The following is a 135,679-nucleotide window of genomic DNA, read 5'->3' on the forward strand; positions in this document are numbered from 1 at the left end:
TTTCTGTTTGCCACATTTCTGCTGAAAATAAAGTTATATACAACGCTAAAAATGACAAAATAATTTTATTTTTCTTATCTCATCAGCGTATTTAATTGCACTATTTTTGAATTACAAAAATCAGTAAATGATTTGTCCTATTTGTTCATACCTATTTCAGAAACTAATACGTTTTGTTAGCAGCAAAAACTCGGCTTTTCGATTTACCTGTTTAAATTATATTCGGTTCGATAGGGAAGAAGAAAAATTCAAAATAGTTATCATATGCCATAATTGGGAACACTATTAATGGGCATACATCAAGGAATACATCATATATCGCAGAGATAATGATAATAATCGTAAAACAAACTTATCATAGAGATAATGATGTCACGCTTTGGATTGTTTTTTATTTACGTATCAGTGTGCGTAATTTTTTTGTGGACCAAAGAATCAAAACTTTTTATTCCAACAGTTGCAAAGTGGAGTTTTTCACTTGAAAAGTTGAACAAAATTTTTTTATGTTTATTATTGATGTGATATATAGTAAAAAGAAGTTTGGGTTCATTATATTGTATTAAAATCGATTTAAAATGTAAAAAAATGTTTATAATAAAACAAAAAATATAAAATTTTATACATCTTACATACTTTGCAAATATCTACAACTTTAAAACTATTTAACATAATAACAAATAACTAAACTTCTAATACTAAAAAGGATAATCACACTTGAAAGATGCATCTAAACCTTTACTGGGGGTCTTAATTACTGAACTTAATCCTTAGGTTAGCGTAGCTTTCGTCGCTGTTTTGAAACTTTTGTTTAAACGTTTGTTGATGCGAACCATCAAAACTCCATTTCGAAATCAATTCTAAATTGTATCTTTCTTTTTTTATTTAAAGTTTCAACAGCTTCATTCAAATAACAACCTAATCGCCTAGACGTGTGATCCAAAAGATCTTGTAATTTAATTTCTGAAGAAGTTTCTGTAACTGTTATCGATTCTTCAGGTGGATAACATTCCTCTTTGGCCTTTTGTTATGGTCCATTCTAGAACTTTCTAGATACAACAGAACATTCGAGAATCTTCCATAGAACCCTCTAGATATATAATAACGTTCCAGAATGTTCTGTATCTTTCTAGGAACTTTCTATTTTATTATAAATATTAAGTTTGTGATATTATTGTATTGTATTGGTATTAACAAATCAAAAATAAAAGCTTTACTGAAATCGAACTTTTCTTTGGATCTGTTAAGAAATATAACAGATTTTTGGCGACGAAGATCTCTCTATTTTCTAAAAGCTACTCATGGAAGAAAAACACGGTGCTACTCTGGTAGCGATATTGGCAGAAATGCAGAAGCTGCAAGAAGCTAGTCAACGACAACTAGCCGAACAACAGTCACAAATCAAAGAGCAACAAGACGCCATTGTCAAACTGCTTGAAGCCAATGAAACAAAGGTCACTCAAGATTTTGCTGCTTTTGATTCAACAGCTGAATTATGGGTCAACTATCAGGAAAGATTCGAAACATTCGCTAAAGCTCGGGGTATAACAAGAAATAACAAAGCTGCTTATTTTCTTAGTTGTCAAACTCCAGTCATCTACAAACAGTTGTGCAATCTTGCACTCCTTTAACAATCAACCATCTTTCGTATGATCAAATTGCTCAATTCATGAAAGAACAATACAATTTAACCAAATTCCTTGTTCGTGAAAGATTCAAATTTTGGTCAAGCATTGGTCGAAATCAAGGTGAATCTATTCCACAACTGGTTGCTCGAATTCGACAATTGGCTGCAACATGCGACTTTGCTAACATCACAAATCCACTGGGTGAAGCTCTTCGAACACATTTTATCTGCTCTATCAAAAATGAAGCAGTGCTCAAAGCTCTTTTCAAGTGCAAAAACGAAGATCTAACTTTCGCCAAGGCGGTAGAAATAGCAACCGAAACCGAGGAGGCCGCCAAGGTAGCCAAGGAAACTGCCGTTGGTCCCTCAAAGTCTCCGATGTCTCTCCCAATCAATAAGTTGGGGCAACATAAATCGGAATCTAAACCCTCAGCTCCTCGACAAAACAAATCTCAGACTGAGTCAACCGCTTGTAGAAGTTGTGGCAAATCGACCCATGAACGCAAAAATTGCCGTTTCAAGGACGCCGAATGTAATTTTTGTGGTAAAAATGGTCACATTGAAGCAGTTTGTTTCAAGAAAAAAGCTGAATCCAGAAAGACGGTCAAGCCTATATTCATTTATGGACAGACTAAAGCACTTCGCCAAGTCAACCAAATCAATGTTGATGATGAAATTACACAAAATCTCCAAATCAATGGGCATTCGATAAGATTCGAACTCGATACTGGAGCTCCAGCCAATTTCATCACCCATACTTTATGGCAAAGTTTGGGTAAACCACATCTTCAATCGTCGGATTTACAATTCGAGTCAGCAAGTAAGCATCAACTTCTGATACTAGGGAAAGTTGAATTGTCAGTTAAAGCTCCAACAACCTGTTGCAAGATCTGGTTCCACGTAACTTCTGTTCCTGGACTAAATCTTATTGGCCGATCGGGTATTCGACTACTTGATCTTTCAGTTGATGAAAAGATTAAGAAATCATCCAAGAGTACTGTTGCTAAGGTCTTTGAGCATCTCAAACCTGACACAGATCTCCAACAAAAGTGCAGAGTTCTATGTTCTGAGTTTCCAGACCTGTTTAAACCAGAATTGGGTTGTTTGAAAGACTTTGAACTTGAAATAAAATTCAAGCCTGAATACAAGCCTATCTTCTGCCGTCCAAGACCTGTACCTTTCGCTATTCAAGAAGATCTGGTTGACGCTTACGAAGCTGGTATCAAGCATGGTGTTTGGAAACGTACTCAATTCAACGACGAAGGTACACCTGTGGTTCCTATTCAAAAGACCGCGCTTCCGGGAAAAATAAAACGAAAGATTCGAATTTGTGGCGACTATTCAGTCTCCATTAATACTCAGCTAGAACCTCATCGCTACCCAATGCCGTTGCCAGAAGACCTGTTGCGTAAACTGCGTGGCGGTTATGGGTACACAAAAATTGACCTGGCTGACGCTTATAATCAAATTCGTTTGGGTCCAATTTCTCAGAGAAGACTGGCTCTCAGTACACATACTGGTGTACTTCTTCAGCTTCGTCTTCCATTTGGAATCACTTCAGCACCGGGGTACTTTCAAGAGACAATGGATAAACTAACAAGTGATCTACCTGGTGTAGCTGTCTATCTCGATGATATTCTCGTCAGTGGCAACAACGCAGTCGATCACATTTCCAACTTGCGTGGTCTTCTACAACGACTAAGCAAAAACGGACTACGCTGTCGTCTAGAAAAATGTATTTTCGCTAGTTCTTCGATCGAATATCTTGGTCATATGTTATCTTCGGAAGGTATTGCTAAAGGTAACAAAGTTGATGCTATTTTGGCTATGCCAGTTCCTAAGGACGTTAATACGCTGCGATCTTTTCTTGGTCAAGAACAGTTTTACGGCAAATTTCTTCCTCCAAATTTGTCTATGGCATTAGACCCGCTCTATCGTCTAATTAAGAAAGATGTGCCATGGCAGTGGACATCCGAACAACAGTCAGCTTTTGAAGCTGTGAAACAGTTGTTATTATCTGATTCAGTTCTTACTCACTTCGATCCTTCTAAACCGTTAGGAATGGCAAAAGACGCTTCAGAAGTTGGTATTGGTGCCATATTGTTTCATCGATTGGCAGATGGCTCTGAACGTCCAATTGCAAATGTATCGAAGATTTTGACTGATTGTCAACGTCGCTACAGTCAAATTCACAAAGAAGCATTGGCAATAATTTTTGGTTTGAAAAAGTTTCATCAATTTCTTTTTGGTCGTCGTTTTACCATCGTCACTGATCATAAACCACTACTGGCTCTATTTGGTCCAACAAAGGCTACTCCAGCTATGGCAGCAAATAGACAGCCAATACAATTACGAAATCGAGTTTCGTAAGACAGCTGAACACGGCAACGCTGACGCGCTCAGTCGATTACCGGTTGACTATGATCGCATTTTCGATGGGGGAGGAAAGTAGTGAAGAAAATTTAATGATTTGTGCGGTGAAAACCGTTAGTCGTCAAATCAATATGCATGATCCAAATATCCTGGTCCGCGAGTCAAGCAAAGATCCTGTCATTGCTGCAGTTATTCGCAATGTTCGAGATGGTTGGGTCGAATCCGACAAAAATGACAAGATACGGGAATTCCAAAAACTTTCCGAAGCTCTCTCAGTTTCAGGCAAATGCTTGTTCTATGGTCCACGTGTTGTCGTCCCCAAAACTCTTCAAGATCAAGTCTTGAAGATACTGCACCTAGGTCATTTCGGCATTCAACGAATGAAACAACTCGCACGATCTGCCGTATATTGGCCAGGCATTGATTCAGCTATCACTAATCTAGCACACCAGTGTACTACCTGTACGGAAAATCAGAACCTTCCATCGAAACCGGCAGTCCATCCATGGATGCTACCAGAACGCTCTTGGAGTCGTCTACATCTTGATCATGCAATCAATTTCATGAGTACTTATTGGCTTATCATGATTGATGCTCTATCTAAATATCCATGTATTCATCCTACGTCTTCTATTAGTGCCAAATCTACTATTGATTTACTGGAAGAAGATTTTGCACACTTCGGTTATCCACATCCTCTATTTACCGATAATTATTCCTCATTCACTTCTCAGGAATTTCTAGAATGGTGTAATAGTCGAGGTATTGTCCTGCTCAAAGGTGCTCCATATCACCCCGCCACAAATGGTGCTGCCGAACGACTAGTTCAAACTTTCAAAAAAGCCATGAAGAAATCAAACCTACCTCCTAAGAATGCTCTTCAAGAATTTCTCATGGTCTACCGCCGAACTCCTTTAGCAAATGGATCGTCCCCGAGCGAATTACTCAATGGCAGACAAATTCGGGCGCAAATCGATCTGCTTTTGCCATCCCCTGTTCATTTACAACAATCAAAGCAATCTATGGACTCTTCCAAAGTTGTAAAATATTCAGTGGGAGACTTGGTTTATGCCAGATACTTTAGCTCAACTCAAAATGGATTACGGCTATTGTCACTGAAACATGCGGTCCTCGATCTGTCATAGTGAAGACAGAGCCTGATGGTCTAGTCTGGCATCGTCATATTGAACAACTCAGGCATCGCTACAACTCCGGGGAGGTGGAGGAGTCAATAATAGTACAGCCCGATTTGTTGTCGTGTGAGCCGACTGTTCAAGATAAAAAACAAGTCAAAACAAGACGATCTAGTAGATGCATATCAAAGAATAATCAAAACGCTTGCTCTCCGTAAAACCAAGCTGGCGAGGAGATGTTATGGTCCATTCTAGAACTTTCTAGATACAACAGAACATTCGAGAATCTTCCATAGAACCCTCTAGATATATTATAACGTTCCAGAATGTTCTGTATCTTTCTAGGAACTTTCTATTTTACTATAAATATTAAGTTTGTGATATTATTGTATTGTATTGGTATTAACAAATCAAAAATAAAAGCTTTACTGAAATCGAACTTTTCTTTGGATCTGTTAAGAAACATAACAGATTTTTTATAAGTGAATAACATGGATAGATATTCTTGTTAGCTGCATGAATACTTTCATATTGTTTTTTTGTCATATCAGCTTCCACAAAAATTGACAACGCTTCTGATGGTGTGTGCTTCATTAGATGTGTCACTTTTTCAATATTGTTTGCCTTTTGTGGGTGTAAATAAAATTTCCTTTATAACGTTAGACGCGTCACTATTCTCTGCAGCACTTTGACTCATTTGAGCAGCATACATTAACTACTCACAAGGTATATATTCCCTAAAAACCCTTGTTTTTCACCTTCTCGTTTTTGAACTCGATTCACAAAATTCTTTTGATGGTCGGCCGGGCTTTGCTACCGTCCAAGTTGGCAGTGCTATGGTGGCATTGTTCGTTACTTTTTAAAAAACGCTCACTTTTACGGCTAGCGTCTTCCCAGTTTTGTTTAAATTGGAACTTAAAAGGTGAAAAAATGTTTTTTAGTGTACTTTTTTCATTTGCAGGGTATTTGGTTATGTTTTTAAGGTGTTCTAATAAAAACAAGAATTTATCGTCAACTTTTTTCACAGAACTTTGCTCAAAGACTTCATGAAGTGATTGTCTAGTCATCTCTTTTGTGATCCTACAATAAAGTATGAATTAAATTAAATGATATTTTTAATCACAAAAAAATGTTTTTGTCTTATTGACTAAATAAATTTCATGGCGCATACATGAGCAACTTTTTTTTTTTTTAATGGTAAATAGAATATCTATGCTTTACGTGAAGCACAAGTTCTTAGCTTAATAAGGCTCAATTGACATTCAAAAACACTTTTTAATATCGTGTATACAAAAAAAAAAAACGTTAAATTTTTTACATCAAATATAATTGATGAGAAATGTGACTGTAACTTATAAAATAGAGAAAATAAATATATCAAAAGTATGAGCTTACCTTCTTTTTCAACATCGATTATGATTTTTAAAATTTGTCACTAACCAAAAACTCAAAAAACGATTTGTAATAATGCTCGTCAACAGGACCGTTGAAAAACAATTGAATTCATTATCACGATTACTCGATTTTTAATGCTGCCCATGTAAGGTGGAGGAGAGAGGGGTAACCGAAATGACCATTTAGGGATGCAAACTTTATTAAGTTTTAACAATGCACCAATAAAAAAAGATTTTGACAAAATTTTGAAAATTCGACTTTTGATCAACTTTTTCGTATAAATACTCCTCTATGAGTTGGTTTAACGGAGATAAACATTATTCTAACTAATTGTTAATGAGTATAAAGTAGAACTTGATGATAGCTGATCAGATAATATTGATATTGATATTAATGCTATTGATAATATTGATATCGATAACATCGATAATATCAATAATATCGATAACATCGATTATATCAATATTATCGTAATATCGTTAATATCGATTGTATTGATGTTAATAATATTGGTATCGATAATATTGAAGTTATTCTAATCTTCTGTAACTCTTAGAAGTTATGTCAATGACCTGTACATTCTTATTCTTAAAGCATGTTTACCTTAAAATATTCTTATTTTTCTGAGCAAAATTCAGCCTAAATGTTCTTATAAAACAAAGAGTTGAAATCTATTTCAGATTCATGTGTTAAGACGACAATGCAATAGCTTTAAATTTGTTTGCTCGGATAAAAGTACAAACGAAAAATCGAATTGAAAAAGAAGAATTCCGTAAATTATTTTTGTTTGATATTTTTGCGGCTGTCACTTAACAGTTGTTTAATATTTTTGTGGCTGTTATGTAACAATTAACTCAAGAAGTGAGGAGAGTTAACCCAGTAGTTGCGATCAAGAAGCCTAAAATTAACATCACAGCTCGTAGTTTTCTTTTCCAATAACATGTTATTCAAGTTTTTATTGAATTTTTGCATCGAACTTTATCTTTTCAATAATATTTGTCGATAGCAAGAATTAAAGTAAATTCTAAGTTGTTTGAAAGTTTCAAATAAAACCATTTTTTGATTTGAAGATGTTGGAATGCAACATAAAACTAAGTTATAATATACAGGAAAATAAGTTAAAATCATTAGATTGATTTTTAACTTTTTAATTTCTTTAATTTAAGCAATCCGATTTTTTTTTGTTTTCTATTACTTGTGTCTTAATTTGACTATAGCCACCTTTTTTATCAAATATAGTAAAGTGATGTTATGTTAGTAATTGATGCTGGGATATTGGATGCCTGTTGCATTCAAAGACATGTAAATACCAATAAACAAAACCTTTTTACATTTTGAAACAAAAAATTTGCTTATAAAACAATTTGTTGTTATATTTACGCATAATAAACAGTTTCTTGCAATTTTAACCAAAAATAAATACGGTCTTGATTTTTAGATTAGATTGCAGCGTGTACAATAATTTTTTTGTTAGTAAAAATAAATCAAAGCGTGAGTTGAAGTTACGGGCATAAACGCGCTTTGGTTTGTTGTGATTGCTAGAAACACGCTTGGATTTACGACTGCTAAGCAACTCACAATGTTACTGCATATAAAATAAGTAAAGACCCAACAATACCATGTTTGTCGATAAAGTAAATTAAAATAAAACTGGTTATTTCCAGTTTGTAATTTCTTTTTGATGCGTATCATGTATAAATCAGATAATCATCTGATATTTTGCATTTTAAGCATTCTCGACATATTTCTTTTTTAGCTTGCTTTGATTGTCTTCATTATCCCAATAGGCACAGGACGTTTTTAATACGTTTAAATTCCGTTCAATTTACGGTCGGACGTTTAAAGAACCAATATTGGTAAAGAACCAATGCAAACGTTTTAAAAACGTTTTTTCATAAAATTTTTTTTTGATAGTGAATTTTAAACGTTATTTAAACGTTTTTATACGTTTTTTTAATTACATGCGGGGTTTTTTTTTTATGTACGTACTTGTTATAACTTTATGTAATTATATAGACATTTAGACATTTATACCTTATGTCCTATTTTTATGCGTAGAACTAATTTCAACCAATAGATAGAAATCTATAAAGATAAACTTAAATATACATTTAGGTATTATTTATATAAGATAAATTAAAACATTTTCAAATGCAGTATTTAACAATTTTAGTTTCATGACAAGTTCACTCATGGCTCAATTTAATATGGCAGGTGGAAAAGGCAAGAGATCTTTTCGAAAAACCAACCTCTATAAGTTAATAAAAAGTATATTTTTAAAACTTAATGCTCTTTTATACCTTATGTCCTATTTTTACACGTAGGACTAATTTCAACCAATAGATATATTTATATTTCTTTTAGCTTATGCATCGACAGCTCACGAATCATATACAGAGTCGGGTGTCGATGCAATAATTGCAAATGCGTTAAAGCGGGCACCTTATACTCATGTAAATGTGCCTTGAAGCAACCAGAAATTATCTTTACGATGTTAACGTATTTAAGATTTGTAAACTTTAATTTTTAAGAAAATAAATTGTTTACTTTTATCATTATTATTGCTTTAACCGACAGTTTCTTTCAAAAAAAAAAAAAAAAAAAAAGTTGGGTTTTGTAGAACATTTTTTAAAACGTTTTTTAAAGAGCGTTTTTTAAACGTTTTTTATAAAACGTTGTTTTGATATTGCCCAGTGGGCACATGACGTTGAAACAACGTTGAAATAACGTTGATCAACGTCGATCAACGTTATTTTAACGTTGTTTCAACGTCGTGTGCCCGCTGGGTGCCGTTCTTCACGTTTTTTTTTTACGTGAAAAAAAACCCTCATGTGCTTACTGGGTAGTTCTTTTGTTCAGAATCTTTACTCAATAATTGACGACAAATGAGGATTTTTTTTTTTCTCATATCATTTGGGTTCCTGAAAGCTACTTTTGCTACTGAAAGCATATAGTTATATTGGAAGCCTACAAATATTTTTATTTTTGGAAAAAAATTAATTTCTCAAAATTTGCGATAAATATATTTCATAAACGTCACTGAAGAATCAAGTGATTTAAATATGAGTTTTATAATCAATTTACATAAATTTATATAACTTTATAAAAATGTTAGTTTTATAAAATGCAGCTTTTTTATGTAACCAGGTAATTCAGATATTTTATGCTTAATTTTCGAGTAGCAAACAAAATCCATTAAGTTACAACTTAATGTGTTCTGAACAATAAGTTTAAACGCTGATTGCTGTCAGTGCGAGAAAAGTGAAAAGTTTGTTTGTGCAGAACGGATATTCAAGACCATCATAAAAATTGTCATATTTTATTTTAATCTTTGTTAAAATATCTTGCTTGATGGAAAAACGATCTACAATCTAACAGTAATTTTTTGACTGCTTTTATAAAAATTGGTTGTTTAACTACTAAATAAGCAATCTTTTTTTTTCCAGCAGCTTGTTTACGTAAATGAAAACGCTCAAATATAAATTATATTTGTATTAGATTAGTGCTGGCGTAGTTAATTTTTTTTTTTAAGATAAAATTTCACATTAAAAGCATTGATATGATGCGAAGACTTTTGAAACGCGTCCGCTAAACTTTTATTATTCTTAATGAGAGCATAAAAACGTTTTAAAAGAAGCTTTTAAAACTTTAATATTCCCAACGTAATTAAATTTCTTTTTGATAACCTTTTCTTAGTTGCTAAAGAGCATGGAAACTAAGGGCTCGAACCTCTGCTGCTTCTACCTTTGTTACTTTGTTTATTATAATTTTTTTAATAAAGAGATTATTTTTTGTTAATCACTATTCCAAATCACTAAGATAAAATTGAGTTACAGGTCTGCTTTTTAAAAAATCTTACTAATTAATAATGTAAAATGAACTTTGAACTGAATACTTTGAAGACTGTAACAGCATAAGCTTTAAAAATAAGAATAATAAAAAAAAGAAAATTTCATAGATGAAAAAGGTTCTGTTAGTATGTACAAGTATACTTTTAAATTGCCAATACGCCAGCCTAGAACCAAGAGGCCGTATATCCAGTTTTGACTTTTTTCTGTTTATTACTAAAAAATGTCCTCTATGATGAAATCTATGTTTTGAGTGATTCTAGTCACAAAAATTATAAAACAGGGTTATATTAAAAGAACCAGAAGGCCGTATGACCAAAAAAGAGATAACTGTTATTATCAACTGGGAGTATGTCCTTTGACCAATCAGATTAGCCAAGACTTTGTTTACGCTGTTAAATAACCGCTAAAACTCGATTTGTTATCAATAAAATGGCGTGCCATGAAACTACTGAAGAAGTCTCTCAAAGGTACAAATATAAACATAAAGTTCTCAAAATTATGAAATCACGTATTGTTTAGACTAGTCAATGCTTACTATATAGTTCGATATATTTAATATACTATAATTGTTAATATTGTTATTACTATTGTATATATAGTATTTATTAATTTAGAAACTTAAAGGAACAAGATTACATTCAATTACGACATAATCTTCAATTCAACTACTTTGAATCTGTCATTGTTATTCAATCATAACATGTTGATAAAAATAATGATTTCCGTAATCAAACTGATTCGAACAGAGATGCCAGGGAAAGTAGCAGAAAACACAGGAGAATTGGAAAAAATCTTACACACAAACGAAAAAGAGATCCTACCTCCTGGAAAAAAGAAATAAGAAAAAAATTTAGACAAAGTGGTTAGCAATACACAGCCTTAAATGGCAAAATACAACGAGCCAAATTTATAAAAGACTGTAAGAGACACCACACTCAATGTTGTTTTAAATGTAAATTAAAAATAAGCATTGCTGATCAAGAAACTTTGCACAAACAACACTGGATTTTAAATGATCAAGAAAAGCGTCTTTTTTACTCCCAAACTACAATTGTAGAGAACAAAAAAAGGTCTTGGTTTGCTGAAAATTCAGAATTAAAAAAACATAGTTATTCATATTACTTTATTGTTTCTGATGAATTTATACGTGTTTGCAAAGACTTTTTTCTATGTACTCCAGATATTGATGAAAAAAGAATTTAAAATTACCATTTAACAAAAAACAAAACAACAGGAACACCTCAACAGGATAAAAGAGGTAAAGTACCTAGTCGAACTGTCCCAAATTGCATTAAAGATTCTGTACGTAAACATATTTAAAGCATTCCCAGAATCGACAGTCACTTTTGTTGCAAAAGTAAAAACAAAGAGTACTTTCAAGAAAATCTGAATATGATTATCTTGTAAGAGAAATATTGTGAAAAATGTGTTTCTGACAATGTTATTCCTGCAAAAAAAGGTATGTATAGATCAATATTTAACACAGAGTTTAACATTGAAGTTCATAGACTAAAAAAAGATAGATGTGACAAATGTGAAAGTATGAAAATAAATCCTTCACCAAACTCATGAAAAAATAGAATATGAAATTCACATAAAAAACAAAGCTGAAACTAATGAAGAATGTAATTATGATAGGCTTGATAAAAGCAAGTGTGTTATTTGCTTCGATATGGAAAATGTTTTCAGCCTACCAACAGCAAACATTTCCAACTTTTATTAAAAAAGAAAGTTGACTGTTTTTCATTTGACTGCACAATGCTCAATATCAAAAAAAAATTATAGTGCAGTCTGTTCAGAACTTACAAGTGGTTGAACAGGAAATGATATAACTAGTGCTCTTCTTGTTATACTCAATCAAATAGTTGCAGAAGAATCTCACGTAACTGAAATTTGTTTATAGAGCATCTCTTGTGTATCGCAGAATAGAAATAGTTTTATGACAATTGCTTTAAAAATTTCAATGCAAAATCATCCGCAAATTAAAAAAAATCATTCAGAAATTTTGTGAGCCAGGACATAGTGTTATTCAGGAGATAGAAAGTTTACATAGTATTATTGAAAGAAATATGGTAGCTGAAGTTTACAGTCCAATTGGCCTTGTCAGAATCCTAAAATACATACCTTTGAACAATTGAATAATTGAATAATTCTTAAAAACCGTTTAAAAGTCCATCATCTTCTCTTCTTTAATTTGAATCAACTTGTTTGGAAAGAATCCAATCAAGTTGATTCAAATTAAAGAAGAGCAGATGATGGACTTTTAAATGGTTTTTAAGAATTATTCATTGCTTAAAAATGTTCCATATGCTAAAGTTACTTAAATACTCAGCTGATAAGCCATAGAGTGTTGAACACAAAACTGAGTTTAGTTCTGAATGGAAGTTGGAAAATACTTTCAACTATAACACTAGACACCAAAATTCAAATAATAAAAAAATGGCAAACCATATAAAGTTTGTGCAACCGAAGGTGCTTAAAAAAAAAAAGAAGTCTCAATAGAAAAAGTAAAAGATCTAATATCAATGTTAAAGTTCATGCCACTTCAAGACAAAGAATATGTCATCGGTATTACAAACATTCACCTGTGTTAATGTTAACTATTATCAATTTTTGTTTGCAGCAATTTTCAGCTCTATTGACACCTTGGTTCTGCATTTTTTTTTTTTTAAACTCTTTTTATGAACTTTTGATCAAATTAAAAAAACTATTTTATAAATTTTAGTTTGCAGACTTAATTTGTTGTATTTCATTTTCAAGGAAAACAGAATGTTTGGATCAGTCTTTAATTTTTATTTACTATTGCAACCAGCTTAAAAATTGTAACCAACATAATTAAGTATATATGTTTTTTTAATTCTGAAACCCTGAAACTAGTTTTGTATTATTTATTATTTTTATTGTATTTGCATCAACATAACTGACCCTCGCGAACAAAAAATTATATTTTGCAATCTTTTTTGGTTTTATGCTTTTCGAAACTGTATTAAAATATTTAAAATATAATTTATCATGAAGGGCTAACAACTAGGAACGTTTGTTATAGAAATATATATCAGTCCTGACAAGAATAAAAACTTTAAGTGGTAACCTCCTTTATTAATCACCCGAGAGTAATCATATAAACCGCTTTTTAATCGTTTATTAAAGTTTAAAGAAATGCAAACCAGCAGGCTGCATGTCCATAACTAGGTTCAGTTTGCAGCGTTATTAGATTAAAACCACCCTTTCAAACAAATTTTTATTCTTATAAAAAAAAGACTTAATTTACTATTAGATTTGAAAAAATAGATATTTTACAAAATGATCAACTGCCACTATTTGTGCCCTAAAATTTGAAAATCGAATTACTCCGAATCACAAAAAGTGGAGATACGGCCTCTTGGTTCTCGGCTGACGAATAGCCATATCTGTCCATACTAACAACCACTAATCTGCCTATACTTAAAACCATTAACTTTTCATTATATGCAACAAAATGATCTTACACATCATTCGCAGCAGCGTCTTATGGAAGATTTTGCGGAATGATCTTGCTTTACAAGCTTGTAAGATTTAGCTTCGGGCAAGAATTAAAACCGTGTGGTTCGTACGTTGGATGAATTGAGCCGAAAACGAGATTGCTGGTGATCCTTACTTTTACCACTTTTTATTAAAGCTCATTTTTGGCTAAACGAAGGAAACCCTCAAGCCATTACACAGCAAACATTAGACGTCCTTTGACTTCTGTTGGACGTGTAAGGACGTTCAATGTTTATTGGGTATTGAGAGGCTGTAAAATACAAAGGTCAGTTTGGCGTGCTTTATGGACTAGTGGAATCATTAGCTCATACTTCTTTATGATTCCAGAAAAAATATTACAGTGATTGCAGCCATGTTTACTGACTTTTTCGTCTCTTAGTTGAATGTCATTTATAAGAAAGAGCTAGACGGCGTTATACGTCATTCAGGGCGCGCGCCTTGATTGATTGGAGTAATTTACTCCAGGAAGTGGTTGGAAATTAGACTTTCCAGATGTTTAAATACTAATGACATAAAATTATCTTTTTAAAAAAACTAATGCTATGACTAACTACGATGATTAGGGTAAGGTTGCCAATATCGTACCCCCAAATAAAAAATTAAAAAATGTAGATAATCTACTGAGTAGAAACATGGATTTTCAATTAGATTTCATAATTTAGGGATTGTTTGTTGTAAAGATGTAAAAAAAACTCAAAATTTAAATAGCGTTAAGTCTCGAAGAATCAAACTAAAAAAATAGCGCTAAGAGTAAAATTAAGGAAACTAGATCCTTAACTGTACCGTTGTAATCCAATATTGTACCACTTTCTTGATTTCAATTACTTTGCAGCTTTGCAAATATTTTATGAATTTAGATTTAAGGGATTTAAAGAACATGATTAAAAGGAATGGTTTTTATAAAATCAGCAATTGGAAATATTCTGATATAACATAACACCTAACTGCCCATAATATAATAAAATGAAGTTTTTTATTTAATAAAATCTTTGCAACTTGAATTTTTTTTTCTTCTGGAAAATGCTGAAAACAGGTATCACCACATATGGTACAATTTTTATTTAAATTGTACGTTTACCAATAGGTTGGCTAAGCTTAGAATAGAGGAGGAAGGTAGGTATTAAAGATAGTTATACTAAATAATGTAAAACAATATATACTATATCTGTTTTGTACCACACTAAATATTGTAAAATAAAATACATAAAAACATTAATTTTGGCAAAAGTTTCAGATATATTGTGCCTGTTTTTGATTAACACCTGCACAGTCAACATGACACCAGCCTTGACATAGAACTGAACATAGAAAAGAGTAATACTGAAATTTTTCTTTTATTGTTTAAGTGGTGAAGTTCGTATTGTAAGTATGGATATTTCTCTAATTGGAATCTCGAAAGGAATTTGTTAAACTTTACACGCGTTTTTTAGCGGTCAGAATGGTTGCGTCGCGACTCAACCATTCTGACCGCTAAAAAAACCATTATTTATTTATTTATTCATTCTGACCGCTAAAAAACCGTTTTTTAGCGGTCAGAATGGTTGCGTCGCGACGCAACCATTCTGACCGCTACCGACGCGTCGGTATAATCAAGGACGTATTAATAGACGGACGTTCAACACATTTTTATAGATCAAAGGTGCCGCCAATTAGCCTAAAACAATGCGTGTAACCGTCAATTTTCTAAATTCATGATACAGATATCCCGACTTCTACCCGTCAAAGCTGTTTCAAAAAACCTCCCTCAGTAAACCCATTATAATTATGCATTTAATGAAGCTTATGGTTATAAATGACAAAAAAATTAATCAAGAATAGTTCACAAATCTGAAAAAGTTTTATTTGAGCTATGAACTTTGCTTATTAAAAATTTAACTGTGTTTTACGTCTAATACTAGGCTTTTACAAAAAGACTATGTATGGTTTACTAGAATGGATAGAGTAAAGTGAAACAAATTTTCCTTATTAAATTAAAGTTGCTATGATATAGTCTAAAGGTCGAATAAGAGATTTTCAGTGTTCTTTTCACCCCACTCTCAGAATATGCTTCCCACTTTAAGGCTCACATCAGAGAGTATTTCTTGTCGGAAATGTCGAACTTATTTGCCTCGCTTTTTTTTTCTCTTGAATTTGTGTTTTGTTTTTTTTTCGCGAACGTCCTAGTTATAATTTTTCTTATTTTCAATACCTAAATCGCATTTTGTCTAAACGTATTATAACTAAAAGCATCTTAAAGTTCATAAAAAACTATTGATTTCAGAAGTTGGAAAGAAATATTAAGTATGTATTTCTAAAAACAAGAACGAATATCATCATAAAAGCTTAATAACTTGAAAAAAGTATCTATAGGATGCACCTCTGATTTGCTCATAATAATCTCTTTGCATTATATTATCATAATTATTATAACTACCATAATAAAGTATATTTTATTGTTATTATTTAATGCTGTTAAATAATACTGCATTATTTAATAATAATATGCTCATTTAATAGTTTAGTTTTATGTTTTAGTTTATTGATAATTTATTATGATAATTTTTTTATGATGATTATGAGAGAATGAGGTATCGGATGGTGTGCATCATATGGTCTTTTTTTAAAAAAAAAAAAGTTTAGCATGCAAATAATACTTATGTTATGATAAAGTTGCTCATAATTATTATCAAATAATAATATGTGCACTTTTTTCATCTTACCAAGAAATTCATGTGTTTTTGTCTAAAACAGAAATAAGTAAGTGATTTCTGTTTTTGAAAAAAAATGAAATTAAAGTAAACATTCTCTTAAAGTAAACATTCTCTAAACATTCTCACCTTGCCTTCACAAATAGACATAGACTGTAGAAATGGACATTTACTGTTTATATTCATTAGCAATGATGAATCACAAAAAGCAACTATTGAACTGCCCAGCTAACAATTAACGTTCAAAAAACGTTCCCACAACGTTCGTTTAGGTTTGCGTGACGTTCGCCGCGAACGTTAGGTGAACTAACTTCTGTGAACTCCGAATTACAGTTCTTGAACGTTCAATACGAACGTTCAAATACCAAACAGCGAACGTTGACATAACATTCAGTGCAAACGTTATACGAACGTTATTTTGACAGCTCTTGAACGTTCACCTTAAACATCATATAACGAACACTGAACGTTTACCCATGTTTTTCTTTTTTTTACAATTCATTTTAATTAAACGTAAAAATGTATAGGTTTAAACGGACTTCTGGTTTAAACCTATACATTTGCTAGTTTAGTTTTAGGAATAAACAATACAATGTTTATTCTTAACATTAAACTAACGTTTAGAATCAACAGAATCCTTATTTATTTAACCAGTACAAATTTACCATGTTTTTTAACTGAATTACTATGAAAGAAAAGCTTATTTGAGCTGATTTTACCATGATTTATTACAATTTTTATTCATTTAAATAAAGTCATAACTGGATGAGCTGTTTACAATTAACAAAAATATTGTCTCTCGCAATAAAATTTTTTTATTCATGATCACTTGTTAACTTGTTAGTGCCCTATATGGTACTAATTAGTACCCTATAGGGCACTAACAACAATTACATCAATTTAAATTAAATCTAATTATAAAAAAAAAAATCAATAACATAAAATTTATTTTATTTAATTCCACAACCAAAAACGTACAAAGAATGACATAGTCATTTTAACATTAATCCGTATCGTTAGAATCGGAACTTTCATGTCGTAACAACACATCCTTGCTCGGAGTATTTGCTGCAATTTTTGCCTAAAAAAAATTAAATAAACACTTTCTATCATAAAGACTGAATGAAACACACTAAGATCAGCATTAATAGTAAAAATTTGCTATGAATGAACTTTAAACACAGAAAAAAAAAGCAATTAAATTCATGTACCTCATAGTTAACTCCTCCTGGTCGATTAGGAGCATGCTTTAAAACCTCCCTAATCTCTTCCTCTATCTTTTGCTCGTTAGCATCTTTGATGATCTTTTTACAAGCTTCTAAATGATTAGTTTAAAATGATATATTTAAAATAGTTAAGAAAAGTACTCAAAAGGTTAACTGCATAACTAAAAACCTAAAAACGTTTATGGTTCATGATTGTTTTTATGACAACTAAGCATTTCAATCATCGCATTTTAAAGTAACTTGCCTTATAAAAATCTTTGGATAAAACTTACTAATCACTACTTGGCATAGTAAACAGCTTTCAAATGATAGTTTTCCTTTCCTGCCATTGAAACTAAACAATGACCAAACTTCGTTTACTGCTGTTGTGCGCATAATGCGCCAAACTGCATCTTTACAATTCCGGCCACCAAGACTTCCAAAATAATTAATCTAAAAAGCAATCATTAAATCAATATTTGTGTAAAGTAGCAAATAAGGTAATTTAAATTGTTATAATAAAATTATACCTGAATTGCTATATACGTCTATAGTAAAATTTCAAATTGCTATTTGTAGGCTTAAATATACTTTCATAACATAATTCTCAGTATATAGTTTGTCAAGTTATGTGGTACTGGCTACTAAAACTGTATGAATTTCATTGACAAAGTATGGTGATAGAGAGTCAATGGACAATAATATACATTTACAAATATTCCACAATACTACACTTTATAGCACTTTTGGTCTGCTGTCAACTAGAATAATGCATAAATAATGTAAATTTAACACAAGTAGTCTTAATTAAAACAAATTAACAGTAATTACCAGTTTTTTGCGATAACCAGAGTCCTTTAACTTTATCTCAAGCTGTCGCAATTCCTGTTCATTTTTGATTTTCTGGGGTAACACATCGTCAGAAATATCATCCCTGCTTACAGCTACAAGACCTCAAAGCATTGCCTTAATCTCCTCTTGATTTTCAATAATGATGTCTAGTTTCATAGCTAAATAGGACAAATCTGTAGTATCGTTAAAGTTATAGAACAAAGTATAATCTACAAACATTAGTCAAAGTATGGTTTTTTTTTAAACGAAATCTTCATCATTAACAATTAAATAAAATCAAAAACACTACATGCTTATACTAAAAAGACAAAAAACTTATATAAATTGAAAACAACCCACCATTTGTTCCTGCAGTATTGTCACCTGCTCTACCACGAGCAAAAGTGTTGCTGTCTGTCAAACAATTGACCATTGCTCCACCAATACATGGTCTTCTGATACTGGCTTTAATATAAACAATATTTTTTTGTTTTTTTAACAAAAAAATATTTGCCTCATGGAAATTTTTCTTATCCGATAAAACTCAAATGGTTGTCCGTAAAGGACGTTTGCACTCTTTTTCAGAAAGATAAACCTTTATTTAAAAAATTAACAGAAATAAATTTCATTTTAAATATAGTTTTATTTACTGTAGTTTCTTATTCTGTCAACAAGTCCATACATACTTTATGGAATTGAATTTCAACATTTTAGAGTCAAGCAGATTTGGGCTTCAAAACTTGTAAGCCGAATGATAAGTAAAAAAAGACCATCAAATTTCGTTCAATTTGTAAAAACCATAAATACTTTTGTTAAAATTTTGTTACAAAAATAAATTAAATTATTTTATTTTCTACCAACCATTTTCACTATGCATCCTGTTAGTTGTTGCAAGATTTTGACTTACAGATGTAGAAGGTTGGTAAATAAGGTTTGCAGCAGCTGACACAGAAACAGCTGTGTTTCGCACTTGATGCAACACTTGAGACGAAACAGCTATTTGTTCCTTTGAATGTAGGGATGTATTTTTTCCTTTGAAATAAACAGTTTCTTAATTAATATTATCATCCAAACCCCATATGTGGAAACATAGATGTGAAACTTAAAAATAAAATAAAAAATCTCCAGGCTTAAATCAGGTTTAATAGTATAGATTACAAATAGCACAGTGCTAGAAACTGGCATTTGCAATAAACAGTTGAATTATGAATTAAAGTATTGCATTATCATTAATAATAATATCGAATTAAACTCTTGCCACTGTTCTGTTTTGCACAATATTTTGGTGCAGATGGAAGAACAATTTTTGTGCTTGGAAGATCATGGTCATCAAAAGAAGTTTCTATAAAAGTAATAAAACTTGAGTTACAAAAGAATGGAATTTTAGTTAATTAAATTCGTGCTAAAATACATAATTTAATCAATAGCACTCCAGATACATAGACATATGTCATAATAGTGAAAAAGATAGCCCTATATGTCATATAAGTCATATAGACAGATAGTGCTATATGCCATATAAGTCATAGAGACGTATAGTGCTATATGTCATGATAATGTCAACACATGTTAAATATTAAATACTTTACTATTAAAACAGAAACTAACTCTTGCCTTTGTTTTGTTTTATATTATATATTGGTGCTGATAAAAGTTTGATTTTTTTGTTTGGAGGACTGGGATCACTTAAAGAGGTTTCTGTAAAAGTAGCAATAAGAAAGTAATAAAATTTGAGTTACAACTGCATGGAATTGTAAATGCTAGTGTAAGTAAAATCGTTTTACAATAAATAATTTAATCAAATACATACCATCTTCAATATCAGAAGAAGTGTCTTTGTTTGTATCAGTGTCTTCCACATTTGACATTACTAAAGCTCTCTTAGCTAAATCTGATGCCTTGCTATAACTTTCCACTGGTAATATATAAATTTAAATATACTATCCCTCTAAGACCTGATTATTATACTTTAATATATTTAAAATAATGATGTAACATTATTGTATTAAACATATATTGAATCGATTGGATATTTATAAACAATGTTGTAAAATAAAATATTATATTGTTATTGTATATATAAACAGTGGATTTTTCACAGTTTTTTATATAAACACAATGTTGATGCTGTAAAAATGCACCATTACCATATTCATTTTGAAATTCCATTTATATCATATAACAAAATAAAAAACATTTAACCAACAACTTATTTAAAGTCTTTACCTGCTGCCCCAAAAGTCCTAATTTTGTATAAAGGCCATTTTGGATCAGGAAGTTCACTCTTTTTCACTCTGCTCACTGGATCCTTTCTAGGCCAATAACCAAATAGTTGCTAATAAACAAACAGAAAACCATTTCAACATGCATTTAATAACATTTTGAAACACAGTGAATTATCTCGAACCTATTATCTAGAACCTCAAAGGGACCAAGAAAAAAGTTTGAGTTATTCTATAACATGACCCTTTTCCAATAAGTAAAAACAATTTGAGTTACCAAAAGTTTCGATCTCAAAGCGGGGTTAGAGATATTGAGACTTTTAAATATTACAAAACAGATAACTACACTGCCTTATTAACTAATTGTAGTAACAATATACCTCATTCTCGTAAACTATTTAACTTTTCGGAATTACCTCTACTGATTGCTCATCAATAAACTCAACAACAACGAAGGGACCGCTACTCATTTTCTAAACAAGAAAAATAAGTTATTGTTTCTTAATAATAACTAAATTTGTAAGTTGATAGTTAACTAAATAATTAAAAAACAAACATTAAAACATAAGCGAATTGATTCAGTCACATGAGAACAACTTTTTTTTCAAACATATCTTTTACATATTCAGTTTTACATGTCGTGTAGCAAAGTCATAAGTATAATTTTTTTCTTATTTTCTTTTTGAATCATAAAAACCTTGCTTTTTATGGCTGCTGATAAAACAACTTCAATAAAAGAATAGTCAAAATTTGCAACATGAACTCCAATAAGTCTGGAGTCACAAGGCATATCAAACAACGACTTTGTTCTTTGAAATATTCTACAACGATATTGTTGTAAGTCAAAATTTATATTTTCCCCTTCTTTGCAAAGAACTTTACAGTATCTTCCATCATGCAACATATAGGAATTGTTGGGGCGACTCATGCAAATTTTTTTAGTGTGCAATTTATTCTGTGGGATGATAACATCCATTTCACTAAGACGCTTAACAACCTGGCTAAGCAGAGCTCTACCTGATCTTACCCTTTTTTTTAAAACCTGAAGATAGTTTTCAAAACAAAAACCACTGCACATATCTACATTACCATATCATTTAGCAACTGCAACTAGGTGTACTAGACTGTCACATTATATACAAGAAACTGAGGTCCAAAAAGATCTTTAGCTTGATCAACAAAATATAAAATTAATTGATGTGCATAAGTTTCATATTGTCTAACCAACCTAGTACTGACTAATATAGATAAAGCTACACTTAAAATTAAAAAATGTTGAAATAGGTCTTTTCGCAAGATGCTTTTCAGAACAACTTTACCAGTATACAATAAAAATTGCCTGTACTCGGTTGCTTTCCAAAAATCAATTTCATCAAGAGAACGCGGCTTCCTTACAAAGTCTTTAGGAACACATTTTTTTAATTCAAGCAATTTTGCACTAATGTCATTCTTATGAGCTGCAGAAATTTTTACTCCTTTTTTGTCAGTATCTCTAATCCAGGTTACCAACAATTTTCGCATTACACCAAGACAAGACTGATGCATATAGTCAATTGGAAAATCCTCAACCATATCTATAGATAAAACACAAAATGGTGAAACCAAACCAGTAAGGTGATGATTTGCATCTGATTTTTGACGGAAAGAGGAATTCTCTCAGTTGCAGTCCAACAATTTCTGGATAAGTCATTCGTCTTTCACAGTAAAAACCTCTTTGGTTACACTTGTCACATCCATTGTAACCAGAATAAAGTTTTACACACTTTATGAAACTTTTAGCAGGTGTATCACAAACAATAAACTTTAATATTATGTTTATAATTTTTGCATTATACTCCAATCCATTTTCAAGCAAACACCTTAGTTCTTCCACAGCTTCATGTAAAAACTGGAGATTGTCAGGTTTTGTTTTACCGTAAGTCAACGCTATGGGAAAAACAATGGGAACAGAATTAACATTAAGAATAGGACATAAAATTGGCCACATGCATGCTTTTGTGCTCGTAAAAAGCGGAAGCCCATCTATGTTCAGAGCGATTTCCAAGTCAAATAAATTGTTTAACTTGTCCTCTTCTTCAAGATGACATAGTATTTTTAACAATTTTTTTTTAATTCCTAGATAAACATATTCCATACCAGATTTGCAATCAATCTCCACAGTTCTGCATGTTTGCAACAAAGTTCTTACTGTAGCTGGCAATTCAGGGTGCCCATTAATTTTTAGACGTTTCAACAAATCATCACCAGCATTGTGTTTTACATCAGGGAACAGTTGCATCCATTCCTTTATACTGTCACTGAGTGGCATACTGTTTTTATCAGTTGAATCAGAATCAGAATCAGATTGAACGGAAAACTCTTTTTCTGAGTTGTACTCACTTAAAAGCAATTGTTTCTCCACATCTACACAAATATTACTAGAACATGCAGTAGCCACACCATAATTGCTAAAACATGAAATTTTTTTTTCAAAACAATATATCTCAGTGTTGCTGCTGCTTTGACTGTTGTTTTGCTGTTGTGATTGTTGCTGAAGAGACCTCTTAGCTGCCATCCACTTTCGTCTGTATATCTGACGATGCATATTGTTTTGCCTTATTGCAACTATTTATGAGTATGATCATATAATAAATATGAATACAACATAACTAGTGGTTTCATTTAAAGAAGAATTGATGTAGTAAAAGATAATCACAAAAATTTATATATATATATATATATGTATACATATATATATATATATATATATATATATATATATATATATATATATATACATATATATATATATATATATATATATATGTATGTATATATATATATATATATATATATATATGTATATATATATATTATATATATATATATATATATATATATATATATATATATATATATATATATATATATATATATATATATATATATATATATATATATATATATATATATATATATATATATATATATATATATATATATATATAGATCTCTATAAGTCATCTCTGTAAAACTTACCGCATCCTTTTTGCTAAAAAACACTTTTTTAACAAAAAGGATGCGGTAAGATTTACAGAGATGACTTATAGAGAACTATATATAAATTAAATTAAATTAAATTTTGTTGTTTTTTAAAGGGAACCACAAAACTCAACATTATAGATCAGAATGATCATTTTTTTATTAATTCAGAATGTTTTCATTTGCGTTTTTTTTACTGTTTTATACTGTTTTTATTATGGATTTTAATTTTTTTAATATTATTCATTCATGTTTGTTTTTTTATTTATTTAACTACTTATTTACAAAGCGGAGTGTACATAAATAGACTGATTTAGGGAGAAATCTCAAGGAGTAGTACACGCATCAACTGATTTAGGGAGAACTTTTATCTATATGATTTAGTTTCTTGGCGCTACTGCAGTTTCTCCCCCCCCCCCCCCTTTTTTTTTTTTGATTATGATAGAGAATTTTATGCTGATTCAGAAAAATATAAAAACATGGACCTGAAAATCAACGGAAAGTGCTCTATTTCGAAGTCAAAGTTGAAAAAAATCCCACTAAAGACCCTAATATTCGCCATTTTGAGAATATTAAGTTAATGATTTTTTAGCTGACAAAAGCAATACATTTATAGCATGGTTTTTACGTTAAAAAAAGTCGTTAAAGTATGTTTATCTCGCGCAATTTTCGTGGCAATGAAAATAGCCGTTTTTTGATTTATTAGAGAATATACTATATTGCAAGTAATGTACTTTTGTAATGAATTTTAAAAAAGAATTCAACAGTTTTGTTTCCTAAAAGAAGAATTTTTGAAACTTAGTTCATAGTTGTTTTATCACATGTAAAATTTAGAAAATGTCATCTTTAAACCGTTTTTTTTAATAAAAAAAACCAGCGTACAATACAATAATAATTATTCATCAGTTTGTATACATTCCCACACTCTACGTTCAACTTTTATTAGAAATCTTCCATTAATTTCATTTCGTTTATTACACTTTCGTTATAACACTTTAAAATAGTAATGCGAAGGCTGATGGAAACCAGGTCTTTTTATTGCGCAATGTAACGGTAATTAACTTTCGTTAAAAATGAAAGCGTTTTGAAAAAAAATGGCGAATATTAGGGTTTTTAGTGGGATTTTTTTCAACTTTGACTTCGAAATAGAGCACTTTCCGTTGATTTTCAGGTCCATGTTTTAATATTTTTCTGAATCAGCATAAAATTCTCTATCATAATCAAAAATAAAAAAAAAGGGGGGGGGGGGAGAAACTGCAGTAGCGCCAGTTTCTTTAAGAAATAATAATCATAATTGAACTTAGAATAAGAAATAATACTCATAATTGAGCCTATGAATCATATATGATAAGTATTTATAATTATATTTATATGTATTATACTCAATTACAAGTAATAATGCTTATTCTGTATGCATACAAACAAATTATTTGTTTATGCATATTACTTGCTTAATAAACAAAATTTAGCAATATGATATTGCTAAAATTTGGCAAATTACATGTATTACATAAAATTTGTCAAATTTTATGTAATTTAGCAGTATGATATTATACTGCTAAATGATATCATACTATAAAATTGTATGATATCATACTACAAAACTTAGCAGTATGATTTCATACTGCTAAACTTTGTTTAATAAGCAAGTAATAGCGAATAATAGGATTATTTGTACATAATGTTTGCCTAAAGACTTTACCCAAACGTTTGACTAAAGCCTAGAGCCAAACATTATGTACGAATAATCCTAGTGTATAAATATAATTAAATAGGTATTATAAGTACTATTATAGTGGACAACAATTAGCATCATAGGTTTAATTATAGGTATTATTGATAAATGTTAAGAAATAATTTGTTTCAAATTTCTAGAAAAAAATTTGTTATGTAATATGTATTCAAAATATCTTAAAATAGATTTTTACCTTGTTTGCAAAAAACCTTACAGAATACTTCTTTCGCGTGACTTATGTAAATTTTTTGGAATGTTTAAATAGGGAGCAATCGGGAATGAAGAACTCGCGCAACCTAATATCGAGTTTCATAATTACAAAATTTAAGAGAACTTTTACGGAACGTTCATACAACGTGCTCGAACGTTCACAACGTTCGTTGAACGTGCTCGAACGTTTTGTGTTAGCTGGGTGGTTAATAAGCTTTATGGCTTCAAGATTTGTAGAAGGCTTATTAAATTTCTTGTAAAGAATCAAAAAACTGGGCGTGCAATTTTTTAGGAGATTCTAAACATTTTGTTACACAGTCATTACAGTCAACCCCAAATTCAAGTAACACTATTTCATCTTTGTCAGTTAACTCATCTCCTAAACATATATGTGTTTTATCTTCATCTGATTCAAGATCATCATCATCCAAGTTAAGAGTTGACCAGTTATCTCCTAGAAAAAAGTCCTGAAACGATGGTTAAGTATTTTGGCTAGTGATATTGCTACCAAAACGCAAAAGTATAGAGAGGATGTAAAAGTGTTAAAGGAAAAGGCTAAGGTAAGGTCAAGATTTAAACATCTTAATGAGACTATTGCTTACAAAGACAAGACAATTAAAAGTTTGAGGTATAAATTAAAACTCCAACATTTAAACTTACAGTTAAAAAAGCTTTAAGTTGCAAATTTTCGTTTAAGAAAACAGCTAGAATTTGCCCAAACAAAACTGTCTAATGAAGAAACCATCCTACGCCAACAAATTACTGAAAAGAATGTGGAAATTTATGCCCTTCAGAATGACATGCTTAAGTTACAGGAGAAGATAGACCAAATGGAGCAAAAAGTACAAAACACCAAGTATAAGAATGTCTTCTCATCTAATAATAGGGCAGTAATCTATGACATGTTGGCATGTCAAGTTCCTACTCAATGTGTGCCACAACTTTTTCATAAAGTTGGAGAACACACTGGATATATATTTAGTGGCATTCCACATCGCACAACTGTGGAGCAGATGATGTGTGATCTAGGTGTTATTTCAGAACTCCAGACTGCTGAGATAGCATTCTCAACAAAAAATTTGACACTTGGTTTTGATGCTACAACCCAGGAGGGGGTTCATGTAAATATTGTGCACTTAACAACTAAATCTTTATGTATGGTTGCAGCCATTGATCAACTTGCTGGATGTACAGCTTATGACTATATGACCCATATTGCAAAGTCTGTGGATAATCTTGCTAAGATGTATAGTGACATTTACCAGAAACAATATACTGATGTATGAAGGACTACTATTGGCAAAATAGCTAACACAATGAGTGACAGAGTTGTAGTGAACCATGCAACAATAACAAAGTTAAACACTTTTTGGCAGAAATCATTAAATGAACTGAACTGTCACCTTCACCCCTTAGACACAATCACCACTGCTTGCAAGTCAACACTTAATGCCTTGGAAACTTCAAAAGGCAAGCTTTTTGGTAGAGATTGCTTTGCAGCTAACATTGTTGTTCAGCTCAATAAACTCCGTTACAAGGACAGTAAAAGTAAATAAATAAATAAAGGTAAAGGTAAATAAACTATTTTTCATATTATTACTTTAACACTGTTTTGCTGATAAAATTATGGTTTTGAATTCTGAACATAAAAAGTTTGTTGATTAGTATACTTGTTTCAAATTTACAAACAAGTTCTTTGCATTGCACACTTGCTAATAATTTTTTTTTATAAGGTGATCCAAAAGGCTTTGTTATCTTTTTGGACAACCATGACCTGCCCAGAGGATTAATACCAAGCAATAGAGAAAATAGACTGCACATCCTTTTTCATATATGTGGAGTTTTGATCCATCACTTCCACAAACTTCAAAGTTTTCTGTTTTCTGGAGTAGTTTTTTATGTGGAGGACTAAGAAATTGTTTGTTCCAAGACTTCCACATCTGAAAAAGGGAAGATTTTATGATGTAATAATGACCTTATCATATACTTTATGACATATTATATTTAATTCAAGGCATCCGTGAGATGTGTGCCCTAGCATTAATTGGAAAGCTACTGACTAGTCCTTGGATGAAAAAGTTCTACAATGCGTCAGGTCATGGACTTGACTACTTGTCTGGCATTCAAGTTGTCAAAGATGTTCACAATGCACTTGTTGAAAGCAGCACAATGGCCCTTTCCCTTATTCACAGAAAAACAGACTTTTTTGGTGGTGATCTCATTGATTCAGTTTTTAATTCAATTATTGACTTTTGCCCAAGGACTGAAGAAATGAGATGCGCATTAACCAGCTGCCTAAATGCTATCATTAGTCTTATTACTGTCAGTATGAGGGACAAATCAACATGACCTTAACTGATCAATTGAAGTCCCAAACGCTATTGGCACGACCTCATAACATTGACTCTGAAGAACTTGTAGGTATGTTTAGCGCTGCAAAGCAGAAAGCTTGTAATGCCACTCTTTGTTTCTTGTCATCAAAAATTCGCACATGCAAAAATAGGACAACTGATTTCCTTTCTAAAAAACTGATGTACAAAATAAATTGATAGCTTGGTCCATCTCCTCAGCCCGAAAAAAGCGGTTAGCAAACATACAATGCCATGAAGAAATGAAGGTGGAATTAATTAAAGGCATGGCTAAAATGATTAAAATTAAGGAGGACAAAGAAAGAAGAAAAGTAGAATAAGTATTAAAATCTTGCATGCCTCAGCAGATAAAGCAACTGTTTCCTGATTTAGAATGTAATGCGGCTGCAGATATTAAAGACATTCTCAATGGTACTGCAGTTGGAAGAAATATATGCCACATGTGGCATGATGCTGACACTAACAGCCAAGATATATACTATGGCAGACTTCTTAACATTAAAAAAAGAAAAGTGCCATATATATAGTTTCTTATTGGAAACCAAATGAGAATGAGGATGATGATGGTGTTGAGTACGATATGACTAAACAGTGATATTTAAGTTCTAAATATAATTTCAATTTCCATTTTTACTTCGTTCTTGTAGCATTGATTTAATTTCTAATTTTAACTTTACTTCTTTTAAATCAGTTCTGATGAAATTAATTTCAGTTCAGTTTTTATGATTTTAATCATTTTAGTTCTTATTTCAGTTACTAAATCAGTTCATATTTTACTTCTATCAAGTTTTACAGCAATTAGTAGTCCTAACGACATACTTTTTTTGAAAAAATTAAAGTGTAGTCTTGAAGTCTACGAATTTGGGTAACTTGTACTAGTTACATTCATTTAAAAAAAAAATCTTATGGCTCCTTCCTGGGCCTTAAAAAAAGAAAAACTTGCCCCACCCCGGGGTAAGTTGGCGCAAACTATAAAAAAGATTATTAACGTATTAGTGAGTAAAAATGTATAAAAATTATTTATTATTTCTATGAGCTAGTAGCAGTTAGTAGTTTGAATATGAAGCCAAAACAACACCCCACCTTTGTTCCTGGTAACAAAACAACACCCCACCTTGGTTCCTGGTAACAAAATCCCCTAAAAAAATTTTTTTGTAAAAAAATTCAAAAGTATTTTTTTTGTAAAAATAAATTTTTTCAATATTGTTAGAAATAAAAATTTAAAAAAAATTAATTTTATAAAGATATTTTTTGTTTTCCAGCTTCCCCTGTGAAAATTTTGCCAATAAACCCTAAAAGCTTTTCAATAAACTGCCTAAAGATCCTGAAAAACGACAACTACTAAAACAGCCTGACTGATAATAGTAAATCAATTGTGACTGGAATATTTATATTAGTTTTAGTCGTAGGACCCAAGATGAAATGGTCAATTAGGAAAGTTCCCTGAGATTTCTGATACTTTTTGATAAAAGACTCTGCAGATAAACGCAATTCGTCAACTTACCCCTGCTGAAAACTAGCCCCGGTCTCCCCTATCATTATTTCAAGAAATAATGTAATACATAAATTTCAAGAAAAATATTTCAACAATTTTTTAACTTAGTAACCATAGTAACCACCTTAGTAACATCTAAAAAAGGATAAAAATAGTCATAAAATAGTCATTCAATGATTCAATTGAGTTATAATAAGAAATTGAAAGAAAATATCTGGTTGAATTTAAATTACAAGTTTTTGTTCAGTTTCGTAAAATTCTCATCTCTAATGATTTTTTCATTCGATTGTGGCGACCAACAGTTAAAATTCCACAAAGTGAAAATATCCTTTTTACAAACGCCTGTGATGCTGGGGCGGACAGTAAATCTTCAGCCAAAATTGCAATCTTGCTATAATTGCTTTTGTTTTGTTTCCAAAAGAGCAGGCCGTTACTTGGCAGCGCTTCATCACCGCTTATGTCTACCAAATACCTTGACAGCTGACTTGCAACAGTGAGGTTCTTTTGGTTATAAATTTTTCTTTCTTTTGTAAAGATTTTATTTGACAAGAACTTAAAGCGCTTTATGGCAGCAAATTCACATTCAGATCCATTTGACTCAGCAGCAGCTTATAATTCTTGTTCTACTCCACAAACTTTTATTATATAAATCTTTGCTGCATGGAGCAAGGTGCCCATTTCCGGTGTGAGGATAAAGACAGCAACGGTTGGATCTAACAAATATACAGCAGACGGAAGAGGATTAAACGTATCTGAGTCCGGCTGCAGAATTGTTTGAAACCGTTGACGTAGATCTCCAAGAAGATTCGCTATCAAAGACTTGCTGGTAGGATATTCTTGTAAATAGCATTCCAAATTGAGTATAGATGGTAGAACCTGTGAAAGAGACTAGGCATCGGTCTGAAGTATATCTGTTTGTACTGCAAAGGGTTCCAAAAGTGAAGAAATGTTTTGAAGACGAACCCATTCATATGCTTTGAATGTGTCGATTCTTAAATTTAAGTAAACCGTCTGAAATTAAAGTTTACTAATAACAATTGTAATAACTAATAATTATCATTGATATACGTCTCTTTTTTCCATACTGTTGCAATGTGATTTAAAAGGCAGGGTAAAGTATTTCCGTGTTATTAGTAAACCTAATTTAAAGACTATATACCCTGTCTTGTTTTTTAATGATAATGACTAATGAACTTCTTACAATTTATAACCATTTTCGTTTTTTTAGTTTATATAAGGTAAGACGCAATTTTGTAGACTTAATAAAATTCCGAAAATAATTTATACACACTAATAACATAAATAATAAAATAATATGTACCAATTTCTATAAGAACTTCATTCACCGATGTCTTTATTTTAAACAGCCGGTCAATCATCTGATATGTACTGTTCCATTTTGAGGTGCAGTCAGTTATCACAGACTTCCCACACTTGTCAATAAGTTTCTCAATTGCCACACTTGATTTCCAAATTCTTGATACAACTTGTCTCGTTTCTAAGGTGGTTGCACTATAATGTTCATAAACTGGTTTTATGAGAAGCTGGAGTGTGTGAGCCATACAGGGCATTCGACGATATGGAATATGATCTGGCAGAAATAAATCAGTTTGTTCTGACTGAGACTGGATCTCTTCCTCATCAGTTTCATGTTCAGACTCGTCAGATTCAAACTCATAAGATTCAGATTCGTCAGATTTTTTAGCTGCATACACTTCCTGTAAGAGCCTGATGGCTTAAATCATATTAGACCCGTTGTCTGAAACAATCAACATAACTTGATTTTCTCTAATACCCCACTGGTCAAGACATTTCTTTAAACATTCGGCAAGCATCTCACCCGTGTGGGGATGTTGGAGTTCTATCAAATTTAGGAAAGCATGTCGTGCTTTATCAATGGTGGTGTCATAGAAACAAGCAGATATTCCAAGGAACGATGCTGTGAGACGCTTCTTCGTCCAACCATCAAGACAAATTGTTACTTTGCGTGTACGATTCATCAAGTCTTTCAGTTGTGCAGATTGTCGAAGAAAACGCTCGTTTATCCGCTTGTTCAATGTTGCAGACCCTGCAATATAAAATTTAAATCAGTTAAAATTTAATGCACATCAGTTTGTGTTTTTAGTTACTATAGTGTTACATTAATGATACTATAATTACAGGCAAACATTTAAAAATTGTTTAGCATTGAATGAATTTAAAACAATAATTTAAAAATTTAGTTGTGTTAATTATAACCTGGCAATTTAAATTTTGGGTCAAAAGTTTTTATCATCTTTCAAAACGACGACTGATCTAGCAATACCATTGGATAGCTGGTATTAACAATCATTTCAATCACGCTATCCTGACGCAATTGATATTCATTTGATTCCGTTGGCCACGCGGTGATTCGGTGTTCAAAGCACTCTCTTATTGTCTGAGTTTTTGTCTTTCCACTATTTCGGGAAGATATAGAATTGCTGTCATCAATTTTACGTTTCAAAAATATTTTTTCTGCATTTCGTTTTTTCTTTTCATCCGCGTAACATTTGTGTGTGTCTTTATGTATTCTCTGAATGTGCGCCACCAAGTTACTGGAATTTTTTCCGGCAAGAGATGCGCCACATACGCTCTCATTAATTATGTCCTGTACTAGACACGTGGATTTGTCATTTTTTTCATCGTAAACGAAGAATTTCCATACAAGACTGTCACGCTTCCTACCAGCCAACAACCTTGATAAACTCATTATTCTGTTATTAATTTGCAACTCTTAAGAATCTTTAGATGTTTATTTTATTTTACAACAAAAGATTGAACGCATTGAATTTATACTTAACGTAATGACAAGCACGTTTTGTGGTCCATTGATACATTCTATAATCATTCCAAATATCATCGTTATGGTCAAACATGTGCGCCAATTTTAAAGCAAGTATGCAAAATTTGTAAATTAATTGTCAAAAAAAACTAATTAGTGTATCGAAATTTCTTTTAATATTCAATAATTTTCGTTCGGTAATAATTCCTAATTCTATTCCTATTTTCGTTTTTTGATGCTTATATTCAATTCTATTTCAGTTTTCGTTCTTCAGATATATCCTAATTTTAAATTTTTATTCACATTAACGAAATCAATTATTTTTACTTCTAATTTTACTTCACGTTAATGAAAATATCACTGCTATACACAGCATAAAAGAATATGAAGTAATGGAATACGCCTTTAATTATATACACAGTATTCATTACATATTAAATTATTACATAATATAAGTATAATAAGGTATAGTATTATAATTACATAGAGCCTAATATAATATTATAATGAAATTGAGGTTATTATTACGCTTGCATCCGCGATATTTATCATATTAATTTATAAAACTTTATTTGTAATTTTTAATTTATTATAAAAAATATTTTATCATTTTAATCAATATGATAAATTAATTAAAATACGAACAATTTTTTTAACATAACTTTTTATTAAAGCGTTACGTTGAATGAAAACTTAACGGAAGCAAAATATTGCGCAAATAAACAATAAAGTTCGATTACAAAGCTGCCGTTATGTTGGTCACAGTTTTCTTAAGCAATCCTTTTTGTGAAATTTTGTTACTTAAATACAGCTAAATTTTTGTAGAATTATTCGTTTTTTATGAAATTTTCACCATTGTAATACTTATTTAAAGCTCTTTCCAATGATATATAATAATCAAATATATAAATATTTTAAAATCTTTTCGCACATACCTACCTTGAGGTACAATTTACGCAACTAATCTGACATTCAGTTAATTAAAAAATTTGACAACTAAAAATAATATATTTTAAATTCTAGGTATTTATTTTGAATTTAGATAAATTATGCTTTAACATAAATATACTGAACAAATCATATCTTCTGCTTTTTTTAGTGAAATACGCTTATCCATAAAAACCTAAAATAAGAAATCTCCAATAACAAACCAACAAGAGCTTAATCTGGCCTTAATGCAGTTGGACGACAAAAAAAAACAGTTGACTACTTAATTTCATTCAGCAAAGATAAAAAATAAATTAAAAAACTTCTTGTGGTTTGTAAAAATAACGAGTTATGTTAAAAGTGCAATATAGGCATCGGCAATATAGGCATCTTATCCGTTTAGCTACGGGAACGGGAAAGGGATAGGAAAAATAATCACGTGAGCATGCGCAATTTGTAATTCAATTTTCCCGCAGCTAATTTTTTGCCATTATACCGTGGTGTGACCTAAGAAAGTCCTATGCTTTAAGAAAGTCCTAATTTAAGAAATGACAAATTTCGTATATATAAAAGAAACATTAGCGGAAAATAACTTTGTTGTTTTAACTAGATATCTAGTTAGATAAAATAACTAAATTTTTTCTCAAAATGTTTATTATTTTAAAGACTTTCTTAAAGCATAGGACTTTCTTAGGTCACACCACGGTATCTGTCTCGGGAAAAGATTAATCTCAAATCAACTTTTTCCCGTGAATAAGCAAACAGCGAAACAAGTGTGTGTGTAGAAAAAACTTTGACATGGACAAAATTGAGAGAAAATTTTCGTAGATGCTTGAATCATCAAAAAAAGGCTACCATGTCTGAAAGATGTAATTGGGGTAAAATCGACTAGCTCAAACATAAAATGTGATATTTTTGCAACACATCAACCAGTTGAACACAGAGCACTTGAAAATATAGACAATTCCATTAGAGCATCAAGTTCAAGAGATAATTTGATTTTAACAGAAAATGAAACGGCTATAAATTCAATTACATCACCTCAGATGATTATCTCATTGCCAAATCATATGAAAAGAAAAATGAAAATTGACCCATTACAAGTTGCTCTTGAAAAAGCGATAATGAATGATGTGGAGCAAAATAAACTGATGAAAATAAATGAAAATGATCTGGATGAGTTATTCTGTAAAAGTTTAGTAAGCTCTTTTCATAATCTTTCAAAAAAGAAAAACAAAATAGCAAAAATAAAAGTTATGGAAATCCTCCTTGAAATGTAAATTGACAATGAATGAAAATGTAAAATTTAATTTTCAAATAAAATATATTTTATATACAAAGATATTAGTTATTTTCACATTCAATATATACATTTAAGGTAAACAATAAAATACTTCAAAAATAAAAAAAATAAAGTAACTAAAAAAACTGTATATATAAAGGAAGAGGAATTTCATCTTTCATCAAATGTATTTTGAGTATGAGTAACCATACCATATTGGCATAGAACCTGTCCTTGAGGAGAACTAAAGAAGTCTCGAAATGATTCCCTCACTGCTTTTGCATCACGAAGATAGTTATTTGAGCCTAATTGTTTTTGTAAAAGTGTTATTCCTTGGTAATCAGAAACATTACTTCGCCATTCACCAGCTTGCAAACCAGAAGGTGTTTCATAATCAACAAATTTTGAATGACAATATTGATTTAATAGTTCAAACTGACAACCATGTATAAGGTAGTTATGCAGAGCAGTTGGAGCTTTAGTCACGTTAATTACAATATTTTCTTTTGCAATAATTGGTTTGTGAAAAATTCTGCATCTTGCTGCCAAAATACCAAAAGTATTTTCTATTGTTCTGCATGCACATGCCAATTTATAGTTGTATATTCTTTCCTTTAAAGATTATATTTCTTTAGGGTATGGCTTCATTATATAGTTTTTAAGAGGAAATGCCTCATCTCCAATTAGAACATATGGCAGTTTTATGCTTGAACCTATTGGTTCATAAGGTTCTGGGATATGTAATAACTTTGAATCAAAAGCAATTCCCATTTCTACTATTTCTGAATACACCACCATCACTGTTTCTACCAGTATCACCAATGTCAACAAGTGTGAATTCATAGTTTGCATTACAAATAGCCATCAGAACAATAGTGTTATATTTTTTATAGTTAAAGTAGAATGAGCCTGATCTTGAAGAGACTTGCATAACTATTTGTTTCCCATCTATAGCCCCTATGCAATTGGAGAAGTTCCATTTCTTCTCAAACTCGTTTGCTATAGATCTTTATTCATTTTTGTTTTTTGGATAACTAATATATTCTATAGCCAAAAAAATAGTCCATATAGCAATAGAGGTTTCGTTTATTATTCTCCCTATGGAATTCGGACTTATTCGAAACATATTGATAGATCTATTTGTGAAGTGCCTCCAAAAATATATCTCAGAGTGACCATTAATCGTTCACTCGCTACAATTGTCTTCCGTCTGAGGGATGATTTTGTAATCACCGGTGCAATTAGACTTAACAAATGTTCATACTTTGTGGGTGTTATTCGAAAAAACTTAAAAAAGAATTCGTGATTGAAAAGTTGCATATCTTTGGCTCTACTCGGCTTTCTCCCCCCCCCCCCCCCTTAATTTGATAAATGATTCTGATAGAGAATTTTATGCTGATTCAGAAAAATATAAAAACATGGACCTGAAAATCAACGGAAAGTGCTCTAATTCGAAGTCAAAGTTGTAAAAAATCCCACTAAAAACCCTAATATTCGCCATTTTGAGAATATTAAGTTAATGATCTTTTAGCTGACAAAAGCAAAACATTAATAGCATGGTTTTTACGTTAAAAAAAGTCGTTAAAGTATGTTTATCTTGCGCAATTTTCGTGGCAATGAAAATAGCCGTTTTTTGATTTATTAGAGAATATACTATATTGCAAGTAATGTACTTTTGTAATGAATTTTAAAAAAGAATTCAACAGTTTTGTTTCCTAAAAGAAGAATTTTTGAAACTTAGTTCATAGTTGTTTTATCACATGTAAAATTTAGAAAATGTCACCGTTAAACCGTTTTTTTTAACAAAAAAAACCAGCGTACAATACAATAATAATTATTCATCAATTTGTCTACATTCCCACATTTTACATTCAACCTTCATTTGAAATCTTCAATTAAATTCATTTCGTTTATTAAACTTTCGTTAAAATACTTAAAAATAATAATGCGAAGGCTGATGGAAACCAGATCTTTTTATTGCGCAATGTAACGGTAATTAAGTTTCGTTAAAAATGAAAGCGTTTTGAAAAAAAATGGTGAATATTAGGGTTTTTATTGGGATTTTTTACAACTTTGACTTCGAAATAGAGCACTTTCCGTTGATTTTCAGGTCCATGTTTTTATACTTTTCTGAATCAGCATAAAATTCTCTATCATAATCAATCATAAAAAAAGGAGGAGGGGGAGAAACTGCAATAGCGTTAGATAATGGTACATAAAAACATGAATTCTTTTCAATAATCATTACTAGTATTAAAATTGCATTAGTGTTAATAACAATTAGTAAGTATTAACTAACAAAGAGCAAGTTCTATACCAGTCTTTTATTTCAATCACTATTTTTTTGAGTTTAGAGAAACGAATATATAAAATTCATTAAAATTATGCGTTTTTAACATTTCCTGCATTTTATGGTTTGTTTCAACCATCTTAAATACTTTTTCAAGCGACTTTTAAAATGTTTTTTCAAATAGCTAGCACTTATTTAAATTAACTTAAAATGTGTGACTTTTTATACGTCTTCAAAAGAGCATTATGCACGTGTAGGATGAAGATCTAGCTGAGGTTCGATTTATTTTTTTGGGGTTTTATGGAAAGTTTGCTAATTGTTCAATACACAAAACTCCTAAAAAAAGGTTTTCTGTTGATAAAATTAATATTTCCTGATAGAATTAGTATTCTTAATAATTTAAAAAAGAGAGGATTTTCTAATATCAAATTTATGTAATTCAGTTTAAGATATTTAATTAATCAATTAAGTATAATTAATAAGTGTTATCACACCAATGCTTGCATCTAATCAACAGTCATGACTGTGCTCGTTTTTTTTTTTTTTTTTTTACCTAAAATAAGGGTTATTATTGGTAGATTTCTTAGACAATGCTATTAAAGCAATTAATTGACATATGACAAGAATTTTCTATTACCAAAAAATGCTTTTAGACATGCTTATATAAAATAGATCATATCTTTTTTATGTCAATTGGACTCAGATATGCCCAAATTGAAATTCTATGACTATCAATTTAAAACAGTTTTATCGCAAATTTGGTGACATAAATATTAAGAACCATTTTTTCTAAAATGGTATTTGATATTTATTTATGTCACCTACCTTTTCATAGTTTTGCTGGATGCAACCACCAGCGCTAAAAGCTCTTTCTGAAAAGGTAGATGGAATGCACAGCCGTTTCCTAGCAACTTCAGCCAATAATGGAAACTTGTTTTTGTTGTCTTTTCGAAATTGAAGACAACTTTTTTATGATCATCTGTGTCAATGGATGGAATAACCATGTACATTTTCCATTCAACTTGAATTTCAAACTGAGAAGCTGCAGGTTGTGGTGGTGGTATTTGATAATCATCAGCTTTGACACCTTCAACAAACAAGGAATCCTTTAGCAAGTTTCGGTGCATCTGGAGGTGGTGACTGACTTTTCTCAACATGATGATTGTTACAGCATATGATAAGTGCATTGTAGGAATTGTCAAATGCATATTATACGCCAAGTTAAAAATATCAATAGTATTATTATCTCTTGTCATATTTCGTTAAACAAAGCAAAACAACGTATTTCAATTTAGTCGATAAAATCGTTTGGAACAATACGATAACATTTATTTATCTTTATTGAAACTCCATTTCGATAACTTTTTTGCTCCATTTCGATAACTTTTTATAAAAATATGGTATTGAAATGAAATATTCGATTAGTTTTGAGAGTTTAGTTTCGATACGCAGATGCTTAATATTCGACAATTTTATAATTTTAAAAGCTAGTTGTAAGAAAAACCCTGAATAGAAAATTCTTTTTCAAAGCCTTAAAATGTCATCTCCTGTTTGGAAAAATTTCAAAAAAACTTGATGGTAAGAAAATCTTTATCTTTTTAATTTGTTATTTTTTTGACAAGTGAGTTTTGATTTTTGATTAACAAAGTGAGTTGAGATTAACATGGTAAAAAGCATTTGGCAAAACCAATTTATGTATCCATGGTCATTGACATAGGCTAATGTCAACTACAACATGACATTCATTGTATTGTCTAATGCCTACTTTCATCTACAAAGGTAGATATACTTTATCTGAAAAAGCATTCAATAAACCGGAACGAATAAATCACGTGCCATTTGTTTATGTCACGTGATTATTTCGTACTTTTGAAAAATCTAGTAAAAAATATATACCACGGTGTGACCTAACAAAATCCTATGCTTTAAGAAAGTCCTAATTTAAGAAATGACTAATTTCGTATATATAAAAGAAACATTTGCGAAAAACAACTTTGTTGTTTTAACTAGATACCTTGTTAGATAAAATAACTAAATTTTTTTCTCTAAATGTTTATTTTATGTATTATTGTCATTTCTTAAATTAGGACTTTTTTAAAGTATTGGACTAAGTTAGGTCATACCACGGTATCCACAATCCATAAGTTAGGTCACACCACGGTATCCACAATTCATAAGTTAGGTCACACCACGGTATCCACAATCCATAAATTTTGATTACTGCATCTCTTAAGTTTTATTACATTTCTAGTTAATTGCCATCAAAACTCGGGAAATTATTCACCAAAATCATCATTTGAATGTTTAAACCGTTGAGGTCAAGCATATTTTTTCCCCCCTAAATATAAAAAATAATCTCCTAAGTAAAATAATGCAAATCTTGCCTAAATATATTCAACGTTCCGCGGAAACTCATGTAAAAATAATGCAAAATTCCAAGAAAAATAATCTGATTGTTTAAATATTTTTATTTGCCATTTAATATCTTCTCAGTCTGGGTTTTACATTATAATTTTTTGGACAAGTTATTGTCTTCGTTTTGTATTAAGTATTTACCTTAACAGATGATTTTAAAACTATATACATATGTATTATTTGAAGTATATGTATTATATGTATTATATGTATTAGTTGTAGTATATGTAGTATATGTAATATATGTATTATTTGTAGATATGTTATATAGTAAAGTATGTGTCGATAGCACATAAAAATGAAACATTAAATTAGTTTTCGCGTTGATTAGAAACAAATGTAATAAAATTTTGCTATGAAACAATATATACAATGAAAAAGTCTTGTGAAGTTGCACAAGTCCTTTTTTAACATTTTAAAAAATGTATCATTAACCTCTTCTGAAACTGAGCGCCTTGTTAAAAACGAGGAAGTGTTTGAGCGTTTGTGACATTCAAATTATTCCTCGTGTTTAACAACAGCAGATGTATTTATTAGGCATATACTTTGAACTCGTGGGTTACGAGCTAAATGGCGGATATGCACATCTGAGTCACTAATAACGAGCTAAGTGGCGATTACGAACTTCTAATCCGTGGATGACGAACTAAGTAATGGATATGAACTTCTTATGGATATTTTTACAAATTATAGGTCTCTAACTGAATTGATTTTACAAATTACACCAATATAACAATAAGTTTATAAAATTTGATGATTTTAAACAATGGGTATGTTTTAAATATTTTAAAAGAACCATAAAGGTGAAAAAGTTTGAAGAATCTTTCAAGATATCCAGTTATATTTAATTTAGATAAGTGATAATTCAAGATAAGTTTCAAGAAAAGATAGTTTGCTGAAATTAAGGTAAATTTTTTTAAGTAAATTCTAAGTATATTTGCATCTTGATCTAATTCAAACTTTTTCCACGACGTCTTTATACCTAAGCAAATACTTTCACAACCCTTCGGTTTAAAGGAATATAAACTAGGAATAAAAATAAAAATTTTCCAGATAGAATAAATCAAAAAGAAAAATTATTTGAAAAAATTTACATACAAATCTAGTTATACCGGTTGTTAAAGGCAAAAGCAAATGTTTATATTAAGAGCTGGTTTGACTGGTCACTTTTAAAAAATTTTCAAATCGAGATTCGGCTGGCAATTTTTCGCGTGTCAACGACCATTCGAATGGATTAGAAAGTATTTTTTTGAAAAAATTTTAAAGTTTTATCTTTCAAATTTCCGCCTTAAAAATCTTGTTTATTTACAAAATATGTTCCTTACATGTAGATTTTTTTTTTTTTAAATATATATTACACAAATAATTAAAAAAACATTTTAGATCGATTTCTTGGATTGATTCCAAATTTTGCTTACAATCCCCTTTAACAATACGAACTGATTCATAAAAAAGGCGATTTTAAAACAATTAAACTTTTACAATTAAACTTAAACAATTAAATTTAAACAATTAAATCTCCATGAATATTTTAACTGAGGAATATCAAAATGCAAAAATGAAATCTTAATAGGCATTATTAAGCAAAAGTTTAATAGGCATTATTGCATAATGGTATATATACGATATAAATATAACTATGAAGTAATGTCTGTTAAACATTATATATATATATATATATATATATATATATATATATATATATATATATATATATATATATATATATATATATATATATATAACCCTAACCCTAAAAGGGTTTCCTTCTTCAGCTAAAAACAGTTGTAGAGGATACTTTTATGATGACCAACCAATACATGGATTTCCTTGGAAAGGAAGACAAAATGTTCCATTGTAATTGTTTTCTTATAACTTTAAAGCCTTTTTTTCACTTCCATCAAAATAAAATCCTTGAATAATGTTAATTTTCCAATCGTTCTCGGTTTCTATTCGTCTCTTATTCCAATTTTTTTTTTTAATTTAATTCTATCCACTACTTTTGACAAATTTTGTAAGTCTTGGAGAACTGTGTTTGAAGTTTGAAGCTGATTTACACAAAATTCCAGTCCGATCACATTCTTGGGAAGATTGGGTAATTTAATTTTTAACGTATTTTTAGGACTCTTAGTTCTCTAAGTAAATGATGAAAAAAAAACCCAATTGCAAACAGCTGCGAAAGTGGAAAAAATTATTGCGTTAAGTTGACTTATTGCGTTTTTAGATCATGCGCAAGCATAATCTGAAGTAATTTGAAGCTCTTTCTGTAACTTAAAGAGACTGACATTATGACTCTATCCAAAAAAGTTAAGTAAAATCTCAAGACCATTTCATAATGTTTTATATTTTACTTACTAATTTAGTTACTTTAAAAGACATTTCTTAGGACAACAGACGTATTGGTCGGGTGCGTATCTAATAAACTAGTGACGTTCTGGGCTACTGTCAACTAGTGAATACACTAAAAAAAAGCAACCTATCAATTATTTCTTAATCTAAAATGAAGAAAACATTAGAAAGGAAAACAAAGAAAGCATTCGTTAACTTCTTCATCTTGAATAATTTGTTAATTTTTGGACTTATTGATTCATTCTCTAAAAAAAAAGTGTTTTCCAGGGCAAAAAAAGAATTTTTTTAACCTTTGTATTTTTAATATTGTTTATGAATTCCATTTATTGACCTTTTTTTTTTTGACTGGTTAATATTTTTTTGAATTCTTTTACTTTTTCATAAATCTAGTAACTTGGATGATCAAAAAACGTAATTTAAAAACGGTTTTAGTCGCTTACGTCACAACTATTCACGAATTTTGATGATTTGATAATAGCGGAATTATTGCTAAGATTTTAAAGATTTTGTCACAAAAAGTTACCATAGTAATAATTTACCTTTGAAATTGTCAACAAAATGAAATTTTCTCAAGAATAAAACTAAAGATAAAAGTGTTTTAAAGTATTTAATTAATGTAGCCGCCATCAGCTGCAATAGTAGCGTCAAGCCGGTGGTAGAACTTTGAGCATACGGCTTTGAAATATGACTTTGGAATTTTAGCCTATGACGACCACCTTGAGGGTATCAATGCTCGGTGACGACCACCTTGAGGGTATCAATTTTAGAATGTTGATTAACACAAGCCTTAGCTTCAATGTACACCTATAGTGAGAAATTTATAGGGTTCGAATAAGGTGGTCTCCAGTACTTTTACTGAGAATTCAGATGTTCCGGCTGCATAGTCTTCATAGTTAGTGTGACTTTCTTCAATCTTTCTTAAAGAAAGACAGGAAGCATCTTTCCTCCTGATTGGGTAGTGAGTCCGACAACCATAACCTGTGTAGGAGGCTTAGAAATTTGGACTAAGTTAATGGCATCAGAAACTTTATTGACATTCTTCGCAAGGAAATTTCTGATGCCATCTGGAGCAAAGTAACATGCTCTTCACGTTTTACTTTCATCGTCAGAAATAGGATTATACTACGCAATAAAATTTTTCTCTAATTTTTAACAAGTTTTTCATTACAAACAAAGAAAAAAAGTTGGACCAGTTGTTTTTACCCGGTACAAAATCTATATCAAAACAATTGTCATTTTTTGTGAAGATTGCATTGATGATGGACATTTTAATGATTTTTTTTTTTTTTATAAATTACAAGTTGCATTTTTAAATAAAGTTCTTTCGTAGTTGCTTAAAAAACAAATGTTTAGCCCACTTTAAAATTGTCGACGATGAAAGATGTCAAACTTATTAATCGATCTAAAGTATTTTTTAATGTGAGAAGAAAGTTCAGTTTTTCTTCATTTTCTAGTACCGTAAACCGGGGTAACTTTGTACCAATTTTGATAAAGAAGGTAACTTTTTGAAAAAAAGGAACATTTTCCCAAAACTATTTAGATGCTCAAAGTTGTGCATTACTAATGTCATTGAACTAGTAAGATGGTGTATTCATTGTATTCACCAAATCCAAGATTTTATGGAATTAATGAGGTGGTCAATGTTACCCGGCAATGGGGTAACTTTGTCATAGTAAATTGTTTTTTAGCACCGGATGTAAATTAAGTGTTATTAACCACATTTAATGTAATTTAAACTTACAGTTAGCATTTATTTCAAAAAGGGGTACCTAAAATATGTCAAGAAGTTAAAAAAGGGACAATAAAAATAAAGGCTCTGGTCTAATGCTTTACGAGGACTCAAGATGTTTTCACTTGGTAACTTGATATACACAGCATTAGGATTAAATGGCACCAAACCACAAGCTCTAAATCCAATTATTAAATTTTTACTCGAACATTCATTAATGGATGTCATTAAATCATTCAGCAACTTAGAGTAATCTTCTTTTGGTAACGTTGCAAATTTTTGACCACGAGAAGTTTCCAATCCTGAAGTATACTTCTCCATGCTTTTTTTAATGATGCAAAGAATGCAACATCAAGAGGTTGAAGTAAATGGGTTGAATTGGGCAGAAGGCATATGAATCCAATATTATGTTTTTCACAAGAATGAATAACTTTATGACTTAAATGGGAAGAGAGATTGTCACCTATTAATACTTTTTTCCCAGTTTGTTTCTTAACGCATGGCAATAATGTTCGAAAAAACCAATCCTCAAAAGTAACTTCATCAAACCAGCCAGATTGGGTTCTATTAAAGCGAGAATTTTTTGGACCATGTTTTACCCATAAATCGTATAAATGTGTGCTTTTAAAACTGTGTATGGTGGAAGAATTTCTCCAACACCATTTCCAAAAAACATTACAGAGAAACAAGCCTTACTGCTATTCATTATTCTCTCAGGGTACTTAGTTCCACGTTTCATAACAACTTTTTTATTTCCAGGGTCATCGCGCAAATTTGTCTCATCATAATTCCAAATGTTACAAGGTGGAATTCCTTCAAGCTCAAGTCTAATATTGTCAAAATAAATTTCTAATTGTTCTTTGTCTATAGCTGCACGTTTTCTTTTAATATTTGATGCAATTCTATGGGTTAACTGTGAACATTTCATAAAACTTGAGACCCAATCATCACCAGGAACATTGTTTTTAAATATTTTTACAGTACGATTTTGCGATTTTAAATAACCAGCTACTAACATTTTAACATCAAGTTTATTTAATGGAAATCCCCAATCACACATAGCCTTAATTCTAGATGAAAATAACTGCTCCTCATCATAAGTAAATATGGTTGGTGCACCAATGCATTTTTTATGCTTTGACTTCATTTTATTATGTATGGTGCTTCTTGGTATACTAAATCTTTTTGAGGCTTGACGAATAGACATACCTTCATTAATTGCATCCATACACTCTTTCAAAAGAATGGTATTAGAACAAGTGTTGTATGCACGTTTTCCAACACTATGCTTGTTATATTTACAAGGCATTATGCTTTAAGCAAAAGTAAATAAAAACAACACAAGCAAATTGCAATGTAGTAATTTACTAAACTATTATATAATTTTATTAAATTGCAATTAAAATTAAAAATAAGAGTCGATAAACTTTAATTTTGTTATAAAGTTAATAAAATTATGATTTAGCAACAACAACAACAAATAGTTTAACGAGAAAATATACTTTTTTTTTAAATCCTAAAATACATTCATGCTAAAAGCTGTTTTTCAAAATAAATTATTTGGATAACATGCTTCAAAAAAATATTCTAGTTATAATAAATAACGATCAGACTACTTTAAAATGAATATTATTTATTTGGCCAAAGTTACCCCAAAAGAGTATAAACTTACGGGGTAACTTTGACCACCCTGTAAAAAAACCAGAATGTTGTTACTTGAGCCAAAAACTTTTCGTTTAATTTTATCTGAACATTTGCTTTTAAAACAGAAGAAAAACTGAGTTGTTTGTTTCACTTTTATCTTCGACCAGACAACATTCTGCTTTACAGTTTTTGATTGTGTTTTACCAAGATGTAGCTTTCATTCTTTTTCACTTATAGTAAAGAGCATTTGCAACAAACTTCAGAAATTTAAGCAAGAAAGATTGCATTTTCAAATAAAACAAAAATAGTAACACATTACTGTAGTTTTTTCTCGCAATCAAGTCACTAAATAGCAATAATTTTCTCTCCTAACTAACTGTCCCTTTTTTACAAATTTTCTCCTTTATATATATACCCCATGCTTTTCCCAAAATATCTTCCACAAACCGTCATAAATCACCATAAACACATATTTACAATTCTTATTGGTAAAAACTATTAAAGCTATTAAATCCCTAACGTCATCAAATGTTCTAGAACTTTCCGGAATTACACTCCTCCTTGATCCTTACGGATCATCCAAATAGTAATCAAAGTATTTCGAAGGCATGCGCCGTTCCCGACCACTCCGTCGCAAAAGCATGTCGATTTCTTTGGGTCTATCTTCATCTTCAATATTTTCCTCGTTCGTCTCTAATACATCTTTAATTGGATCTCCTTGGTTTTCAGCGTTCACTTGATCAGTTCAACATTCATCTCTACTTCCTCATCAGGGATAATGTAGGACTGAGTATCATTTCGAGGTCTAACATGTTTCACATGACGCGGAATGCCGTTCACTTCTACGGTTTGGTTTAACGCATTCCGAGTTACCGTAGCTGGTTGCCACTTTGTATGGCACCTCGCATTTGGTGGTTTCAGCCAGACTTTATCGCCAATTCGAAATCTCTCGTTCATGACATTTCGTGCAGGAAGATTCTTTTTTCAATCCTTTCACACCAATGGGTTAGCTGTATATTTTGCCCATCGGGCTTGCACCATTTTTGTCGGCTGAGACATTGTACCAATATAGTGCTTCCGGTATCGACATTTTTGATCGTTCTGCTATTCTCTTAATCGTACGGTGGTTTCTTTCCACAATTCCATTTCCTTCAGGATAATAAGCGGCTCTCTATCTAATTTGCATTCCCAACTATCAAGGAAACTCCTCATCTCTTTGGTCTTAAATGTTGGCTCATTGTCAGTTAATCTCAGACGGTGCTCCACGTTCACAAAAAACAAGACGGAGTATTAGGACTATGGCAACACTTCCGTATGAGCTCGATAATTATCGCCACAACGCGTATTTTGAAGGTCCACAATCAATTAGGCCTAAAAACTTGTCAGTGCCATAATGCGTGATATCCATGGCCAATCTCTCCCAGTTTCCTTCAACATCCAATTTCCCTTTATCCCACTGTATTGGCGCTGGATCTATTGACTGACATGGTTCGCAATTTTTTATCACATTCCGAACATCGTTTTCAGTAGCAGCCGGAACTGTTTTACGAACAAAGTTTAACGTTCGATTCACTCCAAAATGTCCAGTTCTTTTGTGTATATCGGAAATAGATTCAGCCTTCGTAGCTGCGACTCCCATACAACTATTCCGACACTCTAGCACAGTCAGTTTGTTGAGCCATCTGCTGCGAACTCTAGTTAATGCGTCGGCCAAATTATCTTTAGAAGGAATGAGTTTCACCTCGACGCTAACATCGTATTTTTCAATTAGCTATTGCAACACGCTCAGTCTTCTTCGAATCAGCATTTCACCCGTCGCTTTTGATCTCAACCTTGATTTTCCCGTAAGGGCGTCAGAAACCCAGTGGTATACAGTCACGGAATCGGTAAAAACAGTCACTTTCTTCAGCTTCCACATCAGAGCCATATTCATTCCCCGTATCACAGCGTCTAATTTTGTCATGTTTATATGAACATCAGACGTTTCTTTTCGCAGCCACGTTGCATCCTCCACAGTAGTCTCCCCAACTTGAATAAGAGCACCAATCGCTAAAGAACTGGCATCAACCCACACTTTTCCCTCATCACCACGCACAGCCCAATCACCACAAGCAGGCTCGCAGTGTTCCACCTCAGCAAATACTTCCTGAAGCACCCACTTAACGTTCTCATCACAAACATCATCGTCCCAACCCGTCGTCAGACTGACAACTTTCCTCTTCAAGAGACTACAAATCACTCGCAGCCAACCACACACGGGGGTAAATGTCCTACCAACTGTCCACAGATTGAAAACACAACTCTCCTGGTTAGCTTTTGCGAGATAGCATCAACTCGATTCCCTCTGGACCACATCAGTTTGTTACCAACCTTGCGCACACACAACCCTAACACACGAACTCCATTATCATCAATCTGCTCACCATCTTTACTCTCTAAACCATATTTCAAAAAATGTCTCTTGACATAATCAAGACTCACCACACTTTCGTCCACGAAAATGTCGTCTACATAAGCGGACGTTCCCCTCTTCACTAATTCGTCTTAATCAATGACGGCACTCACAACGGATTTCATGATCATTGGCGCAACATTCAATCCGAAACCAAGTCGTGTCAAGCAATACCTTTTATTTCGAAACACCACTGTTTGGAACGGCCAAAGAGATTTATCAGTTTTTAGTTGAAGATAAGCCTTGCGTAAATCGATGATTGCTGGTTTGTTACCCATCCTTCTCCATTCTCTAAGCTTTTCGACACACACATCTGCATCTCTCGTGTGTGCCTCAATGAAATCTTTAGCTTCTCTTTAGTCTAGAACAGGTCGGATTTTGTTGTCTTTGTTTCTCTGAATGACAGCCATTAACGGAATCTGCCCTTTGGGCGGACCCAATTGATTTTCGTCGTACTCTAACAGCCATTTCCAATCAATCCATTCCTGTAGTTCGTTTTATAGTCTGCTCTAGCGTATGGTGGAATTCCGTACTCTGCCACTTTATTATACAATCGGTTGGGGCCTTCTCCATCTCTCCATTTCCATTTGACTCTCCATTCAACACCATTAAAAATTGCTTCATAATCATTCTTTTTAATTTCGATTTTCTTGACTTTGTTCTTACTCGAAGCCGATGCTCCACAGTAACTCAATCCAAACTTCGCTTTTCCCAAAGGAGAAACGGATACTCCTCCTAGTAATTTGATGGAACTCATTCCAAGCATCATATCAACTCCAAATGGTTGGAAATCCACTAATATAACCTCATCACGTGCTTTAATGCCATCAACCTCAAGAATCACGACCGCTGACCCAGTGCACTGATGAACCTTTCCTTCAAACGTTACTACCTTTTGAGAGTTTGAGTACCTACATTGACTTTTGGGCAGGAAATTTTTATTCAAAATTGTCTTCGAACACCCTGTGTGTAATTGAATTGCGTGAAGAAACTATTTACGGCGGATTTGATTGACGTAGTTTCTTTGATATGTTGTAAATATAGTTTAAGTGGTTTATTTTATGAGCATATTTGAGGTTCTTTGTAAAGTATAAATTTAAGGAAAACTTTTTGTATAGGGGATTTAGGAAAAAAGAAAATGTAGAACTGAAACGTTGTGTTCGCTGCGAGAAGACAACACTGTTTCTACTGAAGCTGTCGCAACCATACCATTAACTTTCAAACAAACAAAAGATAATGCGCTCATTCCACCAATGTTCAGGAGCGAGGTAGCGCAGATTCCTCGCTCCTGCAATCGTTTCCCTGCAGCTTTCGACATTTCGATGCAACATGTCCTTCCTCACTACATTTAAAACATCTAACGGTTTTCGGAGACAAGTTCTTCGCAAGCAAACAGTCCTTTGCAATGTGATTCAAACCTTTACAGTTGTAACACACTAATGCAGTTTTTGTAGCATGGCGTCTAGATACAGCGCCAACAGCATCACTGTCAATCACATTTGCACAGTTCATAGCAGCTCTCACTCTGGGTAACATTTTATCAATCGGGTCCATTACGGCTCGAAATCTTGATGATAAGACTTCTGGCAAACCCACAACAAACGCCAAACGCACAGACTCCTCTGGCAGTTTAGCAAGATAGTCTAAGCGTCTTAAATCAGCTAAAAACACGTCAACTTTTTCTTCGTCACATAATTTTCGTTGTGTGAATAGTTCATATGCAGTGTATGCATCTATAGAAAACGCCGCTGATAATATACGCTCGACTTCCACTACATCTTTTTTGACTTCCACGGTTAAAGCATCGTACACTGCATAAGCAGCTTCTCTGAGAAGAATCGGAAGAATTAGTTCGAGCTTTAAGTTCTGAATTTCTGCAATCACTTTCGCTCGTTGAATCCAGACAGCAGCATCCGAAGTGCCTTCATACGTTTCAAACATATCAAATAATCTCATTCTTGGTTCCATACCCGGTTAGCTTGTAGTTTTTTCTCGCAATCAAGTCACTAAATAGCAATAATTTTCTCTCCTAACTAACTGTCCCTTTTTTACAAATTTTCTTCTTTATATATACCCCATGCTTTTCCCAAAATATCTTTCCACAAACCGTCATAAATCACCATAAACACATATTTACAATTCTTATTGGTAAAAACTATTAAAGCTATTAAATCCCTAACGTTATCAAATGTTCTAGAACTTTCCGGAATTACAGTTACTTAACTGTTTAAAAGTTACAGATGTTTAAAATTTTTAAAAAATGGCCAAAGTTACCCCGCTGGCCAAAGTTACCCTGGTTTACGGTATCTCAGTCAGTATGTTTATTTAGATCTTTTTAAGAGGATAAACTCTTCCGTTTAAATGTAGCTAATCTTAGTAAGCTTCGCATGTTATTTCAAGATTTGAACAAAATCAGTTTAGTAATCATTAGACGATTTATGACAATAAGAAGCTTTAATAAAATAAACGATTAATTGACAGACCAACATGAGCTTCAATACAAATAAATCAATATTATGGAAGTCTCTGGAAAGACGCTCCATTAAACTTTGTTTTGGTACAAATAATTAGCTAAAACACTTCCAGAGAACTTCTGAATTCTCTTAGGAGTAAAGAAATTAATTGGTTTAAATGTTTTTACTGTCCGTAAATATGTTATTGCTATCGTTTATGAATTAATGTTCCTTTTGTTGGCTTGTATACATCCTAAAAAGCACTTGTATCAATTCATGCCATGGTCAAACTAGCATATCTTGTTTTAACTTGAAAGGAACTCATGAAACATTTATGCTGGTTTATTCAATTCAGGGGAAATGCACAAAATTTATTGTTATTATTGGTTAAATAAAACTGCTCTTTTAAAATATAAAGAAAATCTTTAACAGCATCGGAACTTCCATTAAGCTGGGTTAAAATTTTTACATAGAAAAAAAAACAGATTTAAAAGTTGTGAGTTTCGTTGCGTTAATTTCTTGGATTTCCCTTTAATATTTATTTTTCTAAATTTAATCTTTGTTTTCTTATTGACCCTATTGGTTTTTCTAAATTTTTTTCTAGCCCTTTGTGGTATGAAATTGATCAAATATTACAAGTGGGTAAGTCATTATATTCAGCTATATGCAGAATAGGGGGAGAAGTCATTTTAAAGTAAAATAGGATTACGGAATTAGAGTTGCGATTGTCGCGATAGGTTTGGCGAATTGATTGTTATCTTCAGTTTTGCGAAAATTCAAAATAAAAAAATCATCCTTTTGAAAAAAAAAAATGTCTTCTTAAAAAAAAAAGAATAATTAATGCAAATCGTAAATAATGAATGATTTTACAAGTTTGAAAAGTGTTTGAAGCGTTTGAATAATTAATCTCAAATAGGTACACCAAGTTAGGTGTGAGGAGGTTGTTTTAAAAATTTTTTAATTCTTCCCTGAATAGACTCTTCGTTCTTTGAGCAGGGAAGGAAGTAACTTTAGGTCTATTAAAGTTAAAGACCAGGGATTCAGCAAAGTAGGGATTTTTTGGGAAAGAACTCATCTTTAATTGCAAACATTAGCATTGATAAAGAACCACATGGTAGTTAAAAAAGCTGAAAGTTAGGTGCATGAAGAGGCCATAAAAAAGTAGTAGAAGAAGTTTAAACACGCAATTGAAATTACAGCCCACAAGTTCTTTTATACTTCCTTTGGCAGCGATGTAAACGAAGCAAATTGTTAGAGACTATAATGAAATCATACGTAACTCTTGTTATCATACGTAATATCAACAAAAAGTTATCAACAAAAATTACGAAATCATACGTAACAAATGTAGAGACATTTGCATCATTCGTTTTAACAATTTTTTTCAAACGAGAATACGAAACTACCATAGCACCTGCTAATCGGCGTAATCTATCTTTATAAATATATTGCGTAAATTTAAAAACGTTGATGTAAAACCACTTATCCGAAACAACGTTTAAATGCATAACAACCGAAAAAAAAAGATTTTTTTTTCTTGCCTCATACGTAAAATTATCATTTCTATAAAAACCACTGAAAATGAAATTTTTAATTATCATTTTGTAAAAAAGTGCATTTGAGAAATTCCGTAATTTTAAATGTTGATTTGATACTTATAACCTATATTTCTATTTTACTTAATCAATTTGTCGATTATAAGGATAAAATATTTTTATCGCTTTTACGTTTTTATAAAATTACCATCAGGGCATAAAAATCTTTTTTTCAATTTGATGAAACAAAACTCAGCCCCTTGCGAATGACAGGTAAAGTTTTTCGCTCATCAAATTCTAATATTAAATATGAATCGAGAATCCTTCCTCGCTAGCTTAAATCATTACAATTCATTCTGTAAAATCGACTCAAGTTTTATGTGAAAAATATAGTTTTAGAAAAATTTTTTTTTTCCTTATGCACGGTCAGTCGTTCGGTTGTTTAAAATTTTCTTTTTTTTTTTCAAGTTGGATAATCGGTTTTTCTTTTTAAAATTAAGAGGGAAAAGTACAGTTAATCGACTGTTAATCGACCGATAATTAATCACTTTGGGAAGTTATACCAACGGAACGCAAAAAAAAATAAAATAAAGAGTAAAAAAAATTCTCTTCCCGTAATGTAACTAACTTGACTCCTTTTTTTTATCTTTTTTTTAAACACAATCATATTCCACTGTTTTACTCTTTCTTCGAGTTAAACTTATCCCATCAAAAATGCCTTGCAACTGTAAGTAAGTAGGGACAAAAGAAAATCACTGTAAAAAAATGCCACATTTTATTAAGATTTCTTAATAAGAATGTGGCATTTTGTTACTGTTTTTTTTTGTGTATTTTTTTTTTTTACCGTGAATTTCTTCTGTCCCTACTTAAAACTCAAACTGCGGCAAATCGACTTTAAAGTCATTACGTCATTCTACGTTACAAAATAAGACGGAGATGACTCATTAATAATTCTCTGACGGAATATAAACCGAAATACAAAAGAACTGATAAAAAAAACTGAGGTTTATCGTTTATTTCAGCACAATCCAACGCTTTTAAAACACCAAAAAAAACCTCGCTTTTGTTTGATATTTGTGTATTACGTGATTGACGCAATGGCTTCTCAGGTATCTTGTGTGGTATCTTAAGTAACGAGAAAAATAAAAAAAATGGACATTAAAAAAACCTAGAAATGTAGACAAGATTTCGTTTAATGGATATTGCCCCCAAATTAAAAAAAGTTTTTTATTTAACTTTTAAATGTGTTTGTAAAAAAATTTTAGTGTTTCGAGAAAACCTTTTTTAAACCCGAGTAAGAAAAAAATCATGTGATTTCATTCACTTGAGACAAGAAGTGATTAAATTCCTGCTTTACAGGTTTCTAAACATCCGCCATCGTTGCTATCGCACGATGCAAGTTGTTAAAAGTTTTGACATTTTGCACAACGTTTGTGACTATAGTCTATAGTCAATATAGTCAGTATAGTCTATAGTCAACGTTTGTGACTATAGACTATAGTCTTATAAGAGTACAATAACTGAACCAACAATTCATGTTGCATTCCTAAAACATTTTTTGCAATGTCAAAAATTGCTTTAAAATGGAATCTATGGTAAGCTATCCTTCTTCAATTTTTTTTTTTTTGAAGCACTTGAAAATATAAAAGTTTATTAAAACTAATAAAAGAATGTCTTTATGAGTAAATATTAAATTTTAGCTAAAAAATTGTAAACTAAAAAGTCATGTTTGCATGAGCAACAAATATAACTTAGTAATTAGATTGAACCATTTTAGTACCATTACGCGGTATCAAGTTCTTCATTTTGTTTGGGTGTGAAAAATATTAGAAGCTCGAATTAAACTTATTTTTATTTTAATAAACTTTTTATCTAACACTGATTATTATGATTTTTTTGTGTTTTTTTTTGTTTGTTTGTTTTCGTATTTCATTTTTTATAAGCATTTCCATAGGTTTATAATCGAGTTCTTCGTTAGAATTCGATTAGGGACCAATCGAAATACCAAAAAAGTCCTAACTGGGATTTACGTAAAAAAAAAAGGTTTTATATATAAAAACAAAATAAAATGCTTTTAGTGTAATAAGTGTGTTACAAAACGTTTTATAGAAAAAATAAAATATAATAAAATGGTAATAAAGTTGTTAGAAATAACGTTTGGTATGAGAAGAAATTAAAGTGTAAATCAATTTAAAAAAATTATGCGCTTTTTTTTTTTCTTTTTCTTTTTTTAACATTTACTACTATGTTTTAAGTAAATGTTTTTTCATATACGCTTGTTAAAAGGTTTTTCCATTTTTATGTGAACTTGTTAGTGACATCAGTTGTAGAGGAATATTTGCCTAACATTCAAAGAACCTGGTTATTTTTTATTATCATTTAAAAGTAAGAGCTAATAAATAATCCTAATTCAGTTATTGTTTTATAAATTGTATTATATTTTATATATTGTTTATTTTATAAACTATATACTATATAGATAAATATTTCATATTATTATATAAAATATATATTGTGTATTTATTAGATATTACTATTATATTTTATATCATTATTATATATCATTATCATATTATTGTAATATAGATATATTACATATTATTTAGATATGAGGCCAATTAATATTTTCAAGCGAGATTGTTTGCGATGCTATTACATATGCATATGCAAATGCATACCTGTGACAACCAAACGAAGAATTTCAATTTTATTTTTAATTTGGAGTGTATCTTTCATCATTTATAATGCAACCGAAGGAGGAAACTATTTATTAAAGAGGTAAAGTGCAACAAAAATTGTTTGTGAACCGAGAATTTTGGAAGAAAAGACTAAAAAATCACAAAGTAAAACAGTGATTTAGAACAATAGCTTATTGTCAAGTCAAAACATTTTTTTATTTGCTTTTACATAAAAACTTTTTCTCGATGTTTTTTTTTTGAAAATTTTTTATTTATACTAGGAAAATCACTTTCCATTTTGATGAAAATTTCACTTTCGAACACAAAGGACAAAAATGGGAAACTGTAACCGGGTATGACGTTTTGCATTCTTTTTTTTTTGTGTGTAATTCTCCTGAATTCTTTTAAAGCATCATTTGCTATTGTTATTTCTTAGAAGTTACTTTGAATTGTGACGGTTTTCTTAGTACGTCCACGATTGTAGCGTCTGTGTGCTTCAAATGCTTCCTCATCTTTTTTTACTTTCAATTCTTTCAATAAACATTGAAAAGATCAAAAGTTACAAACAGATAAATCATGAATTTACCATAAAGCAACTACTCTATGCAGAATTTTAACTTCACAAACATTTCCTTTTTTTTTTTCTTATTATCAAAATATCTTTATCTAATTAACATATTTATTTCAGGAAAAAAACAAAATCAAGTGAAAACCTCCCAAAAAGAGCTATCAAGAGTGAAATACTTCTTTCAAATCAGAAAGTAGAGGAAGTGAGAAGGTAGGTGTTACATTTAAATGGATAAAAAAGAGAAAAAAAAAAAGAAGTAAAAATTGCCTTGATAGAAGGTTAGAAAATTTGTTGCATTAAATTTAAATTGCTTGATTCACTTTCTGCTGGATTCACTTTCTGCTAGATTCCCTTTCTGCTGGATTCACTTTTGAACCATTTTGACGATAATTAAACATATTGATAAAGTAAGATTAGAAAAATAGTGAATAATTAATTTCGAAGTGTAAAATTGTTAATAAATTAGCAAAGTTTTCCTTAAAAAGCCAAACACAAACAAAATTAAAAGTAATTATAAAATGTAAAATGGCTTCAAAAAATGTCGTTTCGTCATTTTTTTAACCATAACAGCCAAATATAACTAAAGTTTATCCCATCGACTTCACTCAAGAAATGGCATATGGATGTAGGTTGGTGCTGGAAATGTTAAATCGGAATTAAAAAGAAAAATCATAGATTTTTCCACAAAGAGAACAAAGAAGCGATGAAGTTGTAAAAAAAATATTGTAAAACCTTTTTAATGGAAATAAATATATGAAAAGTTTAAAGCTCTATTATGTAATATAATAAATAGATAAATGATAAAATTAAAAGGAAAAAAATAAAATTAATGAAATAGAAATCAAGAGGGGGGAGCGACGAGTTGAGGTAGGGTAACTGCTTTGATGAATTTTGCATCATGCAGGCTTTCATCCTTTGAGCATTTTCCTTATGAGCTTTGATCATACCAAAAACTTTAAACAGCCGATATTTTTTTAGAATTTTTTTAATTCTATTTCCTTGTATTGGTTTTTAAATGGTGCTTTAATGAAGCTCTTGAACCTCATCGCAGGTTATGAGCAGATTATTGAGACTTTGTGGACTTTCACGCCCACTCCGTTAAGAGAAGAACCTATAGACCGTAGTCTCATAGTTTTCCTCCCCTTTAGAAAGAAGACAAAGACCTTCATCCGAGTTTGCATTCCTGATGACCAGTTATTAGAGATTAAGCTCCTTGTTGATTAAGTTTGCTTTCCCGTCAGGTAAATACCACTGGTTTACAAAAACAAATTTTTGGTCTGAGGCAAGAATTCGGATAGATAGATTTTACTAATTTGGGTGTGCTGAATTCAAATTTATAAATAGTTTTGCTCTATTATCTCTAGTTTCCTGGTTTTTTAATAGCCTCATTTTAGTAAAAACAGAGAATATATCTTCATATTTCAAGAGTTGCAGCAAATAAAACAGATTAGATAAAGAATACTGGTTAAAAAATATGCTCCTATATAATAAAATACATATAGTTGCTCTCCATTTTATTAAAATATATACAGTTGCTCTCCATCTTAATAAAATATAGTTGCTCTCCATCTTAACAAAAGTTGCTCTCCATCTTCGTAATGTCTGACTGAAATCTTTCTCCATTCTCATCACTTACTTCTCCAAGGATTGGCGGGAAGAGGTTGAGGTGGTAATGGAGTAAATGAATCTTGATTGATCTTCGGCACCCCGTAAGACTTTAGCAACTTCTCAATTCAGGCTTGATAACCTGGTACGCTTGTGGTCTTTGTTCCTATTCCTAAAACTGATGATCCTTAAGTTTTCCTGGGCTAAGTTCCAATATTTAAGTCAAGAAGCCAAGAGCTCTGACTGCTGTTTTGACAGATACAAATCACAAGAATATCATTCAGATCTTCTTGCGTGATCCAGTGTGTCACTGGTTCACGCAAGTTCACTGATCACATTTGTCACTGGTTCTCTCAAAACCATTTGGACTGCAAAGTTGAAACCTGCTTTCCTGCCATTAAATCATGCAGTTAGTCCATTATAGCATGGTTTACAACAGGTGTTAAGAGAACAAGACTTGTCCTGATCACCAACTTTGAAGTCAAAATGGCGAAAGTAAGCAGTTCTGAGGAGGGGAATGATGGTTTGACGCTATGCAACTGTTATGAAGCCCCCACACACGTAGCAAAAAGAATTGGCCTATGTTTTGACGCGTTTGAAACCATTGGAGAATCTGAAAATATAACAAAGTAAAATTAAATCATTTGCAAGGCAATGAGATATTTATTGAAAAATGTAATACTAATATTTAGCTACCAAAAAGATGTGTAACGCAAAAGTTGATGGACAACAACCTCCTGTGCCACCTGCGAGACAACCTCTTTTAATGACTGCCAGAGCACTACCGAGTGTGGATTGAGACCATGTATGTATGTATGTATGTATGTATGTATGTATGTATGTATGTATGTATGTATGTATGTATGTATGTATGTATGTATGTATGTATGTATGTATGTATGTATGTATGTATGTATGTATGTATGTATGTATGTATGTATGTATGTATGTATGTATGTATGTATGTATGTATGTATGTATGTATGTATGTATGTATGTATGTATGTATGTATGTATGTATGTATGTATGTATGTATGTATGTATGTATGTATGTATGTATGTATGTATGTATGTATGTATGTATGTATGTATGTATGTATGTATGTATGTATGTATGTATGTATGTATGTATGTATGTATGTATGTATGTATGTATGTATGTATGTATGTATGTATGTATGTATGTATGTATGTATGTATGTATGTATGTATGTATGTATGTATGTATGTATGTATAATATAATACTATAACTTATAGTTTGTGCATAATTACTAAAATATTACCCACAAGTCTCACAATATTAGAACTAACTCTAAATGCATAAACACTTTTATGTACCTATATGCACATAATGCACATTAGCATATCTAAAAAACTAGAGGTGATGAATGAAAATGGATTTCAAATTTGAATTCAACACCTCCAAATTAGGTAAAAACGGGTATTTTTGTGATTGCCTCAATTTCTTTGTAAACCAGTGTATCCATCCAAGTTATAAGCACATCTTCGAATGATACGGGTAACTTTTATTACTTTTAATATACAAGAACAAAAAAAAAAAAAAACAATTCATTTGTTTGTGGTGAGGACATCATATTTTTGATACTTGAACTTGGTACAAGGTGGGTTTGTTATAGTACTGTAAATAATGGGGCGAGGGGAAGGTGTAGCTAAGAGGGCATGAGAGTGAAGAGGCAAATAGGGTTTTATACCCCTAACCCACTCTTATAAAGTTTAAACAACTCTTTCATTTAATCTTGGTCATTTTTTACTTAAACTACTCCCTCAACCGGTCTTCTTTTCCCTCTCCAATCAAAATCCAATGTTGTACATGTCAACAAACTTGATTTTTTGATTGAAAAGGTATATTCTTCAAATTGACAAAACCTGGAATTGGATTTGGGTTTGAACCATTTATAACTTAAAGCATATGCCTGGGAGAAAATGGCAAAAGACCTTGTCATGCCTTTGAATTGTGCTCTCATTCAATTAAATGATAATTGTGTCACGCTATTAGTTTCTAAGATCATGTTAAAGTTTGTATTTCTAAAGCTTATTTTGAATTAATCGCTTTGTGGTAAAGAGAAATTTTTATTTTTTGAACTCTGCAACATATTTTATTGTTTAATTTTTCCTAAAAGCATTTTTAAAACTTAGTAATGATTCATATAATGTAATTGATGATTCAATAACCTGCAATTGACGCGGCTTTCAGAACTTTAAATTTTTTTTTAAGAAACTAGGCTTTAATTTTTACTCTTATTTAGGAGAATTTGCAAAAATTATGTGGGGGTAAAATAATCATTTCTGAGTTGACTACTAGTGGATTTACAACATTTTTCTTTCCGGGGTTAACACTTCACCCAGTACCAACACTTTGCGAGTTTTTACAATTTTAACTATCGGTTCAAAGAATGTATTTTGAGACATTTTCCAATTTTCGGAAATAACCTTTTTCCACTTTCCTTAATCATTTGTTCGAACATCCCAACCCCGTTCATAAATTTTGTTTACATTGAATTTTTGTCATATTTCTGACCCTGGGTACATCAGATCCCTTTCCTACCGCTACATTAAAATCCACTCAACGCACTACCTCATTCTCAATCATTTTAAGTATTATTATACATTACGTTTTACACATAGTTTTTAGAATGCAATTATTTAAATAAATTATTGATTATTCAAAAAATACCTTCGGACAAAAGAAAATTCCATAATATATATTAAAACTATCCAAAAAATGCGCGGGGGGTGGGGGGGAATTGAGTCTTGTTCAAGAAGATCTAATAATGACCAAAAATCCTCAACTTGCAGGGAGTTAAGAAATAACAGTAGAACCTAATAGGTAACCGTACATAAAAAACAAGCATTGAGTGATATATTTTGAAAGTATTTTTGTTTTTTTTTTAATTATTTTTTTTTCTTTTTTTAATTACTGAATCCTTTTCCTATTTCCCGTTTTCTTTTTTTTTTTTTTCATAGAGAGAACCTTGGGGATAAAACTACCCAAATTGTGATTTTTCTAAAAACTCATAAAACAGGTTCTTCCACAGTGACAAACGTCATGCAGAGATTCGCAAAGTTACATAACCTATACGTCGCTTTGCCGAAATGTGAACACAGATTTTGTTATCCGAAAAAGTTCAATGAAGGATTTCTATATGAGCACAAAGAAAACGAAACTTATGATATGCTGTTCAACCACGCTGTGTTTCACAAAGAGAATATGTTAAAAATCATGAAATACAACACCAAGTTAGTTACAATAATAAGAGAACCGTACTCGCAATTTGACTCTACTGCGCAGTATTTTAATTACAGGAAGTTTTACAATTTGAGCAGCGATTCACCTGTATTGGATGAGTTTTTTAAAAAATCAGATGAGTCTTTAAAAAAAATTATTCAATCGGCTGATTTATCAGACGGAGAAGGTGCGTTTTCTTCGGCCAAAAATCCAAATGCGTTTGACCTCGGCTTCGACGTTTGGAATGAAACTCCTGATTATATCGAAAGTATATTACATTCACTTAAACAAGATTTCAATCTTGTTATGATCATGGAGTATATGGAAGAGTCTTTAATATTGTTGAAAAATGAGCTTAGTTGGGAGTTAGAGGATGTTGTATTTCACGTTCACAATGCGAGGTTGTTTAAAGAAAAAAGCACTAATGACATAAAAAAGATAAGAAAAAGAATTTTAAACTGGAACAAACTTGACGCTGCAATCTACAAATTCTTCAACAAAACATTTTGGACGAAGATAAACAACAGTTCTCCGGGATTTAAAGCAGATGTAAAGAGATTGAGAGAATTAAATCAACATATTAATCAACATATTAAACTACTGCACTTCATATAAAATGACAGCGCTATCAAATTCTTTGAATAAAAGGTATATTGAACAAACTGGAGGTAATTTATGTGCAGACGTTTTAAAAGAAGACATTCCTTTTACCTCGTGGTTTAAGATTATGCGCCATTTCAAAATTAAAAGAGGGTTTCCGAGGAATTATTAGTTTTCAGAGCTAGAATTTATGGTAAAAGTTTTTTTTTTAATTAATTAGATAAATAACCTTTACTATTTATTGTGACGAGTTTTTGTTAAAACGAGTTTAGTTGTAAGGAATAAACTATTTTTACAAATTTAAAAGTTGAAACGGCGCTTGTTTTGCTTTATATTAGATGTTTATAGTTGTTACGGCGCTTTATATTAGATGTATATAGTTATTACAATTGTGTATAGTTACTATAATTCTTTGTACAAATTGGCAAAGAAATTTTAATTTTTGCTTAATTAGGTTTATTTATCAAGTTATATTAAATTTTTACTTCAAAAATTTCTTAAAAAGTACAATATTTACAGCGGAAAGTTGACAAGTTAGATAAACCGTAATATTTTTAAAACTATATGGTTTGATGAAACAATATTTCTAAGTTTTTGTTTATAGCGAAAAATGCAACCTAAAAATCCTGTATACACTAGAAACTAGATAATCGGTATCGTGTTTGTCAATACTAATAGGAATGGTCTCGAATAGTGTGGTATTGCTAACAGGTACTAGATGATCGGTACCGATTCTCGGTTATCATCTGGTATCGATACGATATCTAACAATATCGAAAATGAGATCACGCGAAGGTATCCGTTATATCGGTATCGTTTCGGCACAAATTGAATCATTTGGTATCGCAGCTCGGTTTTTCACTAACCAATATTCTTTAATAACATCTTTAATCTGGGATCAACAAAAATATAGGTAAATAGAGGTTAAATTAACCCTCGAAAATATAGGTAAGTAGATGTTAAATTAACCCTCGAAAATATAGGTAAGTAGAGGTTAAATTAACCCTCGAAAAATCTTACACTTGCGTTTTGTTCATAATAAATTTACAACTTCACATTTTCATTTTTTTTTTTTTTTTTTTCTTATTGATATCAAACGTAACTATGCGATCATTCGATGCCATATGATTTTTTTTATTATCAGTATTGTGTGGTATCGAATCGATACTAATGGTATCGACATTAACGTTTAAGTGGCACTACACTATTCGAGACTATCCCTCTCCGTACCGACTTACACGATACCGGTTAACTAGATTATTAATTGTATATCAATCATTACCGATATAACCTATACCTTCAATACCTGTGTTGCGCGATCTCGATATCGACACTGCAAGGTATTATATCAATACCAGACGAGAACCGAGATTCGATACCAAATATACAATGCCTCGTATTCATTTTGCTATATTTGAAAAAATCCTGCATTTGCTAGTCAATAAATTGGTCGGCAGAGAATTGGTCAGCGGCAATATTTTTCTACTGATTTAACTTTATTTTACAAGAAATAAAAAAAGGTTTTGAAATTGTAGTAAAGATATTAAAATGAGCCATTAAAAGCGGGAAAATTTTTTTTGTTTAAAAAAAAAAGTTTCCAACGATTAGTTTTCAGTTGCCAAATCTTCGACTGAATGTTTTTAAAAATAAATATTTGTAAGAGCTTTCTAAAAGAAAGCAAGAAAGAACAGCGGAATTAAAGATAAATGTCATCATCAGACGATTTGCAACTCGTGTTTCTGTTTATAACAATTTAATAATTCTTACTCAACTGTACTTTGAACTTAACTCAACCAAAAAATTGCAAAGAAATTTGTTTTAGCTAAAGATTTATATACGCCACATTGTTGAGATGGTTTTATGGCATCTGAAACCGTGGTAAACACAGCAGACAAAAAAAGTGTAACAAACAAACTCATAGTTTCAGTGGCGGAACTTCAAAATTTGGGCCCCCCCGCAAAAGAATGTTTTTTTTAAAAAAAATAAAGCTTCACATATTAAATAGATATTTATTTCATATACCATATTTAAAAACAAAAAATTAAATAAAGATAAAGATAACTTCAAAACGAAACTAAAACTTAACCGAACTTAAATAGTGAAAACTTTCCTCCTTGATTTCATATTGGCAAAATCGGTAATGATGTTTTTCATTTCCATTTTTCCAGCCGCTTTTGCCTCAATAGAAACTATTGCAAGGTCGCTTAAACGTTCTTTACCAATGGTATTTCGTAAATAATTTTTTATTATTTTAAGTTTCGAAAAAGAACGTTCAGCTGATGCAACAGTAACAGGTAATGTAAGAAACAATAACAATGCTGTTATCACTTGTGGAACGCTTGCAGCTATAGTTGACAATTTTACTATTAAAAGGTCAGCCAATTCACGTATAGATGATATTTTTGATATTTCATCATGTAGCATTGACTTTACCATAACCATTTGCAGCGGAAATTCAGTTGTTATATCTTCACTATATTTTCTCTGAATGGCTTCTGCACAGCTTATGATCTCACGTTCTTTCATTACCATTAATTTATTTGGATGGATGCAGGAAAATAATTGTACCACTTCTTGCATTCCTTTAAATCTATTGTCGAGTTGGTTGATAACGACGTCCAAAATTTTTATAAAAATATTGATGCGAAAAATTTCCTCACTACTATCAAAACGGTGATCTGTAGATAATTCGTCAAAATGCCTTTTCACAATTTTTCTTCTTTTTTGAAAAAATATTGCAGGAATCTGCCACGTAGTCGCTATTTCTACCGCTTCAAGTTTTGCTGAATCAAACATCTTTCTATATTGTTTTAAATTTTTGCTGGCATTTTCTAGAGAACCTGAAGCTGCCGTAAGATCTAAATTTTTAGTTTGCAGCAATTTTGATGGTATATGTACCTCATTAAGGATTTTAGACAAAAGCACGCATAAAAAAACAAATTCGAAACTGCTCATATTTTTTTGTATTCGTACTGCTTCTTCGCGTTCTTCACGTTTTGTACTTGTTATTGATATCTCGGAAAGAGCTTTCATTATATCAAGAAAGCGAATTTTAACGGCGAAAAGAGAAGTTTATCGTCCTGCCCATCGCGTTGGATTTAACCTTTTTAATGTTATTTGTGATTCTCCTGTATATTTGGATAGTAGATCCCACCTGTTTATGCTATTTCCGAAAAATGAATACACATCTTCTAGCATTACAAAAAATGAAGGAACTTCAACACAACATTTAACCGCATCGTTAATAACAAGATTTAAATTATGAGCTGCGCAATGCATATACATTGCATTGGGTTGATTTTTCTTAAAAAGGGCCTGAACCCCATTGTATATCCCACTCATGACGTTCGCACCATCATAACCTTGACCCCTGCAGTTACTTAACTTTATATGATGTTTTTCTAACAGATTTAAAATTTCTTCATGTAGTCCAGCAGCAGTGTGGTTATATATTTCCGTGAATCCCAAGAAAACTTCTTTAATTTCAATTGATCTGGCTTCATCTTTTTCATTTTTAATAATTTTTAATCTTTTTAAATGTAAAGCTTTATTACCAGTTACAAACCAGTTATGTAATTCCCAATTAAGTGAGTCATTTATTAGATCTGTAACAGAAATAGAAATGACTCATTATACAAAAAGTTCTAATACGTAAACCGCGTCAAATAATGGTGCAAGAAAACCGGTCTAAGCGTTTTATATTGTTTCTTTATTGCAAATCTTAATTGTATTCAAATGTAACATGTAGTAAACAACCTGTTACAATTTTGTATCTTGAAAAACACTTAGCGGTTTGCTAAATCTAAAAGCTTCCAAAACGTCATCACAGCGCACTTTGCAATACAAATTTTTGGTAATTTTCTATTGAGGAAGTTTGATTTCCTTGTCTTCAGATTTGGCAATAAAGCGAGTGTTGAGCTAATGACTTACCATGGAATCCTATTTTGTCATGCCTGGAAGACTATTGCCAATGAACACATTTTAAGGTGAGAATCCATAGGGTCTATCCAGACCCAAGTGAAGCTTCGTAATAGCAAAATTTGACAATATAGAAAACTCACCTCTCACTAGGTTAGACTTGGATAAATCTTTGTTTATAAAATAGACATTTTAATAATTCTCTAGGATTGAGTTAGGCAATTCATCATTGCATATTACATTAACACTCTATTTACACTATTTTGACCACAAATGCAACATGGGAATTCTTAGAACTTTTTTTACAAAAAAAGTAGAAACTAATCCCAGATAAATTTGTGTAATCTTTTTTTTTTTTTTTTTTTTTTTTTGTTAACAATAGGAAATTCCTGCTCTATTTGTTGGTATTTTGGAGCGTTACTCTATTGATCTACTATAACAAAGAATGCGATAGTTCTTTATTTTGGAGGTAAGTTGAATTGCGTGTACCCTTCTCTATTTCACAAGCAAAGTATAATCATAGGTGGACTGACCATTGAAAAAGGGACAACAAGTCTTCAGGAATTTGATAACTAAAGAGCTAGTTCTAAATTTAAACTCTTAACCTTAATTTAAAACTTAACCAAGCGCAACCAGGTACTTCTTTAAATTGAGACTTTTTTCATCGGTGCCAGATAAGTTTGATGCGCGTGATACGCCACTGCCCAATTTCGCAAAATCGGTGGATAGCCAAATAAAACAATATTGATAGCTGTTATTAGAATTAACTGCATAGAAAACACCTGTGCGGAAGTTATGTCCATTTTTTAGTTTGTTACAATCATTTTATATCATCTGCAGCGCGTCCTTTTAAAATTGAAATAATCAACTTCTATCACCTTTCTGTTGTACATGCAAACAAGGAATGTAATTAGACATCATTGAACAATAGATACTAATGATATATGTTACTAGATAAAAAATAAGGATAATTAAAATTTTGGTTTTTCTGAAGCTTATTAAAATGTAACTTAATGTTTAAAACAACGATTTTTTGTGTTTATATTCATACATAATTTATTCAAACATAATTTATTCATGCATAATTTTTTCCTACATAATTTATTTACGTGTTTTAAAAAATAAGTTCAACGGAGTTAATTTCGATCAACCCTTCAAGAAATTACCAATTCTGCCAAATGTCTTAAATGGTCGAAACAAAATAAGATATGGGAGAGATGTAATATATGAGATACAGTATTGGACAAAACATTTGCAACCAATATCGAACAATGCTAAAAAGTGTTCCTAATTTTACCTGTCTTAAAAACGAAACGAACTATACTACCACAACAAACAGTTAAGGATCTGGAGTCATAGCATGCGATGACATGAGCAATCAGCTGACAGGTGACAGCACACAGGCTATCCAGAAGTATCCAGAAGTTTCCAGAAGCATGCAGAAGCTTCCAGAAGTTTCCAGAAGAAGCATCTGGAAGCATCCAGTAGCATCCAGAAATATTTATTATTTTTATGACTTCAAGTGCAAAAATGGCTCCCGACAGTCTTGGATTGGAACTAAGAAAGAAAATTATTGGCGATTACGTAAGTGGAATGTCTCAAAAAAGTATTTGTGATAAATATCGTGTGAAAAAATGGACCGTATCAAGACTATGTTCCAAATATCGTTCTACGGGGAAGTTGGCAGCAGATAACAAAGGTGGAAGACCGCGTTCCACCACTTCTAGAGAGGATTCTATGATCGTCAGATCCGTCAAGAAGGATCCCTGGATATCATCAGTCGAGATACAAAAGCAATAAGAGCTGCCTGTATCGGACCGAACAATCAGACGACGTGCTGTTGAAGTCGGATTGTTTTCTCGACGCCCTGCAAAGAAACCGCTGATTTTACTAAAAAACCAGAAGAAAAGACTCCTGTTTGCTACATCTCTTATTGACTGGAATGTGCAGAAATGGCGAACTGTCCTGTTCAGTGATGAATCGAAGTTCAACATCATTGGGAGCGATGGCATTTGCCGTGTACGTCGACCGGCCGGAAAACACCTCGATTTACGTTACTGCCATAAGACCGTGAAGCATGGTGGAGGCAATGTAATGGTCTGGGGGTGTTTTTCTGCTAACGGTCTAGGTCCAATACATCGAAACAATGGAATAATGGACCGTTTCATGTAAAAAAATATCCTGAAAGATGTTATGTTACCTCATGCTGAATGGAATATGCCAATAAAATGGGTTTTTCAGCAAGACAACGATCCGAAACACACTGCAAAAGTAGTCAAGCAGTGATTTCAAGACAACCACCTATCGGTGATGGATTGGCTGCCTCAATCTCCGGATCTCAACCCTATCGAGAACCTGTGGGAGGTCGTCAACCGCAGAATTAATCGTGAAGATGTTCGTAATAAGGATCAACTGTTTGAACAAATCCAAAAGGCCTGGGCAGCGATTCCACAAAGTTTCATTGATCACCTGATCGAATCTATGCCTTGAAGATGCAAGGCTGTGATTGACAACAAAGGATTCGCCACGAAATATTGATAGCGAAATACAGCTTGGTCAACATTTTGTCGAGTTGCACTTGTTTTGTCCAGAAGGAAATCAACTTTTTTTAATACTTTTGATTAATTTATTAATTTTCGTGTACAAATAATGAACTTTGTGATGAATAAAACTTGAAGAACTTTGTCTCTAAACAGTTACATAGTTATTTCTCTAAATTGAAAAAATGCAGCACTTTTATATAAAGAAACTAAATTAGCATTACTTGGTTGCAAATGTTTTGTCCAATACTGTATATGAGAGATGTAATAAGATATCGCAATTTTTTTCTTTCTGGAGTCTGGTAACTTTGTATGTCTAAATATATAAATTATTTTGATTTATTTCAAATGAATAATGTAGAAGTTTGTACTTTATTTTTTAAAAATCCACAAAAAAACGTCGATGCTTAAGAAATTCTCAATTTTCATCAAAAACATTTGCTGAAACAGAAAAATTAGTGATAATAGTTAAACCTGTGCACAATTTTCCTGAGCTAATAAACCTGTGCACAATTTTCCTGAGCTAATAAACCTGTGCACAACTTTTACAGTTTCACCTAAATTATAAAATTTTTTTTGGATCATCACATGCATCACTTCAAAGTTATTTTTGTTGTTGTTTTTTCAGTGTATAATTTTTGTTCAATTTTTATGTCTTAAAAATTTTTTTAGGCTGGAGGAAGGAAACTTAACTCTCCAAAGATTGGTCAAAAGAGATGTTGTAGAAACTGGGTATGGGTAAATTTTGATGCTTTGGTAATGGGTAAATTTTGATACTTTTTTTGTATTCTGGCTGCTACGCATGACGTGTAAAAGTAGTTTAATTTTATTGTTTATCAGTTTTACCAGTTTTTTAATTGTATTTTGAAATATATTAATCACATTTGAAGTTTGGTACCTTTATGTTTGGAAGAATATTCAAATTATGCTTAATTATTGTCTTATTTATACATATGTATCGTCTTAATTATACGTAATTGTCGCTTAGCGAGTAACTTACGCTGCACCATTTTTTGAGATACGGAGCAATCACACGTGTCGTTTTTAAAACAAGAAATTTTTTCTTCACCCGAGCGTCGAACGTACGTTCAGCCGAACGTACGGTTTAGCCGAACATAACCAAGTGTTCGGCCATAATGCTGTTTTAAAATCATATTTTATTTTAAAATATTTAAACAACTTTTTACTGAGGAGGCAATAATGAGTGACTCCGTTGCACAAAGCAGTACATAGGATTAAATCAGAGAATCTTTAATGGTGCCAAGGTTTAATTAACTAGTTTCCAGCAATTAAGCATCAGTTGGTTTTCATTAAATGTACATTTTAATTTTGTAGCGTTTTTTAATATTATTTATTAATTTGTTTTAGTGTTATTACAAGTATATTTATCTTGGAGGTAAAAAAACTCTTTACCATTTTTAAAAAAACTCTTTACCATTTTTATTTCTTTACACCGCCAGTCATCTTATAACAAATTTATGTTCCGTATTTTTTTAAAAATCTCTTTCCACTTTTTTAAATAAAAATCTCAAAACAACCTAAATATTTGTATTTTTTTACTTTTTTCAACGTAAGTTCTTAAGATTATCGACAGCGTCGAAATCATTACTACAAATTTATCTTAGCGCGTTAAACCATTACTTTTACACTTTCAAAAAATTTTTATAAGAACTAAGAATAAGTTTTGATATTTTCAAGGTTGATTCGGTACCCGACCGGTTCGGTGTTCGGTTAAAATTCATGAACAGCCTCCGAGTTTTTTTAGTGAAAATCATAGCACCGCAAGGCTTGTACTATCCAGCGTTTTACATGTTAACTAACGAGTTTAACAATATAACGTTCTGTTTTGTTTTAGAGATGAAACTGCTAATCGGTTTCAAAATGTGATATTTTTAAAGACACATAAAACAGGGTCTTCTACCATCACAAATGTTTTCCAGCGTTACGCGAAATCAAAAAAATTGAACGTCGCCCTGCCTGAGTGTGACCACAGATTTTGTTTTCCGAACAAATTTGAAAAAACTTTTCTATATAAACACAGAGAAAACGAGACTTATAATATGTTGTTCAACCACGCTGTATTTCACAAAGAGAATATGTTAAAAATCATGAGCGATAATACTAAAATAGTTACAATAATAAGAGAACCATACTCGCAATTTGATTCTGCTGCACAGTATTTCAACTTCAGGAAGTTTTACAATCTGAGCAGCGATTCACCTGTATTGGATGAGTTTTTTAAAAAATCAGATGAGTCTTTGAAAAAAATTATTCAATCGGCTGATTTATCAGACGGAGAAGGTGCGTTTTCATTGGCCAAAAATCCAAATGCGTTTGACCTCGGCTTCGACGTTTGGAATGAAACCTCTGATTATATCGAAAGTATGTTACATTCACTTAAACAAGATTTCAATCTTGTAATGATCATGGAATATATGGAAGAGTCTTTAGTATTGTTGAAAAATGAGCTTAGTTGGGAGTTAGAGGATGTTGTATTTCACGTTCACAATGCGAGGATGTTTAAAGAAAAAAGCACTAATGACATAAAAAAGATAAGAAAAAAATTTTAAACTGGAACAAACTTGATGCTGCAATTTATCAGCACTTTAACGAAACGTTTTGGATGAAAATAAAGAGCAGCCCTCCTAAATTTACTGAGGATGTGATGAAATTAAAGAAGTGGAACGAGAATTTATTAAACTTTTGCAAATTTTCAAAAGCCACTGAGTTATCAATGCTATTAATAAAAAAATACGGCGCGCAAGGAAACTTTTGTTTAGATTTTTTTATGGGGGATATTGACTTTACTGCTCGGTTTAAAAATAATCGATATAGAAGCTGGTATTTTCCGTGGCAATGGCAGTTTTTTTTATAAGAATAATTGTTACTTAAAATTATACTTCTCGAAACAAATTTTTTTTTTCAAAATTTGCTAAGCACATTTACTAAGGTAATAAAGGAAAAAAAAACTTCGAATGTTAAAAATCTCAACCCCTGACTGCATTCCATTTGGGTGACTAATAACTGGAATTTATCAAGAAATGTTGTAAACGAGTTGGGATAACTAAAATAACTTTCATTGGTTGTTATAAAGAAATATATCGAAAACTCGCGAAACCCAGTGAAAATTTAATCTGAGATTATTAACGACCATAACATTAAAAAAAAAAAAAGATTTTAATTTCATAATAATAAATTTTCTGGTATTTTCGATTTTGTGCACTGTAAATGTTTATAGTTCTGGATGAAACAGAGGCATCTGCTGTTATATACGTAATTTTCGTGGAGCAACGCTACTTTTATATTCTCAGTTTGATATCGCATTGTTGTAGAAGTCTTACATTTTTTCGCTTTAATTGCAAAACAATAGCTGCATCCTACTTGGTTAAAATACTTTGTTTATTAGTCCCTACAGAAACATTTTTTATGACATTTTCGGTTTTTCTACCTAAAAATATAATCAAGCTTAACTACTTTTTTTAGTCTAAATTGAGTGTCGAATTACAAGTCGAATGTTTACTACTATTTACAGACGTTTGCTTTTACGGTATGACATGCTATAAGATAAAAGGGTAATCAAAGGCTGTCATTATTTCAAAAAGAAATCTTGAGGAAATTTCTATAATATTGGTACAATAGGATCAAGAAGTGTATAAGGAAATTTATTCGTAGAACTCATATAAAATCAACATAAATTATGCATATCTTTAAGTAACACTCAAAAACGATAGAATAAAAGTATCTATAGCACCACGAATATATATATATATAAAAAGATGAAACAACCAAAGCACATGCTTGGAATAAACTAATTTGATGTCATCGAAAGCATTTTGACGTCATTCACATATTTATAGCGAGTTATCTTTTTGTCAACCATCAAATTTATAACAGAAAATAAAATACACATGAAAATATTATACGTAGGCAAAATTGTCATCATTAACTTCTTCGTTTGTGTCTTTTGGTATGAGTTCATTTTCGAATGATAGATTATTGAAGCCTTGGGAACTGTCACTCGCGCGTGATGAATTATTGAAGTCTGGGGGACTATCACTCGTGCATAATAGATTATTGAGGTCTGGAGGAATATCACTCGTGCATAATAGATTATTGAGGTCTGGAGGAATATCAATCGCGGGTGATGGATTATTGAAATCCGGAGGACTATCACTCGCGCTCTCAACTTCATTGTCAACGGCTATCAAACTTTTAGCGCTGCCGTGGAACGAATCGTTAATACTCGTCAGGTTTTCTTCAAAATCTTTCTCTCTTTCCGAGCCAGCCGTTACAGAGTTTTCTGACTGAACATTTGAACTTATATTTTCACCAGCAACAGTGCTTAAGGTTGTTTTGGAGCTTGTAACGTCTTCGTTATCAGAATCGTCAAGAGCGAAACGAAGGGCAGAACCATCCAGCATGGCAGATTCTCTGAAAAAGTATGAATCAGCCAAAATGGTAGCATTAGCGTCACTGATTGGTCTAATCTTTTTATCAGTTTTAAACTTTTCTTCCACAACGAAACCCTCTAAAAATTTAAATCGATTTTTAACATTTTGTATAAATATTGTTTTTAAATAAAAACTCAATGGCTCCAAAAAAATAACTTTCATATAAAAAAAAAAGAATTCAAAATAATATTTTTAAAAAAGTTCAATTTTTTTTTTCCTATTTAAATATTAAAAATTATACTAGTCAAAAATATTTTTAAAAAAAATATTTTTGTAAATATTATTATAAATATATAACATTTTAAAACGCATTAATAGTTCTTTATATAAAGGTCATCTCAATCTGAAAAAATGTACAATTAAAACACAATATACAAACTCAACGTGGACAGCAGCGAGTTGATCTTACAAAGGAAAAAAACTCACCCATGTGCATGGCGTTAAGCCGAGCAAGTTTCAGTTTTTTATTAGCACGCTTCTCTTTTTCTTCTTCTGTGAGTTCCTTAGGTTTATCACTATTAATATCGGTGAATATTTTCCTCTCCAGTAATCTTGTCTGATAGAAATATATTCCAAACGCGCAAACTAAATTTAAACCAAATTCAAATGATTTGTCATTTAGTGAATTTATCACAGGAAAATTTTAAACGATTTTAGGTTTTCTTTCGAACACTGGTTTTTATTGCACACTAAAACGAAAAAAGTTTACTAAAAAGACAAAGTCAAAAAATAATTACCTAAAAAGCTAAAAGCAAACACGGAAAATGCTGCAATAATTGGAATCCAATTCGTTCGGATTTCCTCGATAGGAGGTATTGTAGGAATTGGTTTTGCAGTTGTCTGGTTCGGGTCATATATATGAATATTACCACCTTAAAGTAAAAAAAACTTCGTAAAAAAGTAAATACAGTCACTGAAATTAAGAGTCCATGCAAGAGAAACAGAAACAAGATTTGTGAAAACCAAGCCAACTTCAGGTTCAATTTCAGCTCAATTTTTCATTTTAAAGATTTGTTTATTGGTTCAAATCTTCAAAAATGATGTTGCTCCTCAAAAAATGTTGGTACTCATGAGTAGGAAAATGCAACTTAAAGTACAAATAATTAACTTAAAAAAAAAAAAGTTTATAATTGCAGTACTAATAATAATGATGATGATGATGATGATGATGATGATGATGATGATGATGATGATGAGGAGGAGGAGGAGGAGGAGGAGGAGGAGGATGAATTGCGACATACAGTTGTGGATAAAATTAATGTGAATGAAATTATTATACTGAATTATGAATTAAATTTTGTAAGTTTTATATCCTAGTCAATATAAATATAACTTTATGTCCATGGTTTGTTTTATGAAATGGCTTTTGTTTTTTAATTTATAAGAGTATTATCTTTTTGGTTTAATGTAACACATTAAATACAGAGAGCAGGGAGTATGTAGAAAAATAATGCGCTAAAAAACTTGAAAGAAGCCATAGCAATTAATATAGGAAAAACTCATAATAATCAAAAAATTTTCAGAAAAGAATTCATTTGGATTTTATATTCTTAAAACTAAATCAAACTTTGAAATAAAAAAAAGAACATAAATTTACTCAAAGCCAGAAAATACAATAAAAACTGCAAACCTTGTTTCATTTCCATTTCAAAAGTTTGTTCAAAAATCATTTTTTCTAGTTCTTCCTTAATGAACCAATTTCGCAGTTCACCGATTTTGTCTTTAATGGTCACATTAATGATGGATATGCCTAATCCTCCTAAATAGTCAAAATAAGTTACAGAGAATGTATCAAGAAAATTGAAGGAAAAATAATGCTTAAGTTATAATGGATATACCTAATCCCCCTGAAAAAACTAAAAATTTGTGTAAATTAAAACTCTCTAAAAAAGATTCAATCTAGTTTGGCAAATTAGTTGCCAATATTGCTTAATGGTACCATCAAAATTTTAGGTAGGATACTTGATAATGAATTTAAAATGATAAAAAAAAAGATTATTATTATAAGAATTAAAGAGATTTTTTTAAAAAAATAATTCAATTCTTGTAATAATAATCTTTTATTTTATTGTTTGCCAAAATCTTTTATTTTTCAAATACCAAATAAATTTGTATATTCGTAAAAAATTTACTCACCCTCTATGCATTGAACATTGAATAATCTACTTCTGTGAAGGTCCAATTTCAATTTTGGCCATACTGCTTTACCTTTTGCAATGAGGTATTGTTGAACTTGGTATGTGAATTTATTAGTAGTTGATTTATGTTTTGTTTTTGTTGAGCAATATGGATCAAAATCCATGTGAAGGTAAAACAAAAACACCAGATCTTCATCTAAAGATTATCAAAGATTATCAGTAAATAGGTTATTAAAATAACTTAAAACTATATTTCAAATTTCACTAACCTAGATTTGGTGATTCTGTAGTAGGAAAATCCCCTTCTTGATATAAGGCAGCTATTTTCCCTAAAGTCCGACACCTGCATAAAGCAGATCTGTTTACAAGGTATGCAAAATAATAGCAGAGTTTTGGATCAAACATTTTTGTAAGTGGATTCCATACCTGGCACTGGCAATAATAACAAAAAAAAAAGTTTTGAAGACAGATCTTTTGATACAAAAACACATAAAAAAAAAAAAAAGGTTGAAGATAAATTGATACAAGATCACATAAGCAAAAGTATCAAAATCACCTGTACATTACTCATATTATTCAGTGAGAAATCTCGCAGTGGAAGTGAAATATCATAGAAATTATCAATACCACCATCAGTTTGAAGTTCTTTTAAAGTCACAGGGTTGTAAAGACCCAGTTCATAAACATCAGTGACAGGTCGCCAATCTTCACCAAATGATCCATTTGGGTACAGATTCTATTTGTAAAAGCAAACTGTACAAATGACTAATCAAAACGCAACCAAATTTGAAAACACACTGTACAAATGACTAATCAAATCAAAACTTGAAAAAATAAAAAATGCATTGAAGTACTTTTCAATTTAACATTTTATAAATAAGCTTGTAGGTATAATAATTATAAAAATTTAAAATATAAAAAATTTTTAAAATTTTTAAATACGTAAAAAGTATACATAAAAAAATTAATCTAAATCTAAAAGAAAAACCTACAAAATCATACTGGGCTTGTACAACAAGTACATTAGTGCAATTAAATGGATTAGAAGGTTGACAATTCCAATTGCTGTATGTACTTTTTAAATTTTCATTTGGGATAAGAAAGCTGATTGAATTTTCAAGAAAACTTTCCAACTGAAAAAGTCCCTTAATCTGTGTCCCAGTAAAGACACCTTGTTGATTATCATAGTTGCTTCCAGCTACACTTAAAAATGCTTTAATGAAGGATGGAGTTTCAGAAAGAACTATTTCCAAATTTCCAGGGTTATTTAGCAAAATGTTTAAAATGCTTATTAACTGCTTTGTCTAAAAAAAAATACAAAAAGTAAGCAGTGTCAGCTCCATACCACTGAAAGTGAGTTAGACAAGTACTTCCTACTTGATTTTAAAATAGTAATATGACTTAACTTGTAAAACACAGAACAAATACATAAGTACCATTTTAGTTGAATCTATCTCCTGCCTCACAGTGGAAAGTTTTGCAGAAATATATCCCAAAGTTAATGTAATATTTTTCAATGTGTATATACTCATTTGCCCATTTGTAGCATTTACAAACTTTGTCATGACATCTATTGCTTTTGTTACCAACAAAGGAATAAACCCTAAGTACAAAATTTCTCATGAAAATGTTCTTTATCAAATAGTTATTCTAAAAGTATCAGCATTTAACAAAAAAATTCATAAATTTTAACAGCAAATACTATCAAACCAGTAAGCTATCAGATAGAATCTAATTTGCAACCAAATTATAGATTAAATTTTACTTAAAAAAAAAAATTGCTTTTACAAAACAAACCTTGTTTTCGAAACTTTCCCAGATACAATGCAAGATTTTCTTGAATGCTATTACTTGTTGCTAGAACATTCAAATTAAGTAGCGGTATGATATCAAGGATGTATTCTGCGCATTGCAGTTGATCGTGTTGTAAATAAAAAGTTAAGTTATACAGCTACAAAGAGAAATATAAATATGTGAATCAAACTTTAAAACCTAACAAATTAAACAATTTTAAAACACAGAAAAATATTTTTAAAACTTAGAAAGAAAATATCATTTGATAAATAAGAGTGAATGAAAAAACTTAGTCTCATTACAAACCTTTTTTAAAATTTTAATGTCATTATTGCCACTAAAAGGTTTGATAATGATATCTGCTGTAACTGTAGTAACAAATCCTTCATAGTCCATAATTTCATAGAATACTTTCAACCTATTTTCAGGACCATCTCCATGTTCTATAAAAAACTGCACATCCTCAATCCAGTTTTGGGCAGACCACATTGACTTATAAATTTTATCACTTTCATTACTGCTATTATACTTTTCATAATGGCCAAAGCGGAACAAATAAACATTTGAGCTGTGCCAGCCAGTAACACGGAATCGAAATTTGTCTGAATATGCCTGGCCAATCTCAGGTGTAGCATTAATGAATGCATCTTTTACAGGCATAACTATTTCCACTTCTTCGTAAGCATACACTAATGAACTTTTAAATGGAAACGAGAACTTACAAACTACAATACGACCATAATCAAAATAATAAGGAGGGAAATGCTTGATAATAGTAGGAACCCGACCATCAATAGGTTTGGCAGTAATATTTGCAAGCTCCAAATTTAGTTCCTCATTACTTCCATCTTTAAGTAAGAAAACCATAGAATATAGAAAGCATAGCAAATTAAAGGCTTTAAAAGCACAGAAAATAACAGGCTTTGAGCATGAATGCAATTTATAATCAATTATAAAACATTTGTATACATATAAGAAAACATCTATACCAAACTTATAGCTACATGACCAGGAGTAAACAATTTCCACCTGAATATTTTCTACATCTGCTGTAAATGTAATTACATCAAAAGAAGAAACTTTGGGTTTTTTTGCCCTAATTTTTATTTTTGGAACATCATTGTCTAAAACTAAAATTTCAACTGATGACAGAGATGTATAACCATTATATGTAGATGAGACTTGAAATGTGTACCTAAATAAAAATACTCTTTTTAAATACTAGTAAAAACCAATTTTATGCTTTTATTTCAAATTTATATTGTAATAAATCCTGTTACATTTTGCTGGTAATAATTTTGAGTGTTGCTTTGTTTTGCAAAGTTAAAAAAACCTGAATAAAGAAGACATTATAATTAATCAGAAATAACAAAGTAACCAAATTTAGCATCATATATACCAAAACTTTTAAAATTCATTAATGGAATGGAATTGACTTATCATATTTCTCTCTCATATCACTCATCATTGACTCATCATATTATCAAAAAAGGATGCAATGCAAATGCAAAATGACCCCTTAGGTACTTTTTATAAAATTAGTTGGGCACTTAAATAAATTTTTTGGCCCTAACTACTAACTTCTTTCAACAGCTTATCTAGTAATTATTTTATGCTAGTTTATGTCTACCATACATATTTAGCTTCTTGTTTTTCTTCATATTTAACAAATTCTTTTTTTTCTTACAATGCTAGATCTTAACAAAAGAAGATTTGTATGGATTTTAAAATGAGTGAATCATTAAATTGATATTGAGAAAGTTTTATATTGCTCTGAAAAATAAAACTTATGCAATAATGAAACATTATTTTAAAAGCTTATCAACAGTTAATGCACAAAAAAAAAAAAAAAAAAGAAAATCTATGATAACTTAGTTATAAACCCTTAAAGTTGTCAATCTGGCTGATCAAATTTTTAATTTTAAATAATGATTTTAATTATTTGACATTGCTTGTTGCCTCTGAATCTGTAAGGCTTCAGTTGAAATCTTAACTTGGGAACTTACTTTTGGTTTGTTCACATTTCAATATTGTTTATCACCATTATTATTATTTTTATTATATCATCATTATTATTATTATTATTATTATTATTATTATTATTATTATTATTATTATTATTATTATTATTATTATTATTATTATTATTATTATTATTATTATTATTATTATTATTATTATTATTATTATTATTATTGTAAATATTATTATTATTGTTATCATTATCATTATTACTATTATTATTATTCTTGTTATTGTTATTGTTGTTAACTTTAATTACAATTATTATTATTATCATTAGACCCAGTTAAGTAGGTTGTAAACTGTTCATATTTTTATATGTAAGGTTTTGTAAGGTTTGCAATTATATTGTTCTTAAACATCAGCAAATTAAAAAGCTAATCATCATAAGTTATGTATAGAAACACTGCTCACTGTAAAGAAGATAATAAATCAGTAGGCAATAATTCCAACTGCAGATAGTTATTAGCAGGGAAAACAATGTCCTTTCCTGATTGAACACATGGACTCTTATTATCCAAACATTTCCATTTATATGTTGCTGTTTTTTTGCTTGAAAGTTCAGTGTACAAATTTAGTATATCAGTCTTACCAACTGTGCGGTTACCTCCAACAATTTTTACGTTAGGATTCAAAGATGCTATCTGCAATGAAATTTGCTCACTCAGCTTTTGATCTTCATTATACTTATCACGCACTGTGTATCGGAGAATCACTTCATAATTGCCAGCAATAAGAGTACTTACAGGAATGTAGAGCAAATCTGAAAAAGTGTCGACACTTTTATCAAAATCTTGACCAAGTACAAACCAGTCAGGAGAAACAATACGCTCTTGTTTTGTGCAGCTAGGATAAGTGACCTTTGCTTTTAATGCTATAGAATCATCATCTGAATGCATGGAGTTTACAAGAACTTCAGCATAGGGCAGACAATTATCAAGAAACCCAAATTCCTTTTTTCCAGTTCCTATGTTTCCAAATGCATTTTTTCCAATAACATTAATGTAATACATTTTTAACATATCGAACCAGTTAGACTGAATTGTAATCTCACTCAGTCCTTGAAATGGTTGTAGTTTGTCAACAAACAGTTCTGAAAAACATAAATTAAACATTTTTAAAATATAGTGCAATTGTCCAATTTGAAATTACTCAAAAAATTCTTGATTTTTAGAAATAATTCAACTGCTTAAGTGCAAAAAAGCATAAAGATTTGTTGTTATTTACACTATAAAATCCATCTAAAGATATAAAAAAAGCAACCTGTTCCATTATCTGTAGTAGCATATTTATCATCATATATATGCCAACTGATGTCCTTTAAAGGAGCATACCCAGTTAAATTTGACAAATCAACATTCACTTTAAGGTCATCTTGAAACTCTTGTGGACAACTGCACTTACTTATTGGTCCAGTGATTTTGACAATTGGCAATGCAAAAGCTTCTGTACCATTTATCAAAAAAGATACATTGGCAGCAATAGTTGCATTATCAAAAACAAGACTGTCCATAGCAGTCAAATTTGCATCTTGAGATGGGAAAAGATTAATGATATTTTCTGAGATCACACGACACAATGGTTGGGAGCCCAACTTTGATGTTGTGTTTGCATCAAAAAGATTTTCACATTTGTTGTAATTTAATGAGAGATTTAAATTTTGATTAAAATGAAGCTCAATTATTTCACCAGCATTAATTATTTTGGACGTAAAATTATTCAAAACAGGTATGCAAAGAACCTGAAAAAAAAAAACATTTCCAAATGAACTAAGATTTACAAAAGGTTTAGCAAAGTAATAATTTTTAGTAAAGTTTTAAAAAATTACAAATAGCATTAAGAACTAATAGTTTTTTTTATAAGTACTAAAGAATAAACAAAATGTCATTCAGTGACTTCCTCAACCATTACTTCCTGCACACATTCTTAACCACAAATCTTTATATAGAACAACTCAAACTAGAATTGATTTACATCTATTCATCTTATAATTAAGACATCATTAAGCAACCATTACTTCCATTATTTATCTTTACTTTGTGCATATAGCAATCATTTCTTAATTTAAAATCTTAAAAATGATTAGTGAATGATCTAAATGATGAGAAACAAATAGTTATTAAAGAATGATAAAGAAAAGCCTTATTAATTTATCAAAAACCTTAAAAAAATATTGAAAAACTGATAAAAAATGAAAAACATGTTTTTGATTAAAACTATTTATAGAATGTGTGGTAAGCAATCACACATTTCATAAATAGTTTAGTGCTTTCAAAACAAATGTTTCATACAACTTTTATGTGCATAAAAAAACACTGCTTATAGAACTTAAAAAAAACCAAAATTAATACAATAAATCAGACAATTATTGACCTTGCCATAAATGGCACCATCCCAAAAGATGTTGTCAAGTTGCTTAACAAACCCTTTAATAATGTATAAACAGTGATTTCACCTTAATAATCACTGGCCATGTATAAGAAAGAGGCCTAGTAGTGGTTTGAAGAATACTGTTTTTACAACTTAGTTGATCAAGTCTGTCAAGAGCTAAATTTGTTAAAGAGAACATCATCAGAAATGTGGTCAACAAAGACTTCAAGGCCAAGTCTAGAGCCAGGATCAAAAAACACTTTGTTTCCCCAATGTTAAAGTGAAAAAGTTTCAAAAGATCAAAGAAACTTCTAAACCTACTGAAAAGGGACAACCATCCTCTTTTCTAGTAAGAAGTTGTTTACAGTTTATTCTGTGTCCAACAGTTAAACCAATCATTATTATTAGTCATCAATTATTTTGGGCAGTCCCAGAGTATATGCAGTACACCGTCATGACCAAACATCCAGCACCTGTGATGGTATTTGGACTAGTTTCTTTAGACCACCTCACAATGCTTCCTGTTTTTAACAAAGTCTGGCCTTGAAGTCCTTGCTGAACACATTTCTGGTGATGTTCTCACTGAGATAGCTCTTTAACAAATTTAGCTCTTGACAGACTTTATCAACTAAGGTGTACTAACAGTATTCTTCAAACCACTACCAGGCTTCTTTCCTATACATGACCAGTGATTATTAAGGTGAAATCACTGTGTATACATTATTAAAGGGTTTGTTAAGCAACTTGGCAACATCTGTAGGGATGGTTTCATATATGACAAGGTCAATAATTGTCTGATTTATTGTATGGGGTGAAAATTGACTTCAATAAGTATATTTGAATCCTGGAGAGCAATATCAAGTCCTGGATAGATGCTCACTACACTACAGAGGACAATTTTATGTTCCAGCAGGATAGATTCTCTGGTTACACTTCAGAAAAATCAAAAGCAGCTCCAAGGCTATTAAGCTTGGACATTAATTGGGAAAAGAACTTTATTTTTACCAAAAAAATGAATTTATTTTTTACAAAATTTGCAGTTGTATACACAAAAATAAAAAATGTTTTCACAAAAAGTTGTAAAAACTAACATCAAAAACTAACCTGCTTTAAAAAAATTGAACTGAAAAAAATCAGCAACATTGATTTTGTAAGCGATTGGTTGTAAATGGAATTAAAAAGCTCACAATATTTTGTGTATAAAAAAAACAAGTTCTGGTATTCGCAACTGCACAGCAAGAATAACCACAATAATTGAATTTACCAGAAATCTCATGCTAAAACAAAATTAAGAAGTAAAATTGCGATCATATTTTACTTTCCAAAAAGAGAAGAGTAAAGTTGAAACTTTTCTTAAACATTTTTAGCATGACAGTTTTTTGATAACAAGTACAGTAATAATGCTGACCAAAACTTTATTTTATCATAATAAATAAAGCTTTTAATACGCTATCTCCTTTTTTTTTTTTTTTTTTTTTTTTTTTTGATATTAGTAAAAAGTTATAAAAATATAAGATGAATAAAACTATAATTATGCAAATAGACATAAAATTATGCAAGTAGACATAGAATACAAAATAAGTCACCTTTCATTTATTTTAACAGGAAGAGATTTTTTCAATTATGCAATATGTAAAAAAAAGTCAACAGCTTTTTTGAATACTGTCACCATGTAAAGAGGATATTCATACCATACTAAATATGTAAAGCCAACCCCCTGAAAATCTTTGAAGCACAAGCAACATTTCTTTAATCTTGATCAATTTTTCTTTGTAAAGTAGGAGGAAAAGAAAATTTTTAATGAAAAAAAAATGCAACCCCCTTAAATTAAACTTTTTTAAAAACTTAAGAGAGATTTGTTTTACACAATTTTTAAATACAGGGGGTAAAAACTGACTATATTGAATATAAAATAAAATGGTTTTCTGTAAAATTAATTTTTTATGTATTTGTATAGTTATCAAGTTATGTTGCTAAGCATTTTGAACATTAATGAAAAAGAATTTTAATTTTTAAAAAATTAAAAATCCCAATGGTTTTTAGTTATTAATACCAGTACTGTTTATAGATATTTTCTTGAAGATCTTCATTAAAAAAACCTAAAAAGATCTTCATAAAAAAAAACTAAATGTATGAAAAAAACCTAAACAAATATTTAACAAGAACCCAAACAGATATCCAATGTTTCAGCAGTAAAAGTGGTTTTGTGCTTTAATTAAGCATTTTTTAAATTTGCATTTGCTTAATTTCAAGCAAATGCAAAGATTGTTGAATACATTAATATTTATCATTTTCGTTTATTTATTATTTACACATCAGCATATATATTTTAAATAATTAAGCTTTTTGAAGTTTAAAACAGACATAATTATTGATAACACCAGATTGTCAGGAATGGTTTTTACTAGAGTAATTTCATACAAACAGCAGGTCATTTTTAACTGAAATCAATGAATCAAAAAATTTTTAAGGAATTGATAAGATAGAATCTCAAAAAAAAGTTACATAAATTATATCAAGTTGTTTTTAAATTATTTCAACTAGATAGAAGATAAAATAAAACTTTTTCTTATGTTATTCTGCACTATTCAGAGTACATATTATTACAAAATCATCTAACATTAATTATTTGGAAGTTTTTGCTCAGTTATTTTGTTGTTTGTATATCATACAATATTATTTTAAACTGAAATTTTCTGCTGGGTTCACTATTTAGTAATTTAGGATATTGTTTGTTATCTAGCATTTATTCAAATAGTTGTTTCCATAATTTTTGTTGTAACAAGTCAGATACAAAAAGTAAAAAGGTAATTGTAGCAAATAGTATTATCGATTTTTGTTGAGAAAGAAAACAAGAGAATTATAAAATGAATGGTAATCTAGAAGAATGTTCATTTGGTAAACATTTTCTAGCAAATGGTATATATTTTTGTATAGAAAGACATAATCAAATAAACATGGAAAAACATTAGTTTACCAGTTTTGTAACAATGAAACATGATTTATGCCCAAAACAAAAGGTTGTGCTAGAATAACAAAGAATTTTCATATACAAAAGAGACTAACTTTATGTAATCTCAAATAACTTTCAGAAGCATTTAAATTGAACATTAAATTGTCACAAAAACTTATCTAGCTGTTTAAGAGATCATTTATAAATGATCTTTTCTGAATACAATGTTGACCAAGACATTAGTTGTAAACAAACAGATTGCTTTCTAATTTGTTCTAAGATTTGACTTCTCATTCTTAAATTTTTGAAATGACAAGCTTAAGATTTGCAATAACAAAAAGTAAAAATTTTTTAAAAAATGTCATTTCACCAACGACTTTGTAGAGAATTACAACTTTGTAAGTTGTAAATGATATCATAAAACTGAAATCCCAGAGATAAAGAAAATGGAGCATTTTTTAGATGATTGTGCAGACCAATAAAAAAACAAAAAAAAAGGAATTCCTATAAAATCACAATGGACTTTTTTTGCTACTGACCATTATAAATTTCCACATATAGAAGACACATTAAAAAGAGCCATTATTAAAGCAAATCTTTAGAAATCATTAAATATTGCAGATTATTGAACCTTTGCAGATATTTGAACTTTTTGCAACACATTTCAAAGATCACAATAACTTTCAAAGGAAAGAATACATGAAGTTAGGAACCTTTTAAAAAATAATTTTTATGAGTTGATAACAGCCCCAGGTACCTAAGCTTTTCATCAATTTACATAAATGTTCACCTAAAAGCTGGCAATTAAAATGTCAAGTAAGTCTGCAACAAATATGGTATATGGTTTGATAAAAAGAAAAAAAAATTGTCGAAATAGATATAAGATTTCACAGAATCAGTTTGGTTTGGTACAGAAGAATGTGCCAAGAATGTGAATGAAGAGCAAGATATTAACAAGACATTCATGCGCTCTCACGATTCTGCACCATCTTTTAATTAGAGGCAGTTTGTGGAAAATGTATCATAACTTTTTTGAAATTTTTCATTTTTTCCTTAAACATGCATTTAGTGCATTTAAGGAAAACGTATTACAAATGTTGCTGCTGAAAAAAACTTATTAAAAGAGTTGATAATACAATCAACATTTTTGAAACAGATCTAAAGCTATTTTAAAAAACAGTTTTAAAAAATGTTTTTTAAAATTAGTTTCTTTAAAATAAAAAAAAAAAGAATAAAAGTTAAAATGAAAATAGTGAAATAGTTATCTTACATATAGAAAAATCATCAATAACTATAAAACTGCTCCTACATAAAGTAATGCTTTAACACTTGATGAAACAAACTTATTAGAATGTGCAGTGTTAAATGCCTCAGCAAATGTTAGAAATTGGATCCCATTTAGAACCTTTCGATACAAATGAGCTGTTATCTAATATTTTTTCAACATACTTCAAAAATAAATTCAAATTCATGATAATTTGAAAGCAGAAAAAAAAATTAACATACTATTGAGTTAATTGATAAACTATTCTCCATTTTATCAAAGTGCTTGTAGTACCAGGTTGAAAACTTTTAATAACTCATTCCCTAAAATAACATTAGTCAATCATTAAATAAATCAATAGAATTCATTTGTTATTATTGTTAATTGTAACTATTTTAAAAACATTATACACTCTACACTAATAAAATTAATACCAATGTTATTTGTAATCTATCCATGATTTTGTTTTATTCAAATAATTCATAGTAAATTAATATTACATACATTATCATACATTATCGTTTCAAGTACCAGTCCAGCATTTGGCATTCTTGGTTGACTAAATGTAAAACTCAGTAACAGGCTGACTAACTGCTGGACATAGACATAATGCTCAGTAATCATGGTAATTACTTGAAAATTATCAAATCTACATAATTGATCATAATGGAAAACACAGTTTTCATAGTTCATTTAAGCTAAAATTAGATGAACTCTGAACAGCCAACTACTTTCCTTTCCAAGCGCTTTGTGTAAATTTTATATTCCCTTAAAATTCTTTCTAACACCTTTTTTTAATGTAAAATTATCATGATGTCCGTGGACATGGAATTAAAACGTCAAAGTAGTCTTTAAATATATTTAATTTGAAAATGTAAATACATCAAATAGTTTACATAACTTTTCTATTTATATACATATAAAAACACACTGTTGTGCAAATGTTTCTGGATACTAAAACATACAATTATTAACCATACAAATATTAATTTTGAAAAAAAAAAAAGGGTTTTAAAAAATAACAGATATATATTTCTATTGAATTATACCAAAATAAGCATACTTAAATAAAAATGTTAAAACAATATTTAGTCAAATTTAAATAAATCTGTGAATAAAGTAAAAGGAAATGTCTGTTAACTTAGTGAAGTATGAATTTTGTTGATCTTTGTGTCACATGTCATAACTGATGTAGAAAGTGATTTTCGCACCTTCGCTGCACCTTCATTAAAGGATATTTTTCTTTTGTTTTAGTCCTCTACTTCATTCCGTGAGTTTGTTTTATGTTTCTTAAATAATGTCTTAATTGTTGTGACAACAGTTTAACATTTAAGTAAGAATAACTACTGATAAAATTATTTGAGTTAAAATTATAATAATTATATCTAGATTATGAAACAATAATTATTGGTTGAAAAGAAAGATCATTCTGTTTGTGAAAATACAATCAAACTTCATATACTAAAATCTACTGCTCACAATTCCATCAATCAACATCAAGACTGGTTTTAATAATGAATAGCCAAATAGTATTAATCCTTAAGTGGAACCACAGAAGCTGAAAATAAATTTATCATTTTGCTGTGTAAAATGTTGGACTTAACAATCAAATTGCTAAATGAATTCCACTTTTGAAGTTAAAACATGATGAAATAATTTCAGTGGGTTCAAGATCACAAGAATTAGACTATTAAACACTTTAAAAAGATGTTGTGGACAGATCTCAAAATTGGAGATTTTTAAAATAGAGAGCATGTGTTCTGTAACTTGGTTATGAGAAAATAATACCTAACCTCAACTGCTTAAACATTTTCAAGGTTTAGTTAAAGTCTACAATTTTCATTCAATGGTGCTTCTCTAATCTATAGAGTTGACAAGATTTCAGATCAAATGAACTTTATAAAGTTTTAGTTAGAAGAGTGGTTCCAACAGAAATAAAACTCATTGGTCCAGGTGCTTCAATCAATGATCTGATTAACCCAATTGAACCTTTTTTTTAAAAATGAACTTGTCATGTTTGAGTAAAGTATCAGATAATATAAATCAGACAACTAAAGAAACACTTTAATTGTACTAAAAAATTTTGTTAACATAAGAAAAAAATCTTTCAACAAGTGAAGGGTGGATTTTTTTTGATGACAAAAATGCGATCGATATTTTGTGCAAAAAAAAAAAAAAAAGGATTTGGCGAGTATTACAAAATATCATATTAATAGTAAAAGTGTACTGAATAGTATTAGCAGTTTTTGACTATAATTTGATGACTTTAGGTGATTTGATCACTTAGTGTCTAGAAACATTTGCACAGCAGTGTATAACTAAAAACACATATAAATATTCAGTGATAATCTGGTATTTTTAAAAATTACCATAGAAACATAATTAAAAATAAACTGATTTTTGGAAATAATAATGTTAGAAAAATATTTATTCTCTTCAACAACAGAAAACAAAAATAAAAGCCTTATTGAAAAATTGACTTTGCTACACACAAAAAAGAGGAATTGATAAAAGTTGTCATACTTTCATGTTTATCTTTAAATTAAAAAAAATAAAATAAGTAAAATAGTTGATAAAACAGTATTTACACAAAAAACATTGTTACAAACAAAAAACATACATTGATAACAAATTGTCATACTTTTAAGTATATTTTTCAATTTTATAAAAATTAATAAAATAGTTGATAAACTAACATTTATATATATAAGGTAACATTATTTAATTTTTCTAAGGAAAATACACTGGATAAAGGTGAAAAAAAGCAACCAAAATCAAAAAGTTAATTATTTTTCTCACCATCATTTTATGAATCAATTTTTCTATTATATAAAAAAAATTGTTTTTATTGAGTAAAGCTCTTTTAAAAAATTTTTTCTCAAACTTTTACAAGAAAAACTTTTTTTAGTTGTATACAACATTTGTCTACTTAAAATTAAAGACAACTTATTTTTGCTCATTTTCAATGAGAGCTTTCTCCAGCCTTTGACTTCTTTTCTTGTCGATGAGTTCTAACTCACGTATTTTCTAAAATAAAAAGCACAGTAAACAGGTTGAAATAGGAAACAACGCAAGAGAAGAAAAGTTCAAAAGTAACATTGTTTTAATTGAACTAAGAAAAAGTTGAAAATTTATTCATAACCAACTTGTGAAATTTCTGTTTCAATTGTCAAGAGGTAGTCTCTTTCTTGACCAAGATTCTTCATCTCCTTTAAAAACTGCCTTCTTTCTTCAATTTCTTGAAGAACTAAAAGTTAGAAATAATTGAAATTTAAACATATACTGTTTGAATTTTTTTATAGCGTTAAAAAAAAAAAAAACGAAGATATACCAGCATCAAAGCAATCAATTTCTTCAGATGATTTGCTAACATTCACAGGAATTTTTTTTTGCGTTTTTTTAAACTGCTTAAAATCCCTTCCATAGGCCATTTTATTTTGTAGCAACTCTTTATCATCTTCTGTTATTATTTCTAAATTATGGTAAAATATCATAATCTTAGATAATCATGTCATATACATAAACTCTATTCATAGATAGTGAAAGATCAAAACATGAGTGAAAATGAACGTCCATAACTTTCACCAATTCAGGTGAAAGTGATGAAAGAAGGAACACCAGCTGTTTGATTCAGTTACAAACAAGTTCTCCTACCAACCTTATCAAACAAAATCCCAACAAAACAAATTTGTTTCTAGCTTCAGATTTAACCATTCAATAACAATAACAAAAAATTTTATGTTAAGCTAATTAAAAATCTTACTTCCAGGCTTTGGTACATAAAGGTTGCTTGTATTATCTTTTTCACATATTAAGTCTATAACCTCTTTTTTTCGCTTTCCTGATGCAAATTGAGATTGATTCTTTACTTTGGTTTGTGCTTGCTGTTTTTGCAATTTTTGTTTGCTGCAGCTACTTGTAGGATTACAACTTAGCGGAAGTGAACAACCATCTAAAGTATACAAAATAACTAGTAAAGGATTGAAAGATCAAGTTTCTTATAATAGCAAAAAAAAAAATTAAAATTATTACCTTTTATTGACTCTCTTATTTGTTTTTTTTGAAAAGAAGTTAACTTGGATTTTTCCATCATAACTATAGAAAAAGTACACATACATACATACATACATACATACATACATACATACATACATACATACATACATACATACATACATACATACATATATAGTATAAACATATAGAACATAGATATATATAACCTCTGAGAAGTTCTTGTGTTTGAGGACTAACAACATTTCCATTTTTAAAATGTTGACTACTATGAGCAAGATTTCCTTTGAAATCCATTTATTTTATCTATGAAAAACATTTTAGCATTATTATTGTATGAGTTTTAAAAGTTAAAAATGTTTATTAAATTATGATTAACATTTGCTTTAAACACATTTTGATAAAATCTATATGTAAAAACAATTTCTATATGTAAAAATTTTGAAAACTCAAAGTAAATTTAATGACAAAACATTTTTACGTTGTTTGAACCTTATATAGCATATAGAGTACATAACTTAAATAAGTTTGTTAATTTATGAATAAAAAAATTTTTTTTTTTAAGGAATAAATTTTTATACTTTTTCTATATCTTTATTACAAAAAGTTATAACAAAAATAGGATTAATTGCATTTAAATATCTACATAGCATAATACTGCATTTAAATGCAATATTATGCTATGGAAAATAATAATATTATACTAAACAAATGCAATAAAGAGGGGAGCTGGAGGGAAGGTGGGTGTTATATTATTATGTAAACTATACTCTAAATTTTAGCTTAGCATTGTTTTTTATCGTATTTCTTCCTTCTGCATTTAATAGATTTCATCCCACAAAGCACTTGTCTTATTAGGATACCATTTTCATGTTAGTTTTTATGTAATCACATCATATCAATATTATATAATAAAAGCCTAACATATTCTAATTACATATACAACTGGAGTAAATCTGGTATTACCTTACTTATAAAACTTAGAGTAACATAGACTGACTCAACACAGCAATAGTTAGCACCAATGTCAGGGTTTTAAACTTAACATAGCAGATAAAGCGGTCTTTTATAATTAGGATCAATTCTATTCCTTATTTTGCTGATAAAAATGAAGATGATATGACTAATTCTTGTTGCAAAATAATATTCATTGAATAGTGACTTAGATGTAATTTAATTGCACAAACTAAGTTTGTTTCATTGGTTGTCAAGCTTAGGATAAAATCAACAAAGAAATGTTAAAACAAACAAACAAATGGCAAGTATTTATAAAAATCATAATTTAAATACATAATTTAAATGAACATAATTACAAGTATTCATATAATTTATAATACAATAATACATGAACATAATTACAATTTAGGACTTGGAAAATATTCAAAAAAATCAGTAAAAAAGTTTTTTCTATTAATGTAAGAAAAGCAATTCTTGTGAGGCTTTTTTTTATAATAACCTGAAGCAGCTAATACAACTGCAAAATGAGATAAACCAACTATCCTATAAATCTTATTTGTTAAAATTCCACTGCCTGGGACACCAAGCAAATCAACAGAACACTCTAAAACTTTAGAGAAGCTTACAGTAAATACATCAGTTACTTCATTTTTGTTTAACGCAGCATAAAAGCTGTTCATTATCAAACCATACACTGGATAAACTATATATAGTTTTCCATTTCGATAATTGAACAAGGAAGGACCCTCACATAGAATCTGAATATTATCTTCTTTCAATCCTATTTCTTCTTTAGTTTCACGCAAAGCAGTTTCTTGATGAGTCTCATTTATTTCACATTTACCACCTGGCATACATACCTCACCTGCAAACAGTGATAACTTATTATGTCTAACAGTAACCAGAACATCTAACTCATGATATTGATTAAAAACCAACGGTATTAGTATCGCTGAGGGTATTGGTTGAATTTCCTTAAGTTTTTCTGAAAAAAAACTTCTTTGATGGTTATAAATATGTTGATGGTACGGTTTAAGATATAAACTCCATTTCTCAAATTTCTCTTTTATAATATCTTTATGATATGCAACTTCAGAATTAACTTTAATATGAACTATCTTCATTCTACGAAGTAAAATTTAGATAAAATAAATCTCCATGAGATACGGTTTACAAAATGAAGCGTTCGTTATATAATGGCTCGCAAGTTTATATGGCACATAAAACTATAGAAATAAGTGACTCTTTCAAAGTATCTTTCAATAGGTGTGAAAGTATCTTTCAATAGGTGTGAATTATTTTACATTCAGGTGTCAAAATATTCATTATAACTTCCCTTTTCATTATGCATGATTTAACACTTCCTGGCTGTTAAGTAATAATTTTAAAATGTTAGCATAGTTCGAGCTCAGTTGGTGGGTAAAATATTTTTAAAATTCAATTATATACTTTCCTTCAGAACAAACCTAACTGATATATTTACAAGACAATATGTTATCCTATTATAGCCGCTAAAATCTAACTTATTAAGTCAAATATTAAATTAGAAAATTTAAACTCAAAATTACTCTTCGGAACATTGTTTATGTTTGACAGTTAGGTTATTGTTGCATTTAAAGGGGCAGTTTGTTCACCAGAGAATTAGGTCGCTGTAACGTTTATTCTGTGCAGGCAAATGTCTTGCAATTTGGAATAGTTTGAGTATAAGTTCACTTTACAAGGCATTAACCCAAGATAGCGTAAAGAGCGAAGCGAGGAGAATATCGCAGCAACAAAGCCCAGTATTGCCAGTGAGCCAAATTTGTCGAATTCACAACGATCGCAACAATCTCAGACGTCACCGTGGAGAATTTTGCTTATGGATTTGTCTATATATTCCTTTAAAATCATATTGACTCAAGACCTGAAGCCAAACGAACATAGATTGTGTAAGGAGTAAAAAACCTCTTTCTTAGACATGGCACATATTTGGATAAAATAGGATTTTGTTAACAAAACGCTGTCATTGGTACGAGAACAACTCACATGTATAACATGAAATGCCGCTGCATACTGAAAAACTCATCAAGAAGTGTGATTAACAACATGACGGCGATATCAGACCTAATTTCTTCCTTAATGAAAATGGAAGAACAACTTTACTCAAAATTTAAGAACATTCATACTGAAGAGATTTGACTCCTATAAAACGGCACTACGTGCCATATTTCTCATGCTACGGTTAGTTTGCTGAAGAATAAGTTCGGTGATTGGATCATCTCATAAGGAGGATTTGTGATTTAACCGTTGTGATTATGTGATTTGACACCACTTGCGGCCATTTGAATGATAACTTGTTTCAAACAATCAGAAACTAACTTGATAGATTAAGCCGTTGTTGCTTTATTAAAATATATCATTCTTACAACCTTTATAACAGTTTAACATCTTAAAATGAAATTTCTGTAACAAAAACTTTGACGAATGCAGGATGATGATGATGATGATGATGATGATGATGATGATGATGATGATGATGATGATGATGATGATGATGATGATGATGATGATGATGATGATGATGATGATGATGATGATGATGATGATGATGATGATGATGATGATGATGATGATGATGATGATGATGATGATGATGATGATGATGATGATGATGATGATGATGATGATGATGATGATGATGATGATGTATAAAAGTTATCGGACAAAAAAACCTAAATTGCTTTTTTATAAGTAAAGAAAAAAATACTATTTATTATTTTAAATAAAAATCAGTTATTCCTAAAATGAAAAAGTTCCATCATCTGCATTAGATCTCGATTTCGCTTTCACACCTTTTGTAAGCGACTGTAAAAAATTATAATCAACTTTTTTTTAGTTTTAATTTGATGCGATCAATCCAGACTTGCTCTGCTGAAGCTTCCCAACTTCCTTCGTAAATCTTTTAGCCAATGTCCCCAAAAGTTCTCGGTTGGTCCATCCAACTTAGAGAATCTTTAGAGTCATAAGAACTTGCTAATTTTGACCAAAATAAATCCGAGTTAGTCATCATGATATTTGTGAATGAAAGAAGCCGTTTTTCAAAGCATTCATTAATAGACTGATGCATTTATTGTTACAGCCTTGGAAGTACGATGCAATAACTCAGACATACCAAGGTTAGATACGGTTATCCACATTAATATTTTTTTCGGAAATTTCTCTTTTCCTACAAAGCGAACACTTTTTGGGCATGTTGTCTTTGATATTTGTGTTGTATCCAGAACTTGCAGGCATGTTTTCTCCTGAAAAGCAAAAGTATTTTTTATATCATCGATGACTAGAAGTAATTTGGTATTATAAGGTTGGTAAACAAATTTTCTGTTTCTTTCTGTTTTCTTTTTGTTTTTATTTGTTGTTCAATAATGTATTTGGAAGTCTTTTCACGTTTTCTGTATTGAATAATCCTTTTTTTTTTTTAATTGACGACCAATTTATTCACACCGAATTTAAGAAGCAATTTTTTTTGACTGACCCCCTTTCGATTGTGAGGAGTCTCTTTAGTTTTGGTATCTTTTCTCTATTCCAGGGCTTCGGACGGCCAGAAAGATTTTTATCAGAAAAATACTAACCAGTTTCAAACCTTCTTAAGTTATTTTAGATCGTATTTGGAGTTTCCTTTTTTTTTTGAATTGATTTATGATTTGTCTATTTTTCAGATTAGGGTTTTTTTACAAAAAGAAAAAATTCAAGACCTTTTCGAATTTAATCTCATTTTACATAAATGTGATTTAAATAATAAAATAAAACATTTCATAGGTTTTTTCATATCACATGACACCATGGCAACAAACCACATGATTCTTTAATTAGCTAGAAAAATTAACTTATGCATCACCCGTTAACAGCCTTTCGACATGTAATTGTAAGATCTCTAAGATTCAACAGCTGTAAGCTAAGGTTGGGGTTTCGAGGTTGGTGTTTTTCAGGTTGGTGTTTCCCAGAGAAATTTATTTAATTATCTCACTATTTTTTTTCCGCATTAATCAAATAATGAAAGGAATTGGCTTTGATTATATTTATGGCATCCAGAGAGAGGTGCTAAAGCAACATGTGCAAATACCCTGAATGAAAAATAGAGACAATTCCAAATCTTACCCTCCTTTTTTCGGATTATTAAAGCTCGGATTCATTATTTAAAATAATACACCTTGTAGATCTTGGTTCATAGAAATTAAGTTGAGAGCATTTTTGAACCTGGTTGGGCAAACAAAAGTCAAAGAAATTCGACAAAGTTTGGAGAAAAAAAAGTTCATGGGTCCTGGTTTCTTAAGGAACTAAACAACATATGAAACAAATAGCGCTTAATCAAAACTTTTGGGCCCCAAAAAGGAAAGCGAAGATAACTTTCGGAATACACCAATCTTATTTAAAACCTAAACATATGAAGGAGAACAGAAGCTAGATCATACTCATCAAACTATCCTAAGCTCTTTTGTAAGAAGATTTTCGTTTTATTAATATCGCGTAGATTTTGTTTTGCATCCAATGAACTGACCTGATAATTAAGCATCTCTGTTCGGTTTTCCGTTAATAACGAATAACAACGAATAATAACGAATATAGAGCAAATTTTAATTTCAGTCTTAGAATAAGTCGCATTTTCTAAAGTTATTTAAAAAAAGAACTCTTTATGGTGTGACAAGTTTAAAGTTGTTACTTTTGAAAAATAAATTTAACGAATTTAATCGAATAGGAATTCTGTTCAATGCCTTGAAATGTTGAAACAAAATAATACAATGAATGAGAGGTATGGCAAATTATTTTTCGGAATCACATAACTTTGTAATTCGAAATATAAAAAAATATTTTAAACTCGATTTATTTCAAATGACTAATGTAGAAGTTTGTATTTTTATATCAGTCATTTGAAATAGTTATTTTTTGTTATTAATGGTTATTAGTGGATAATCAGAACGCCGTTGCTTACTTTACATAAGTTCGATTTGTTTGTAAAAATCAAATTTTTACAAACAAATCGAGACCAGGGCCAAAAGCTCATCAAAAGATAACTGGTAAAACCTGTTTCAGAGAGGTCGAAATAAAAAATACTGACAACTTGAAAATAAAGCTCATTGTTTATACAAGAACAACACTCGGTTTAAGAAACATCTGCGGAAACATATAAAAAGATCGGTTAAGAAAATCTACTTGATTTTTTGAGAGAATTTTATAAGAAGAAATTGAAAGAGAATTTTTAAGGGAAGATTTTATAAGAGCATTTAAAAGAAATTTCTGTAGAAAATTTTATGGAAGAATCAATGGGAGAATTGTTTGGAAGATTTTAAGAAAAAAGAGTGGAAAAGAGATCTTTAGAAAAAAAAGGTAGGAAAAAGTTTTTGAAAGAAGAGGTAAAAAAAAGAAGTAAACGATATTTACAAAGAGAAAAAGAAGATTTCAAAGTGAGATTAGTTCTAATCTAGAAGACACTTAGGCCATGAGTCCAAAAGTGGAAAGAAACAAAATCACTCAAAATTTATTACTACATTTTACGAAACACAAACCCACACACACTGAGGGCAACTCAAACACCCTTAATTAAAGATATTAGTATAGTTCGAGCTCAGTTGGTATTTTCAAATTGGCATTTTAACCAACTTGTTAAAGCCTAAGCATCTTTCGACCTAAGCATCTTTCTTTTTTTTTCTTTTTTTTTAATTAAGGTAAGTTGACTTCTAACTTTTATGAAGCCAGGTTTAAGATGACTATTTTAACTCATCTCATGATTATTTTTTTATGATTGTGGGACAGTATACTGTGAGGCAGGGCTTTCAACGGTTAATTTGTGTTTCGTTGTACATTGATGATAAGGACGATGGGATGGGAAGTTCGTGGTTAGAAGGATTGGGTTTATAGGGGAGTAGGAATACCTCTTGGTTCGATGTAATAGTAGCAATCTGAATTATTTATGTTATTGCGCAAACATTTCCTTACGCGCTTTAATTCTTGCTTAAATTCTAATGGTAGCAATTCTTTTTCTTTTAAGCATCGTTATCGTCAATAAAATTTTCTTCACTTTATATTATATAAAAACTACTTTTTAAACTCTCTTCTTTTTGTAAAACCAAAAACCGTACAAGTTCTAACCGTACTTCTTTTTCGTTTTTTCTTTTCGTAACTTGTTTTTACATGTTTCTTGCCCTATGGCTATATAGGTCATATTGCTTTGGGCATTGGGGTCTTTTCATATTCATTAGTTATTGTGTAAAATATTGAATTAATGTTTTTGAGTGGTTATATTGTTAAGAACAACATCTTGTTTCAATTAGAATTAGCTTCCTCACAATTCTTAACGAAATATGTTAACCAGACTTATGACAATTTATCTTTGGATGTTTCATTTGAATTTATTGAATAATTAATCTCATTTTCTATGATAAATAGCGTTATGGGCAAATCCACTGACACAAGTCCAAGAAAAAGAGGGAAGGCTGAAGCCGTGCTGAAACGTAATACATTTTCTCAAAGAAACATTGCCAAAAAAAGTTGGTCTCAGTCAGAAAACAATTCATACCGTCAAGAAAAGACTTGATGAAGTCCTGGTATCGTTCCAAAACTTCTGGCCGGAAATCATCAATAACAGCTCGTACAGAGCAAATTTTGTTAAGAGTGCAAGAAAAAAAAGAAAAAAAAAAAAAAAAAAAAGGAAAATAACCGACAAGCTGCTTCGAGGTACACTGGAGCAACATGATATCAGGGTTTCCACCAGTATAAAACTTCATCTCATCCAGACAAGTTTGGTTGCTCGCCGACCTAGGAAAGAGCCTCTGCTAAAACAATAAACAAAAATTCAGAAGTCTTCAGTGGGTAAAGGGCCATTAGAATTGGACTGCTGTTAGTTGGAGCAAAGTAAATTGAATTAGTCTATTTTATTGATATTTTTATTGAAATTTTAAACTTTGTTAATTATTTAACGCCTGGATCTTGAATAAGCTTAATTTCCAGTTCTTTCAAATTGCTCTTTTAACCTTTGAGCGGGCATGGATTATATATAGCGCCCGCTTATAAGCGGGCGCGCGCTGTAATTTTTGCGACTTACGCGTTACAGCGAATTGTTACTTTTTTAAAATGATTTAGAGCTACGTTATTCTTTGTAATTGAAATAAAAACAATAAAAAAGTCAATGAACTTACTTTATTTACAAAACAATTAGTAAATAGACCTGTATAAAACATATTACACAAGAAAATGTTTTGTATTTCTTAGTCAGAATTTAACTCTATTTTTTTTCGCATAATCAACACACAATTTTTGTTTGAGAGTGACACATGTTAATGTCAGGCAATTGTGGCATTTCATTGATGTTGAAGTTTTCCTCCTTTCTCTTGCACATGAATGACATATGCGCGATTTTTGAATAGCTGTTTTTCTTGAACTCTTATTTTAGGCACTCCATGATTTTATTTTAAAAATGCCTGCACATCTGATGGCATGTTCTGAAGGCTAGTTCTTAATGTAAGGTCTTCTTTCGTAAGGGAAAGTGCTAATTATTTCAAAAACACCCTTCCGTGCAATTTTTGTCAATGGTTAGCAAAAGAATATAAAATGTGTGAATTGATTCCAGCTATATTCATAAGACTATGAGAAACTGCACAAGGTCATCGTCTAGTTTCTCTTAATGAAAATTTCAGAAAATTTCGAGTACATTTTATATGAATACAATTGCGCTAATTGTCTTTAGCCTTAGCCCATGGCCGTCTGTACTAACAGGCCTCGTAAACGCGTAAATCGGGGCCTGGAGCTGGGGGCCAATCTTGTACTCTAAAGCTATCTTGTCTTAATTTCTAGCGACATTTCGGTTTATTTTCAAATTAAGTAAAATATTATCTTGTTTGAATCTAAAATCTATCTAGAATGCCTAAAAAATGTTGTGTGACCAACTGTAATGGTAATTACAATAAGCAAAATAAAGAGAAAGTTTTTCGGCTTCCTTCTGAAAAAGAAGAATATAATCGTTGGATAAATGCCATTCCACAAGATAATATACCTGACAGCCCAGATACAGTTGTTTGCGAAAGACACTTTCCATCTGGATATCCAACAGTTACCAAATTTGGCCATAAAAGGCCTCGCGATCCTCCATCAGTTTTCACATGTGTCAAGCCTAGTTTGATACCTACTTTTCCACCACCATTAAGAACAACTTTTAAAGCATCTTCATCTGTCCGGAACATTATGGCCGATGAACTTGATATGTTTTTAGCTGCTGATAAGATTAAATAAAGAAATTGATTTTGGTGTAGTTGATGTAACTTGGTATTTTGCTGGTGAACACTTGCTAATCATTCAGTCAACAGACTTTGAAGAAAACTCTTCGATTGTCAGATTTATGCTTAAGATTAAAGATGATCTTACTTTTGAGGGATACTTTTGTGGAGTTAAGTACAAAATTGCATCTCTATCTCAAAATAGGATTTTCACAATCGATTCTTGCTCAAAATTACAAGAAGCTATTAATTTTTTAAATAACTTAACAAAAGGCAGAAAAATTATGAATCTTTTACAGCTCATCTGTGATATGAGCTCTGCTACAATTGGGAAGAAAAAATACAGCACAGAAACTATTGTTAGAGCATTTGATTATTTTGCAATTTCAAGATCATTATATGAAAGATTAAGGGAAGATTTTGAACTTCCAAGTATTTCCCTCTTAACAAAACTAACTTCAAAACTGGATTCTGCAATGGATGATATAGAGTTTTTAAACTCAGTTTTTTCAAAGCTTGACAATAAAATGCAAAAAAAAAGTATACTTTTAATTGATGAAGTCTATGTTAAATCATCACTTACTTATCATGCTGGCTCAGTCTTTGGTAAAGCAGTAAATAAACCAGACTCTTTAGCAACAACTGTTTTAAGTTTTATGTTAGTGTCACTTTATGGGGGGCCGCAATATCTCTGCAGAATTTTACCAGTTTTTGAGCTTGATTCTAAATTTCTCTTTGAACAAACTCAATTTGTCTTAGAAGGAATAAAGAGTGCTGGAGGGATACCTGTAGCCCTAATATGTGACAATAATCGAGTAAACCAAGCACTATTTAAAAAGTTTGACAATATGTTCTTGTTATATGACTTTGTGCATTTACTTAAATCTGTTCGTAATAACTGGATCACAGAAAAAAGTCAAAAGTTACGTTATGAATATGATGGGAAAACAAAATATGCGTGCTGGTCTAGTATCTTAAGTTTGTTCAAACTTGAAGGAAATAACATTGTAAAATTGTCTAAACTTACAAGTGTGTCTGTTGCACCAAAACCTTTTGAGAGACAAAAAGTGTCCACTTGCCTAAAAGTCTTTTGTGATGAAACTGCAACTGCTCTAAAATCTAACAGTGGCATAAAAGAAGCAGACGGTACCATTACTTTTATTGAAATATTTGTGAGGTTCTGGAAAATTGTCAATGTAAAAGGACCTTATGCTGATATTCGATATAAAGATCCAGACAGAGCAGTCATATCAACTTCAGAAGATGCTAGACTGGCATTTTTACTTTCTCTTGCAACAATGGTAGAACAAATGTCCAGCAAACAGGGAAACAGACAATTTCAGTTGACCAGAGATACAGGTGCAGCTTTAGCTCATACGTGTCATGGTTTAGTAGCTATTACTAAATTTTTGCTACAACATTCTTTTAAGTATGTAATACTGGGAAAATTTACAACTGACCCACTAGAAAAAATGTTCGGAAAACTTCGACAAGGATCTGGAGGCACATATTTTATCAATGTGCAAAATGTCATAGAAAAAGTTAAAATTCAAAGAGCTAAATTAAGTCTCCATATTGGTATAGACATTGATTTTTTATCTGCAGAAAGTGGACATAACTGCCAAAAATGTGGATACTTTCTTAGCAGTAATGCTATTGATATATTTGACAATTTGCCTGAGTTAGAAAAGTGTTTGCAAATAGATACAAAAGCAGGATTAGTATATATTGCTGGATATATTGTGCGAAATGAAGTTGAAGAGCAAGAAGAAGCTAAATTTTACTATGGAGAATTTGGTGATTATACTGCAGAAATAAATCGTGGAGGTTTGAAGATACCAAATGACAATGTTTGTCAGTGGACTATTTTCTCTTATATTTTATTTCATGAAATTGTTAGTAAAGTCTGCCGAAAGTCACTCTGCAATGTACTAATGTTGATATCAGAGTCTTTTAACTTTAATATGGAAAGAAAACATGCTATTTCACTTTCAAACATTTTTTTAAAAAACTATGTTAATTTATATGCACCAAGGTCGTCTAAAGAGCCACAACAAAAGATTTTGAAACTTTCAAAGTAAACCTACCAGTTTTTTAACAACTTTTATGTTACGTATATGTTTTGTGTATTTTCTACTTATTATGTGATTTGGTAAAAAATATAACACTTTAATATATAGCTTAGGAAAAAGTGTTACAATCTTGCTGTTACTTACATTTTGACTATAAATATTCAATTTATGTTTTTGCACTTTTAAATATACCTAGGCTTTTGCTACCTTGATATATTTCCTATATTTTCTATGTATATGTTCAATCAATGATTATGTGATTTTGTATGATTTTTAGCACCTTATAGCTAGGGAATTTTTTACTAGGTTTTGTTTTTGTAGATAAAGCTTTATAGCTAGGGAATGTTTTTTATTTTATTTTTGTGTCAACTTGTTATTTATAAATTGGTTTTATTTATTTAGTAGGATAAAAAAAAATTAGCTATAATTCATGCATACTAAATGTAAACGGTTTTTTACGAGCAAAAGTTCATGAATCATTAACTTTTCTAAAATTGTTGTTGTTTTTTGATGGCCCCCAGCTCCAGGCCCCGATTTACGCGTTAGTACAGACGGCCATGCCTTAGCCTTATTCACAACGCGCCGTTAGCCTTATTCACAACACATTCATAAACAACCACGTGAAGGCTAAATTTTACGATACAAAAGCAAATTATGCGCACCCACGTAATCAATAGGAATAGATAAGGACTTTTTTTTAAAATTGCACGTGTACAAACCAAAAAATGTAAAATTAAAAAATTTTCCCTAAATTATACGGCAGCGCGCTCGAAGGTTAAAATCATGCTCTAATGAATATCGTATATGGTTATTTTACTTATTGGGGATTCTTTTATTTCAAAGTGTATTTCAGTGATGTATCATAGTAAATAATGTCGAGCGGCTTCACATTATTGATGGCAAAATGAATCTACACAAGCACAAAAATGTTTTGAATCAAATAATGTTACCAGACATTCCAAATCACTTTCCAAATGGGGGCTTTATTTTTCAGTATGACAGAGTCCCCCTGTCATACAGCCAAGTTGGTGACAGCTTTTCTGAAGAATAAAAACATTTCCATTCCTCCGTGACAAGGTAATTCACCTGATATAAACCCAGTTGAAAATTTGTGGATGATTGTCAAAAGGAAGATAGCCCACTATAGGGCAACAAACAAACTCACTCTGATTGAGGAAATGTGCCCAAAACTTATAATTGGCATGCCAAAACGTGTTGAACAGTTAAAGCAAAAGGCGTATCAACAAAATGTTAGATTTGAGCAGTAAAATGTTAGTTTTGAGCAGTAAAATGTACTTTGTAACTAATTCGCAAAAAGTCTCACGCCATGTACTTTTTAAAGTAATGCTTCTAATAGTTTTCACACCACCGCAGTTCATAAAAGAATTCAAAATATATATTTAGACATATTATGATTCCTAAAAGAACTTGAAATAGATAAAATATATAAAAGTTTATGTACGAAGAAAAAAAAAAGACGGAAATATGTTTTAAAAGTTTGTTGATAATACAAAATATCTTTTTACGTTTTAAAAGTCGAAAATTTTACTAGACAAGTTATTTACTCTAAACCACTCTTTGCTTAACTTCTTTGTAGCAAAAAACACTGTACTCAAATTTGAATCGAAAATCATTCGATATTCTCTAAATATACTGACTATCCACAGTATATTAAAATGGACACTAAAAGGGGCCATTAAAAAAAAAATTTATTTGACTTTTAAACTGATGCAACAGAAGAATTTCTGTTGCAACCTTTAGGAATGGTCTCGATCCACCAGTTGTTGGGGTAAAAGTATTTTTGTATTTCAATTCCTTCTCTAGGTACAGGCAGGTCTGTCCCAACAAATCTATGTAACGGCAGCGGTTTTTTAATTAAGTAAGCTGGAAATTGGTGATACCATCTGTATTGAATAAAAAATATCCATGACTCAAAACCAGTTCTCCGCATTACACCATCGTTGTAATACTCAGAGAATATCATCAAATCGCCGGAAGCCATACGTTTACGCACTTTATAAAATCCTCCATACGCATTATATTCAATTTTTATCTCTTTATTACTGAATGCACGTTTTAGCTTATTTAAATCAACATTTTGAATATCCTCTTGCAGAATGCCAAAATCAAAGTCGTAATCCCAAGGTATAATGTCGTTATATCTCAAAGCTCCCCACAAACTAAAGTATCAAAAAATGAAGAAAGAAAATGGTCCAAACAAACTAAAGTATTAACGTATGAATAAAAAATCCTTACAAACTGAAGCATGAAAGTTTTCAAAACAAAAATAGAAAACAGCTTTGATTTATATCATCAAAAATTTGTACTTAAAAAGCTAACGAAAGTTAGAGATTTAATAATGCTGCTATGGTTTTTTAAGGCAAAAGTTGTTAAATGATAATACAGAATTAATTTAAAAAAAATTTTTAAAGTGGATTAAGAAAAAATCCGATTCATTTTCAATAACTCTGGGAAACTGGATATAAAAACTGCACCTGGCTTCACTATAAACTTTTTCAGAATATTCATATTTTTTGAAAATTGGAAAATGATTAAAAAAAAAAAGAAAAGAAGCCTGCATTTCATGGTTTGGCTTTCAAAGTTCAATGTGGCCGCCATCTTGTTCATCTGATAAAAGAAGACTTTAATAAAAATGAGTTTAATGTATCAGAAGATATATGAGTGACTTCATCATAAACAAAGTACTTAATATCTTAAATGTCTTTTTTTTTTTGAGTTACCACATGCATTCAGATGGTAAGGATGAATAATCCTAATGATAAATCTTCTTGGATCGGCATTCAGATGATCGGGACGGCCACAAATGAGGAAAAGCGCGGGCGATTACATGTTCAACTAATGTTTTTTAAAGAAGTTCTTTAACTTCTTCGCAACAGTATAGGGTAATCCCATCTTGTTGAAATACTTTTTTTGTTTTTAACTGAAGAATGCAGTTATTGATATGTTTCTATTAATAGTTTTAAACAATTACGTTGGCATTGAAGAACTCCAGCAGTAATGTTGTTATTATTCCCATCCCCACTACCAGCTTTGATTAACGTATATATCTTTCGGTACGTATTTTTCACTGAACCCTTTAACTTAAAATTTCCATTGAATCAATGTACTGTTGATGTTTCGAAGGGTTCTTTTACAAACTTTTCAAAGTTTGGAATCTTTTCATTGAGGTAAAGCAACGAGAATTCTCATTGTAAATTACAATTATGAACACTCGATCAGCAGTTACAAGATGCGTTATCCTCTTAAGAAACAAAGGATGAAAGAATAACACAAAAAAAATCCACCACCACCAATGGAAAAAAACAATCAAAAATAAATAACCGCTACTTATTTCGACCGAAAACCCCTGGTTATAATCAGTATACATCACATAAACCATTATAAAACAGACGTAAATTCTAAATGATAATTTGTCAAGCATTTACTTTTTACCCAGTCATCCTTTTTAAAATTTCTCCACCTTCATCTTTAAATCCTTTCCCATATAAAGATGCAAAATGCTGCACTTTATTTATAGAATATTACAGGTTAACCGACATTTACTACAAAATTTCCCCATTTAACGGTTTCTGAATTGAAAAGAGGAGCGATAGCTCCAAAACAGTATTTTCTAAAAGTCTAGCTACGTTGTAAAAGCCTAAAAAAAAGTTTTTGTATGGGAATATGTGAGTTTAGCAAGCAGCAAAAAAAACTACAAGTTAAAGTTGACTTCGAATTAACAAATAAGAACTACCTTTAAGGTTGCCTTAGCAAAAAAAAAAAAAAAAAAAAACCGATGACATGACGTTTTCATATTTGTTAATATCATAAAAACAGGATTACTCTGAAGTTTTAGTCGACGAAGTTTTGGCCTAAATAAAACAAATTTTTCGGTCTCGTCCCCAATAAGCACTTATAACTTCTTTACAAGACAAGTTATCATCTTGTTTTATTGCAAAGACGTTTTAGTGATGATTGCTAATTGACAGTGTTTAATAAGATGGCAAACTTGAAATTGTTGTAACAAAAAAATCGACATAGATATCTTTCAAAAACATTTTGATCTAATTTCTTTGTTCTTGCACCAATTTATGTTCTTAACTACATAATCTTCGTTTTACTCATCTGATAGTGATCCTTTTTGTGAGGCAACGCGATCACCCTGTAAATTACAAGAAAGTGTGAAGCATCCTCGGTAGTTGATGAACCGAAATCTACGTCTGTTTCTGTATCCATTAGAAGTGGCACAAGGTTAGGATCAACAACTGCCACTATGCCTCTGAAGTAGACAAAGAGTTAGAAGTTAAAGGGGTAGAAATCAAGGATCCAATCTAAGGCTCTCAGTTATTCAATTCATCAATATCTAGTTAAGAACCTCGTCCAAGATTATTGATGCTGTTTATTTTTAAAGATTTTTTAATCTAAAAAAAACCACTATAAAGAGTTTGATGGTTAATAAGAAATTTTGAAAATTTAAAAGGTCAATTTTGATTTACAAATTACCTTCGAAATTTCGATTTACAAAAATCCTCGAATTCCCGACAAATATCCACAAAACGTTCAAACAAGTTTGTTAAGTCCGATGACAAGTTTATTACGATCATGTTAACAAATAAATAAAATACTTTAAACATTCTCGTGTTCATTTTACTCTCTATAATTCTTTATATTCTAAAATAAAAATTTTCTTTAAAACCGGTTGCGTTTGATCGATATCGTTTCTCCATATAGCGAGTTTTTTTTTTTTTAAATTTATTGAAAAACTTTGTTCAGTGTCTTGTAAACTTTTTGTTTTTAAAAATCAAACTTTTTTACATTCGTCAAAGAAGGAAACCAGGACCTGAATCTCTAGTCGAACACAAGGATGGGATGTTAGTGAGACACTAGTATAAATGCGGGTCACAAGAAACAGTATTGCAACATTTAAAAAATTGCAAATGAGTTAAAAAACAAATAAAAACATATCATGCTAAATTATAAACTTTAGAAAAAGACCTAAGATCTAAAAGATTAAGTTGTGCCTCGTGTGAATGGAAATCGTAATTCTTTATAGGTTGCAGATTTCGAAACTATTGGGAACTGAAGATATAACTTATGGTATTACTTTTGTAAAATTATCGAGGTTTAACTACCATGAAATTGTAACTAAAATTAGGCGATATTGTTAATGTTTTTAAACGTTTACCATTTTAAATTTACGTTAAACATTTATACATTAAACGTACTATTATTCATTTTTTACTCTCGGTCCAACCGCACTTTCATTCCGCTGACTGCCCACTCACAACATTGAGTTTGTAGTAAATATGTACAAAACTCCAGGGTAGGGGAAATTTTATTTCATCAAATCGGGCTAAGGAAGTTTTCCTGGGGTTCAGTGATGGTTTCTTCCTCCCATTTATTTAGAGTTTTGAACTTACAGCAATAAAAATTTACTGTTCATAGAACTTTAAAAGACCGTACAGCAGTGGAACCTCATTCAGTACCAGCTAATTGCTGTTATGTCAACTGCAAATATTCTCTGGCTTGTTAGATCAGAACAAAGAAGTTTACATTTACAGAGTGGGCCCACCAGGATTCTCTTTACTAGTAGGGCTTCCATGGACCTTGCACCTTGCTTCTGCAAAAGGCAAACACATTAAGAGCTATTACTTTCGATCATGCTTTCAATATTATGAAGACAATTTATGCTAGTGCTCTGTCAATGCTCATACGGGTTACGAAATTTTAACTGATATTAGCAACTTGTTTCAAAATTTCAAAATTAAATTAAATTCAGGTCTTTCTTTCCAGAGTCTCAACTTCGGAAAACAGTACCATATCATCTATTACGGGGTGAAAATTCCCTGAAGAGGTGAAGAGAAACAGTGTTAACGACAACGCAATCCGACTATGTTTTAACTATGTTAGTGATAACATAGAACCGGGGAAGGTCCTATTTTATCAAAAATTTCTTTTGATCCTTGTTGTGGCTACAACAGTACAATAAAAAAAATTTGCTTACGACGAGTTGTAAGGATCTTCGTTCGTTTAAAACTGCTACAGCGAAGTATTTAAAGACATTTCTTGACATTAGAAAAACTTCGAAATCAAAAAATTTCACCTGGCAAATATTTCTTTTTAGAAAGTACTAGAAACATTGGATAATTCACAGAAATTTTAAAACGAGTGATGGCAATAATAATAAATTACCACAAGTAAATGTGCTGACATCCGCAACTAATTATACATATACTAATTATAGTAAAAAAATTTGAATAGTTAATAGGTTAAAAAAAAAAAAAAAAAAAAAAAACCTTAATCGACGATGTTGTTTGGAAAAATGTAACATAATCTTGATGAATATAACTATTGATTTAATAAAAATTTTCTAACAAAGTTAAGAAAATTTTTATCAAATCAATAGTTATATTAAAATAAAGGGTCCTATATGTAGGAATAGGATTGATATTTCATTTAAGCACACTTGTTTTTTATGCGTGAATCACAAACTATCAAAAATTTGTTCCACTGCTTTTACATAAATAAACATTTCAACACATTTAAATTAATTTTACAAGTAACCCACTTTTTTACACTTTTAATCATATTTAATTAAATTAATTATACTTTTAATAATAACCTAAAGTTAGAACATTCTCATTTTATTGCTTTTTAACTAACAAAAGAAAAAAATTCTTTACCTTCCATAAGCAAGAAAATGTGTAATTTCTAACGAAGATAAAATATAATGCGTCTCCAACATCAGTTCTTTTAAATCACTCATTTCTATCAATGAATTATTGCATCTCCCTTTGGTCCGCAATTCATAAAATCCCTCAATGTTTATACTAACTAGGAAGTATACCAAAGCAACGCCAGCCGTTATGAGCAGCTTTCTCCTATAAGTTCGCATAATTAAACGCTATGAAATCTCCACACTACAAAAAACAAAAACAATCAAAATAATTTTTAGGTTTTTTTAAGAATAGAAATTCAACATGAAATAAAAGCGTTAGTCGTTGTGTGTACTATTGATAATGTAAACTATATAAAAAATTAATCTGTTTTTGTATGGAAAATTCGACAAGGACTTGTAATAATTTTCCGAGCTGGAGTTTTTTCTTAGAATATTGGTAGATAATTTTTTGGAGAGATTTTTCTGCGCCAAAGATGAAGGTTTAAAAAGCTTTAAAATTTTCTTCAACTTTTTCTGAAAATTGGCTCTTAATAAAACTTAAGAAGCTCTTAAAAGAACTTAAGCAAAAAATTATCCTACTGTTTTTACAAAATCTGTTTTAACGAAGGCGCCCAATGTCACAAAAACATCTTGGCAATATCACCTTCGAGCAAATACGTAGCTGAATAAACGAAGTATATAACGTTTTTGAAACTTTTAGTTGCGCTAACAAAATACTTCGTTCTAAAAAAAAACAATCGAAAAATGACGTACCTTTGAAAGCTTTTAAAATGAACACGCTGACTACTAAATATGTAGCAACGTTTTAAAAAAGCAGAAAACATTGATAACAGTTTAAAATCTTGGAATATGCATTGCTCAGGAAAAGATTTTAAAAACCCTTCATAACATGAAAATGAAGGACTACATGAAAGTTTTACAATATATTAACTATATATAGCTTATTTTATATATGCACCGACTGGTAATGCTCCTATTTCTCAAAAGTCAAACGAGCAAAAAAACTACCGCGGTATCCTTGCGAAAAATAATTCAGAAATTTAAAAACAAGGAAATCTCCGATTAGTTGACAAAATATTAACTGAAGATCGCTTTAGTTTGCACGCGTTTAAAAAGAGATATTTTTCCACCGGATTCCAAGCTCGACATATTGTATTTTGATTTTTTTTTTTTTTAAAAAAAAAAAAGCTATTGAATTTTGTTTGACTTAATACAAATCTTTGTTAATACGCAGTTGTTTTTTATTTTATTTTCTTTTTAAAATACGCTTACTCAAAACAGTTCTAAATTTAAAAAAGAATAGAAAACTGGGACGAGGTAAGTGGGCAAAATAACTGAAAACTCCACTAGAAAAAAGGTAAAAGCTGGTAAACTTTAACATGAATCAAGTTTTTAAAAAGAAAAGTCAAATCTATGAGAAAAGTTTGAGAGAAATGAGGCGTAGTCAAATCATAAAATCACGAAACCGCAAGTGTGGTTACTGCTTTCTGAACGTGGTCTTCATTAATTCTCACTTGTGCTTTATATCTGTAGTCAATTTTATAAACATTTTCTAGCCTAACGCTAGAAATGTCGTTACTACGATGGAAATGTTATTTTCAACGTATCACATCGTATCGTAATCTTTTCGTCGTTTGTTTCAAGCGTGTCATAAGATTTCAACTCTATGAGTTGAATATTTTAGATGTCTGTGATTCAAATTGGCGGACAAAACAACAAGGTTTTTTGCCTTGCAATAACAATAACAATTTATAAAATGAAAAGGTAATGATGAGAATTTCTAAGTCTTAAAATATTTTTATTTTTTATTAAAATATAGTATAATATAAACCAATTATACTTTTACCTTGAATCTCAAATGGCAAAGAATAAACTTTGTTTTATTAGTATTAAAAAAAGTTAGAGGACGCCACTTACCTTCTTAATCAAAACAAAAAAACATATATTGCACAGTGCCATATACCATTGATATAATATAAAATTATTATTTATTATAAAAAGTCGAGGCTGTAAAAATGAAAAACTGAAATTAATGTAAATATAAAATACCATATAAAATTTGAACTAACGCTCGACTTTTTGTCGTGCAGTTTTGAGCGTGATTTACGATGCTTCCAGCGTAAGTTACGCCAAAAAAGTTTTATGAAATCAATTTTTTTGTTTTTACGCTAGAAACAGCGTAAATCACGAGCGTAACACGTTTATAACATTGACTACTGATTCCTACCATTAAACTTTCTCAGAAAATGTTTAGATTCTTTATTTTTCTGATTGCCTATTTTTAGTACGTTAAAGGTGTCAGAATGTAAAAACAAAATCGTAGAAACCAAAAAAAAAAAAACTTCAAAAAAAGAAAGTTGACAAAACGGCTTTCAAACTAAAATATGTTCGATCACTTAAACAAGTATTTTGCAAACGTAAATCCGAGTCTCATTTAAAAGGTTATAAGCAAAATTCATCTAGAAATTGACAGTAAGTAAATAGCAGACGATGAATTAAATTACACATTTGCCTTTTAATCTAACAAGTCTGGTTGTTATGACAACAACTAAATGGCTTAAAACGCTTTTGATACAACTAAACCTATACTCTTTTTTTTCTTTCTTTCAATATCTTTATTTATTTTTTAAATAACTTTATTAAACCTTTTTTTTAAATATCTTTACTATAAGAACTTCCATAATTTACTGTTGTATACGAAAAGAATGATTTAGCAAATTTCAAATTATTCATCTTAGGAATTTTGATTTATCTGTAAAGAAAAAAAAGGGTAATGTAATTGCTGATAATTGTGCTCTAAATACAATTAAGTTTCCAAAAAAAATTAATTAACTGAAACTGTTAAATCATTAATTCTTTGTGAAAAAAAAATATATATATTTTTTTTTTCACAAAGAATTAATGATTTAACAGTTTCAAACTAAACATTTAATGACCAGTATATTTTAAAAATTATAAACATCTGTATTTTAAAAATTACTTAATGTATTTTTCTTTTAGATTGTTTTTTGGTAACCACAACAACCATTGTCTTGTTTGAAGCCTATATATATAGCACGACTCACATTGTCCAATTATTGACCACCTATTTGATGATGATTGTGATGTTCTCCATACCCCAATTTACATGTTGTTAAGTCAGAAGATAATAGAAAAGCTATTCAAAAGTTTTTTTTGTGTTTATTTCTCTTGAAAATATGCAAGTTAAATCGATTGATCAGAAAAAGGAAGAGGTAAAAATTGAGGCTCTAAAAATGAAAAACTGAAAGTTACAAGAGGCAAAAGAAATTAAACTGAAAGAGTAACAGGATAGAGAATTGAAAAATTAACTTTAAAAGATTTTGTTATTTAAAAGCAGTGATTTTTAGTATAAAGTTTATTTAAAGTTTTAAATTTATGTGTGTTTTAATTAGTTTACACATTAAAGTATTAAACAACAAGCCCCCATGAGACTTTTGTCAGTATTTATTAGATACTAAGTAATAAAGGTTTATCTTGTTGTTTTTAAAAATATTAATAGAATAAGTGATTATAGTAAGAAACATTTCTAGTACTATGTAATTTTTTTGGGAGGTTTTCTGAGTTAATCTAACCATTGGGCCCTAAATGAAAGTTTGCAGCCATTAATTGGTCAGTTTTCCCAACCTTAACATAACTAATTTGCTCTTTTGAAAAATAGCACTTTTCTCAAATATTTTTAAATGTTCTTTCTCAAGGGTCTATCTAAAGTTTTATTTTTCTAATTTAATAATGGTATGTGTTGACTAACCAATAAGCAAAATACATTTGTCGAAAACACATTTTTACCACTAAACTTTTTTGATGTATAAAAAGGTTAATGAAGCTAAATGAGCTTTAAAATATCAAAATTCATATTGTTTTACAAACCTGCACAGACACTTAAATTATCGTTAGTACTTTCAGTACCATTAAAGGGAAGTTTTAATTAGAAAAATGAATTTATAATTTTTTGAGAGACATTTTTTCTTCCAAAACATCAAGCAAAACAATAAAATCAGAAAAAAAATTAAAGTATATATAAAATGAGTTTATTTTACTGGACTTATAAAAATGGGAGCATGTTAACATCAATTAAAAATTCATTTACTGAGTTCACTTTTGCTTTTAATTTCAAATGCTAAGTTTACTTTGAAGCCCAACGTCACGCAAATTTAAAAACTCTTCAGATAAAAAATAAATAAAACACCACTTTGAAGTAGTACCTTCTTAAACATCTAAAGTTCAAAATGATTTAATTTGTTGCTATAAAAAAATTTAAAAAACAGCAATTACATGTTTTAAGACTTTTTCCCTGGAAAGAAAAGATATTTCTTAATATTTTTCAAAAACTGAAAAAAAGTTTTACTTTAACAAATTTGGTAAAAATTCTTTTTGGTGATGATCAAAATTTTATTTGTTTAAAATTTCTTTTTTTTAACAAAAACTTTAAAGGGTGTTTTGCAGACTGGTAAAACTTTAGTAGAAGTTCCCACATCTTCCATTAACTAATCAAAGATCTTATTTCCATTAACTAATCTAATAGAGAAATTGAACTACTGATTGCAGGCCTGTGTTATTAGTCAATATCTATAATTAATTTAAAGATACAGCCTAGTCTGCACTTGAACTGCATATGGATGTTTTCCAGAAATGCATCTCATGCATTTTCCAGAAATAGTACAAACTTTACTGATATGCCTACTTTTTATTCAGGTAAATACTCGTGATTAACTTTAGTCAAAATTCAGATTTGTTTTGAACAATAAAATAAAGTAAATTTTAAAAAAATCAGTTTTATAAAAGAGAAAAAGAAAAAGAAAAATTGAATTAACATGAAGAAATTTACCTCTAACAAACTCCATTGTCATTTGATTAAACTTAACTCAGTGCATTTAATAGATAAAGATTTAGATATTACTTATGTTATATATACGTATATAAAAATCTACGGAACTAGTGCACTTTCAGATTCCAATTTTTTAATGCAGGTTAAAAAAGATTAACTTTAAAATGATGAAAACTGGTTCCTTTTTTTGACAACTGCAATATATAAAAACTGAAGCTCAAATCCACACCATTTACTCAGTTTCAATTCCTAAACGCATGGGATTAGTCGGACATGTCCGAATGACTTAAATAACTCGGATAAATCCCCGGACAATTTTATCCGAAATTTCTCAAAAATTTCGTGGATACAGAATACAAAATTTTCGTTTAAGTCAGACTGTTTTTTAAAACTTACATCCGAAGATTTCGTATGAACAATTTGGATATCTGTTATTTTAGATGTAAAAATTTTTAAATTTAATATCTGAAATAATTCGGTGTTACCCGTAATTTTCATTTATCACTAAACTAATTATCATTTCTGCACATTAAAAAATGTTTGGAGCTATCTGGACTGTACTTTGTTTTTACGGCTCCTGTTTATATTTTTTTAAGCATTGGATTTATTAGTAGCTGCCTTACTTGATTTATCCGAAGCAGTTTCTTCAAATTTTTCAAGTAAAGTTTGATCACTTAATTCTAAACCTTAATAAAATGAGTTGCCAACTTTTTTTTGGTTTGTTTAAGGAGTTGTTTTTGTTATATAAAACTTTCGGTACCGTTTAATTAATGTAAAAGTAATTTGATTGGTTTTAACAGTTAAAAGTCACATTAAATACCCTTTCTTTAAAAAAGTGTAAAATAACGCCATGTAGTTATTCTTAGGTTTGCATTATTCCGTTTAGGTTTGTTTTGTTCCGGTTAACTTCAGCTGTTTCCGAATAATGGCGTAGAATTCGTTATTTTAAATACCGTTATTACGATTTCAAACGCAATCCATACGATTAATCTGGAGTCAAACAATGCAATGCGTAACAATACAATATGTGATAGAATGATACAATATATAACCAAACGATAAACTCGGGAAATTTTTTGTTTTTTTATCGATATTGGCCACCAATAATTTGAAAGCTATTAGTCTATTTTCAGCCATTAGGAATAGAATTTTTATGTATTTTCTGTCCCTTTTTATGTATTTGGATTTCTTATTGTAAGAAACCCAAATGTTCTTATGTCGATAACGTTCAGAGTAGAAAACATGTGTTGTCACGATGGCAAACTCCTTTTTTGAAGGTATTTTTTTCAAGTTTGTTGTTGCAGAAATCTTCTTAAATGTTTTTTGCGGTATACTCTTAATCAAATTGAGAACAAGAGATGCAGAATTTGTAACTCTGAAGACCCGGCATCCTAGAGAATAGACTAAGTTTGAAAGTCAAGAATAATTAATTCAAAGATTGACTTCTGAAGTATATTCAGCTTTTTTCAGAAAGTTGATTTTTTGAAAAAGTTTCAGCCCAGCTTAGAATTGCGTTTATTGTAATACGCCGATTATTGCTGACAATTTGAAACAAATTTCTACAATCGACACAAAATCAATCGCTTAAGTAAAAATCCAGACGAGACTAATCATTCCTTAAGAAAAGACTGCTGCAACTCCGTCAGAGATGTATTGAAAAAAAAAAAAAACTTTTTTTTGGAGCTGTAAAATTTTTAAAGCTAATAAAGTTTGATCACTATATAAGATATGACCATACACAAAGAAAAAATGAATCATGAAACTTTAGAAAGCTTTTGAATAGAGGTCACCATACGGAGAGACAGACGTTTTAGTAACTTTAAAAACAATAAGGTTTAAAAAATAAAGGTTTAAAAAAAGGTTTGTAAAAATAAGGTTTAAAAAATAATCATCCATCACAGCATACTCTTCCTTACACAGTATTTATTCCTTCTTAAACAATTTCTTATAAATTTCTTATAAATTTCTTATAAATTTCTTATAAATTAAACTTAAAAGCAACAAACATTTGAGACAAAATTTAACTTCCATCTTTTTTTTTTTTAATCCAGATTGAATAGAGGAATTACAGACATAAACCTCCGATAAATGATACAATAAAATATGAAGATTAGATGCTTAGGAAGTATGGAGATTATATATACGGATATAGTTATAGATTATAAAGATGAAAATTAAATGCTTATGAAATATGGAGATTAGATGATTAGGTGTTACTTAGATAGTTAGAAAAATAATCACAAATCCGAACATTTATACACAGTTGCGGTAGCAAATGGAAGGAATACAATAAAACATGGAAAGATTTCAGTTGAAGAGACAAATATTCCTATTACGACCCAACGGACCCTAGTGTAGAAGCTGTTTTGGATGAAGATTGCACAACAGCAGAAGACGAAGTTAATGTTCATGGTAATACTTTAGATGAAGAAGTGACAAAGAAAAAAAGTTAATGAATCCATAACCGAAATTTTTGTAAAGAAAGTTTCGTTGTGGATTCATTAACTTTTGATACTTTTACTAGACTACTCGTACTCTTGGCTAGACTCTTACATGTCATATGTGGATGACCGTCGTGATTTGCTCTAAAGGTTTGCAAACTACGCATGTGAAAATCAGGATGAAAAATAAATTACATAAGTTAATTTGAGCAAATGAATTCTTTGAAGACAAAACCATTACTTTTGCAATGATATTATTTGTATTTTATGATTAAGTTGACTTTTAAGGATATTGCCATGGGGCTTACACTGAGTGATAGCTTCCAGTTGAAATAATGAAATGATTATTTCTCTACCTTTCTTTTTCACAAGCCTTTTTTTGATTACTTTGTGTATTTAATAAATTGATAAATTTGTAAATATATATAACCTATTCTAAATGGGAAAAAACGTGTTTTATATATGTGATGTTTTTTTCTTTGACAAAAATTTTCCTAATCCTCATGCAAAAAACCAATAAACCAATAAACTTCAACAAATGTTCTGCAGAAGGTGTGCGGAAAGCTATCCACTCCCCCCTCTTACTAATACAAAGGTTACTCAAAAGGTTACTCAAAAGGTTACTCCCTCCTCTTATTCAAACAAAGGTCCACCGGCTTCGTTCACGCTCTCGATTGGCTGGGCCAAAATGATTTTACAAATTTGAAAAATAAACTTTTGACGGACGTCCTGGATCAAACCACAGAAGCTTTTTATTAAAGTCTAGGAATTTTATTAACCTTTTAAAACTGTTATCGATTTTATGCTTAAGTATTTCATGTTCTTATACATGTTTATTCAAGTCAACAACATCCAATTTTAGATTGATTGTCGGGTTTGTGAAAAATATTGGTTTAGATGTTTGTTAGTTAACATTCCGTAGCTTATTTTAAGTTCGGATGATTGACAATTGCAACAAAATCTAATCGTATTCATAACATATTTGAATATCACAAATTTGAAAAAGTATAAGAAAAAAAAAGAACTTTTTATATCATTTTCAGACTTTTGATTAAGAAAGAGTCTGAGAGGTATGTTTTGTTGCTAATCTCCAAAAAAATGCTTCAAAAAAATAAAAGTAGTTGCAGGCACGTTCTAAAGATCCATAAAACTCTTCATCCGCTTTATAAAATTTGTTCATGTTTTTTGTAAAAAAGTATTCTTGTTGAACTTAAAGTGTTAATATTTTAGGCTTTCGATTAGAAAGCCGACAAGTCTTCACGAGTCATAATAATAGTGAATTTATTAGCACAAATCCTAACAATCATTAAAGTACACAAAGAGACATATGGAAAAATAACTTAGAACACCTTTTTACCTTCCATAAACAAAACAAAGATCCAGTACGTAGGTAAAATGTAACCGACCGTTGGTGAACGACTGATACAATCTTTTAAAGTGTGTGCTCACTCGGAAATACACGAACAGTAAAACAACAAAAATAATGGATTGCTCTCAATATTTTTTTTACAGTTCAAATCAAAATAAAAAACAACTTAAATGTGCTGCCAAATATTTATGTTTAACACCAGAGTTCTAAAATACATTTAAATAAGAGCATTAAATAATTAATCAGCACATCAATCAACTATTTAATTAATTTTTTATGCTGATATTATATATGTTAATATATCAGATATCAGACGCGGTGAGGCGCGATGTCATTACACGATATATCAGCTCTTATTCTTATTATCATTATTATTAATAAATTCGTCATTATTATCTTTAATACTTCTATTTTTGTTTTATGTATGTAAATATATAGGTGTTATTTACAGGTGTTAGTGTTATTGTACTGTTATATTGAGATATAAGCACATCAGGATATTGACAAGTATAATTTGAGGTATTTTTGACTTGTAGTTTTGGTAACTTGACTTGTAGAGCCTTAACACGTTCGCTGCCGAGCTATTTTAAGCTATGCGTTATTTCTTTGCAGAGCCATAATGTTTACAATGATTAATTTTTGCCGAGTCTGTTTTATTCTCATTGCCAAGGCTAGAATATCAACATTTCAATAAATAAAATATTTTTAATCTGAAATAATTCTATAGTATTTTTTATTCTGAATATAACTGACAAAAAAAAAGCACTGGCAATGGGGAAGGAATTTTTTTTCTACAGTGCCGAAGTACTCGTAACACCGTAATGAGTATAACTCATTGCGGTGACTACATCTTTTCAAGATGTAATTGAGAACTTGAAAATTGTAATTAAGAAACGTAAGATGTAATTAAGAAACACAACATGTAATTAAGATACTTTAAAATGTAATTGAGAAACCCAACATGTAAATAAGAAATTGCAATATGTAATTTGAAATATATATTATATTTTCTCAATTACGACTTTCATCTTCTAAATTACATCTTAAGTTTTTTAATTACAACTTTCATCTTCTAAATTAAATCTTACGTTTCTTAATTACATCTTCCATGTTTTAAATTACTTAATGCGACTTCTAAATTACGTGTTGTATTTCTCAATTATATCTTACGTTTCTTAACTACAACTTTCAAGTTCTCACTTACATCTTGAAAAGGTGTAGTAATGTACCTTATTTGATACATTATTATTATAGTGTTTCAATTTTTTTGCACATGCACATTGGCAGTTATCATGAGTAAAAAGGTAATTTATATTTTGTTTTCTTAATTCTAAATCGTTGTGTTTTTTAGACTAGAAGCTAAAATATATTTGATAACTACATCATACTGTATGTTATTAAAAATGTGAAAAAAAATTTGAAGTACACAATAAGATGTTTTTTAATACATTAAAAAATATTTTAGTGTGCACTTCGAATTTTTTACACAGTATACTAGTTAATGTGTTTTATAGATGAGTAATTTCTTTTTTATAAATAGACAATTTATAAATTTATCTATCTCCTATTAGCTCAACACAGATATTCCACAATTGGATCAGCACATATAATAATGGAAGATTGTGAGGATAGTGAAGATGATGATATTAAAGATTCGGATTCATTTTTCGCTTATACTACTACGTCTTCGAGCTTGACTGCATCAGAATCAGGTTCTGAAGATATTAACACTGAATAAAGTGATGACAATCAGTACACAGACGTTCATCTAGCAGCCACTGCAGAAGATTTTTTAATGCCGCCGAAAAGAGCTAGAACAACGGGTGGTCCATCTAGAAATTTAAACCAATGGAAAGATGAGCCGAATATTGTAAAACAAATTGAATTTACTGCCGTTCCTGGTTTGAAGATATACATGGAGAGCAAGAAACCATTAGATTTCTTTAGACTATTTGTTACAGAAGAGCTTATAAATATGGTAGTTAAAACTAATCGCTACGCAACGCAAGAAATAAATAAGCAGCGTCCCCTCAGAAGAAGCTCACGTTTTAAAGATTGGAAACCAATAAATTCAGAAGATACGCGGCAGTTCCTTGGAGTTCTTCTTCATATGGGGTGTGTCAAAATGCCATCTTTAGAATACTATTGGTCTAAGAACAGTCTCTATAGATTTCCCTTATTTTCTAGAGTAATGTCACGAAATAAATTCCAACTAATATTACGGTTTTGGCATTTTATTAACAATGAAGATTCGGGTAGTGGACGCTTATGTAAAATTATTTGACTTCTTGATCACTTAAATAATGCAGTGGATAACATCTACTGTCCTAATAAAAATATATCAATTGATGAGTCAATGATGCTTTGGAAGGGACGTCTTGTATTCAGGCAGTATGTGAAAAATAAAAGACAAAAGTATGGTATCAAGTTCTATGAGCTTTGCGAATCAGATGGTATTGTACTAAAAGTAAAAATCTTCTCTGGCGAGACAACTCTCGATAAACATTTGTTGGGTCAAACGGGAGCTATTGTTTTAGATTTAACGGAAAAATTTCTGGGAAAAGGTTATCACCTGTACACCGATAGCTTTTACAGTTCCTTTGAATTAACAAAGCACATGATAAATCAAAAAACATATATTTGTGGTACTTTAAGTACTGACTGAATGTCAAATCCAAAAGAGTGTACAAAAGCAAAACTGAAACAGGGAGACGTTATAAGCAGAAGCAGAGAGGGTGTAGTGGTTGCTAAATGGAAAGACAAAAGAGACGTGGTAATGATTAGCAACATGCATTCGTTGCAAATGATTGAAGTAATAAACAGAAGAGGAGAGAAGAAAATGAAACTTAACATTATTAAAGATTACAATCAATATATGTCAGGAGTAGATAGGGCGGAACAAGTGGTATCATATTATGATTGCCTAAGAAAGACAATCAGATGGTATAAAAAAGTAGCACTTCATCTCTTTGATACTTTTTTGTTTAATGCTTACTGTCTAACAGCAAATATGGGGTAGATCAAACAATTTCCTTGCTTAAGTTTAGAGAATTAGTTGTTACTGATTTATTGGGTGAACGTTTGAATGAAGTTGTGCCTCGAATTACCAATAATAGCTAGCTTCCACTACTTGTCTTCAATACCAACGAATGAAAAGAAAAAATTCCCAACCAAACCTTGTCGAGTCTGCTCTAAAATAAAACGTAAAGAAACACGATATGAATGTGCTTTTTGTGAAAATAGACCTCCGTTATGTATCGGCGAATGTTTCAGAATGTATCATTCAGCAGAATAGGTTTACACTTAAATTTTCATGAAATAAAATAAAATTAATATTAATGTTTTATTTTTATCTGTTTTAAGCTATTTCTGTCTTTATCAGCATTTAAATTAGGTTATCTAGATTTTTAAATTATGTAGTTGCGTCATTGTGTAATTCATTGTGCACAATGAATATGTAGTTCAATGACTATATATGGCTCGTTGTGCATAATTCATTGTGCACAATGAATTTAGAAATGATATTTAAATTGTACAAGCGGTTGAACATTATGAGAAAATATACAGCAAACATAGAATTTAGTTGTTTTGATATTACAAGCTATTTCGGCAATGAGTATTGTTATAAAGTTCGCGGATTTGGTGTCGCAGTACGATGGTTCGGGTGAATTTTCAGAATGGATACAGAAGTTGGAACTGGTAGCAAAACTTCAAAAAGTTGACGAGCTGAATGTGGTGCTCCCCTTATTTCTTTCTGGCGGAGCGTTTGCCGTTTATCAAGGACTCAGTGATGAGATAAAAGAAGACTACAATGAAGTGAAAAATGCACTGACTACTGCCTTCTCTGCTTCTCCGCTAACAGCATACGAAGAGTTCGTGAATCGTCGTCTTAAGGAAAACGAGTCCGTTGACGTATATCTCGCAGAATTAACAAGGCTGAGCAAGCTAATATCGTCTCACGTAAGCGAAGAGTGGATAAGGTGCGCATTTATTCTCGGATTACCTGACGAAGCAAGAAAACAAATCCAAACAGCACTCTCGATATCAACAATGTCGCTGCACCAGATCGCTGAAAAAGCAAGAAGTTTGGTAATCTTGCGTTGTAAAGAATCGTGTTTTGTTAGTCGCGTGAATCTTGGTGCTATTGGTCCAAGAAAGGTTCCTCAAGGAAACGGAAAAAAGACCATGACTTGCTACCGATGCGGTGAGGAGGGACATATCAGTCGAAATTGCAGCGAAGGAATTGAGAAGAAGAAGTGTTTTGTGTGTGGAATGGACAACCACCTGGCCCTGAACTGTTACAAAAAGTGTACGAACTCAAAAAACATGGAAGGGAAGCCACCCGTCTATGCGCGAGCAGCTTCCCACGAAATATAAAACCACCAACTCTCTGTGTTTATGTCAATGGAAGAAAAATAAAAGCATTGTTGGATACTGGATGCTCGAAATCAATTTTAAGTCGGGATATCGTAAACGCAAAAAATGTCAAACACGCAAGACAAAAGGTCGTGATGATGAATGGAAAGTCAATTGAAGTAAAACACCAGATTGTTGTTAATCTTTCTATAAATAACACTACCATCGATTTGGAATGCCTGGTTGCCAACATTGTCCCCGAATATCAAATGCTACTTGGTATGGACGCAATACGACGGCTTGGAGGTGTCCAAGTTGGGAGAGACGGCGAAACCATAAACTTCAATGTGGAAAAACTATCTATCAGTGCTACTGCAGTCTCTCAAGAAAAAACGAATGAAGTATCCTCGCCTACTATTCAAAAGCTGATTGATAAAGACTTCGTAGCAGAATTCAAAAATGGTAGCTGGAGCGTGTCTTGGAAGTGGCTGATAGAACCACCAACTTTGACAAACAAAATTCCATACTATCATATCTCTGATGACGTTAAAAGTGATTATGCAAAGGAAATAAGTGAATGGATAGCACAGGGATGGCTGAAACCATTTGAAGGGAGATGTAATGGCATCATTCCGTTGATGGCAGTAATTCAACGAAACAAATTAAAAGTACGTCCGGTGATGGACTACCGGGAGCTGAATCAATTTGTGTCCAGTCATACTGCAGATGGCGACGTTTGCAGTACCAAACTTCGCAACTGGAGAAAGTTGGGAGAAAATCTTGAAATAAATGATTTAAAGAAAGCGTGTCTGCAGATTCGTGTCGACGAAGCACTGTGGAAATATCAAGTCGTGGAATATGAAGGGCAGCGTTACTGTCTAACAAGATTGGGTTTTGGTTTGAATGTGGCGCCCAGAATAATGACTAAAATTTTAAAAAAGGTATTATCCGTAGACAAAGTTGTCGAGGCTGGGACGGACTCATTTATTGATGATATCATTGTCAATAATAACATAGTGTCAAGTTGCAGAGTTCGAGAACTCTTGGAAAAATATGGCTTGGATTCTAAGTTGCCAGAAAAACTTGTCGGCGGTCGTGTGCTTGGATTGCGAGTGTACAAACAATGCAACCAAGTCCGTTGGAAACGTGACAACATACCTAAAGTTCCTGAAGGAAAAATGACACGTCGGCAAATCTTTTCTTGGTGCAGACAGCTGACCGGACATTTTCCAATAGCAAATTGGTTGCGCCCTTCGTGCAGCTATCTAAAAAGGGTTTCGAGTAGTTGTGGATGGGACTCTTTTGTGGACGAACGTATTGTCAAATTAGTAAACAGTTTAAATGAAAGACTTACAAAAGAAGATCCCGTTCATGGGTCATGGAACGTCAAAAACACTTCCGAAGCAACAGTGTGGTGTGATGCAAGCAGCTTAGCCGTTGGCATAGTGTTGGAAGTGGCTGGGGAAATAGTAGAAGACTGTTAGTGGTTGAGGAAACAAGATGATACGGCTCACATTAACCTCGCAGAGTTAGAAGCCGTGATAAAAGGAATAAATCTAGCAACAAAACGGGGATTCGAATGTATTACCATAAAGTGTGATTCGGTTACTGTTGCCGGCTGGTTGAACTCCTTAATTATCGGTGACAAACCCGTTCGAGTACACGGTCTTGGAGAACCACTTGTCCGTCGCCGGTTGTCGTTAATTGAAGACCTTGTGAAGGAGTGCGGTATAAAATTAAAACTTTTTCTGGTAAAGTCGGCAGAAAATAAAGCCGATGCTCTTACGAGAGTACCGCAGAACTGGCTGCATTTAAACCATTCTGCAATGACAGCAAATGTTGTACCGCCTGATGTGAAGTCATTTCATAATCTTCATCACTTTGGAGTCAATCGAACCCTTTATCTGATGAAACAGACATATCCGAAGGAGAAGGTTAGTAGAAAAGACGTTGAATCAGTCGTGAAAAGTTGCGAAAGATGTTTATCGGTGGATCCTGCGCCAATAAAGTGGGAAGAAGGAAATCTTGAAGTTGGAAAGAGTTGGCACCGTTTAGCTATCGATGTAACCCACTATAAATCAGAGAATTATTTGTCTATTATTGACTGTGGAAAAAGAAGCAAGTTTGCAATTTGGAGAAAGCTACAGAACGAGAAAGAAACAACAGTGTGTTTCCATTTGGAAGAAATATTTCGAGAAAGAGGACCACCATGGCAAGTTCTATTTGACAACAGCAAGACCTTTCGCTCAAAACTCGTTAGTGAATTATGCGCAGAATGGGGAGTGCCCATCCTGTTTCGTTGCGCTTACAGGCCATCAGGGAACGGAATTGTTGAACGTCATCACCGCACTATCAAGCGAATGGCAGCCAGAAGTGGCAAAGATCCGCTAAAAATGGTATATTGGTATAACCGGGCTCCCAGGAAAAATGGCGAGGAAACATCGCTTCCCTACAAAGCTATATTTTCTTATGAGTGGAAACCACACACAATTTCTGCGAAAACCAACGAAGAAGTTCTCCACAATTATTTTCAAGGACAAGAAGTATTTGTAAAACCACCTGACTCGAAATGTACGAACGAATGGAACAGAGGAAAAGTTACAAATGAAGGACGAGGAGTTTCGGTAGAGATCAATGGATTGCCGAGACACATATCGGACGTCCGTCCTGTTTCCATCGCAGCCGATTTGCCTACTAGAGGATCGGAAGAACCCATTGCGGACAACCTGAATCACCGAAAATCGATGCAAATGCGGAAGTTCCCGAATAGATATGCAGACTTTGTGATCTAGAGATCAAGGGGTGTTGTAGTTGCGTCATTGTGTAATTCATTGTGCACAATGAATATGTAGTTCAATGACTATATATGGCTCGTTGTGCATAATTCATTGTGCACAATGAATTTAGAAATGATATTTAAATTGTACAAGCGGTTGAACATTATGAGAAAATATACAGCAAACATAGAATTTAGTTGTCTTGATATTACAAATTAAAATCTTGAATGTTATATTTTCTGAAACCAAATGTGAAGCCAAGAAAAAAAAAAAAAAAGAACAGGCAAAGCCTGTTTTTTAAGTTAGTATAACTACGAGTATTCTCGTAGTTCGCAAATAAATGACGCCAGCTTACTACGAGTATCTCGTAGTTGGCAAATAAATGACGCCAACTTACTACGAGTATACTCGTAGTTGGCAGCGAAAGTGTTAAAGCTAAAGTTTTAACACATACCAATAAATATGTGTTTTTAATATTTCGGAATTTTATTGCTGAACTCCTGGTTATTCGAACTCTCGTTTATTCGCACCTCCCAAAAGAATAAGAACTTGTTTCGAATGACCGAAATTTCGAATAACTGAGTTTCTTAGTTTGTTAAGAAAAGTTCACGGGGAAGGAAAATTGCTTCGAATAAGCGGGAAATTCGAATAAGTGCAAGTTCGAATTACTGGGAGTTTACTGTATCATAAGGCGCTCGGTTTTGATGTAGTATATATTACGCATCGGCCTTTTTGTTTTTCCGATTAAAAAGAGTAATAACGAATTAAGTACAAACTTCTATATCAGTGATTTGAAATAAATTGAAATTAAGATAATGTATCTATTTACAAGCTTATCTATTGTGAGGAAGCTAATTATAATTAGAAATCTTGACAAGATGCCATTTGTAGCAATCTAAATTAACCGTTAATATTTTACACCCTAACAAGCGAAAACAAAAAACGCTAATGTTCTAAACAAAGAGTCTAATATACATGAAAAGACGAAAGTAGGTTAAGAGATTTATAGTTGAATATATAAAATAAAGGAACATAAGATTTAAAAAAAAGAAATAGTAAGAAACAGTTCTTTTAGAATCTAAAATTGAGAAATTATTATCAACGATAACAGTATCTAAAGGAAAAGGTTTGTCATTATTTCAATTTAAAAGAAGAGAAATCGCGCGGAGGCTAAAGTACGCGCGTAACATAAATAGGTCAGAGTACTATCATTGCACAGAACTAGGAGGCATCCCCACACCCTTATGTAATCCCCCAATTCTCCTTTTTTTTTTCAATAATGACATATTATGTCTGAATGTAAATTTATTGCACCAAAAACTTTCGTTATTAACGCATAAAGAGTGCTAATTTAATAAACTTTAGAAAATTCAAAATTTTTTTAATATTGATGCAGAGTACTTTATTTGTTATTATTTGCTACTGTCGGAAAAACCAAACGCCGATGCTTATCCTATATTAGAGAGCTTACAATATGAAACCTGCAACGGCAACCCCAACGATTTATGTAAAAAAATTTAACAGAACGCATGCGCATTGGATGAGATTCCCTGGTTTGCCGTTTTAAACCTTTTTACACCGTTGTGTAAACATTTCAATTCAAAACATTCCAAACATTTCAATTTGTGTTGTCTGAAAAAACGGCTGATAAATGGATGTCAGCAGTTCTTATTCCAAAAGTGCAACAAAGTAAATTTTTTAATTACTGCAATTAATTTATGAAGTATATATAAAATTTATAAAGAGTTTGTGTATGTGTTTATATATTGCAAGTGTTCTTAACTCTACAAGCTAAACAATTTTTAAAGTTAAGTCAAGAGCTGTGAGAGACCATTTAAATGTTTTAACTGAAAACCATTAAAAAAAAAAAACAGAGATGAAGAAAAAACATCTGGTATTTAGGCAGTAGAATCAGAGGTTGATATGGCTGTTGCTAATATAATCAACAGATTCAAAGAAGGAAGCACATACATCACAAAGTGATGTCAAAAAAGTTAAGGAAGTTGACGATCAAAGTAAAGCTGCAGAAATGCAAAAGCTTTGTATGGAAACTCTATATGAAACCAATGAAAGAAGTAAAGGAAGACAGAGCAAATGTTCAAGAAATAATGGTTCTGAAAATATTGTATACTTAAGAGAGAAAGGAGAAAGAGATGTAGTTGTTAAAAAGGAAGAGCCTGAATTAAACAAAAAAAGTCTTTAGATTTATTCCAATATGTTAACACTATTTAACAACAACAAACAATGATGCAGGAAACGGTGCAACAAGTGCAGCAGCAAGCGTAAATGATAGAAATAGTAAAACAACTTTCCAGGAAATAAGTGATTTTTATTTGTATATTGTTGTACTTTTATTTTTATACAAAGCATTCTTCAAGGTTTGGTGGATTAATACTAAAATAGTTAGATGTCTGTAAACCATATAAACAACTTCAGGCATTATTTAGTAAGGTGCAAACTATGCGCATTTTCCCCATAGCATTTAGATCAATTTTTAAGTTTTTTTTTAAATCTAAAAATTTAAAATAGTTCAAAATATCTCCAAATAACCATTTAACTGACACTCTGACTTCAATCATTTTCTTGTTCCAAATTTTCTGTTGTGGGGTTAACATTCCCCTTTTAAAACCTGTTTGTAAATGCACTCTAAGAGTATATGCAGAATCACTATAAATGCATAGGGAGTTACCTGTATTATCAAATGAGTGTTGTCCTAACAAATTTAATAAATTAAAATCAGCTAACATTCTGCTATCATGTTTTTTTTTCTAATAAGTTAGTTATTAGTCCATTTGGAGCAACAACAGATTGAAACTTTAGACTATGTATCTTTTTATGTTTATTGTATAATACTCTTTGGTTTTTTCCTGGTCTAGTTATTGGTCTCACAGTGCCATCTATAGAGTTTGCAACAGCGGCCCCTTTGCAATTGAAAGCATCAGCAAAAATCTCAAGGTTATTTGAAAAAAGCCAGTTTTGATTAAGTGTTGTAAATAAATGAATCCAACGTTCATAAAGAAATTTCATAACTTGATTTGAAATCATGCTAACTGTGGAACAGGTCGTCCAAAACGAGGTATTACATTGAGTAATCTACGAGGGTATGAAAGCCGTTTTAAAAAAATGCACAGTGCCTCTATTGCAGTAACTTTTAATCCGTTATAACATACAAACTCTTGAGGCAGTTTAAGTACATTGACTATACGATATATATCACTACTTAAAAATCTAAATTCGATTTTGCATTCATCTTCAGACATGCTTTCTAAACAAAATTGCCTGTAACTCCAAAAAAGTAAATCTGGATTTTTAGAGACATTTAAACTGTAAAATAGTAAGAATTCCTCGTCGCCTATTATGTTTGATTCTAATGCAAGAAATAAATTATTTCTCACATTTCTTAAAGGAGCCATTTTTCAGTTTATCTGTATTTTCCGTCAAACAGTTTTTTTAACGGAAATTCGTAGTTCGATGTTTTGTTACGCAAATTCGTAGGTTATTTTATCTCAATACCGCAACATGAAATCACAACCGCTCGTTCAAGACCTTTAAAGTTGCTGTTGCAGTTCTCAAATCGTAAGCTCTCTATTAGCACTTTGGGTGTCACACCCCCAGGAAGGGAAAAATCCTAAACATCTGTAAGAAAAAAACCAAGTTGGTCATAATTTTAAAAATTTGTGGGCGTTTATTAAAATTATAATTTTTTAATTGATTAGTATACCCATAATGGACAACAGGCTTCTTGTAACCCAAATATGATACGATGGGTATACTTATCATCAAACAACTCCAAGTACCCTGAAAGCCGCATATAACTTTTTCATGTCAAGTGCTGACATAAAAGAACTAAGATAAATGAAAATTAGCTTTCTCTTTTACATTAATTTAATATGATTGAAAATTTCAGTTGGAACTTTTCACAAAATAAATTTTAGCTCCTGCTGTAGGCTACTTATGGATCTTATTTTGACCTTGAGTAACTCTTTTTCCATCCTAGCTAAAAAAGATTTGGTAATTTTGGTGAATGATCTGGTGATTAAACTAGCCTGGGCATTAAGTTTATTTCATTTTCTTCCATACAAGCTTTGATTGTACGAGCTGTGTGGGAAGGAATCATATCTTGTTGAAACAGCCACCATTCGATTTGATCGATTAGCACGTATATATATATATATATATATATATATATATATATATATATATAGTTTAAGAATTAATTTTTAAACGTCTATTAATACTTATTGGATTGTCGTAAACAGGTAGAAAATATTTTATATTATAAAAGTTATAACAAAAAATAATAATTTCATTATAAAAAAACATTCAAAATACTTTTTGGTGAAGGAGCTTCTTAAGAGTTCATTTTTGGTTGAGAGGCATCCGGTGAAACTAACAATGGTTGAAAGAAGAAGTAGTTTATTAATCCTGATCCTCATTTTCGTTTATTTTTGCGGTACGTTGTCTATCAGAGAGATTTATAGTTTAAAATGCATGAAAAAGTGTTCGCAATAATCTTGTTATTTTAATGCAAAAGAGATGCAGAGTTCGCAAAACAGCACGCGGGGTTTATTTTATATTCTAGTTTTGAAATATATTGTTGAGTCAATTTTAATATATCCTTTTTTTAAATCATTTATTTTGATATAACGTTCGATAACATTTAAAAATGCAATCAAATATTTAACACGAAATCCTGATGCATGATTCAATAAAGAACAATTTTTCTTGAAATTAAAAAAAAAAGATAAAAAACTGGCCTTCTAATTTTCGGCTTATTTATGCAACATATCCGGCCGTGTATAAAGTAGGCCATGAAGTACCTTATTTTGAATATGTTGAATAAAATTGAGTCAAATATGCATACGAAACAAACCTTCATGTAAACAAAGATTGAAAAACAGTATGTCCAAGAGAATGTAAGCTTTGTCAAACTTTAATTCATAAGTATTAGATTAATTTAAAAACAAATTAATTGTAATTCAAACTTTTTAGATTTATTTTTGTTACTGTTTAGAAAAAAATTCAAGTTGTGAATTTAACTCTTCTTGTAAAAGTAATGTAAGGTTTAAGAGATAGGAAAACTAAGTTTTGAAAAAAAAAAAAAACAAAAAAAAAAACAAACATAAAATTTGACAAAATTAAGGTGGTAGACTGCTAAAAAACATTGAAAAAAGTAGTTTTTCAATGTTTTTTAGCAGTCTACCACCTTAATTTTGTCAAGTTGATTAGTTAAAAACTTTAACTATTGCTGTTTTTAAAAACATACATATTATTTTACAAAAAAACATAAAAAGGCCTAAAAAAACAGTTTAAACTTAGTAGGGTGATTTTGCTTCCCCTAGCAACGCTCATAGCAACGTCAAAATAAGGCAATTTTAACTAAATTTTACAAAATCTAAGCACTCAAACCAATAGCTACTTCTTTGTTTTTTGTTTTTCTATGTTTAAATGACATGGTGTGAAAGAACAACGTTGTTGAATTGGTTTATTACTATATATTAACTCGATAAAAGTGCATACTATCAACATGGGTTCTGCAGAAAGAAGAAATAAGTCTAAAAGCAAAAAACGTAAATGTTATAGATTACTTGCGAATAAAATTCACTTGACTTCTGAATATACTACTTCAAGTTCAAATAATACATCAAATAATACATCTCTAACAAATACTTCTTCAAGCAAATCAGCATCTGCTGAAAAGTTAAATTTACCTACTTCTGATACTCCAAGTATTAGTCAAGATAGTAATCCTGAATGTTACATTATATTTAATTCTGATGTCTTGAGTTCAATTTTAAATCTTGTTGGTTCTTGTCCAAAATGCCAATCTTTAATAAAATTGAATAATGATTTATCAAGAAAGAAAGGATTTTCACATCAACTTGTTTTGTCTTGCACTGCAAAAAAATGTCAATGGCAAAATGAGGTCAACACTTGAAATTAGTGTTGCATCTTTTGTCATACAGTTTAATGATGGTAAAACTGATATGATAGATGTTCTTCACAGTTTAGGAATTTTACCAGGACATTTTACTAAAAACGGTTTTCAAAATAGTGATGTGCTACGTGAAAAGCTTATGGACATAAAATCATCTGAAAAGTTTAAAAAAAAAAGAAAAAAGCTTAGAGCAACAAGGAAGGGGTTTGATGATAAGCACAATGATGAAGAAGGAACATTATATGAAAAGGGGGGTTTTTAACCTGTTTTCAAGTGTTAATATATTTGTATTTTCAAAATATAAAGTTTTATTTGCATTTTTCTCTGTTGTAAAGTTTTTCATATTCTGGATAAGATTGCGGGAGCTGTATTTGTCCAATTGATTTGAAATTTTGTACAGATGTTCATTTTTATGAGCTTTATGTCCTGAGATAAAGAAATTTTGGATAAAAATTAAAATTAAATTTTTTGGGCTGTTTTGGGGTCAGGAATTTGGCCTAAATTTAGACGCATAGAAAAAGCTTATGGTGCATCAAAATTGAAAAAGATTCAAATTTTTTGTTTATCTCAGGACATTTATCTACTTAAAAGGTACACAACTGTAAAATTTTGAGACTTGATATATTTTACTTTTTGAGATATCTTTTCCAAGAACTTTGCACTTTTTAGGCCTAAAAACACTTAAATTTGCCCAAAAGTTAGAAAGAGGAAAAAAAAAAAATTTTTTTTTTTTTAAATCCTATTTATCGTGTTTAAAATGAGAAAATCAATTGGAATAATGTCAGATTTTAAAATTTTTTTTTTAGCAGTCTACCACCTTAAAAACTCGATAAACTTGATTAAAACAAATATCATTTAATGTCATAAACTTAAGAATCACTTTTTTTTTCAAGTTTTGCGAGTTCAAGTCGTTAAAAAATTGATAGTCAAATAGTTTAAGTTTATTCGAGTTTTTCAAATTTATCAAGCTTCAAACTCGAACTCAAATGTCCCTAGTTTTAGGTGAAGCGAGACTTTTACGGTTATTTTTATTTTTTTTCTTATTCAAAAGGCTATGGAATAGGAGGGAGTTTAAAAGTTTGGAGGATTGCTTATATAGGGGAGAGGTGGGTAGCCCCGGACACTTAAGAATAATAGAGATATTACCTATATGAAAACACAAAATAAAGTGAAAAAAACATTTTAATAAAAGTAAAAACATTTATTGGATTAAAAACAAATAAACAATGATAGTGTACTTAACAAAAGCACAAAATTTAGAATAAATTATATAAGAAAACCAATAATTTTTAAAATTGGTGGGCAGCCCAGAACACAATCTTTATGCGTAACTTCAATTCTTTTTTTTCTTTTTTTTTTTTACCTATGGGCACATATTTATTTAATAAATTAAATTACATAATGCCACGCAGACATCCCAGTGATTACAATCTGTGGTAGGAACAATTTTAACACAACTTTTGTGTTTAATCCCTCAGGATTATGGTAAGATTTTCAGACTCAGGCTTGCGGGACTGTAAAAGCCATGAATATGCGAAACATTAAGCTTAGTTTTTGCCATATATAACGTAATCTGTATCTAAAATTGTAAGAATTGTGAGTGGCGCTTTTTTTTTTGTTTCAAACTATATATTTAATTTAATATTTGTTTGATATTTAGTTAATGAAGTTAAGGGTAAGGGGAAGGTTTGGGTTTAAAGTTGTTTGGAATAGGTATATAGAGGTTGGGATCGAGGTTAGTGGTCTGGGGAGTACTTGGGTAGGAATGAGCAAGGTTTAATCAAAAGGGCTAAACTTATATTCGCCATCCTTAGTATATTTTATAATGTAATAAAACTCAACAAATGTTTTATTGTGTAATGATTAGCACTCTTATATTTTTAACTTTTATATAATACAAATAAAATTCGCTTACGCTTCTTGCAGTGTTCAACACTGTTTTTATCAATTACCCCTCTTTCTTTCATATCTTCTTTTTATTACAAATACCTCTTCTTTAATTAAATCTTTTGGTTATTCTCTAATAATCAATATTAAAATCTTCTTCTTTTCTTCTTTTATTCAACTGCTTATTAAACTACTTACTCATCAAAGTACTCTTCTTATCACAAAATTCTCTCTCTTTTTAAAATTCTTCATAAAGTTTTCTTTAAACTTTCTCTTAAAATTTCGTCTTCCTTCACCTTTTAAAACTCTTCTTCCAACTCTATCTATTAGACTCTCTTTTTTTGAGCTTTTATAGTTTTTGCTTGTTTTTCAGTTGCGATATCTTTTCATTTATTTATATGGCAGGTTGATGGGTTTTTATGTTTACATCTTTTCTCAGTTGTTTATATTTTTTCTTCTTTCCGTTTTATCATTTACTTACGTGATAGTTCGGTGAATCATTGTGTATAAGTCTTTTCTGGTCGTTGTTTTTGACTTTTTTAATTGTCGCTTTATCGTTTACGAGTCTTCGCGTTTACTTCTTTTCTCAGTTGTTTTTAACTTTTCTTCTAACGCTTTTTCACTTATTTATGTGAAGAGTTGGTGAACCATCTTGTGCATGTTTTTTATCGATCGTCGTTTTTATTTTAGTTCTCCCTCCTCACAGAATTATGTTTTTGGCAATTTTTGACTTTATTTTCTTTCGAAAATTCCCACTCGGTTCTCTGCTATACAAGGTTGGCATATTATTGGGGATGCATTCATTTTCAAACCGCTATTATTTAAAATTAAATTATTATCTTTGAATATCCGACTATATATTTCCCAACCCTTATATACCCGCTCGTATGTTCCCTATGACCTTAAGTCATCTTTAACTTTTCTAACTCTTCTAACCTTTAACTGATCTCTCTAACATAACTCTCTTCTTTTAAACTTTTCTTATAATTATATGTATATATATATATATATATATATATATATATATATATATATATATATATATATATATATATTAGTATTAGATATAGTAAATGCTGTAACTGGTGTGAGCCAGTGAGTGTGGTATCAACACACTATGAAAGCTGATTCGCTTAATCGCTGCTCATCCAGCAGTCAAGACCTGCTTTAAAACTGTTAACTGATTGTGCTTTAACCAACTCACTTGGCAAGCTATTCCATAAATTGACCGATCTATTAAATAAAAAGTTTTCACGATATGGTTGTTTAGTGATTTCTTTGACATGTTTAAAGCTGCGACCTCTTGTTTGAGTTTTTTGTATACTAATTTTTTTTATTGTTTCCAAATCGTTAAAACCGTTGAAGAATTTATAAAGTTGAACCATATCTCCTCGTTGTCTTTTTTTTTGTCAAGTTAGTCAAGTCGAGAGCTTTTAGACGATACTCATAGCTGATTTTTTTAAGTGATGGTGCAACACCGTGCAACTCGATTAATAAATCGAGTTGCACGGTGTTGAGCTCTCTCTAATAATTCAATTTCTCCCTTTTAGAATAGGTGACCAAACTTGTGCTGCAAACTCTAAGAGTGGTCGCACAAAAGAAACATAAAGAATTCTCAGCAGTCTAATATCTAAGCAAATGAAGGATTTTTTAATCCGACCCAACATTTGGTTGGCTTTACCTACGCATTTTATTACATGATTTTTCAATTTCAGATGCACAATTCTTTAAAATAGCTGAATGTAAAGGCTGATGCCCAATTCTTTAAAATAGCTGAATGTAAATTATCAACACCACTTGATTTGTTATCTTTTAAGTTTTTTAATCTTAGATAGACATCTTCATATGTAAAATCTTCAATTGTCATAATGAATGTTTCAGTACTTAAATCAAAAGAAGGCAGTGGAACATCATCTTTTTTCACAAATGCAGCTTGAAAATTTTTATTTAAGATATCAGCAATATCTTTTGAATTTTAAGTGGTTTTACCATTTGCTCCCTTTAATGCTTTTATGTAATGCTTTATATATACATATATATATATATATATATATATATATATATATATATATATATATATATATATATATATATATATATATATATATATATATATATATATATATATATATATATATATATATATATATATATATATATATATATATATATATATATATATATATATATATATATAATATTTGAGCGTTGAGGATTTTTCATCATCGCTTGTTTTTGTATAAAGTAATGATGTGGATTTTGAGTGGTAAATGGTTACAAACAGCATCTTGTTTCATATCTTCTTTTACATTTAGCTTCATCACATTATTTTAATACTTATTTATTTTTAATGCTTATCTATTTTAAAACTTATTAACTTTGTAATGTCGTTGTATGCTAATTCAGTTCTTTCTATTCAGTTGTTCGAAATGATTGATTATAGGAATCGTACACTTTTGATTTATGGATACACAAGTCGAATAAATGTGCTCGAATGGAATCAGATTGAAAAACCAACTGCTGTGATTATAGCAAAAAAAAAGAAATGGTCAACCGTTAAATCAGATCAATTTGTTTTTATTAATTTATTATCAATTTAAAAAGAATTTTCAAATTAAAAAAGAAAAATTTTTTCTTTTTAACTTAATATGCAAATGCTTACGAGCAACTTTTCACGATTTTTCATTCTCTTTTTTTTTTGAGCAGTAAATTTGATTATAACTGATTATTAGGAAATTGCGATTGTTATATAATTCTCATGTTTATTTGAGGAACTTTTTATCCAAAGATTATTGTATGAATATAACATAAATATCCAAAGATTATAGTATGAATATAACATAAATATAGTATAACATGGTTCATTATTTAATTTTAATTTTATGAAATACAGAAAAGATACACTTACAAATTTTTCTCAATATTTATTTTTATTAAAAGCAAAAAATGCAAAAAATTAATTTAATGACAAACTTATTTAAACGTAAAGCTACGCCGTCGCAAAGTCCATCGCAGATATATCTAGCAAATGGCTACCTAACGTTTAATTTTTTATTTCGATAACAAAAAAAAAAAAAAAAAAAAAAAAAAAGAAATGACTGAATTCCTTGCCTGAAAAAACACACCAAATGTTAATTTAACCCTACTTTTATGTTGGGGTCCAAACGGACCCCACGAGTAGTTTGTTTTTGCATTATATATTTATGTAGTTAGTATTTTTTTTCAAAATTTTATATATCTGTTAAAAATCAGAAGATGTACAAAGACCAAAAAAATATTTTTTGAACATTGCTTCCTTTTTTTAGTTATTTTCAAAATATACATCAATGATGTTGGGGTCCATATGGACCCCAACATAGTTTTTCTTATAAACTTAATTGTTTTTCATAACTTATGCTTTTAAAAACTGTTTTTATTTTTTTATTTGTAACTCAATCTTTTTCTTTGATATTTTTAGATAAATTAGCTATATTTAGATTTCATAACAAATATTAGAACTTATGGCTGAAACTAAAAAAAGAGTTTGTATTAGATACACTGCTGAACAGGCTCAGGAACTATTGTTTGCATCACTTGATAAAGATTCATCAAGTGAAGAAGAGTTAATATCTGATGATGATGAAGAGGAAGAAGAAGTTGTTGAAGTAACAACAGACAGCTCAGAATATACTGAGTCATCAGATGATGCTGATTTTCAAGTAGATACTCCTGCAATTCCAAAAGTAGAGAATAAGTCAACACCAGTATTAGGAGCTAGAAGATGTAGAACTCGTGGTGGAGTTAGAGGTACTAGCAGTATTTATGGTAAAAATAGTCAAGGGAGAATTAGTTGTGCAAATCAGGTATTAGAAAGAGGAAATATACATAATGATAGAGCTCAGGAAACAAGTCCAGGTAATACTAATGAAATAGTTGAAACTGAAGTGGAAGTTAGCAATACAACAAATGTTTATAAGTGCCCAAAAAGTAATGAAATATGGCAAAAACAAAGACTAAACAATTCTAAAAAATTTGCAGCACAAAACGTCATGAAATTAAAACCAGGATTAACACCATATGCAATAAATATGACAGATTCGATAAATGCTGCTTTTCAACTTTTTTTTACCCCAAAGATCTTCAAGATAATTCTAACTAAATCAAACAAAGAAGGTGAAGTTGTTTTTAAAGAAAAGTGGGCACCAATATCTGAGGATGAACTAAATGGGTTTCTTGGACTTTTATTTTTAGCAGGTGTTTATCGATCAGCAGGTGAAGCTACAGAGGAGCTATGGGACATTAGTGATGGCCGGCAGATTTTTCGTTCTGTAATGAGTTGTGAGCGTTTTCATACCATTTCAAGAGTTTTGAGATTTGATGACAAAGCAACTCGATTATTAAGACGCAGCAATGACAAACTTGCACCTATTCGTGAGGTTTTTGACATTTGGGTACAAACACTTTCAAATAGTTTTAGACCATATGAAAATGTTACTGTTGATGAACAGCTGGTTCCATTTCGTGGACGTTGTTCTTTTAGACAATATATAAAATCCAAACCAGCTAAATATGGGTTAAAGGTATGGTTATTGTGTGATTCTAGTACCAGCTATGTCTTGAATGCACAAATTTATACTGGTCGTGTTCATGGGGATGGCCCAGAAAGGAATCAAGAGCAACGAGTAGTACATGATTTAGTTGAAGTCATAAAAGGATCTGGAAGAAATGTTACAATGGACAACTTTTTCACATCTGTAACACTTGCACAAGAACTTTTGGAGAAAAAATTAAGTCTAGTTGGAACGATGCGCAAAAATAAAAAAGAAATTCCTACAGAATTTTTACCTGCTCGAACACGAGAAGTCTACTCTTCGTTGTTTGGTCACCAAGAACAATTGACTTTAGTCTCATATGTCCCAAAGAAAGGAAAGTCAGTCATTCTGCTGAGTAGCAATCATCGTGATGCAGAGTTATCAAACCGCCCTGACAAAAAACCACAGATAATTCTGGACTATAATTCAACGAAGGGGGGAGTAGATACTCTTGACCAAATGGTCTCTACTTTTTCTACAAAGAGAATGACCCGCAGGTAATTATAAATATAGCAATACTCTATATAAATTTATGAAATCTATTATTTATTTGTCTATTTTTTATAATTCAGGTGGCCTATGGTAATCTTTTACAACATCCTAGACATCTGCTGTTAATGCCTTTGTAATTTGGATGCATTTAAATCCTACATGGAATAAACAGAAGACGCATCGCAGAAGATTGTTTTTAAAAGAACTCGGTAAATCTCTGGTAGCAAACCAACTCCAGTCAAGACTGTTACTTCCAAATTTGTCTTTAAACTTACACGATTCTATTTGCAAGTCACTTGCAAATATTTCATCACGAAATGTTGTATTAAGTTCTTCAATGTCGTTCAACGATCCACAAAATAACACAAAAAGAAGCAATGATGAAAATAAAGCAAAAGATAATAGTAATTTTGGTGTGAAAAGAAAACGAGGTAGATGCAAGCTCTGTAATAGATCACTTGATAAAAAAGTTCGAACTACTTGTAATAAATGTAACAATTTTGTATGCTGTACACACAGCAAAATTCTTTGTGAACACTGTGCAAAGTAAACCATACATGCATATATATATATATATATATATATATATATATATATATATATATATATATATATATATATATATATATATATATATATATATATATATATATATATATGTATGTATTTATGTTTAGATTTTTTTCTGTTAATAACAAAGTAATGTTTTATTTTTGGTAAAACAGAATAAAATTATCTTTTTTAATCTTTTTAAACAAAAAATTATTTTATTAAAAACATAATTATTTAGTTGGGGTCCGTATGGACCCCAACGTAACAAGTGCAAGTCAGTTAGCGACGGCATAGTAGGGTTAAAGAAATTGACCATTCCTTACGATTTTACGAGGTGTTTCTATTCGAAAATATCACGCATTTAATTTATTGTACTATTTTAGTTAAAAACGAACTGATGAGACATAATTAGTCTAAAAATTCAATATCTTTGATGTCTGTCTTCGTTTCGCAATAGAAAGCAATGTATTTCATGAAAAAAAGAATGGAGCGTTTCAATCAATCAGTAAATGTTAAGTGAAGGTGTTTTTTTTTTTTTTTTTTGAAGCAAAAACTAAATCGAGAACAAATAAATTAAAATTTCAAGGACGCATGCTTTAATGGTAAAAAAATCCTTATTTTAATAGAAGGGTTTCACTTGATAAATCGAAACCATCGCTTATAGAGCAAGCATAAACGTACGTGTCAATATTTTAACAGATATTACTATTACTTCGTTTCAGTTTTCGTTGTACTATAATTTGTTTTTATTTCGGTTCTTTTGAAATTTCATTTTGGAATTAA

At 30.6% G+C, this 135,679-nt stretch overlaps 7 protein-coding genes, 2 long non-coding RNA genes and 7 pseudogenes across 21 annotated transcripts; 6 read left to right on the forward strand and 10 right to left on the reverse strand.

Annotated features, from left to right (window-relative positions):
• Positions 1-8,349: 8,349 nt before the first annotated feature.
• Positions 8,350-9,077, forward strand: LOC149885742 (uncharacterized). Its single transcript, XR_016454500.1, has 3 exons — positions 8,350-8,381; positions 8,699-8,793; positions 8,890-9,077. It is a non-coding gene; the product is annotated as an uncharacterized LOC149885742 (long non-coding RNA).
• A 1,683-nt stretch (positions 9,078-10,760) lies between these two features.
• LOC149885743 (uncharacterized) lies at positions 10,761-12,644 on the forward strand (annotated as a pseudogene). The gene is made up of 2 exons (XR_016454605.1): positions 10,761-10,843; positions 10,991-12,644. The product of XR_016454605.1 is annotated as an uncharacterized LOC149885743 (transcript).
• Positions 12,645-16,460: 3,816 nt separating this feature from the next.
• LOC149885744 (uncharacterized) lies at positions 16,461-28,773 on the forward strand (annotated as a pseudogene).
• LOC149885745 (uncharacterized) lies at positions 17,522-20,229 on the reverse strand (annotated as a pseudogene). The gene is made up of 7 exons (XR_016453871.1): positions 19,880-20,229; positions 19,483-19,653; positions 18,982-19,086; positions 18,622-18,800; positions 18,084-18,243; positions 17,797-17,903; positions 17,522-17,666 (listed from the first exon to the last, which is right to left on the reverse strand). The product of XR_016453871.1 is annotated as an uncharacterized LOC149885745 (transcript).
• Positions 19,880-23,536, reverse strand: LOC149885746 (uncharacterized). Of its 3 annotated transcripts, XM_090092054.1 has the most exons (6): positions 21,400-23,536; positions 21,260-21,316; positions 20,848-20,956; positions 20,432-20,536; positions 20,236-20,319; positions 19,880-19,963 (listed from the first exon to the last, which is right to left on the reverse strand). In XM_090092054.1, exon 1 carries the CDS (start codon positions 23,425-23,427, stop codon positions 22,408-22,410), a length of 1,020 nt encoding a protein of 339 aa, XP_089948180.1. In that variant the 5' UTR covers positions 23,428-23,536; the 3' UTR covers positions 19,880-19,963; positions 20,236-20,319; positions 20,432-20,536; positions 20,848-20,956; positions 21,260-21,316; positions 21,400-22,407. The 3 variants fall into 3 exon arrangements, with proteins under 3 accessions (XP_089948180.1, XP_089948179.1, XP_089948178.1); XM_090092053.1 differs by having other exon boundaries at positions 21,260-23,536; XM_090092052.1 differs by having other exon boundaries at positions 20,236-20,536; positions 21,260-23,536.
• Positions 28,774-30,922: 2,149 nt separating the features above from the next.
• On the reverse strand, positions 30,923-32,834 carry LOC149885747 (uncharacterized). The gene is made up of 2 exons (XM_090091953.1): positions 31,912-32,834; positions 30,923-31,741 (listed from the first exon to the last, which is right to left on the reverse strand). Exons 1-2 carry the CDS (start codon positions 31,946-31,948, stop codon positions 31,410-31,412), a joined length of 369 nt encoding a protein of 122 aa, XP_089948079.1. The 5' UTR covers positions 31,949-32,834; the 3' UTR covers positions 30,923-31,409.
• A 7,258-nt stretch (positions 32,835-40,092) lies between these two features.
• On the forward strand, positions 40,093-60,702 carry LOC145184214 (galactose-3-O-sulfotransferase 3-like; annotated as a pseudogene). The gene is made up of 6 exons (XR_016454253.1): positions 40,093-40,160; positions 40,244-40,296; positions 54,159-54,330; positions 54,512-54,583; positions 54,919-55,008; positions 59,391-60,702. The product of XR_016454253.1 is annotated as a galactose-3-O-sulfotransferase 3-like (transcript).
• On the reverse strand, positions 42,897-45,136 carry LOC149885748 (uncharacterized; annotated as a pseudogene).
• On the reverse strand, positions 46,440-47,842 carry LOC149885749 (uncharacterized). The gene is made up of 4 exons (XM_090094251.1): positions 47,839-47,842; positions 47,483-47,547; positions 46,945-47,258; positions 46,440-46,860 (listed from the first exon to the last, which is right to left on the reverse strand). Exons 1-4 carry the CDS (start codon positions 47,840-47,842, stop codon positions 46,440-46,442), a joined length of 804 nt encoding a protein of 267 aa, XP_089950377.1.
• Positions 60,703-61,031: 329 nt separating the features above from the next.
• Positions 61,032-69,622, forward strand: LOC149885750 (galactose-3-O-sulfotransferase 3-like; annotated as a pseudogene). The gene is made up of 5 exons (XR_016454585.1): positions 61,032-61,165; positions 62,503-62,625; positions 64,553-64,639; positions 67,383-67,442; positions 68,566-69,622. The product of XR_016454585.1 is annotated as a galactose-3-O-sulfotransferase 3-like (transcript).
• A 737-nt stretch (positions 69,623-70,359) lies between these two features.
• Positions 70,360-81,246, reverse strand: LOC145183908 (uncharacterized). Its single transcript, XM_090094154.1, has 16 exons — positions 81,072-81,246; positions 80,590-80,762; positions 78,379-78,856; positions 77,530-78,208; positions 76,083-76,288; positions 75,400-75,941; positions 75,097-75,250; positions 74,736-74,902; positions 74,292-74,603; positions 73,856-74,035; positions 73,569-73,731; positions 73,298-73,495; positions 72,792-72,920; positions 71,899-72,033; positions 71,588-71,746; positions 70,360-71,238 (listed from the first exon to the last, which is right to left on the reverse strand). Exons 2-16 carry the CDS (start codon positions 80,626-80,628, stop codon positions 70,628-70,630), a joined length of 4,152 nt encoding a protein of 1,383 aa, XP_089950280.1. The 5' UTR covers positions 80,629-80,762; positions 81,072-81,246; the 3' UTR covers positions 70,360-70,627.
• A 5,282-nt stretch (positions 81,247-86,528) lies between these two features.
• On the reverse strand, positions 86,529-88,057 carry LOC149885751 (UPF0193 protein EVG1 homolog). Its single transcript, XM_090094155.1, has 6 exons — positions 87,926-88,057; positions 87,735-87,797; positions 87,466-87,654; positions 87,034-87,174; positions 86,849-86,949; positions 86,529-86,729 (listed from the first exon to the last, which is right to left on the reverse strand). Exons 1-6 carry the CDS (start codon positions 88,011-88,013, stop codon positions 86,649-86,651), a joined length of 663 nt encoding a protein of 220 aa, XP_089950281.1. The 5' UTR covers positions 88,014-88,057; the 3' UTR covers positions 86,529-86,648.
• A 908-nt stretch (positions 88,058-88,965) lies between these two features.
• Positions 88,966-90,776, reverse strand: LOC145184832 (uncharacterized). Its single transcript, XM_090094433.1, has one exon. The coding sequence runs from the start codon at positions 89,795-89,797 to the stop codon at positions 89,072-89,074; it is 726 nt and encodes a 241-aa protein (XP_089950559.1). The 5' UTR covers positions 89,798-90,776; the 3' UTR covers positions 88,966-89,071.
• Positions 90,777-100,474: 9,698 nt separating this feature from the next.
• Positions 100,475-114,696, reverse strand: LOC145184834 (ribitol 5-phosphate transferase FKRP-like). 7 transcript variants are annotated; one of them, XM_090094157.1, is made up of 4 exons: positions 114,312-114,696; positions 106,247-106,390; positions 105,672-105,908; positions 100,475-101,168 (listed from the first exon to the last, which is right to left on the reverse strand). In XM_090094157.1, the coding sequence occupies exons 3-4, from the start codon at positions 105,881-105,883 to the stop codon at positions 100,709-100,711; spliced, it is 672 nt and encodes a 223-aa protein (XP_089950283.1). In that variant the 5' UTR covers positions 105,884-105,908; positions 106,247-106,390; positions 114,312-114,696; the 3' UTR covers positions 100,475-100,708. The 7 variants fall into 7 exon arrangements, with proteins under 7 accessions (XP_089950283.1, XP_089950288.1, XP_089950284.1 ...); XM_090094162.1 differs by lacking the exon at positions 114,312-114,696 and adding an exon at positions 110,514-110,794; XM_090094158.1 differs by lacking the exon at positions 106,247-106,390 and having other exon boundaries at positions 114,312-114,521.
• Positions 107,971-109,060, forward strand: LOC149885752 (uncharacterized). The gene is made up of 2 exons (XR_016454552.1): positions 107,971-108,437; positions 108,668-109,060. It is a non-coding gene; the product is annotated as an uncharacterized LOC149885752 (long non-coding RNA).
• Positions 114,697-123,813: 9,117 nt separating the features above from the next.
• On the reverse strand, positions 123,814-124,501 carry LOC149885753 (uncharacterized; annotated as a pseudogene).
• Between the last annotated feature and the right edge of the window lie 11,178 nt (positions 124,502-135,679).

Source organism: Hydra viridissima, unplaced genomic scaffold (assembly GCF_058129835.1).
Source record: "Hydra viridissima isolate aposymbiotic clone 2 unplaced genomic scaffold, HvirCarnegie_v1 scaffold_7, whole genome shotgun sequence".
Classification (NCBI taxonomy): domain Eukaryota; kingdom Metazoa; phylum Cnidaria; class Hydrozoa; order Anthoathecata; family Hydridae; genus Hydra; species Hydra viridissima.

Bases quoted from the DNA above. Each gene is read 5' to 3' on its own strand.
- LOC149885746 (XM_090092054.1), bottom strand. From the start codon at position 23,427: ATGCATCGTCAGATATACAGACGAAAGTGGATGGCAGCTAAGAGGTCT.
- LOC149885747 (XM_090091953.1), bottom strand. From the start codon at position 31,948: ATGATAAAAACTTTTGACCCAAAATTTAAATTGCCAG. The intron at 31,742-31,911 runs GTTATAATTAAC...TTTATATTGCAG, and splicing joins CCCAAAATTTAAATTGCCAG to GGTCTGCAACATTGAACAAG.
- LOC149885749 (XM_090094251.1), bottom strand. The intron at 47,259-47,482 runs GTTGGTAACAAA...TGGGTGCTTCAG, and splicing joins TAGGGTTGTGTGTGCGCAAG to GAAGTATTTGCTGAGGTGGA. The intron at 46,861-46,944 runs GTTGAGATCAAA...ATACGATGTTAG, and splicing joins GCCCTTACGGGAAAATCAAG to CGTCGAGGTGAAACTCATTC.
- LOC145183908 (XM_090094154.1), bottom strand. From the start codon at position 80,628: ATGTTGCTGATTTTTTTCAGTTCAATTTTTTTAAAGCAG. The intron at 78,209-78,378 runs GTTGCTTTTTTT...TATGTTTTTCAG, and splicing joins TACTACAGATAATGGAACAG to AACTGTTTGTTGACAAACTA. The intron at 74,604-74,735 runs GTACTTATGTAT...ATTTTTTTTTAG, and splicing joins AGATAGATTCAACTAAAATG to ACAAAGCAGTTAATAAGCAT.
- LOC149885751 (XM_090094155.1), bottom strand. From the start codon at position 88,013: ATGGATTTCAAAGGAAATCTTGCTCATAGTAGTCAACATTTTAAAAAT. The intron at 87,798-87,925 runs GTTATATATATC...CTTTTTCTATAG, and splicing joins AACACAAGAACTTCTCAGAG to TTATGATGGAAAAATCCAAG. The intron at 87,175-87,465 runs GTAAGATTTTTA...ACCATAATTTAG, and splicing joins TTATGTACCAAAGCCTGGAA to AAATAATAACAGAAGATGAT.
- LOC145184832 (XM_090094433.1), bottom strand. From the start codon at position 89,797: ATGAAGATAGTTCATATTAAAGTTAATTCTGAAGTTGCATATCATAAA.
- LOC145184834 (XM_090094157.1), bottom strand. From the start codon at position 105,883: ATGCGAACTTATAGGAGAAAGCTGCTCATAACGGCTGGCGTTGCTTTG. The intron at 101,169-105,671 runs GTAAAGAATTTT...TTGATACTTTAG, and splicing joins CATTTTCTTGCTTATGGAAG to TTTGTGGGGAGCTTTGAGAT.